General features: G+C 39.7%; 10 protein-coding genes and 1 long non-coding RNA gene across 20 annotated transcripts; 6 read left to right on the forward strand and 5 right to left on the reverse strand.

Moving 5' to 3' along the window:
* Positions 1–7,676: 7,676 nt before the first annotated feature.
* On the reverse strand, positions 7,677–9,151 carry LOC115682193 (NAC domain-containing protein 90-like). The gene is made up of 3 exons (XM_030606347.2): positions 8,965–9,151; positions 8,533–8,843; positions 7,677–8,064 (listed from the first exon to the last, which is right to left on the reverse strand). Exons 1-3 carry the CDS (start codon positions 9,122–9,124, stop codon positions 7,810–7,812), a joined length of 726 nt encoding a protein of 241 aa, XP_030462207.2. The 5' UTR covers positions 9,125–9,151; the 3' UTR covers positions 7,677–7,809.
* Positions 9,152–19,586: 10,435 nt separating this feature from the next.
* Positions 19,587–29,517, forward strand: LOC115682239 (ribosomal lysine N-methyltransferase 4). Of its 6 annotated transcripts, XM_056313432.1 has the most exons (17): positions 19,587–19,757; positions 19,829–19,944; positions 20,529–20,592; positions 20,679–20,780; positions 20,899–20,958; positions 21,780–21,887; positions 22,900–22,972; positions 23,513–23,553; positions 23,632–23,712; positions 23,867–23,902; positions 25,044–25,127; positions 25,985–26,050; positions 26,146–26,279; positions 26,924–27,012; positions 27,125–27,273; positions 27,438–27,507; positions 27,879–29,517. In XM_056313432.1, exons 1-17 carry the CDS (start codon positions 19,629–19,631, stop codon positions 27,941–27,943), a joined length of 1,467 nt encoding a protein of 488 aa, XP_056169407.1. In that variant the 5' UTR covers positions 19,587–19,628; the 3' UTR covers positions 27,944–29,517. The 6 variants fall into 6 exon arrangements, with proteins under 6 accessions (XP_056169407.1, XP_056169405.1, XP_030462262.2 ...); XM_056313430.1 differs by lacking the exon at positions 27,438–27,507; XM_030606402.2 differs by lacking the exons at positions 25,985–26,050; positions 27,438–27,507.
* Positions 29,518–41,237: 11,720 nt separating this feature from the next.
* On the reverse strand, positions 41,238–47,160 carry LOC115682192 (protein MAEA homolog). Its single transcript, XM_030606346.2, has 7 exons — positions 46,774–47,160; positions 45,746–45,940; positions 45,555–45,677; positions 43,474–43,659; positions 42,690–42,823; positions 41,648–41,834; positions 41,238–41,562 (listed from the first exon to the last, which is right to left on the reverse strand). Exons 1-7 carry the CDS (start codon positions 47,080–47,082, stop codon positions 41,461–41,463), a joined length of 1,236 nt encoding a protein of 411 aa, XP_030462206.2. The 5' UTR covers positions 47,083–47,160; the 3' UTR covers positions 41,238–41,460.
* Positions 47,161–49,362: 2,202 nt separating this feature from the next.
* Positions 49,363–50,367, forward strand: LOC115682157 (uncharacterized). The gene is made up of 2 exons (XM_030606300.2): positions 49,363–49,544; positions 49,665–50,367. The coding sequence occupies exons 1-2, from the start codon at positions 49,527–49,529 to the stop codon at positions 50,142–50,144; spliced, it is 498 nt and encodes a 165-aa protein (XP_030462160.2). The 5' UTR covers positions 49,363–49,526; the 3' UTR covers positions 50,145–50,367.
* Positions 50,368–59,151: 8,784 nt separating this feature from the next.
* On the forward strand, positions 59,152–62,447 carry LOC115682161 (protein IN2-1 homolog B). The gene is made up of 10 exons (XM_030606312.2): positions 59,152–59,439; positions 59,939–60,010; positions 60,119–60,179; positions 60,408–60,494; positions 60,822–60,920; positions 61,001–61,103; positions 61,184–61,260; positions 61,428–61,535; positions 61,993–62,073; positions 62,169–62,447. Exons 1-10 carry the CDS (start codon positions 59,192–59,194, stop codon positions 62,178–62,180), a joined length of 948 nt encoding a protein of 315 aa, XP_030462172.1. The 5' UTR covers positions 59,152–59,191; the 3' UTR covers positions 62,181–62,447.
* Positions 62,448–62,671: 224 nt separating this feature from the next.
* On the reverse strand, positions 62,672–67,166 carry LOC115682162 (CDP-diacylglycerol--glycerol-3-phosphate 3-phosphatidyltransferase 2). Its single transcript, XM_030606313.2, has 7 exons — positions 66,716–67,166; positions 65,771–65,868; positions 65,632–65,682; positions 65,405–65,518; positions 63,547–63,603; positions 63,350–63,435; positions 62,672–63,213 (listed from the first exon to the last, which is right to left on the reverse strand). The coding sequence occupies exons 1-7, from the start codon at positions 66,924–66,926 to the stop codon at positions 63,093–63,095; spliced, it is 738 nt and encodes a 245-aa protein (XP_030462173.2). The 5' UTR covers positions 66,927–67,166; the 3' UTR covers positions 62,672–63,092.
* A 12,165-nt stretch (positions 67,167–79,331) lies between these two features.
* Positions 79,332–91,074, forward strand: LOC115682160 (uncharacterized). 4 transcript variants are annotated; one of them, XM_056313186.1, is made up of 19 exons: positions 79,336–79,571; positions 80,355–80,424; positions 80,734–81,348; positions 81,433–81,615; positions 81,714–81,827; positions 83,692–83,750; positions 83,961–84,027; positions 84,177–84,228; positions 84,326–84,418; positions 84,542–84,625; positions 84,753–84,977; positions 85,113–85,177; positions 86,189–86,250; positions 86,684–86,753; positions 87,383–87,463; positions 87,556–87,657; positions 89,184–89,308; positions 90,061–90,184; positions 90,598–91,074. In XM_056313186.1, the coding sequence occupies exons 1-19, from the start codon at positions 79,525–79,527 to the stop codon at positions 90,730–90,732; spliced, it is 2,373 nt and encodes a 790-aa protein (XP_056169161.1). In that variant the 5' UTR covers positions 79,336–79,524; the 3' UTR covers positions 90,733–91,074. The 4 variants fall into 4 exon arrangements, with proteins under 4 accessions (XP_056169160.1, XP_056169159.1, XP_056169161.1 ...); XM_056313185.1 differs by having other exon boundaries at positions 79,332–79,571; positions 84,753–85,177; positions 90,601–91,074; XM_056313184.1 differs by having other exon boundaries at positions 79,335–79,571; positions 84,753–85,177.
* Positions 91,075–93,970: 2,896 nt separating this feature from the next.
* Positions 93,971–98,461, reverse strand: LOC115682181 (probable serine/threonine-protein kinase PBL7). The gene is made up of 5 exons (XM_056313548.1): positions 98,301–98,461; positions 97,144–97,337; positions 96,589–96,778; positions 95,716–96,107; positions 93,971–94,236 (listed from the first exon to the last, which is right to left on the reverse strand). The coding sequence occupies exons 1-5, from the start codon at positions 98,392–98,394 to the stop codon at positions 93,973–93,975; spliced, it is 1,134 nt and encodes a 377-aa protein (XP_056169523.1). The 5' UTR covers positions 98,395–98,461; the 3' UTR covers positions 93,971–93,972.
* A 1,971-nt stretch (positions 98,462–100,432) lies between these two features.
* Positions 100,433–105,513, reverse strand: LOC115682182 (protein TONNEAU 1a-like). Its single transcript, XM_030606335.2, has 8 exons — positions 105,278–105,513; positions 104,078–104,207; positions 103,794–103,882; positions 103,561–103,683; positions 103,253–103,380; positions 103,134–103,159; positions 102,894–103,050; positions 100,433–100,658 (listed from the first exon to the last, which is right to left on the reverse strand). Exons 1-8 carry the CDS (start codon positions 105,362–105,364, stop codon positions 100,607–100,609), a joined length of 792 nt encoding a protein of 263 aa, XP_030462195.1. The 5' UTR covers positions 105,365–105,513; the 3' UTR covers positions 100,433–100,606.
* Positions 105,514–113,044: 7,531 nt separating this feature from the next.
* On the forward strand, positions 113,045–113,999 carry LOC130138570 (uncharacterized). The gene is made up of 2 exons (XR_008816936.1): positions 113,045–113,574; positions 113,697–113,999. It is a non-coding gene; the product is annotated as an uncharacterized LOC130138570 (long non-coding RNA).
* Positions 114,000–115,226: 1,227 nt separating this feature from the next.
* Positions 115,227–118,463, forward strand: LOC115682179 (disease resistance-like protein DSC2). Of its 2 annotated transcripts, none has more exons than XM_030606330.2 (3): positions 115,227–115,787; positions 117,291–117,848; positions 117,952–118,463. In XM_030606330.2, the coding sequence occupies exons 1-3, from the start codon at positions 115,246–115,248 to the stop codon at positions 118,118–118,120; spliced, it is 1,269 nt and encodes a 422-aa protein (XP_030462190.2). In that variant the 5' UTR covers positions 115,227–115,245; the 3' UTR covers positions 118,121–118,463. The 2 variants fall into 2 exon arrangements, with proteins under 2 accessions (XP_030462190.2, XP_030462191.2); XM_030606331.2 differs by having other exon boundaries at positions 117,291–117,830.
* Positions 118,464–134,348: the final 15,885 nt, after the last annotated feature.

The raw sequence follows: 134,348 nt of genomic DNA on the forward strand, positions 1-134,348 counted from the left end.
GTGATTCGGTAAAAAAGTTTTGGGACTAAATTGAGTATCATACAAAAGTTATGATACTTTTAGTGTTTTTTTTATCCTGAGTTGGAGGATGTAAGAACACAACGGCTCTTTGTATAATTTTTCAGGGGTGATGTTTCTTTGGAAGACTACTCTATCAATGTTTATGGCAATGAGCTGCTTGATGATGAAGTGATTGCTTCGAGATCTCAATCTAATCCATCTTTCACATCCATGTAGATCAAAGAAAGAACTCACTGAAATTTTCTCTTTATTGCAATAGCAAATACCGGAGAGAACTACATAAAAGACCCACGGTTACTATCTCATGTAATTTCATCCTTCGATTCTTCATGGAAGTGACACACTTCTGGTACAAAAGAAGCTGTGAATGCTCTAAAATCAAACAAGAATCGACGATTTGCCTGTTGAAATGCTCCAAGTAAGTTGGTTGCTCCATCATTTATTGGCAGCATGAACAAGCAAAATCCCCCATGAAAGAACTGAAATACATTCTTGTCATCGAGTAAAAGGTCAGCGCCTGCGAAATGGTATGTCATACTTGGATACGTATAACTCCCATGAGGCAAGTCATAGCACAAGTCAAAATTTCCTGGTTGAGGAGGCCTAGGATGCCAATCATATTTGTCTCGGAAATATCGGGTTATTTCTCCTTTCACAACATCGTAGGCCCTTCGAACAAGGACACTGTGGGGTGATCCAGTGTCGATGAGAAACCCACCAGTACCATTCGGTGTTAACCTAAAAACTGCAGGATCTATGCTCAGGCGTTTTCCAGATATACTTATACCTAGGACATTAACCGCATACGTGTTCACATTTCGAATTAGTGTCATTGTCCGAACTGTTAACCCGGGACGTCCGCCTATTCGAGCGTCGTCCCCAAATTGGAGTAATGTGTACATTCCACGGAGCGAGTACCACGAAGGCAAGCAATACGACACACGTCTTTATTCTCATCGACATATTATGAAAAGATAGACCGCCTCCCCAAGCCCAAGCCTAATATTCTAGAAATGGTGTTGTTTTGGCCCAACCTAGCCCAAGCTATGCGGTTTTCTAGGCCGCAACCGAACACAGTGTTGGGGAACCCTTTGACAGATCTTGTGCCATCTTTAAAGATATATGTGTCTGCTCCAACCTGGCCCTTACTATAACAATCAGTACATTCATATCCGTACCTAGTATCATAGGCACAGCTGCCATTTACGAGTAAGTTTGGAACACAAAGAGGGTTGTCAGAAGCTAAGGGCTGGTATGATAGCGATCGACTTCTATTGAAGTTACCTCTTGCTGTGGGGAAGCACTCGGTGCATCCTTCGCATTGCATCCATGTATTGTCACTAGCTGTATCCATAGCTGAGAAGGGAGCATATGAGTATGTGCCGACTAATACGGTGGTTGTGTAATAACCAGTGATATGCCTAGAGATTGGAGGTTGTGGTGTATTCGGACCATGCTCTATGGGCTTTGTTTGATCAATTGACCCCGAACAAGCCTTAGATTCGAGTTGTTGCACACGAGCCTAAGATATTATAGAGATTCTTCTATATTTTTCTTCTAGGGTTAGGTTCTGAGGAAAGAGTTTTGTGTCAAATCAGTCTATTGGGATGAGCTTAATGTTGAAGCCGGCGGCTCCAAGGGGCTTGGTAGAAACGAGAAAGCAGATGAGCAAAGCCGATAGAGTTAAACATGATATTGTCATTGTTTTGAGGTCTTTGGTACTTTGCATGTACCTTAACAAGTGGATTATATAGGATTTCTATTCACTAAACATTTTTTTCTTTCTCGCTCATATTAATGGATCTAAAGGATAAATTAAATGCAGCACATCATGCAGATACCGTAGAGTCCCGGATTTCCCTCTAATTAATACACTCAGTAAAGAAAAATAAGTCATGATCCACATTCAATGTGTCATGTCCTTTTTCGTGGTCAACTCGTCTTATAAAGGAAAAATAAATGAACATACTATCACAACAGAGATTTTGTTATTTAAGTGCAATTTAATCCGGTTATGGGCGATCTCAAATTGTGTACCTGCGGCTCCAAAACTGTCAAGACGGGTGCCATCGGGAGGTGGAAAACTACACTTCTACCAACCGTAGGTAAACAGTACCATGTTGCTGCAATAAAAAAACTGCAGTCAAATGGGCTTGACAACAGCAGCTATAGAACTATCAATTAGCTAGGGCCGTAAAAAATGCCCGGACTGAAATTTTCGGGTATTTTCGGATAGGGTATTCTTCATGTTTGGCTAATAGTTTAACAAATGAGTATCACAATGATTTTGGTTCGGTTTGGGTCATCAACCCGATCCGAAACATTGATACCCCTATCAATTAGCCCTTATTGGTCAACATACATTCCTGCAAATTTTAGACTGCACCAACATTAATGCTTCATGTAAGGTGCAATCATACCGGCACTAATGCCATCTTTTAATTCTCTCTTACTTACATAGGCATGCATGTGAGGAGGGAGAGCATGCACGAAAGAGAGGGAGAGATCTATAGAGTAAAAAGACATCATAAATGTCATAATTTATATGGATTAATTCCAAAAAAAAAAGCACCAACTTTATCTTGTGGGATAATTCTGGTCCGAAATTTTTTTGTCTCAATGAAAAGTACTAACTTTTACTCAAATCCCAAATCTGGCCCCATGATGTAAAATTTTCAAATTGTTTGAGCTAGATTTGGGATTTAAGTGAAAGTTGATGATTTTTTATGAGACAAAAAAAAGTTCGGCAAGAATTGTCATTCAAGATAAAGTTTGTGCTTTTTTTTTGGAAATAAGCCTAATTTTCGTATGGCGCTTACTTGAATGTCATAACTTATTTTTCGATCACTTGAGTGTGATCGGTGATTTGTAGGGGTGAGCAGTTCTTGGTCCGATCCGGTCCAACCCAAGAGCCGAGAACCGGACCGGGAGGACCGATTCCCAGTTTCTAGGATCGGGGATCGGTTTGGTCCAGTTTGGTCCGGTTCCAATGGGACTAATCACTTATTAATAAATGCAAGAGGGAATTGGGGAAATTAGATTAGGCCTTCTATTTTTTTTCAAAAATTTTAAAAGTAAATAAATAAATATATATAAAAAATTAGAAAAATATATATTTATCGGTCCGGTCCGGTTCGGTTGGTCCAGTTCAGTCCGATCGGTCCGGTTCCCACTCAAGACCGGGAACCGGAGCGCCCTGAAACCGATTCCACTTTTAGGAACCGGAAACCGGATCGATATTCCGGAGAACCGGACCAAACGGATCGGTCCAGTCCAGTCCGGTCCTGGTTTGGGCGGTCCATTTTGGTCACCCCTAGTGATTTGTGTAGCTGAAAAATTTGATGTGGCATTAATTTAATATAAATCGTTCCGACATGGCTCGCCAATGAAATGAAATCGGCAAAATAATGCATAAACGAAATCACGTGGCCCATTTGTTTGCTTCAAGTTAACGAATTGGGGCAAAATCACAAATGTTCTTCAAATTCCAACCCTAAATTTAGTAGTTGGGGCAAAATTAAAATCGTCTTCAGTGTTTTGAAATTTGAATGGCTTGAATCAGTCTTCTTCACCGTTTATACTTGAGCGTGCGCTCCCTCTTTTACATGAAGCCGTTCCCTCGGCGATGGCGAACTCTGTCTGTTGGAGCTCATGGGGTTAGTAGTTTTAATAGTGGCTATGGTGGAGAAAACAAGAGGCAATATAAAATTATTGAAACAAAACGTGAAAAATTTTTGGGAAGAGAGAGAGAATTCTTCTTCAAGCGTCGTCGTTTTGGAGTCCTAATCGCCATGTCATTTCGTTCATTGTCCACTTTGGACTTGAATTTTTTTTTTTTATAAAAGCCGTGTTGGACTTAAAATTTTATTCAAAAAGCCACAAAGATGAATAGCTGGAATTTCCCTTTGGAGGCATTCAAGTGAATGGTGTTTAACCGATGTGACATTCAAGTGATCGAAAAAAAGTTATGACTTTCAAGTGAGCGTCAAACGAAGATATGGTACTTGTGGTGTCATTTTCTCGATCTTTGGCTTATTTTTATTATTCAAACTCAACAAACGTAAATATCTATTTTGATATAATAAGACACTATTGCTCCGTTTGTTACGCAGGAAATGTGAAATTTCTAGTAAAGGTTTTCCAAGAAGTCACTTTATTAGAAATTTGTAATATTTTTCGATGTTCAGTTAAAATTTAAAAAATAAATTGGAAATTATCTTTTATAGTTTGGAAAAGAAAACTTGTTTTTGTTTTTTTTAAGACATGTCTATTCGTGCTCACATCAAGCGGTTAGGTATATGAAGCGTACATTCATTGACGCAAGCTGTGGAAATGAAATTGGCCAAAATGGTACTAAAAGGGGAAAGTTATACAAAAAGTCTTAAACCTATTGCATTTTTGTCATGTTAGTCTTAAACATTTTAATTGTACCAATTCAATCTTAAACCTTTCCGAATTTTGCCAATTGAGTCCATTTGACTAATTTTGGCCGAAAATCGCTCATATGGACAGCGTTCGTTCTACGTGACACGCAATGTATTGACGTGGATAATTTTTAATATTTTTCAATTTATTTTATTTTTTTCCCTTCCTTCTCTTTTCCTTCTTTACTTTTTTCTTATTTTTCCTTTTCTCTTATTTTCTTTTTTTTTCTTTTTTTTGTTTTTACCTCCGTCGGCCATTGCTGGGCCTTGTTGATGGCCAGCAGCCGGCCTCAGGGGAGGGTCACCCTCGGGCAAGAGACGCCTGGGACTGGGCTAGCGAGGGTTGCCTTTGCCAGATCGGGTGAGGGGCGCTCTCTTTGGCCTAGCGAGGGCAGCCCTTCGCTAGATAGGGCGAGCTTTTGCTCTTGCTAGCCCAAGCAAGGGCAGCCCTCACTAGGGGCTTGGTGATGGCCGGTGGAGGGAAAAAGAAAAAAGAGAAATAGAAAACAAGAAAAAAGTAAAGAAGGAAAAGAGAAGGAAAAAAAGGAAATAAATAATTCAAAAAAATATTATTAAAAATTGTCTATGTCAGCGTCAGTCATGCCGAATATGACAGCCGACATCTATGTTAGCAATTTTCGGCCAAAATTGGATAAATATATTCAATTAACAAAATGCGAAATAATTTATGATTTAATTGACATAATTAAAGGTTTAGGACTGAATTGGCAAAAGTACAATAGATGTATGATTTTTTGGACAATTTTCTCCGTTAAAAGTGGTTGGGCCACTTTCAATTTTCTTTATAATTAAATTTATAGCAAAATATGGGCTACATATATTGTTTTTCTAAAAAAGTACAAGGAAGTGTTAAATATTTAAGATTATGGATATGTTATAGGACTTTGAATATAAGCTATTCAATCGACCCCTTATAATATCATATACTTATGACTTTCGATCAACGGCTGCAGCAAAATTAAATTAAGGGTGATATTGAATTATCTTAGGACAGCCTAGCTTAGAGGAACAACATAATGGAATTTTACTTTACACATCCCGTCTCTTTCATTTTTACTTCCTCTATAACAATCTAGCCTATTTTACGTGGGCAAAGTCTCCAAAAGAAGTACTTTAAGTGTGCGAATGATAACCATTATGTTTCCCTTATTTTAGATTTTTTTGTTCCTGAAAACAGGTTTAGAACCGAAATTTGTTTGACAATGCAACTTCATTTTTCTTATTTTCTAGACAAATTTTTAGCTTAGAAATAGGTTTGGAACAAAAATGAGAAATAGATTTTCATTACGTTTCTCTTTATGAAATAGAAATAGAAATAACAACTCTTCTTATCGCTCGCTCTTGCCGCTGCCCCACGCCGCTAGCGACTGCTACTCGCCGCCACCGCCGGGAATATAAATTTAAGAATAACCTATCTAACGTGTCTTTTGGGACAAAGACGCGTTAGATTTTGAGAATCGCCTTCTCTACTAATAATAAATTGCTGAAACCACCGTTCGATGATATATATATAGAAAATCATACTCGACCTTTCGCCGAAGGAGGGGCCGCTTTCATATTTTTACTTTTGAAAATACCAAATATACATGAGCTTTATTTTTGGAGACCTCTTTACTCATTCACATCTATCATCCTTGTCTCCCGATTAACGAAAATAAAAAAAATGTCTATCTCCAGGATTCTAAATTTTCACGCCCACCTAAAAACACTTAAAACCAACTTAAAATATATTGGGAGTGTGGTTCATACTCCCCTCCATGAATAGCTATGGAGTATATATTGTCTCTTTCTCTTATAATTGAGGGATGCAATAGAGAGGTGCAATGTGCTAATTTTTGTGAAATCCTCTGCTGAACGTAGCTTAGTTTAAGGGTGAATCAAGATTAAAACCTTATGTCTTGATTTGCTTTTCTCTCTTTTATTCTCTATTTTCTTGTGATTATACGCTGAATCCTAACAAAACAAAACTACTAGAAAATAAGCAAGATGGGCAATTTGATCTTTTCAATGTACGGTATTATTTAAAGATACGTGAATGGTATTTACTGAAATGGAGATATATAAATGGTCATTGAGTAAAAAATGAGGTATATACTTGATATTTTCTCAATACATAGTACCATTTAGAGAAAGTTGGTTTTTACCACCGGTAAAAGGCCATAAAAATGTTTGGGGAAAGTGGAAGTTTCATTTGGTGATTAAAATATTAGTAAGTGGACACTTTGGAAGAATTACTCGGGATGAGCGGGGCGGAAGTAAAGATAATTAAGGTCATCACGAGAAGCCAAATTGGAATGAAGCGACTGGAAGAAAGTGCCCCAAAACAGCTTTTTCTTTCACCTTAAAGGGAGGAAATTTAGATTAGAAGATCTTGCACTTTAAAAACGCCTTAAAATTTAGGGTTAATATCATAAAAAACTCTAAATTGGTACATTTGTAACAAATTTACTCAAAATTAATTTTTTTATCACAAAAAACCCCAAACTAATATTTATAAGCATCTGTTATTTACAGATCACCGTCACACAAACATTACGCTATGTGGTATGCTATAGTATTATGAATTACAGTAGTACACCTTACAGTCTTGCTACAGTACCTTATAAATTTCTTTATGAAGGAAGGAATTCAACAAAGGAAGATGCACGCAAGTCTTTGAAATTGAAAAAACAGGAGAAAAAAATGGGAAGAGAATACTTGCTTGGCGAGTGTTTAGGGTTTTCTTGACTTGTAGTATCCTTAGGACGTATCACGTCTCTTCATATCCGTTCGTGACTACCATCATTAGGGTTTTGGATAGTGAGAGTTTGTTCTTGAATCTCACCGTAATTCTTATTGATCGGAGAGTGAAGTAACTCCTCCTTTGTCCACGAATGTAGTTAAATCGCCAAACTACGCAAACGCTTGTTTCTGGTTTTTCTTTATGACTTGTTCCAAATTTTCGATTATCTTAATTTGTTCGCAATTGCACACTCTGTATCCACTTTCTCCCGACATGCAAAGAACAAAGTGAACAATCATATGCATTTCAACTAGCACTACTTTTCGATGTTTATCCTTATTCATGGAGCATAGACACCTATAAAAGCACATAAAATCTGAAGGAAAGGCTCATCATACTTGATCTTGATCAAGATGATTTGTTATCAGTTGTAGCTGCACATAATTAGAGTACACAACATTGTCATTAACCCTTCTTCCATCGGGAGTTTTATTCTTTCCAATGGTTGAGATCCATACATAATATGGATACTTCTCAGCACCCAATGGAAACTATAAAGGAAAAAGCATCATCTGACAAACAAAAATTCATCCAGAGAAAATATATTTTCCAAGGACCGTACTAAGACCAATTGAGTTGATCCCAATCCCATATAGGTTCTTCCATTTCCATGCTAGTCGTCTCCATGGAACGGGAAATTCCAGCATTATTTTCTTTCACTGATCCTGATGGTGGCGCGGATTTGCTGCCGCTGCCACCATCACCATCTACACCTTGTATTGTCTCTCCAGCCACCAACTCCAGAGGCCGACGATCAAATGCTCGGGAGCACCCGGACACAACATACACTCGGCACAACGTGAAATCATGCCTCAACTACAGCGTATCGAGGGGAAAAAAATGAAAACAAATTAGTTGCTCCCGGAGAGAAAATGAGAAAATGAATGTCTTCTTATACACTAGTATATAACAATGGCAAACTAAGCTAAGCGCATAATCATTTTAATTTACCAGCGCTAATCTTAATTTCATCCAACTGAGCCTCTAATAGGTGGGTTATAAATATGAACATAAACTCACGTGCAAACTTAAAACAAATCTGGTAACATTCATTAGTGTAACCTACTGGTCAAAATTACGGTTTCTCCAATTAAGGAAGAAGAAAAATATGACTCATCTATTCAATTGCATTGACTAAAAACAGAGGTGAGGGGTACGCACGCACGTTTAACATATTACCCTAAACTCAATAATCGATTAAGTAATGCATACAAAGGTCCAAGACTGATCATGCAATTAACTAAAATGAAGATCAAGATTCGATTAGCTCATGCTTGCGCTTACCCTAAGTATGGGCATGCTAGAACCTGAAGAATTTGAATTGGGAGGTGAGATTATTTCTACGGCTCTATACTCGTTCAATTTCCATTTGGTTTTTCTTCCTGCTGGAGCTTTTCCCACGTAAAAGACCATGGACTTCTTCATCCCGATCACTTTGTTGTCCGTTGAGTAGACGTATGCGGGAGACCCGGTTGCCTTCCAGTAACCCACAGCTGTGCTTTTGCTTGGTCTCCCTCCTCTGGCTTCTCTCTCCTGCATCGGAGCGAAGAAGAACCATTGCTCTTTGTCTTCTCGGCACAGCTCTCCTGAAAGCTCTGCAGCAACAAAACACACAACACCACAAGAAAAGTCTAAACCCATGATTTCTTTCGGTGGTAATGAACGAGAAACATGGAGAAACGAAGAAATGCCATGCATGATTTCATGTTCTTTAACCTGGGAGGTTCCATGGCTTGGTGGCGTAAATGTCAAGGACCGGAATGATCCGGTGGAGCTGGTCATGTAGCAAGCCCTCGAGCTGGTGGTGCAAATAGAAAGAGACGAGCTCTTCTTCCGTTGGATAGAACCTGAAGCCTGTCGGACGATCCTCCATCATATTTCTCTTTCACTATATCCTAGGGTTCTAAGATAAGGAAGCGATCGGGTGTGTTGTACTTGACAACAGAACTGTTAGCTTGTGTTTTAGACAACATAATGGATCTGGACTAGACCTATATATAGAAGTGGACCACTTGGTCCATAAAAGAGGAAAAAATTTTAGCGTATGCAATGAGTCAATAAACAGGATTGAAAAGGAAAAATTTTTAGGTACATTATATTTTGGTTCATTAAAGTCCATTTGGTGTGGCTCTCTTTTTTAATTTTCCACTTTTTAACATTTGAGAGTTGCTTTATTTGGTAACAAACGCTTGAATTTTATCGTTAAAAACTCGTTCATATGAGCTTTTCTGATTGTTGGCTAGATTTTGTGTCTCTTTTAGTTCATAGAAAATGAACTTTACTGAAAAATATTTTCAAAAGAAAACTATTTTAGAAAAATGGTTTAATATTCCTGTGTTTGGTTGCCTTTTGCAAATAAGATAGAAGTCGTTTTCTGATATTTGGTATCAGAAACTTTTGAAAAACTTTTTTTGAGAAAAAACAAACCTCGAGTAGAGCCCTTGGGATCTGGGTGCAGAAATCGAGGTCTCGAGTTTGGGCGGTCGAGACCTTGGATGTGAGGCATTAGGGTCCCCGAGATCCAGGTGTCAAGGTTCATGGTCTGTTAGCTGGGTGCTTGTGTTAGAACACTCAAGATGACCTCATCTTGGGAGAGATCATGTTGTAAATGATTTCTCACTTTCAAAATAGCAAGTCAGTTTTCCGAATCTATATTTGATTTTTTATTTGACTATCAATAGATTTTCCATTACTGATTTCCTAAGTGATTCAAACTTCGAAAAAAAAGAAGAAAATATATTCTTAACGTTAATTTTCGCAAAAACAAAATTAGCATTCATCTCGGAACGTCAAACTAATTAACGAGGGGCCCTTTTAAATTGTGAATCATGATTGACAGGATCACCATCCACACTCCACAGAAAGAGACACAAAATTCAACATGGACAATAGCTGATGGCATTAACATGTTAGTTCGCATCTCAATTTCCACTTATGTACACTGAAAAGGTTGAAAAAGCACAACAATTTCGGTGGAGGTTGAAATGTGTAAACAACCATCATTTAGAAATTGCTAAGTAAGGATACTTTCCCCATTCAGTCTAGGGGTAAGCGGGAACTTAGATCCTACTAAAGAACACGTTCCTCATTTTTTGAAACTTGGAACCTATCATATATATCTTGGAATTTGAAACCTACCCTATCACAAATTTCAGGTTCCACCTGTATTATTAATTGACCATTTGTAGTAAATCATCACCTTTAATAATCATCACTTGCTGTTACGATCCACTGACCACAACTTATATTTAGATATATGAAGAATATGAAACATTAACAAGTTATAAAATGAAAGTTGAGACTTGTGGTTCCAAATTATACACTCATCATTTAACGCCATGGAACAACGCAGAATCACGCGAAGACATAGATTAAGAAAAAACACAAAAAACTTGTTTAAGGTTTCAGATTCCAAATTCCACCTACTTAGAACCTGAAACCTACCCGTCAAAATAAGTTCCCTAATTTTTGAAACCTAGAAACTACTCTGCATATCTTGAAAACTAGAACCTATAAGTTTCTACCGGTCAGGTTCTCAGGTTTCAAGTTCTACCCTGTAATCATGCTCACCTCTAATTCAATCTGCATAGCATGTCCCCTTTCGCACATCATGTTTCTCATCGGAAACATTCCGGCGGAGGGAAATGAACAGAAGAACCAAGAGAGAGCAAGACAAAGAGAAATAGGTTTCTGTCTTCGACTTCCAAAACATTAGGTGTCTGACAACGATAACAACAAGAAGAAGAAGACAACAACAGTAATATTCTTCGTCTCCCACCACATAGTCAACCTCGTCTTCACTGTCTCGCCAGCTTGCTCCCGACCCTAATTTTTTTAATGCGGTGATATGATTACTTTAGTCAGTCTCTATAGTCGGCTCATCTAATCACATGTTCACACTCACGAAAATTATATCATTGGATCTTCCACGAAGCTGAGAGCTTTCTTAGATTGGGATGTGATGATTGTTTCTCAACACTCCTCGCATTTCAAGTGGCTTCGGCCTAGGGGTGGAGGATAGAGATAGGAGTAGTGTTGAAAGAGGAGTTCAACTGATTTATGCTAACAGTTTTTATGCCTAAAATTGTACAAAAAATCTTAAATCTGTTACGCTTTTGTCAATTCAGTCAATAATATTTTCACGTTTTGTCAATTGAATCTATTCGGCCACTTCTGACCGTAAATTGCTGCCGTGGACATCGGCCGACCCTCCATCCTATGTGACACGACCGGCATTGACGTTGATAAAATTTAAAAATATTTTAATATTTTATTGAATTTTTTATTTTATTTTTATTTTCTTCTATTTGCCTTCATTACTTTTTCCTCTTTTTTTTTACCTTTTCTCTTCTTTTCTTTTCTTTTTCCCTTTGCCAATCATCGCCGGACCTCATCAATGGCCAGCAGAGGTCGCTTGACTCAAGCAAGGGCCACCCTCACCCAGTGCCAGCGACCTTGGCGAGCCATCAATCCAAAAAAAAAAACCAAAAATAAATTATTAAAATATTATTTTAAAAATGTCTACGTCAGCGCTGGCCATGTCATATAGGACTGCCAGCTTCCATGTTAGTAAGTTCTGGCCAAAATTGACTAGATGGACTCAATTAGCAAAATATGAAAATATTTAAGACTCAATTGGCACAATTAAAAAGATTATGACTTAATTGGCACAAGTGTAATAGGTTTATAACTTTTTCGATAATCATCCCTATAGAGAGAGTGCAAGAGGTTCAGCGATGTTAGTGATTTTTTAATGTCTGATCGAGGTGCTTCGATGAGGGCTCATCATGGTGTGGGGATGGGCTAGTAGCGTGCACACAGCTAATTTCTTTTCCATTGCATGTGGGTGTGAAGTAACAAATCAATGTCATTAAGCCTTTGCATGGCAGTGGAAGAAGCATTACCAAATGTCCTCAATAGGTAAGGTTGATGGTGCGAAGATTCAAGTGTTTCACTCCTTTGGTGCGTTACCCACTAATGCTTTATTTATCACAATGTATAGATGAATACGTGAAGGAGATCGTAATAGGGTAGATTTGTAGCCCCACTCAAGTTAGAACATAAAACACAGAATTCCTCCATTTAACGAGGATAAGACAGAACAGAAGAAAATAATTTTCGCTCGGTCAAAATCAAAATATTCAAATCAAACCTAAGTGGGCGTTAGGCGATGATATTCTAATTAAAGCACAAATTAATCAATCAAATGCTGACCATTATAGTACTCCAAGTAGAAATTTCCATTATGACGATGTTGTTCAAAGTTCGATATCAAATTACCCAGAAGTTGCTCTTTTTCTTGTGTTTTGGTCGAACCCAAAAGTTGCTTCAAAGAGTGCTTCGCCGCAAGAAAATCAAGAGGTTCACACGCGGCAGCCGAGGACGTCATCTGGGATCGTGAATACACGCCAACAATCAGAAAGTGGTAAGGCCAAGACGTCAAATTTAAGGTAGTGGCGAATTTTCATTGAAGAAAAATGATTCTAAAGTGCCCTTTCATGTCGCGTTGTGAGTGGACGCTGGCAATTACAGAGTCAAAGAGACGACTCTTGGACCCTCTTGAAGACACGCTCTATCTCTTCTTACATTACAAAAAAAAAAACCGCGCGTGCAGATTATTAAAAACATGTCATTGGTTGATATACTTAAGTGCGAAGACAAGGAAGCTTCCGTAATTGTCGCCACCTTCCCTTCGCATGAATCACGTTAGGGTTTGACTAATGAATTATTAAATTTACATCCAACTTGGACTCTCTCAAGCTCGTACTAATTCTCAACTTAGATTCAATCTTTAACATACAAATCAATTTAAATTTTGGAGTCGCCACTAATCAGTTTTTGATCAATCGATTAGAAACCCAAGTAAAGTGTGGAGAGTATTTTACTTTTACGAACCAAAATAGATACGGAGAGTAGAGGTGAGTGCGGTTCCAGGGTAAAATCGGGAACCGGACCCGGTGGATCCGGTTCGGTTCCAGGTTCCATGTACAGAGGGTCCGGTTCCCGGTTCCACATTTTTAGGAACCGGCTGTTCCGGTTCCGATTCTCGGTTCCTATAGGAACCGAAACCTGGAACCGGAACTGGAACCGGAACTTGGAACCGGAACCTGGAACCGGAACCGGAACCGGAACCGAAACCAAAAACATAAACTTAGTATTTAGAAACCCTAATTCCCAAATGCTCCCTTCTCCTCCTAAATCACACCTGGTCCTCCATCATCGTCCCTCCAAAGCTCCCTCCCGCTTCCGCTTCCGCCTCACTCCTCGCTCCCGCTTCCGCTTCTGCTTCCGCCTTGCCCTCGCTTGCTCCCGCTTCCATACTCTCCAGCTTTGACCCCGCTTTCAAGAACCATGCTTTCTCGCCTATAGATTCGAAAGGAAGCACTTCGCTCTCAGTGGCCTCTCCATCTTGGTTTCGAGCCATTGGAACAAGCTTCCGCAAGACCGTAGAAGAAAGATCCGAAGCTCCGGGAGCCGGAGACTTGCCTTTTCTCTTGCTCCAAGGGCTGTTCTGTTTCGGATTTTACCCATCTTCTTGCTGATTCTTGAGGTGACCCAAGTGTTTTTAAGTGTTGGGTGTCACTGATTTAAGTCGAGGTACGGAATGTAGATCTTTTCGGTTGCTAAACTGCAGATTTTGGTGCTTGTCTATGGTTTTGTGGGTCTGTTTGTTTTGATTTGAGATTTGCTTCTGGGAGTTTTGGGCTTGCTGTTCTTGGTGATTCTAGCTAGTTTAAGAGGTCAGTTAAAGCTCAAAACTTCTTAATCCTTAATTGAGAGCTGCAACTCCGAAGTGAAGTGGGTTTGCAAGAATTTTTGCTTGAGATGTGAGTGAATGGAAACTCAAGAATGCGGAGGCAATTATATGTTGGTTTCAATTGGCAGTTCACGAATTGTATGAGCACAATTGGCTCGGGATGATGTCCTTTTCGAAACGTGATTTTTCCTTTTCGATGTTGTTCAGTTGTAGTTCGGATTAGGTAAGCAATCAAATCTTGGTGTGGGTACTGGATTGAGCTACTCCTGGTGGTACTGGAGGTGTCAAGACTATTGAGATCAATGGAAATTAGTCATTGATTTCTTCCGGTGGAACAACTGTATAATTAAGAGCCTATGCGGCATTGGCTTCTTTTGTTTGAGTCTTTAGAACTTTTGCCTTGTCTTGTTCCTTATTTGGCTTTTGAAGTCTGTTGGTGTTGTTGATGCCTGTGCATACACTGTATTTGAAGTGCTTTTAAACCTTGAGCGCCAGCGGATATATGAGTAAGCTTCATAATTTTTCTGTATAGTGCCATTGCCTTCCATATGGCTCAGCTCATCTATTATATCCGCAGGTGGGACCCATTCACTAGTGATATGGAGTTGGTAGAATCTTATGATGGACACTATGATGTTGTTTATGGGACATATGATCCAAAATACCTCACCAGGTAAGGTAGATACAAGATAGACCTATCTTCGTTTTCTTTATCACTGAGCGGTGTTATGGCGTTGTGATTCCAAAGATCTTATATCCCTATCATTTATTCATATTTGTGTTTAAGAACATGCAACTGGAGTGATACAATTGTCTTCATAATTAATTTTTGTGTTTTGTTGAGGAAACGGTGTAGAAACTTATTTTAGATAAAATTCTCGGGTGAGTGATTTATGACAATGTTCGCTTAATTCCTACCCTGTAATTCTTTAAATCTTATTTGATCAAAGGCTCATGTCCATACTTCTATTGTCTTTCCAATTTGATCTTTCTGAAGTTTTAAATCTCAAACATAATCTTTTTGCCATTTTAAAATTAGAGTGTCCTGCTCTTACAGTTTATACCATGTCCGTGTTTCACATTTTACTAATTGATCAGCCAAGACTGAAAAGATCTTATATGTTTTAGTACTCCTGCAGCGATAAAAGAAACTTATGCCACATCGAGAAACTCCTTTCATACATCTAGTTCTTGGCTGTACATAGTACTGTGAAGTATATGTGTGCGAACATGTGCCTATTGTCAAATCGTTTTTCTGTTTTAACACTTGAAGAAGAATATATGTGCAGTGCTGAGCTAAAACAGTGAGCTGCTGGATTGAAAGATATAATCCTTTTGTTCATTTTTGAGTAGTTTCGGCCTGGATTTATGAAAATAAGTAATAGGACCTACACAGGAAGTGCTGTAAGATTGTGCAATGACGTCCTTACATGTGCTTGTGCTTGTGCTTGTGCATGTGCGGGCACTTCTGTGTTCTTGCATGTAAGAGAGACAGAGACTGTCCAATGTGGATGTTGTAGTCTTGGCATTATATCCCTTGAATATCACATCAGGGCATTGTGTATGTATCATTCAGATGATCTAATATTGCGTTTATTTTCGTTTTGTTTAATTCAAAACAAAATTAAAAAAAAGAACCTGTTGAAACCTGGAACCGACCCTGGAACCTGTGACATGGAAGGTTCCAGGTTCCAGGTTCTAACGGGTAGGTTCCAAGTTCAGGCGGAACCTACCCGGAACCTGGAACCGCTCACCCCTAACGGAGAGTTGATTATGCTAGATTACTCCAACGCCTTTTCAGTACCTTTTCTCTTTTATTCTCAAAACGTTTTGGCAACTTGGATTAATTTTAAACCCAACCTCAAACATGTGAATGATGATCATGCGGATGCGCAATCAATAAATTGCAAGAAATCAAGAATTAAACTAAGGCTCTAAATATACTAAACTTAGCCTAACCGTGATTTTCCAAATAGCTATGCCATTTTAATTTACTCTTTTTGGACTCAATTGCACTTTCGTGATTAATTTTAAGACTCAATTGCACTTTTTGAAAGATTTAAGACTCACTCGATATATTTTCTCATTTAAAGCAAATGTTTCAAGCAATCCTTCACAAATTTTTTGTTTGTGAGACATATAAATCTAGATGATCATGCATGGTACTTATGTAACAAAATTTAATCTAGATAACATCCAAGCAATATATAGTCTTAACAAAGCAAATAATGGCGGTAAACAAAAGATAACTCAAAGCCGTATGGAGCAGAATTTGAACAGCGCCATGTTTAAGCCCCGAGACAATACCTCGTGAGTTATGCTAAAATTAAATGTTCAATTAACCTAGACTAAGGAATGCAAATTTTCCAAACTAGATGATGACAATAAGGTATTGATATCAAAGAAAATCAGAATTAGTTCAAACTAAACTAATCCCTATAATGTAATTCCTATCTAAATGCAAGACCATTTTTTTTACTTACCTATTTTATTTCCTTTTCGTTTTTTCTCATGATAAACATTATATAGGACCTAAACTAGATTAAATACATACTAACAAAAAATAAACTAAATGCAAGGCTAGAACTTGAATGAAAATGCTATTAACATGTAAATGGGATGGAAATGATGCTAACTTGCGAAAGGACGGCTCAGGACCACAAGGAGTCCTTAAGGCTGAGACAAGTGTCATGGGCCGGTAATTCCTTGACCGCGGAATAGCTCGTGCAGCGCCTAACAAGTTAATAACACCAGGCCAGCTTTCTTTATATAGGAGTTCCTAAGAATAGTATGGCGAATAGTATCCCCATATCGAATCGTACCATACTTAGCTTAGCTGGGGAATCCAGTCCCTCGACAAGACACAGAATATTTTAGACACAACAATTGGTTTCGGCCTTCCATGGCCTCATCAGCAGAGCGACATCAGTTCCCAACCGGTTTGTGCACAAGAGGCAACCTCGCCTTGAGAGCTCCTAATAGTTATAACCGTTTTATCCTATAACTCCTAGCACAAACACCCTAACGTCACGTTCACTAACCAGTTGTATTTATCCATTATGTATCACTCACTCTTTACCCAGACGCCACAAGCTCCGCTCGCAAGAATACACGAGTAAGGGAGAATCATGGTCCATGAAATTCTCCCCCACTCAATTCCGCAACGCTCTCGTTGCCAGTTGTTTTGTCACTTCCATGCGCACTTCAACCATTAATCTGCCACTCCGATGACACAGATGAGGGCGAGTGTCAACAAGGCTCTCCTTGCCAGATTTGGCGAGGCTCAACGAGCCCCACCTAGGCAACGGTGAGGCTCGTCTAGGCCAACCCTCGCCTAGGAGAGGCCCGCCTAGGCCACCCTAGCCTGGGTGAACGTCGGCCTCGTCCTTGCCCAAGCGCAGCCTAGTAAGGTTGACCCTTGCTGACTATGGCATGTAGGGAAAGAAAAAAAAAATTGAAAAAACTATTAAAATTTATTAAAAAAATTTCACGTTATCACCGGTTGTGCCACGTAAAAAGGTTAGCATCTAAGTCAGTGATTTCCGGCCTAAATTAGGTGGATGGATTGAATTGGTACCAATGCGAGAAGGTTTAGGACTGAATTGACATAATTCAAAAGTTTAAGAATAAATTGGTATAAATGAAATAGGTTTAAGATTTTTTTGTTTCTTTCCCCCGCAGGTAAACAGCATAATGTTGCTACAATTAGGCATACCGCAGTCGAATGGACTTGACAACGGCAGCTATATAGACCTGTTGAAAATATATCTCAAGTTTGAGTTCAAAAAGGAAAGTTTTCTTATTCAAGTAAATTTCCTATTTTGAAAAAATTTCCTAACTAAATGATTTCCTAATTGGAGAAAATTTCCTCTTTTAGATCCAATTCTTGCCTATATATAAGAAGTGGATGTTCTTTGTGAAGAGCATCAAAGAGGAGCTTCTACTTGTGAATTACATTCTAAAGATATCCACGAGTGTTGAAGTTAATAAATCTTGTGGTAAGATTTGTGAATTCCTTTATGAGATTGAGATATTATTTCGTGAGAAATTATGGGGCTAAATACTGTGTGAGTTATTTGGTGTAACTGAAGGCTTGGGAAACACTAAGTGCTTAAGCAACTCGAGTGTAGTTGTAATCTCCGTTGTATCGCTTGATCTATAGTGGAATTGTTTGCTGCTTTCCTCGTGAACATACCGAACCATGTAAATCCGGTGTTCAATCTATTTTCTTGTTGTATCTATTTTATTATTCGACCGCTTGTTTGCGTAACACTATCGATTATCCCTAATTGGTCAAACATATACTTGCAAATTTCAGACCGCACTAAGATCAATGCTTCAGGTTAAAAAAAAAACTCACATATTGATCCATCGAAGAGAAATTTAATAGGTATTTTGACATTCTTAGAGGCTACATTCTTAGATGCTATAGCCAATACTAATCATTTAATTACTAAAAAAAAACTACAAGATCACCTATTGCTAAGACAGCAAAGTCTATGGAATCAGCAAATGTCAATTAGGAGGTTTTTGGAGGCTGAGTAGAAAGGCTATTCTGTCATCCTTAGGTTGTCTTTTTTTTAGTTTTAGCACCTGCTAAAAGTAGACATTTATAAATGTCTACGATCTTGAATTAATGACAGCGTTATTTACAAAGTCTGGGGCACTCTACCTAATGAAAATGTACATATTGACAAGATGACACTTTCGTGTCTGCTTTGATAGAATAGGGGCTTCCATGGTCCACCGCATATGGGAGAGGAGAGTCGTCACGAGAGCGTTGTGGATTGAAGCAAACTAGCTAGATGCTTTCATTGGTCTGAGAAGTACGAGATAAGGTCAATTGAGGGTCTTAGGGTTGAGGTGAGTTTGGACCAAAATTGCCCTAAGAAAGGCGCGAACCGTGCACGCGACGAAAGTCCACCCGTCGGAGGCCATTATCATCAACGACAATGAGCTCAAGGGATTATAGGGTCAAAATGATCAAGATCGGGAGTTACTACAGAACAAAACTGAGTGTGAAGGAATTTCGAGAAATGGGCACCACTTCACGGGGGTTGTCGAGTTAAAGCGCTTGAGTTCAGGAGCTATTTTGAAATGAAGTCAATGAACTTCGAGAAAACATGCAATTTCAAGGGGGTTTTTGAAATTTTCTCTCATTAAGTGTCGATATTATCTTAGGAAAAATTGTAAAAACAGTCATAAATTTATTATACTTTTATCGATTCGATCCCAAAACTTTCAATTTTATCAATTAAGTCTTAAACATTTTCACTTCTTGTCAATTAAGTCTATTCGGCCAATTTTGGCTGAAAATTGCTTACATGAATTGATTTTTAATAATATTTTAATATATTTTGAATTTATTTTTATTTTTCTTTACTGTTCTTTTTTTTTTTCCTCTCCTTCTTCCTCCGGCCGGTCACTGGGTCTCAAGCTCTCAGCAATCGGCCAAAGGCGAGGGCCGACCTGGTCGACCTTACCGGCCTCGGGCGAGTCTCGCCCCTGCCGGGCAATGATTCGGACTAATTACAACCTTCTTGTTTTCATGTTTTTTTTTTTTGGGTTTACACTGACAATACGCACTTCCGGTCCGTTCCGCCTTCTCTTTCGCAACGTGCAAATGTTATGTCCCTGTCGGCTCGCGAAGCTCCGGCCGTCGCCGCGCCCGCTCCTCTCCGCCGCGGCTCGTCGTCGTCTCCGCCGCATCGATCTCCGACCCTCCATCTCGTCCTCCTCTCCACCTCGGCAGGTTCGTATCCTTCACGCTACTTCCTCGCCGTCCACCGACTTGGGGATCCCGAGCTCACGTCGACGTGATAGGTCTCGCCGTGGCCGCCCGTGGACAAGGGGTGCGGCGGTTTCTTGCCGTGGTTGGAGCGGAAAGCGGGCGTCGAGATCTCGTCGTTCCTTTCGGTCGGGAAATCCGTCTACGGAAGGTCATTTCCCGCGTGCTGCATTTCCCTTTTGACCTTTTGATGTTTTGGAACTGTCAGTGATGTCCGGTTGAGAGTTGATTCAGGAGGCGGCGATTCCGCTAGCTCGTGTGCCGTAGTCTTGTTGTCTGAAGTGTGCATTGAGTTGTTTGAGCTCGAATTAGCAGCTGCTGAGCTTTATGAACTTTGTCTAGGATTGAATGCGACGGTCGAATTTGAAATCTGCTACCTAGAATTTCACGTTATGGGGCAGGACAATTCAAGTTTTTGATGATGTACTTGAGTTTGTCTTAAGTTTCAAGTTGGCATTATGCGGATTATCATCCTGCTCCTAGTCCTAAATCTGCAATCATCTCAGCCGTTTCGAACATCTGCTTTGTTCAATACAAGCGTGAAAAGAATTGACAACATGTCAGTTTCTCTGACATTGTGCTTATTTGAAAGAAGGGCGTATAAAAAATATATTTGAAGAAAATAAGCTTTCTTGACTGTCTCTGTGTGTGTGAAAGAGAGATTATCCTACTATGCTCCTTTCTTTTGCTCTTCATTGCGCTGGACCTTTATCTGTGCATGATTTGTCGATGCAGGTCCCTGTTTGCTTCAAAGGCGATAAGAGCAGGGGACAGCATTTTGAAGGTCCCTTTTGACGCGGTAAGTTATTTGTCGTAGGTTCAAATAAAGGATAGATTGATTGAAAGAACCATACTTAAGTTGAATTCTCTGCCTTAAATTTACAGGAAATATCACCAGATGATCTCCTTCCTGAAATTAGGTCCTTTAAAGTAGGAACTGTAGCAAAACTTGCTGCCGTCGTCCTGAAAGAACAGAAAATGGGTCCGGTAATGCTGTTGTAGCTCCTTCTGTTTTCCTAAACTTCCACTGAACAGCAGTGCTGTGTATTTATTTGTGCATTACGGTAGCTTCTGCAGTTGATCAGTTTTTCCTTTATTTTAACAGGATTCTGATTGGGCTCCTTATATAAGATGTCTTCCACGGCCCGAGGAGATGCATAGCACGGTCTGAATGTCTTGCTAAATGTTCTTACACTCTGATTTGCAAATTTTGTTCTTCCTATCTTATCGATGCTTGTAGTCTTAGGAAAATGAAATACATCGCATATTTTCAAAACTTCCTTCATCGAGAAAGTTGGAGGTCCTCATAATGATTAAGTGGGATTTGCATTTCATTGCTGCTTTTTTATATAGTCAATGAAGAGTAATAAAATTCTATCTTCTATATTCCTTCTTGTAGCTGTACAATATTATCGAAGGATAATAATAAAATAAATCTATTATGAGAATTTTCTTTTTTAATATAGTTAGGATTTTAAATATTCAAACAATAGAAATGCAGTTGAATGTTAAGCATAAGTCATCTTGCCATAAATTGCATCCCTTGCAGCAAGATATGCTAGCTATATTTATATTTCGAACAGTTTGATAGCAATATAATTTTGTTTGCTGTGGAGGCTTCATTAGTTCAAGAGGGATCTGTATGGATATAATTATCATGGGAAATACTAAAATGTTTGGGAGTCTGAAAATTTGTTAGTGCTTGATTAACATATATATCTATATTTACGTATCATTGAAAAATCAAGATTAAGAAAACAAACAAATATTTTCGAACTGTGCTACTAAAGTAAGATATAGTGCAATCTATTCTACTCTCAGGATTGGTAATTTTGTGGTATCTATGTCTCTTTGAAACCTCATACTACCCTACCAGCACTTAAGGTCGTTATCGAAATGGCAGTTTAGGTGCTTCAGTTTTTAATAAGCATACAGCCGACAGGAAGGTTGGTATGGATTTTGAACATGGCTACAAACTGGCTCCAGGTATTCTGGAGCGATGAGCAGTTGGAGATGATTAAAGAAAGCTTGGTCTATCAAAAAACCATTGACAAGAAAGTTGGAATGGAGAGGGAATTTTCAGTTCTCAGGCATGTAAGTATTTGGTGTCGTCCCCCAGCAATATTACTTTTATTGTTGAGGCGATTTTATTTGGCTATTCATATATGATTAGGAACAAATACATCATTATGGCATGTGTAGCATGTGATTATAGCTGCACTCACTAGATAACTGTTATACGGATCATATCCAGAATGTGTCCTGAATGTACAAGCCTAATTTTTCTTTCCTGCAATATTAAGTTGCTGATAGGATAAAAAGTACTTTATCCTATAGGGTGGTTTCATCAGTCGAAAATGGCTTCATCTTCAAGATGCTGTGCCGGCAACAGGATTATCTTTAAGTGGGGTGCCATTGATACGTATGTAAGATTAATAAATGTCTATCAAGTAGCAGTGCTTTTGAGTATGGCACTGTGCTAGTGAAACTAATCGGTTAGTTTCAGGTAGCCTTTGGTGAATAGAACACAATGGTACGTTTGAGTAATACAGGGTGACGAATAGAAGGAAAAAATATGGTTGAATCAATTATTAACTCTGGGTGTGGATACATGACAAAGATTAGACCGGCTAAACCATGTACAGTGTGGAAGTTTGTCTAATCTGAGCAAAAACATTATCAACATCACCTTCTCAGCCATGACAACTCCATCTCTATCCAAAGCAAGACATGGGGTCAAGTAAACTAGATCTTCCATTATGCAACAGCTCCACTCACGGTGGTTCTATTGATTGGTATTTGGGACGAATTGCATCAGAAGTGGTCACACTTTCAGGATACTTCCATTTAAATGCTGGAAATTGAATTTTTCTTTCCAAGTATATCAACTCGTAAATTCTAACCAAATAATTAGCAGTTGGTGTATCCAAGTGAAACAGCTAAAGTAAGTACTCATACGAAATGGAAACTCCCTAAGTTAGAACGCCTTCAATGTACATATCCCTGTTTTCCTTTGCCAAGTCCGGTCGTCAGCTTGATGTTACATGCAATGACCTTATGTTGCTTCAAGAAAGTAATTTTAATATGCCACTGCGAATAATTTCAGGCTCTTGATCAACACTTCCCAGAAGTTTCCAAGGATATGAAATTTGAAGATTTCATGCATGCATGTGCTTTAGGTAAGCAACTTTGTTTGACATTATAGTGCTCTCTCACTGCATGTGGAACCAACTCCTGCTCATTTTGCATGACAGACTCTTTCTAAATACTTATATCCCCCCCTGCTCTTTTTATCTCAATTTCAGCTTGCAAAGCTTGGGTTTTTTACTCCGAGTTGGCATTCCTATGAGTTTATACATATTCTTAGGTGTTGAAGTAATGTACTGTTTTGGCACCTTTTTGTGATTTTCTTCATGTGGCTTTCCTTAAGCGCATGAAACTGGAAGAACTTGCTACCGGTTTACTTTTTTTTGTTGCCATTTTCCGTATTATAATACTTGTGGTACTTATAGACCACCTGCTGTTGCAATGGCCCTTTCCTTGAATTTAGGACAGTCATTTTTAAATCATACATTTTTCGCAGTTTGATGTCTTGGATGTGATGTTCCATAGTAGTCACTGTAGGTTTTTGGCTGCCATTTGGTTTACCACCTGTATTTATGTTGTTTAACTGGTACAACTTCTAATGTTTCCTCATGAATACATGATTGTTATGACAGTGGAATCTCGCGCATGGGAAAGCAGCAAGGGCTGTTCTCTGGTAAAGATTACCAGTATAAGATTGACAAAGCACTTCTCTTGCTAATGTCTATACAGAAATTGAATAATCTTCTGGTAGATTCCTTTTGCAGATTTTCTAAACCATGATGGGCTTGCAAAAGCAGTTTTGTTGAGGGATGAACAAAAGCAATTCTCAGAGGTGATCTCCTCCTAGCACCACGTCTACCACTTCTCCTTTTGCCAAAATTTGATTTGTTTGTTCTTTTCTTGCCCATAGCAAAAACTTTTCCTGTTGAAGTTGAGTGTACTATACGTTGGTGATTTTGTTCCTTATAAGCTTAAAAAAATTTCAGGTGATTGCTGATCGCAATTATGCTCCTGGTGAACAGGTTGGGCATCAATTTTCAAGATACTCTTATCCTCTTTTTTTGGATCTTCAGTCTCTTTTAAGAAATGCTTCTGTTCGTGAGATGGATTTTTGCTAATGATCATCTCTATTTAAAAAGACCATATAGCCTGATACTACTTTCGATGCTGCAATGATGAGGTTTTTAGCTACTTGGGAATATATTCCTAAACTTCTACTGGAGCATCTTTCATGACATTCTTCATTAGGTACTAAGTTTCTTGCTTGAGTTCTGTTCTTTGGACAGATTGCATTGACCATCTTCCTTTTTAGTGGAAGTACAAGTTCTCCAGGCATTTGTCAGTTAATGCTCTTATCGTCAATCTAAGAGGACTCTCAACCGTTTTCTTTATTAGCAAGAAACTGCAGCAAATTTGTAAAACACAAAGATGACAATATCCTTGAGAGAGTTTTGAGTAAAGAAAATTTTACATTCCGATGTACATTCTAAACATCTCACGCCAAAAGTTGCAAAAGTTGTTTGGTCAAATTGTAGGCAACGTCTATAATCAAACCAGTTCCAAATGGCATGTATACTTGCCCCTGTTTTGCAACTCCATTGGCTGTTGATACTTCTGGTCTTCGTTTTCGCAGTTAAACTTTATCTCGTTGTTTCTAATCAATGTGCATTAATGAAATGTTTTGGAATATTTAAACCAGTTACACAGTAGCTGCAAATTGCTTTCTTGTCAATAATTCTCAAAGTGTTGATCTTAAACCATGACAGGGAATAATACATGGACTTTGTACCACAATGTCAACTGATTTTGCACGCACTATGTTTGGATTCCTCTTATTAAAAGATTGTTCTAGTGATTGTATAACTCTCTTCTCCATAGGATGCTTCTTTTTCTCCAAGTAGGGAAAGAAACTTAATTTGCTCATCAAAACAAAAATTTGATATTTATGAAAATCCTGAAGTTTGATATCTCACATTAATATGTTAATTTTATTTGGTGATCGTGGTTCAGGGTTTTCATGGTTATGTATGAGATTTTGCTCTTGTTTGGTTGAGGACATGTAGAACAAAATTAATAACAAAACATGGATGCAAACTCATCACATCTCCGGTAGTCCACTTTTGACACGTTGTATCATGAGGAACCTTTGACATTTGTGTACAGGTACTAATATCGTATGGGAAGTTTTCAAATGCTATCTTAGTGTTGGATTTCGGGTTTACCCTTCCACACAACATTCATGATGAGGTCAGTTTTAGATTCTAATTGAACAAATGTACAGTGATCCATGTTTCGTACTAGTTAGATGTGATTTGCAACGCAGAATTGATTATTGCAGCAGTGGTTTAGTTTAATTTAATGAAATTATGCTTTGCGTCTGGGACATTCTTTTGTTAATCATGTTCTCAAAGCCTTGTATTTTGGTGGATGAACATATGATGATTTCAGTGCTCATCCATTTTGGATGAAATATACGTCCTTGACTTTAGGGTGGCATTGCACAGTTTGTGTTAGATAGTCTTCGTGAGAATACTAATTTCCTCCTCGAATGATATGTTTGTTCTGCTGATTTCTTATGATCAGATAAGTTGATTTTGTGTATACTGATCGTTCTAATCTTTCAAGATTTCTTTGGGACCAGAATCTTGGATCGTGGTTTGCTAGATTAAATATTGAGGCCTACAGTTATTTTTGTTTTTCCTGCTAAATTTAGCCATATGACGTTTGTAAATAGGTTTTTGTTGGAGTGTGTCCTTAGGCACTTGTTAACTAACATGGAAAGTTTTCAATTTCAATACACTAATTTTTCTCATTTTATATGTGATTATCGCTTTGGAAAATGGAAAGTTTCTTCAAGTATGCTTAACGACTGGGCTGATATGATCATTCTTGATAAATTGTTCACTCTTGTTGTTTTTCCTTGAATTTAAATTATACTACATTTCCCAATGCGAAAGTAAAAATCAGCCATGCCATTCTTTCTCATATGTACCTCTAGAAATTTCACAGACTGCATCTTCCAGGAATCTGCTGTCTTATAGATACAGTGTGCAGGTTGGAGCTGAAAATTTGACACCAGTACTTGTTAACTTTATTGTATATAGATGTTCATGACAGGAGATTCTGACAAACAAACGACTAGAAAGAAAGCAATGGGAGCATATATGAATGTAGAAAGTATTTTCATCGCATGCTCATTAAGTACTGCACCGCACATTTGTTTTGGCATGGTGAATGCTTCTGACAAATTATTGGCTACTTTCAGTTTCAAATCCAATTCAATGTTCCTCTTCAAGATCCTCTATACAAAATGAAGCTGTATCTTCTGCAAAGACATTGCTCACAGATAACTCACAGATTTGGCATTTCCAAGTGTTCCGCAGATTCTTTCACAATCAAGTTGGTATTGATGCTTTATTTTCCATATGCTAGATGCCATTAATTTGAGACTGTATCAATTGGTATGTTTCCTATGGTATGTCCAACTGAAGCTATGGATCCGGGTCCTTAAAGTTATCCGAGAACCAACTTTCCCTTTTGAGATTGTCGCGTGACACTCATTAGTTACAAACACTTAACTCTTAGTTGGGATAGTTCACCATATAAGAAAGTTGGGAGTAGTTTTGGCTTCTATGAAATATCTTCCGCTTTCTCTAAGTTCTTGCAATTGCTATGTAAGGCTGAAGATGATCACTTTTCTCAATGTTGTCCTGGTCTTCTTGATTGTTCATACCCATAGTAAAAGCTCTGCAGCTTCTTATGTAGCTTCTAAGAGAAACGCTGGTGACTGATAAAACATCATAAACCATTAGCACCTGTGACCCTGACTAGTTCTCGAAGGTAGAGTTGCTAAGGTGGTGTATGACTTAAAAACCTTCTCCCTTTAAGAAACAAGGAACTGCTTTGATGTAATTAAGTCATATCAGTATTTCTGTAACTTCCTTTGATCTGCATAAGCAGGTGATCTTACATAAATACTGAGCGGCGACAATGTCATTGTTGTGTTATAGGTTTGAATCTATTGATAATTTGTTGTCTTTCAGGGAAGTGAGATCTGCTAAAGGAATAGGCACTGGGATTCCACAAGCACTCCGTGCTGCTGCCCGTGTGCTATCTTGCACCTCTCTTGAAGGTGTGTGAATCATATTTTTCTCCTTGCACATAGTTCTGTATTCTTCAGAACGAACTTTACTCTGAACCAGACACTTGCTTTAGTGAATGTACTCTGATAGGTTGATTTTCAGAGCTGAATGATATGGAGGAGGAAGCCACCCAAAATGATGGCCGGCTAGGCCGACGTCCTTTGAAGAACATCAACAGGGAGATACAAGCGCATCAGTTGTTGCTATCACATATCACTAAATTGATTGACCAATACAATGCATCTGCGAAGGTATTGTCCTTGTTATTATGTGTGATAAGCTCCAGAAGCCTGCAAAAGAAGTGAGCTTGCACATCAAGTATCAATATGCTTAGGCTCTTATCCCGTTCTTTGCTAGACCATGCAATTTTAGCTGGGCCAATCAAATTACTAAAGGTTCGATACTCGATTTGAAGGATTCCAAAAGTGTTGCTAGGTTGGAATATGATATGAGCAAGCGATACAGCTTCTTTATCCAGGTTATAGGTAACTGCTTTAATATGCCTCGAAGGTTTCTGTCTTGGCAAGGGAATAATTTGTACCACAGTGAATTACTTGTAGAGACGCTCAAACGCAATTGTAAGCCCTCTAAAGTCAACCCATTTAAAGAGCTTCTCTGAACTTCAAGCTTGAGTCAGCCATAGTCTCTCCCCAGACCCTGTAATGTGGGATTATGATTGTTAGGATGTCCGCTATACATGAGGGTTAATTATCATTATCCCTTCCGTGATAAAAAGTCTCAGACTTTGAGTGCTTGAGAGCTACCATGGGAGGTCAATGGTCGGTCAGAATTTGATAAGTACTGTCATTTAACGTCATTGTGCATATGGTGACGATCTTTGTGGTTATATGTACAGTTAGTGAAGCCTATCGGTTGTCCTGCAAGCAAAAGAGATGGCATCCGCAGGTCAATGGCATGTGATCTACTGGCTGGTGAACTTCGTATTCTGAAATCTGCTGCTTCATGGCTAGGGAACTACACAACCAATCTGTGACAGCATAAAACTGGCCGGAGGCATTGTTAGTCGGTGAAACAATTGAGAAAGCTGACAATTTCCATGTCAGAAATCAAAGGGAGCACCAGTGAAGGGAGAAACCCATCACTCTGTATTTTTTATGGGGGCCAAATATCTGAACGCAGTCGGCAGCCAGTCAGAGCCTTCTTGTTTGGGTGCGTGCAAATCAGGTGTGTGGATTATCTGTTTCTCATGTTCTCTTCTTCAGAGTTAGAAGAGGTCATCCGTTATCCACGCACATTAAGCTCCCTTAATGCAGATAAGCATCTGATTTCTGAATCAATGCCTTGAAGTTTGGTACCCTTGTTAATGTATTTGAAGCCTTACCTTCTTCCTCCGGCTTGGGATCTCTCTATGCATATTGTCGTTTGCTTGGTCGTTCTGATTAATGTTATCCGATTGGGTTGTTTTGCTGAAGCTTTGATTTGTCCACGCCCAGTCACCTTTGGCTTGGATTTATCTTGGCTCGTATTGCAATTCACTGAAAGCAACTCAATTTGAGTTTTTAGTTGAAGGGAGGCATATTATCTGCCAAGGCCAAAATTCAATGGACACGCAAGATGATTTGATCTTTTCACCTGATTGCATAGTGGCCAAAATTCGATTTTTCAAATATTTTCAAATGAATTAAAAATGCTCGATAATCATGAATTAAGGGTTAATCAAAGAATTGTGGTAGCAAAGGGTGTTGTGGGATGCTAATATGCTCCTTATGTTGCCGAACACGCGAACTCAACCTTTTGATTACGCAATAGACCAGTCACCTTACACGTCACCTAGGTAGTTTATTTCCCTATAATTACTTAGGCATACTTGGTCAAATGACCCAAGTAAAAACGAATGGAACAAAATCAATCCGTGGCGACTCTTTTCTACATTTTTCATAATTCGAAGTATCATCTACTTTTGTAGTCAACTTGAACCTAGGGACTTAAAAAAAAAGAGACCTTGCTCCCGAGAGCTTCCGTCTCCCCTCTTCGGGGGTATTCCTCTCCCTCAACGGGAGTCTTCCTCTCCACTTGGTTGGAGTTTTCTCTTTCTTCGTCATATCAACTTCACTTATTTCCTTCTTCATCCACTTCTCACCCAAGGTCGCCGACTTCCCCCCGATCGAGACGAGGATGATCTGCTCCGTTCGTGCTATAATATTCTCTGCTGGTTGTGTGCCAGTGAAGAAGTAGCTCCTTCAGCAGCGATTTGGTGGTGCTTGGTGATGCTGGTGCTCGAGTGGCTCCTCGTTTGTAATTCAATTGCTGAGGTATCAGTGAGCGCACACCAAGTGTTCGTTTTAATGCCTGCTAGAAAGTTGTTAGAGAAGTGAAGTGTTTTCTTTGGCGGTGGTTGGTGATTGAGGAGTAAATCTTTTTCTGTGGTTAGTGGTTAAGGGAGGCGGGCCACTGCCCCTTCGTAACCATGAATATTATAGCCTGGAATTGCCGAGGCATTGTAGGAATACCCAGAGAGAGAGAGTTGAAGGCTACGTGCCAATTTTGCAACCCAGATATCGTGTTTCTATCAGAGACAAACTGTGATACTAGTCGGATAGAAACTCTTACACGACGGATTGGATTTACCCACTCCTTTTCAATTTCTGAGGATAAATCATTTGGAAAGATCCTGTGGTCTTATCCATTTCCTTTGCAGGCAAAAACCAAATTCACACGAAGGTTTCTAACAGAGAAAATCCTGAGCATTTATGGTGGCTTTCGTTGGTGTATGCACCCCCTTATTTTGGTCTTAAGCAAGCATTTTAGGAAGAATTCACTGGTCGGGTTCGAAACTTGGGAGAGGACTGGGTTGGAATTGGAGACTTCAATGAGACCATCTCTGATTCAGAGGCGTCCAACAGAAGGGGCCTGGGCCTATCTCGTTGCTTCCTAGCGGACTTTATGGATTTAGTGGGCTGTGTTGATCTTGAGTTTAAAGGCAAACCTTATACCTGGGCAAATAGCAGAGGGGGCTTTACAAGCGTTTGAAAAAGACTGGATCGAGCAATCTGTTCAACTTTGTGGCGTGAGAAATCCCCTCGGGTAGGGGTTGTCCACTTATCGACCGTAAATTCGGATCATTCCCCTATTTGGATGAATTCGACTTCTCTTGAGGACAATTCGCAACGCCCTTTTAAATTTGAAGCCGCTTGGCTGCGGGACTCAACCTGTGTTAATGTAGTGGAAGAGGCTTGGAACACCGAGGTGGAAGACAATTCAATGGCCTCATGGCATAGGAAACTAAAATCAACAGCGATGGCCCTCAAAAAGTGGAATAAGGAACACTTTGGCATTTGCCAACAACGCCTTAAGGATGTGAATTCATCACTTGATTCCATTCAAAGGGATGATCCTTCAGAAGAAAATAGCATGAGAGAAAAAGAAATCAAGGCGGTTATTAATGAGCAATGGGAGAGACTGGAGATGATGTGGAAGCAAAAATCAAGACAATCGTGGCTGCAAGAGAGTGATCGAAATACCAAAATTTTCCATCTCTCTACCATTATCAGAAGGCGCAAAAATTGTATCTTAGCAGTGCAAGATGATGGGGGTCGATGGATCACGAATATGGATGAGATCAAAAGCTTTTTTCTATCTAAGTATACAGAGCTTTTTTCGGGACCAACACTCGATCCACACCCTCGCTTAGGGGAGTTACTCCCTAAGGCTATTTCTGAAGAGGAAAACTTTGAACTTACGGAGATTCCAACGGAAGATGAAATCTATAGAGTCCCTAAAGCGATGGCCCCTATTAAATCACCAGCCCAGACGGATTTCATGCCATCTTCTATGTGAAATGTTGGGACGTGGTGAAGGCCCAAGACATCCAATTTGTACAGCACTTTTTTCGCACTGGTCAATTGCCTCACCTCATTAATCATACTTTCATAGTACTTCTCCCAAAATCGCAAAATGCACATACTTTTACCCAGTTTTGTCCCATAAGTCTGTGTAACGTGAGCTACAAACTTATTTATAAGTTGTTAGCTAATAGACTGAAAGGGTTTCTCAGCCGTTTGATTTCACCTCAACAATTGGCTTTTGTTCCGGGTAGAAGTATACAAGAGAACTCAGTTATGGCATAGGAAATCATGGACTCCATGAGAAATAAACAAAATGGCAGGGCTTTTGTGGGAGTAAAGGTGGATATGTCCAAACCTTATTATAGAGTTGATTGGAATATTCTCGATACAATACTCCGCAGTGTGGGGTTTTTTGATCACTTTTGTAGACTCATAAACCGGTGTATTTCGACAGTTCATTATACTCTGCTCATCAACGGTAGGCCGGCCGGAGGTCTTACACCTCAAAAGGGTCTCCGACAAGGTCATCCTATCTCACCATACATGTTCGTAATTTATTCTGACTACTATCTCGAGTACTCAATCGGGTAGAGGACTTGAAGATAATCATAGGGATAAGAGCAGGGCGGGACATTCCTTCTCTGACACACCTTATGTACGCTAATGACCTGTTGTTATTTGTTCAAGCCATAAAGAGACATGTGAGAGCGCTGAAAGAATGCATTGAAATTTACTCCTCCTGGTCAGGTCAGAGCTTAAATCGTCAAAAATCGTATGTTTTCTTCTAAAAAAATACTTCCATAGGAATGAAAAAATTTTGCATGGACGAACTCAACATGAAGAAGATAGACCCTGACGCATTGTACCTTGGCAACCCTCTCTTCAAACGTGAAAATGACAGGGCTAGATACCAATTCCCGAAACAAAAGGTTGATAACAAACTTAGTCATTGGAAAAGGAAGTCCTTGTCTTGGGCGGGTAGAGCAACGTACATTCGATCGGTTGTTCAGAATAGTTCGATCTATGCTATGCAATCCAATAGGTTGCCAAGAGTCACTTGTGACAAACTTGATGCAGCTACTAGGAAATTCCGATGGGTTGTCCCGGCTGGGAAAAACAGGTTCTTCACACCTAAATGTTTGGACTCTTTGTGTAGAAATAAGAAAAGTTGTGGACTGGGTTTCAGACAAACCAAGGATTTCAACCATGCTTTGATCCTCAAACTCGGTTGGGGATTGATAAAAGATAGAGGCAAATTATGGGTTCGAGTCCTTGAGGGAAAATATCTACGGAGATCTAACTTTTGGAACCATGAGGTTAAGGCAACAGCATATCCGTTATGGAAGGCAATCATGGACACTAGAAAAGTACTCAAACTCGGCACTCTTTATCAGGTAGGGGATGGTAAGTCAATTGAGGTCGGTAATCACCCTTGGATTCCACACATACCAAATCATCTTCCTTCTTTTATTGATCCTGATCCTATTTTAAAGCAAAGGAAAATAGCGAGCTTCTTTATCCCGGGGATAAAATCTTAGGACGTAAACAGTCTAACTCGGGTGTTTTGCCCAACCTCAATCCAAGTCATTCTTCAGATTCAGGTTCAATCCTCCATTTGGGTAGATAAACCGATTTGGCAGCCAGCTTTTGATGGATTGTTTACTGTTAAATCCACTTATAAGCTCATCACTGGAACAAAATTTGGAAAGCTAGAGTTCATGAGAGGCACAAGATGATGTTTTGGAGGACAACAGCCAATGTCTTGCCCTATAGAGCTAACCTGGGCAAGTTATTTCACATTCCAAACCCTTCCTGTCCGTTGTGTGGAAATTCAAAAGAAACTTAAGTCCATTTATTCATAGCATGCCCTTTTGGCCCAGATTTTATGGAAACAGAGTCCATGGGATATCATCTCGTTTGCTTGGAACTTCACATCACCGGAGGAAATGATAAACCACTTCCTTGACCCTGGACAAATTGCACAGATAATGGGATTCGATTACAAACTCTTCACTCTCTATGCAGTGATTCTATATACTAGAATGTGGTTTTATAGGAATTTCATATTACAGGATCAAGCTATTCCAAATCCTTCCTAGGCAATTAAGTTGGTTTCACAGGAGTTCATGAAATTCTCAAACAAGTTCGGGAAGAGAACACAGTTGCAACAAGTTCAAAAGCCGATTCGATTGGGGTAGGAATAGACTTATGGCTCCCACCATCAGATCAAGAGCTTAAATTTAATGTAGATGGTGCGTGGAAAGATAACAAATGAGCCATAGGTATCATTGCACGATCGGCTAGCGGCTTAGTAGTCCACACTTGGACAAGGAAAGGATGTTGGAACTCGCCGATGAAAGTGGAAGCAACAGCTCTCCTTCTCGCCTGCAATTATGCTCAGTCCCTGGGCATCCGAAAAGTGATTTTTGAAAGCGATTGTAAGGTCTTAATTAATGCCATCCAACAAAAGGGTCTTTTCCCTTGGAGTATTCAGCCTTTCGTTGCATATTCTCGCTTTCAATTTCAGCATAATCCAGGTTGAAACTCGGCTTGGACCCGTAGAACCAAGAATGGAGCTGCTCATGCACTTGCAAATTAGGCTTCTAATCAAATATGCGCTACATCCTCTTTTCTTTTCCACGATCTCCCGTCTAAAGTTAAAAATATTGTACTAGTAGAATCTTCTTTTATATATCGTTCTAATGTAGGTAATGCATCCTTTTTGTAATGCTTTGTTTCCAATGAAAAGTTTAATTTCTAGCAAAAAAAAAAACTTGAACCTAGGTATTAGGAAGACCCTAGGAACAATGATTGGATGCACTACCAACCCTTTAACTTTTTTAATTTTTTTTAAGACAAACTTTTGCCTTGCGCATCTTTTTCATCCAATATCCTATTAACCCATTTTTGCACCACAAATAATTCGCCACTCAAACTTTCTCAAAATGCGGTCGGCTCATTAAAAAAATGCCAAGATCTTGGGTTTTGCGGAATTTGAGTCGAAGGGACGGTCATGGTGGAAAGTTGGGATACTTTCTTCCTTCTAAATCCAATTGATGTGATTTTTTAGGCATCGGAAAACAGTGATATCAATTCATAGGGAAAGATCACCAATTTTCCGATACCTGCAAGATCAACCCGGCCATACGCGATATCTTGAGATCACCAATTTTCATACGCGATATCTTGAGATCCGGCCATCCAATTGTAAAGGTAATATTCTAACACTGGCGTGCACTCTTGGCCAGTCTCTCTGCTCTCTCTCACTCGTTCACCCCATCCAGTGGCTTCGTTGCCACCGGCACCTCTCCACAACCACCGCCTCCACTATCAAATAACGAAATGATCAGGTCAATTTCAGTCCAGCCAATATTCTTAGGTTTAAGATTGTCAATCTAGAATCCTAAACTAACAACTTTACTGTGCATGGTTGTTCCTCCTGTGAAGAGATAAAACTCGAGTTGACAGACACAAGCTCCTTTGTATCTTTCTTCAAGGGTGAGAGTTTAGGGCGAAGACCGCTGTATCGATGCAATCTACAAAAATGAGCTTGATTCTGAAGCCATCGGTTTTTAATCTCCATTATAATCTATTTTCACACCCATGTATATCAAAGAAAGATATTATGCAAATTTTGTTTCATTAGATAAGTCATTAGCGTACTCAAAACAAAACTACATGAAGGGCCTTAACTTGCTATTTCCTTCTCTTTAGTGTTCAATTCTCCATGGAATTGAGACACTTCATATACAAAAGATAATTTGTTTGATCTAAAATAAAACAAGAACTGATAATTTGCCTGTTGGAATGCTCCAAATATGTTGATTCCGTTGTCACTTATAGGCAACATTTGCAAGCAAAATCCACCTACAAAGGAATGAATAAGTTGTCTTTCATTGAGAAAAAGATTGGCCCCTTCGAGATGGATCGTCATAAATGGAAATGTGTAATTACCATGTGGCAAGTCATAGCATAAGTCAAATTTGCCGGGCTGAGGAGTCCTAGGGTGCCAACCATACTTATCGGAGAAATATCGCATCAGTTTTGCTTTTACAGCAGTATAGGCAGTATGAACAAGAGTAGTGTAAGGCAATCCAATGTAAAAAACAAACCCACCTGTATGGTCTGATCTCATCCGAAAAATTGCAGGATTTATATTAGGGCGCTTTCCACAGACACTAATACCCATGGCTGTTACTGCATATTGGGTCACATTAGGAACTAGTGATGTCGTCCGGATCACTGACCCTAGAGGTCCACCGATTGATGCATCGTCCCCAAACTGGAGTAACGTGTAGGTCCCAATCTTGGAGTAGATTGAAGGCAAGCAATAGGACAAACGTCCTTTAGTCTCATTGCCATATTGTGAAAAGATAGACCGCGGCCCCAGTCCCAATCCGAATACTCCGGATACGGAAAAATGTTGTCTCATCTTGGCCCATCCAAAATTATAGTTGTCTAGGCCACAACCGAACAGAGTGTTCGGGAATCGTTTGACAGATCTAGTACCGTCCAGAAAGAGAAATGTGTCTAATCCGACCTGTCCCTTGCTATAGCAATTAAAACATCCATGTGAGAAGCCCCTAGCATCGTACATGCAACTGCCATTTACTATTATCCTAGGAGAACAAAGGGGATCATTATGAGCTAAGGGTCAAAATGTTCGCAATTTACTTCTGCCGAAGTTACCTTGCGTTGTGGGGAAGCAGTTGGTGCATCCTTCACATTGCGTCCAAGTATCATCACTAGCCTGACTTACTACTAGGGAGATAGTGAATGGAGGAGTACCAACACGCATGGTGATTATGTAATAACTAGGAGCATGGGTTGTAGCGTATAGGGGCCATGCTCTGTTGATACCTTTTGACCCCTGGAACTCAAAGAAGCTGCAAATTCAAGTTGGTGCACACGATTTCGAGATATCTCGAAGATTCTATAGTATCTCTTTTCTAGGCTGAGGTTCTTGGGAAAGAGTGTGGTGTCAAATCGATCTATTGGGATGAGCTTGATGTTGAAGCCGGTGGATCCAAGGGGCTCAATGGAAATGAGAAAACAAATGAGGAAAGCCGCTGATGTGAGATTGGCAATTGTCATTGTTTGGTAGTTTGTGTGTTCTTCAAATGGGTTCAAATAAAACATCCAACGCTGTTAGTTCTCACTCTCAATTATATGATGAGAAGAATTTAAAGGCAACAGATCATTTAATGGTAGGATCTTGTATTTACATCTAGTTAATACACTAAGAGTTAAAAGACATTCAGATTTGTGGTCTACATTTAATTCATGATATCCTCTTTCAAAGTCAACTCATCTTCAAGAGAAAGGAGGTTCTACTTTCTTCTCCCTTTTAGTGCGTGATATCTACATTTAATGCTTGATATCCCTTTCAATGAATTCTCATCGATTTGGCACTTTGTGCGTAGCGTCCCTTATGCAAAGAGATAAAAGATGTAGAAGTATTAGTGATTCTTTTAGTAAGCTAATGCAAGGGGGCTTCTATTCTTTTGGGGTTAATATTAAAAAAAAAAAAACTCCAATCAGTACAACTATGCACATTTATCCCAAACAATTTTTCATGTCTCAAAAAATCTCAAATATGCCACATTTATCCTCAACTAATCTTCATGTCACAAAAATCTAGGTCAGCTTTGACACATCTACCAAAACCTTAGAGCAAAATTAGGGATTTTAGCATATTTTCTAATCTCAGTTCATTTTCTTCATATATGGCTTCCCAAGACTACATTCTTCATATTTCACCTGCACACCAGCACGGCCCAGAAGCTAATTCAGCACGGACCACCAATTTCTCACGGCATACACTTGAGATCTCGACCGTACAAAACTTAACCAGACAAAAGCAAATGCGACTAAAATAATGTTAACAAAAAGTGAAGAAAAATAATTTACTTGAAGTATCAATAGATGTAAAACAGATTGACGACCGATACAATGCGTGCATGGTGACTTATATTATAGTGGATGGTTATTTCATGAGTGTTAATTATGTATTAGAAGGGTAACTTAGGAATGTTAAAACCTAGGCGAAAGGCACATTTGAGTTGATAATATAGATAGATTAGAGGTGTGCAAAAAAACCGGGAACCGCCGGGATCACCACTGCTCAAAACCTGCGGTTCCCATGGGAACTAGTCCGGTTCCCGAGTCCAATTTATTAGAACCGGTGAATAGTGGTCCGGTTCTCAATTTCAGGTATAGAACTACCCACCCGGATCGGACCGATACACATACATATATATTAGCTTTCTGAAGCATCCTCCGGTGTCTCTGCATCATTAATGCGATGCGGTAACCGATCTTCTAATCGATACTGCTAACACTTACACAGCTTTGCCAGCTTTCACCTTTCACTTTTTGGAGCAAACCCTTGTTGCTTGAAGATATAGCGTCATCACCTCAGATGATATCCTCTATATATTATCCCAAGTTTATATAGCTCGATACAAACGCTTTCATTGTTTAAGTACTACGATCGAGCTCTCCAGTACTGCTACTCGAAGTGATTAATGACTAGGGGTGAGCATCGGTCTAGGGTCAATCCTGGACTGACCCTGGACCGGCCCAACCCGACCGATCCTAGTCCGGTTCCTAGGGGGACAGGGTCGGTCCTTGGTCCTGGACCCTGCACTATGCGGGTTGGTTCTCGGTTCTAGGACTTTAGGGTTGGTCCAACCCTGTATATATTATATATAATATATTATATGATATTATTAAAAAAAATTGGTCGAAAGAATTGTAAATTAAAAAGTAGAAACCCACTTAACCGGTTAACCCAGCCTTGATTTGACCAAAAAAAATAAAAACCCTCCTCTTCCTCGCTTGTCGCCTCGCTTTGTTTGCTCGCCGCTCGCTTGTGAAACCCTATTCCTCACCTCGCGTCGCTCGCTTTTGTTCGCTCACCTCACTCTCAGCTCTATTCACTCGCCTTGCTTGCTGCTTGCCTCTTCGCTTGCCTCGACCTCGCTTTCAAGTGTTCGTTTTTTTTCATGCATGGTTTGTTTCTTTTAGTAAATGGAGATTTATGTTGTTATCTTATCTTAGATTTATGTTTGATACGTATCGGTGTTCATAGTTTGGTTGCTCGATATCGCATTGTTGATAACTATGAAATTTGAAAGAGTATGTACTTTCAAGGAATACAAAAAATAAAACAAAAAAAGAAATAGCTGGTCCCAGGTTGACCCCGGAATCAGATCGGACCCATAGGGTCGGTCCGGTCCTCGGTCCCAAGCTCAACAGGGTTGGTCCTCAGTCCCAAAAATTGAGGATCAACACTATGTGGGTTGGTCCCAGGGTTAGGTGCAGGACCGGCCCAACCCAGACCATGCTCACCCCTATTAATGACATTCGATGTGGTGACTTGGTAACGCTTGCCGCTTTTTCTAGTGAGACTAGGTCCCGACAAACCGACTTATGAACCCCAAGCCCGTGCACGAATGGACTCCTCCTACGTTGATCCCAGTCCGGTTGGCTCGAGCGATCCTCGCAAGCTCGAGCCTATTTGGTCTCGGGCGAGGCTCGACCTTGCTGGATCTGGCAAGGTGGAGCCTCACCCGAACCTAGCGAGGCTCGAGCTTGCCAGGATTGGGCGAGGCTCGACGTCGCCGGCCTCGGGCAAGCCTGCTGGTGATTGGCAGAGGAAGAAAGAAAAGAATAAAATATTTAAAAAAATCATTAAAAAAATGAAAATTTAAAAAAAAAAATCACATCAGCGTCGGCTATGCCGCGTAAGATGACCAGCGTCCGCATCAGCAATTTCCGACCAAAATTGGCTGGAAGGACTAAATTAACAAATTGTCAAAAATTTTATGACTCAATTGGCACAATTGAAAGGTTTATGACTCAATTAGCACAAATACAATAGGTTTATAACTTTTTTGGTAATTTTTCCAACTCGAAACCCATCTATTCCAAGATCTGGTATAACACTCAAATAAGATGTTTGTCTCACTAAACAATTACCCACACTAGTGGCGAAAAACAGAAAACCTCCCCAATTTATTCTCTGGTGGTGCCGCTCGCGAACACCATGTCGTGGTCGCAAATCTAAAATGATGTCGTTTATTTTAGTTAAATTAAATTTAAAAAAATTAGGCTAAATTAAAAAAAAAAAAAAAACACGAAAAAGGAAAACAAAACCAAGCGAGAGGCCTCGCTGCCGCCGCCGCCGCCCCACCATTGCCTGAAGGATTTGGAAAGAATGATACGGCTGAAAGATACTATGGAAATTTTCTTTTATTAAATAAGTCATTAGGAAACACAAAAGAGAAGTACATGAAGGACCTTAACATGCTATTTCCTTCTCCTTAGTGTTCAATTCTCAATAGAATTGGCACACTTCTTGTACAAAAGACAATGTGTTTGATCTAAAATTAAACACGAACCGATAATTTACTTGTTGAAATGCTCCAAATAAGCTGGTTCCACCATCGTTTAGAGGCATCATCTGCAAGCAAAATCCCCCTTTGAAGAATTGAAAAAGATGTTTTTCATCGAGAAAAAGATCTGCTCCTTCGAAATGGAATGTCATATTTGGATATGTATAATTACCATGAGGCAAGTCATAGCACAACCCATATTTACTCGGTTGAGGAGGCCAAGGATGCCAATCATACTTCTTGAGGAAATTTTGGGTCAGTTCATCTTTTACAACAGTATATGCACGGCGATCAAGAACAATGAGAGGACATCCTGTGTCGAAAACAAACCCACCGGTGACCGGTGTGGTTCGGTCTCATCCGAAAAACTCCAGGATCTACGCTAAGGCGCTTCCCATTGATACTAATACCCGTGACCGTTACTGCATGACTGGTCACATCAGGAACTAGTGTTGTCATTTGGACCTTTGCCCCTAGACGTCCACCAATTGATGCGTTGTCTCCAAATTGGAGTAGTGTGTAGGTCCCTTTCCGAGAGTAGATTGAAGGTAAGCAATATGACAAACGTCCTTTAGTCTCATTGCCATATTGTGAAAAGATGGACATCCCTAATCCCAAGCTGAATATTCCGGATATGGAATTATTACGTCCCTTAGTGCCCCATACCATATTATAGTTGTCTAGGCCACAACCAAAAACAGTGTTGGGGAATCCTTTTTTAGATCTAGTACCGTCCTGGAAGACAAACGTGTCTAATCCAACTTGTCTCTTGCTATAGGAATCAGAACTTCCAGATCCGAGGTACCTAATTTCATACATTCAACAGTCATTTTCATATATCCTAGGCAAACAAAGGGGATCGTCATGAGCTATGGGCCGATATGATCGCGATTGAGTTCTATTGAAGTTACCCTCCCTAATGGCGAAGCAATTATTGCATCCTTCACATTGCGTCCATGTAAGATCACTAGCCGTATCCATGACTAAGTAGACAATATGTGGAGGTGTGCCGACTGACATGGTGGTTGTGTAATAACCAATAACATGGAAAGTAGTTAGAGGTTGTAGCGTATTGGGGCCATGCTCCATCAACACTTTCTGGCCCATGGAACTCAAAGAAGCTATGAATTCAAGTTAGTGAACACGAATTCGAGATATCTCGGAGATTCTATAGTATTTTTCTTCTAGGCTTAGGTTGGACGAAAAGAGTGTTGTGTCAAATCAATTAATTGGTATGAGCTTGATGTCGAAGCAAGAGATTCCTAAGGGCTGAACAAAAATGAGAAAACAAATGAGGACAGCCGCTAAAGTTAGATTGGATATTGTCATTGTTTGGTACTTTGTATGTAGTTCCAATGGAATATATAAAATTTCCAACGCTGCTAATAGTTTTCGTTTCTCACTCTCAATTAAATGATGAGTAGAAATTAAGTTTATCAGATATGCAAAGATAGAAAGATCTTGTATTTCCCTATAGTTAATACACCATGGATTAAAGACATTTAAATTCGTGATCTACATTTAATGCGTGACATCCTCTTTCAAAGTCAACTCATCTTCAAGGGACAGAGGGAGCTTCTACTTTTTTCCCCCTTCCGTACCAACACACGAAGGCAAGACTCGAGTTTGCACCCTCTCCAAAACGTCGACTATTTGTTAAATATAACGTCCATCTTCACAATGTTGTACAGTGATTGCAACTTGCAATATTAGTATAAGTGTAAGCATCCTGCGAAGAGTAATGATTACTTTCAAATTCGAATTTGTCTCCCTACTTGGTGCATAGCGTCCCTTATGTATAGACAAAATCTTGAATCCATGCATACGATGAAGATTTCTTTTACCTTACAACCTACTAGCAAACCTTGTGAGTCGAAACACCAGAAGTTAAATAAGAAGGAAATAAGAAAATATTAAAATCGAACTGCGGCAGCGACTGTTACTTTGCGACTAGTCTGATCTGAGTATGTGAACGCATGCAATTGCAATTGCTATCAATTAAACATCAAATGACAAAAGAGAAAGAACAACTCTGGTTATTGTACTTATGGATCAATAGAAGTGTTGATACTGATAAGGGTGCTTTCTGCGTTATGTACATAGGAGATTACCCAGAAATATAGATACGACTTTTCAGGAGTTTCTCCAAGGAAGGGCAAATTACAGAGCTTCAGAGTCCAGTCCTTCAGTATAGTTATTTCAATGGATTCGTAAGCTCTGTTGCAAATGTACATTAAGATATGTATGCCTTCACCAGATCAGAATAATCGCAGCAATACTTTGTCCTAGGGCAGGTGATTTTACCACTGTTCTTCTTTGCCATTTCTTCAAGAGCCTGTCTCAGGAGAAAATAAAATGTAGGATCAATTAAACAAAAACTCAAGAAACTTATTAGTAAACAAATGCACATTCAGACATACCTTGGTGCTATAGACATGACCATTTGGTAGGACTAGAGGTGGGTTCTCTGTGTCCATAAGTTCTTTAGTTATATAACAAACAAGCTTCGAGTGATGCTGCTTGGAGAAAGGTAACGGCATTGCAAGTTTTCGGAAACTTTCCTGGGATAACGGATCTTCCTTTGTGCAACCATCTTCGGTGCAGAATCTAAATTAGGTCAAGGCATAAAACATTTGAAAGCAAAAAGAAACGAAAAAGCTAACTAAGGTAACAATCCAGGCTGAATTAACATGGGTAATCCTCAAAACAAATAGTTAACTTTTAGGATTAATCTGTTGCTCAAGGTACCACTTCTTAAACAATTTTCCATTCCAGATATTGTTATTGGGGTCCTCTGCAAACTTAAGGCCAATGTCAGTTCAAAAGCCATGGCCCCATGATACTTATCTCCCACCGTTCATTGCAAACCAAGGCCTCACTGGACATGGTTGCACCAGAGACGAACAAATTATGTGGCCTGTGTGCTACGAGGTTCCATGGATCTTATGTGTACCAAGCCAAGTCTGAATCAACGTGGACCCAAATCCGGGCCTAAGTTTGGGTGGGTCTCTAAGTATTACATCTCTAATTCTTACCCACTCCATAATAACAAATTTTACAACTCAAGTGCAAAAGTGTCAAACCTATCCACACTCTTGTTCTTTAAAAGTTAATACATAGAGTCCCATAAAAATAGTTGCCCCAGAAAATAAGTACTATTATGCCTACTCGTGGTACTCTTTGGTTTCACAACTACTTGATAGATTGATGACAATAGTAGGAAAATCCTATAGGTAAATTGCAAAACGAAATAGTATGTGGACAAGCATGCAAATCTTCGCAATCCCTCCTAGTAAAATTGACTCAATCACTATCCACTTGATAGATTGATGACAATTGTAGGAAAATCCTATAGGTAAATTGCAAAACGAAATAGTAGATGCATAAAGTGGCACTCACATGTTAGAAACAAGAATGAATTGAAATGAATGCAGAGAAGTAATCACACCAAAAAAAGGATACGTAGTTTTCAGAGCAGACAATCCAGCCTGCAAATATATGTTTAGCAAAGGCTCAAAAGTCATTCCATATAATCTGCAGAATTCCTGTCTGAATTGATCCACAAGGAAATCCCATTGCTTTGGTTCAAATAAAACCTGTTAAAAAAAAAAAAATAGCCGCATCCTTCCAAGTCAAAACATAATATGAAAATGCGCAGACAGATGTTAAGACATTAAAAGTACATAAGTTATTGGCAATAACACATTGTCGGTGAAAGCCCTTTAGATTTGGTCAAAGTTCAGTGAGAATCTTGAAGGGTCCTAACTGGACATATGACTGATAAGTACCTGCTAACACAGTAGCCAAGGTACGAATGAACTAAATAACTTTTAATGAACAAATTTCACCTAAAAGAGCCAAAGTCGTCAGATTAAATGGAAGAGTATTTAACAGAAAACTTCCAATGAGCACCTCACCCACCCACAGTGAATTGTGAGATACCAAATACACAAGCACTTTAAATCTGGCTTTATGGAATGAACTCAATTCTCAGCAGCACTCCCAACTAAACTTCAATTGCAACATAAAAAATCCATGATCCACATAAAACAGTCTATAAATTTATTTTCCTCTCACATGATATTCTAAGAGACTGTAAGCAATTGTTTTCAATTATTACAGACAACCATCATGAAGTTAAGCTCATTGCTTCATGGTAGTAGTCTAGCTTGAGCAAGCACTAATGAACGGCCTTCATTTTAATGAATAGGATCCATCATATCAGAGCAAGAGAAATGCCGATCACCTTGTAGGTTGCACATTCAGTGTTGCTCCTGAATGCTAATGTGGCCATGACTCGCTGCAGCTCTTTCATATGTGTAGATCCCCATGGTGCAAGGTACTTTCTGGCGTAGGCAATAGCTCGCATGCTGTTCTCAGCTCTCACCAATTCAACAAACTCCTGAAGTCTTAATTGGAACTCGAAAATGCTCTGTCAAAAGAAACATTCTTTAGACAGATTGCATGTCTTAAAATTCCACAATATAATTCAAGCATTATTGCAACGTAATTCCAAACACTGTTCAGATCAGACTAATTACTAGAAAATAGATAAAGAGACCAATTAATTTATTCTATACTTGAAAGATGCAGATATCATTTCTTCACTAAGAGAATAGTACATGATTTTCGTGGACGAAAGAAAATGACATGAATAAAGGTGACTAGTTGAAGAAAGGTGAATTTTTTTCTTCTTTTGCGATAGACACTGGGATGAATTTCATTTCTACCACAATTATTGGTATAGTAACCCGTCAACTTTGAGATTATTTCACTTACCAAAAAAAAAAAAAAACTTTGAGATTATTTCAAGGTCACCACTCTCTCGACCTGACATCAAAATCACAGACAAAAATCTGATCCCAACATTGTATGTGCAATGCTTTCAATGATATGGTAACTAGCTAATTATATGGATGTGAGGTAAATTTTCTCTGCGTGAATGTCCACAGAGATGCCCGCATATATCTTTTTTATGTGAATTTGCACATTAGATTTCTGTTTGTGGGTTTAGTGCACTTTGACAGAGTCAAAACACTGAAACAATACCAAAAAATTGAGTGATACGAGACAATTTAAGGGTGGCAAAGTATGAAAGTCGCCCTAACATAATGTTCACCAAAGATATCTAACCGAAAGATTCCTGGAATGTATGCTCATTGACTGCGAGTCAATCTCCTTCCTTTCAACACTAATGCCAAAGCACACCATTTTCTTTTTATACTATGTATCGACAAACTTGCACAGTGGCTTCTTAATAAAGGCAACCTCACTATAACTGAAACAATTGCATTCATGCAGGTAATGGCACAAATTTAATAACTCAATCCACCTCAATGGATATCTCAATTGAATGAAGTATGAAGCCACAGAATGGATATTTTCATCAGGTAACAGAGTAGATCTACAGTTGTACCGGAGCAAAAATCCCCAGTTTCAAATTGTCTTCAAAATCTTAAATTTAGAATAAGAGCCTAAAGATCTTATCATATAACCTAAAGCGGCATAAAAAGTTGGGAAAGCCATATACTACCTAGTTAAATGATCATTCACCCAAAACTTAGCAAGAGCCACTTTAGTATGTCAAAGAAAAGACCTAAACATATCTGTTAGATTTCATTAATTCCATTTCATAAACTTTGACAAGGAACAAAAGAATAAAATGAGAAATTAAAAGAAAATGGTTTCTGTTGGGTTTTACCATTCTCTTGGCATAACACTATTCGACAACCCTTGAAGAGGACTTGTGGACCAAAGTCAGCATATACAACAAACAAAGTTCCAGCAAACTGTAGCCAAGATTAGATGTTCGGATCAATCATATCCATGAAGCCAAGCCATACTAAACTATCTTCAAGTGGTCATCACAAACTTACAAAGCCCCAGAAAGAATAGTGCAGCAAAAGTTATGTTCAATTCAATAACTAAGCCGTCAACATAGTGATGTTGCAACTGTCAATAGAAAAAAGGCCTCCAGTTTATGATCCGTTAATTCATATAAATAGTCTAACTAGTCGAGTCATTTCAATATGTACAACATTCTTCATTCGATATCAAAGCAGCAGTAAGATGTAAGTGCTTATCCCCTAGGATTACTAAGTCAGTGCAATCCAATCTACAGAGTGGATTAAAAAAAATTGTCGAATTTAAATATAGAAAAGACAGATGAGCTGTGTCAAGCCGTTATTCAACATAGTGCTAATTCATATTTATCTGGATTCAAATTAAATCGCCATCACAAGAGAGCAAGTACATTAAGAGAAAAGGTACATCGAAAGAGTTCTAACTAAACATTTAGAAAGGACCAATTAAGTGGAGACTACATACCTTGGATTTCTTTAATCTTGACTTGTTTTCACTGCACCAAGCAAGGGCAGGACCAACCTCCTTATTTTGGAGAGCGTCAATAACTTTTTTGGCTTCTAGGAAGACATCAATATCGACAAGATCCTATCCCATAAAGATCACACAGATCATAATCATTTTTCCAGATTATAAAGGAGAATAAAGCCAAGTACCTGTATATTAGTACTCTCTGCAAGCTTTGCAGCAGTATCGTAGTAAGACATCCGCAACATGTAATCTACAAGAATTCTCTTTAACCGGGTGTTGCTCCACTCAGATAAATTCTCCGGGTCAGCTGATTCTAAGTGATCTAATCGAGCTCGGCATCTCTGAGCTTGCAAGTGCTCTGTCCGACTTCCCTCTTCCAACTACTCAAGTTAAAAAAGTACAAAGTCACATGTCATCACAGCTACATAAAAACACAAAACTGAGCAGACATACAGCTAAGGGAGAATATACACATTATGTGCGGCCTTGACCAAGAAAAGTTCCTCATCACAATACAAGTAGTTCTGATAGCACCTCGACCAATGATATCACAGTCCAAATTTCACATTATATCCTTTTAGTCATTGACCGCTCGGAAATCCTGAGTTTTTTTTAGGCTCCAATAAGCAACTTGGTTGGACATGCAAGCACTCTCAGTCAACTAATTGCGGAACATTACCGAGTGAAATTCCATATAACTTAATTCAACTCCCGGAACACAACCAGCTTAGATAAACCTCCCCTCAACTACTTAACTTCCTCAAGCATTGAATGGCTATATGATCAGACTGAACTTTTTTTCCTCATCATCCATGAAAAAAAAACATCCTCAAGAATTGAATTGGCTATATGATCAACTGAATTCCTTACTCATCCATGAAAAAAAAAACCAGAGAGAAAAGCTGATCAACTATATCCTTTTTCAAAAATGAAAAAATACTAAGAAGAAAATTATCAAATCCCCTCCCCATACTTATGACCACAATTCTCATCAGGTAAACAGCCCAAACCTCACTTCAAGGTCCTTCCTTTCAATCTTCACCTAATTCCCTGCAATTCCGCAGGATTCGATAATCACTACCAGGTCAAAAGCTCCAACTAGCCAGCCCACAAACCAACCCCCTTGACCAACCTAAGCACCACAAGAACCAACTAGCAACAATTCAACCTCGAGAAATTACATTTCACCGATGCGTCAAGCAAATCACAGCACCTTCCTCTTGAGCCCTTGCAGCCTGGAGACCAGCGAGCTGAGCCGATCGACGGCGTCGCCCTCCCCGGAGGCCTCGGCGGCGTCGGAGACGGCGGAGATGACGGCGGAGACCTCCTTCTCGACGGCGCGGTGGTTGGCGCGGATCGACTTCTTGTAGTGCTCGAAGGGGACCCGCATGAACTGGTGCTCCAGCTTCAGCGACTCCGTCAGCTGCGACAGCCTCGACGACGGCGCGTTGGCCGCGGCGGCGGCGGCGACGGCGGCGGCGGCGGCGGCCGGCGTACCGTTGGGGAGGGGATCGATCTCCATTTCCGGGACGGATCGCGGCGGTTCTCCGGGGGGGTAGCGTGATCTGGAGGTTGCTCAGGTGGTGTGCTGGGGGAAGAATTAAGTTCTTCGACTTCTTGTCAGCGACCAACACCAGTTTGGAGGGAACGACGCCGTTCCCGCATCTCCCAACATTTTCTGTTTCTTTTTGACCGAGACAAACGCCAATTTTGGAGGGAACGACGACGTTCCGGTATCTCCCACCATTTTCTTTCTTTTATCCAAAAAGTCAAAAACCTATCGCGTTCTTGTCAATTCAATTATGAGCCTTTCGATTTTATTTATTCAGTCCTAAACCTGCTGACGTGACAATTTATTTAATTTTTAATATTTTTTCGAAGTTTTTTTTTTCCTTTTTTCTTCTCTTTCTTTTTCCTTTTTTTTTTCTACCCTTCTTCTCAAGAGGCAAGGGCCGGCGCCGGGCCGCCGACCTCTGTCGAGGGGCTCATCCTCGCCGGCCAGAGGGAAGAAGGGTAGAAAAAAAAAAGAGAAAGAAAAGGAAAAAAAGAAAAATTCAAAAAAAATATTAAAATGTTATTAGTAATTGTACACTGTCAGCTCCAGGGATGTCACATAGGACGGTCAGTGTCCACGTCGGCCAAAATTGGTCAGATGGACTTAATTGGCAAAAAGTAAAAAGGTTTAGAACTCAATTGACAAAATTGAAAACTTTAGGACTTAATTAGCAAATGTGCAATAAGTTTAAAACTTTCTGAACAATTTTTCCCTGATTTTATAGCAAAATTACAACAAAAAAAAACCAATGTTACAAGTAATGTTAACAATTAACATTGTTCGTACATTTGATTTTTTATCAATATATATCAAAAAAAGAAACAAATGATGTCAATTTCTCAAAACCGTCGAAATTTAGCATCGCTACGCAATAATTTCGAAATTTAGAGTTCTCTCCTTTACTTTGAAATTTTTTCCGTGACCAACCACTTCCATTCTATAGAACCTGCACTCCTTTCTTAGTGCAGGGACGTCAATGACTAAAGCCATAAAAGAAATGTCCCTTTTGGATTGAGAGAGCTTCCAGCCTCATGCAAAAGAGAACTTCACCTCAAGGAGCAAGAACAGAAGCAGGGTTTCTAGTGATGCCTTTCCCAGAACTTATTTCACCTGTGATATCTCGCTATAACGTTCAGGGCTTATTGTTCGGAAAAATCAACCCAAGGTTCACAAGCAAATTCATGTTTGCGATCGGATATGTAATACTATTCTGTGCTAGATGTCTGTCGAATCGGGCGAACTCCCCCATCCTTTGAATAGCATGAAAAATATAATACGTAAGAAACATCTTCGACAGGCCTCCTTCCCCCCGCATGAGGTTATGTCGTTCGTGCCCCTCGCCTGTGAGGCAGCCACTTGATGTCAAACGTCGATGGATTTCCCTTCGATTAGGGTATATCGATCTGTACTCAGTCTAGTTGAACAAACTAGATGCTTTGAGAGGTAGCTCACCTCTCTCTCAGTCGCTTCCAACTTCCTTCTTCCATGGAAGCTCTTTTATTCCTAATATGATTAGATCGGTTATACTCTTGTTTATATCCTGGAGACGTCACTCCAAAGTCAATCTCTCGTCTGTGGGCCGCTGCATGTTTAGAATTCTCTTCGTGTATGGTTGAGGCAACTTTCTGAAAATTACTATAAGCTGCTATAACTTCGAGGATGTTGTAGTTGCAAAGAGTTTGCCAAATATTTTGTAAAAGCTGCAGCACCCATTTACGTTAGATTTATCGATTAATGTTCGGGAAACGTATTAGGCAATCTGATAGTGTAAACGTATTCATCCGGTGCGCGATCAATTTCAAGACAAATAAGTTCATCCATGGACCTACGATCCAGTAATACCAGAGAGAAGATGCAGTAATATCATTCTTTATTATCATTTGGCTTCTCATAAATCTCATTATTCATGTTAACTATTCAAAAATAGCGGGTCTAACATAAAAATTTCACATAAATCTCATTGGATCAAACGGTCCTAACATGTTTTAGTACAGGTAGTAGGTTGTTTGACTAATTTCTCTATGCGATTGTGATTGGGTTTATTGAGCAAATTGTGATTGTGATCATGTACGAGGAAGAAGATGTGGAGCAAACGTCACAACACTTGGAGCCCCACCACCGGGAATGGCACCTTCTGGCTCAGTGCAGTCATCTCCAGATCATCCTAGAAAGCAGTCATTTTCACTGCGGGATTTTCCACTAAAAATGTCGGGAGCTCACGGGGACATACTTTATGTTTCAACAAAGAAAGATAAGTTAAAGAAAATTCATGATTTGATTAGCATCACTTCATTCGAGCGTCTTCTGGATTCTGTAGCTTTACTGGCTCCAGATTCGTCTCTTCGCTTAGATAAAACGATGATCTTGGTTCTCGATCTCCCTGCGACTGCGAAACTGGTCTCGGTGTCATCATGGCTTTTCGATCCAAGGTAGGCTTTGTGTTCAGGAAACGCTCTCATCGTGGCTAATTTCGATCCAGGCTAGGCTTTGTACTGGATTGATTCTGCTCACTGTTCTTTTGTTTGTTTGTTTTTTGGCTTTTTGCCCAGAATTTGTTGCGATCGCTCTCCAGCCGCTTGAATCAGACTGCCAGCTTTACCACTTCGACAACACCGAAAATGCGAGCACACGCGCTGCCAATCGACATGAGCGAGCTTGACCAAGTGAAGAAGCGGATGAGGAAGGGCGACTTCGTGCCGGTTTGCATGGCGGTGGGGATGATCACCCTCTCCACCTCACTGGGGCTCTACACGGCGATGCGGGAACTGAAGGACTCGCCGACGGTGTGGGTGAGGAAGTCGAGGAGGGAGACACTGCCGGAGGTGGTGGAGCCAGAGGTGGTGGCGGAGAAGGCTGAGAGGTTTGTGAACAAGTCCCTGTTCCGGAAGATCGTACACCTTCGGGAATTCGATACAGGCGATTCCGCCATCAGGCCCGACTCACCGCCAGTTCCTAATAAGGATGTTTCCAATGGAGTTCGAAGGGCTCCTCGTGTCGAGAGTCTTAAATCTGTAGGCGTAGGGGTTTGATGGATTGAGCTGATCGAAGGCGATGGCCGTGTTACATACTTACGACGACGACACAAAAGTTACATGACATGTTATGACATATACTGCGACGTGTTTCTTTCTACGCATGTGATACGGATTAAGACATGTTGATAGTACGTCGATCATCACGCTGATCGATGAGCTCTGTATATATCTTCTCTTTCTAGTGGTATATGTTGAACAGAAGTTCTGTTTTGCTGGAGTTGCTAAGATGCCTTTGGCTTGTAATTTCTGTCATTGGATCTTGCGGGAACGTCTATGCAATTGAAGTGCCATCAATATGAAGATCCAAAGTGCTTACTTGATGAGTTCATCAGTATTAGGAGATTCCAAAGCCTCCACAGCTTGTCCCGATCCTACCGGACGGGCTCCACTAATGCGTTCCTTATTAACTTGCTGGTGCACACCCCTACCCCTAATTCCCCCATAATCTTTGTCTTCCCAGAAAAGAAGGAATTCCTTTTATGAGTTTTACATCCTGAGAATCCCAAGGTCTAGACGAGACCTTAATAAAACAGTTTAAGAACTTACTTAGGTTAGGAAACAAGCTAGTGAACAAGTTAGAAAAGAAAGTGACCACATGCTTCTCAATATTTTTTTTCAATTTACAATAGAATCCTATTGTCAAGGCTGTCCTTACTAGTCAAAATATCATCAGTCTTGCTCCTTCTGAAATTGGTAAGCGTATGATAAAATCCGGTAGTTCTCTCATCATGTGCAATCCTATACTTCATGGTAAAGAACTTCTTCTTTCTTCAGGGTCTTTTGATACTCATGATCAAGATCCTTGAGAAATTGGCTAGGTCTCGGAGCAAGGGCTTTTCGAACGCCAGTTAATCTACAAGAACTTTCTTCATTTCTGTTCCGACCCCGAGTTGCAGTGATTCGTAAACTCCCAAATGTCGCAGAAAAGAGGAGGAAACTCCTCAGCAGGTTCGAATCTAAACTGCTTATTATCAAATGTCTCGTTTGGGAGAGTTAACATTCAAGAGAATGGGGCGGTGATAAGTTACTGATGCGTAAAGTTGGCCGAACATCTTCTGGGTAAACCAGCCTACTGTCGCGACTGGCCCTGGTTTTGTGCCACCTCATTTGAATAATAGTGTCATCATTCTGAGAACTGATCCAAATGAATCTAGGATTAGTAAAACTGATGTCAATGAGGTTGCAGTAGTTCATACAGTCTTGATAGAGACTAGCACTGTAAGAATACACAGACCTACCACCAAGATTTTCTCTACCGGTCAGCATTTCACTAGAATCCGCAAGAAGCATCCAAGGGTAACTATTATGCTCTACTTGTAACCATTACTAGAGCTTAGTGCAGCTTTGAGACTCCATCAACGCTGATGAAGGAAGTACATCAAGGCAGCTGTCTTTCCTGCGGCCAATGACTCCGTAGTTGCAGCGCAAATTTTTCAAAACCTTCATAAAGAAAACTACTAGTCTTCTTCCATCCCCTCAGAATCGTCTTCTAAAGGGGCTTGTCAAGGTAATTTGGACACAAAACCAAGCAAATCTACTCCTCTCGCCCCCAACAGTCTCGACATCGATGTGAAGGGGGAGGACCAATAAGATTGGCAACCTTCTTCAACACTTTTGTTCTATAATGCTCAAGACTCAACTTCAAAAGTACGAATCCCAACCGCAACCACAGACATCAGCTTAAGACGGTTGAAATTTCGGTACCAGATAGACAAGAATCATCCATTACTGAATCAGGGCAGTCCTTTAAGACCTTGTTGAGGTCCTCCACTGTGGTAAAGCTAACATAAAATGAATCTTACCCAAGATCTATGCGTTCTATGCCCCCTTCCTGTTTTCAAATGTCACATAGTTTGAATCTCATGTAGCTCAGAAAGTTCCTTTTCTAGAGAGTTCCACGATAGTGGCATTACGCCATGGGCGCCCGATCTCTTCTTTCTCCTCTTGTGAGTCTCAAGTACTGATCATCAGTGTCGTACTCTGCCTCTACTCGATCACAGTCGCCGTCCTCCACGGAGCCTTCTTGCGTGAAAAATGCATCACTAAAAGGCACCGGAACCTGCAGTGTGAATCTATCCTTGTAGATATCAGGGTTCTTTGTGTAAAATTTTGTAGGAACCCTTGTAATATGTCCCGGAAACGCTAACAGATCTTGCAATTAAATCAACACAAAAACGAGGAACAATAAAGGACAAGAGATTTAAATGGTTCAATCTGAGTGTTGGTACCCACTCTACGGGGAATAATAAAGGACACAAGAGATCTAAATGGTTCAATCCGAATGTCCATACCTACTCCACAGGGAGAACCACTATGAATCTAAGAAATCAGTGTTACAATTGCTCACAAATTCGAATGTTTCCCATCCAAAGCAAACCACATGTATTATCTCATAATCTCTCTCATAAAACTCAGCGAGAAAATCTTATACTCTTTTTGTTTCCTTTGTTGTATCTTATATCAGAGTAGAAGATATATACATAATTACTATCTAAAAAAACCAGCTTTTTTTTAGAAAACCTACTCATACTAGGATACCTGCTCAAACTAGAGATATATTATATTGTTGACCGTATAAAAGTTTAAATCATCTAATGAACGCGTTAATATTCAAATATTATAGCACTTTGAGACCCACCAAGAAAAGTTTGATCTGCAGAGAGCAAACAAGGAAGACTCCTTAATGCACTTTGCGCTCAATAATGAAGACCATTTAAATATATGTGTTACAGAAACAAGTAATCGAACAATAATATAGATAGGAAATGAAAATAAATCGGATACCAGATATACGTAATTCGATTGACATGATCTATGTCCACGGAAGAGTAGCATAGAATTCTACTATATATCAAGTGATACAACGGAGATTATAACCATACCTAAGTCACTGAAATACTCTCAATATTTTACAACTCTGATTACACCCAATAACGTAATGAAATATTGAAGTGTTTAAGTGACTCGAGTGTGGTTGTAATCTTCGTTGTATTACTTAATCTATAGTAGAATTCTTCGTTGTTCTCCTCATAGACGTAAGTCACATCGACTGAATCACGAATGTCCAATTTATTTCTTTGTTCTATGTATATTATTGCTTGACCGCTTATTTTCGCAACAATATGCATAAAGCATGCCCGCGCAAAAGAGAGTGATTAGAGTAGGTTCCACATGCGCACCATTTAGGCGCATGAAAGAACTGATCCAGATATAAAATCTCCGCACAATTATCTCCAAACAAAGAGTAAAAAACATCCAATTTGGAATAGTGAATGGATTCCAATTCGTGATTAGACTCATCTCAACCAAGTGCTGAGTTATTGAAGTGAGGTAGATAGAGTGATATCGATTTGTTCCGTGGGATTTGCCCGCTTTCAAGTCTACATTCATGCAAGCTGTACAGCCTTCGTTGGTGAAGGTTAGAGAACAACAGCTTTTCCGAAGTCCGTGTGGCAATGCACCCTCCCACTCGCGAGAGAACAGAATCATTGATGCAGAATCTATTAGTGAAGCGTTTCTGGACCGATTGGACAGGCAGAAGTCCAAACGGAGGGCAAAACGGTGATGCGACTAGAACCGGCGGACCCGGTTGACGACATCGGATCGGGCTCAAATTCGGTCGTTTGAAGCGAAACGGCGTTCTGAACAAAACTCACAGCCTTTGGCTGTGATTAACAATGGATTTTAGCGGGATTGTTTACATGGGTTTTTCTATTTTTTAATAATTTTTATGGGTTTTAATTTTAAGGGCAGTTTTGTAATTTTGATATTTTATGTTTTATAATCCTAGTAGGGTTTGGTTTAGGGATATATAAGCTTGTTTTAGGGTTCTTTTTGAAGAACAGAACATTGTCATCAATATTGAATTTCGAGATTTTTCTCTCTAAGCAAGGTTTTGCTTGAATTATTCGCTCAACGCTGCGTTAGGTGGTATCAGAGCCTATGGTGACTAGCGGTGGTCTTCGTGACGATGCTCAGGAGACTGGAGCCCCAACCCTTGGGAACAACGCGCTGCAACGTTTGGAGCAACATTTAATGGATCGCTTGGATCAACAATTCGATCAAAGTCTTCGTCGTTTCGAAGAACGATTTGACAAGTTAACAGAACGATTCAAAGGTCTCGGCGTTGATGTGAACCGGAATCGGCGGAACGACAGAAGGCCGGGTGCAGATCTTGCTCGCAATGATCCTGTTGATATGCATGTTCCTATCCGCAGGTTGAATAACCCTCTGTTTTCAAAGAGTTCGGAAGAAGAAAAAACGATTATTGTGATGTGGAAATTATGGCGACAGACATCGTCATGGAGGATTTCAAAGAGGATATGATCGGAGAGATGGAAGATGACGTTACGACGATCATGAAGGTAACGACTTTAAATTGAAAGTCGATATTTCTTATTTTAATGGAAGTCTGGGCATAGAAGAATTTCTGGATTTGATTGTTGATATAGATAGATTTTTCGATTATATGGAGACCCCTGGTGAGAAAAGGGTGAGATTAGTAGCATGTAGATTAAAGGGGGTGCATCTGCCTGGTGGGAGAGATTGCAGAATAAGAGGGAGCGAGAAGGGAAAGAGAGAGTTCGAACTTGGACTAGGATGAGGAGGCTGTTGAAGCAGGAATTCTTTCCACCCGACTATGAACAGATTATGTTCCAGCAGTACCAACATTGCCAGCAGGGCAATCGAACTGTGCATGAGTATACAGCCGAATTTATGAGATTGGCGGAGCAGAATAATATATTAGAGACAGAGGGACAACAGGTGGCCAGATATCTTGATGGTTTGAAACACTTCATTCGAGATAAAATTGGAGTGTAGTTTCTGCGAAATTTAACTGAAGCCAAGAATATGGCGATGAAGGCAGAATTGATGCAGCAAGACAGGAGAAGAAGAGGCTACGAAAATTATCGAGGTAGCAGTTCGAGTAGTTCGGTAGAGAATGGCAGTTTCAATCATCGCTTTAACGCAGGGCGAAATTAGGAAGATAGGGCAGTAGAAAAGCGCCATATGAACAAGCCGAGGGATAAGGGAACGCAAGCACAAAAAACTGTGAACCCTAACCCTTATGATAAACCAGCCGCGATAAAGTGTTACAGGTGTAATCAGCCTGGGCACCGATCTAATGAATGCCTTCAGAGAAAGACCGTAAACGTAGCAGCGAGAGAAGAGGAGGAAGATGGATATTGCTGTGCGCCGGATGGTGAGGACGATGATTTTGAAGATGAAGAAGAGGAGCAAGTAAACTGTGTGGTGCGCAGGATGATATTGGCCCCAAAACAGGAAGATGATTCGCAGCGCCATCAGTTATTCCGAACCAGGTGCATCATTCTGGAAAAGATCTTTGCTGTGGTTATTGATAGTGGAAGCATGGAGAATATCATTAGGAAGGAGGCAGTGAAGAAGCTAGGAATACCCGTGGAGAAGCATCCTAATCCCTATACGTTAGGATGGATTAAATCTGGAGTGGAAAGCATTCAGGTGACTGAACGATGCAAAATTCCATTCTCCATCGGTAAGTATTATGATGAGCTGTATTGTGATGTAGTAGACATGGATGAATGTCATGTGTTACTTGGGAGGCCGTGGCAATTTGATGTCGATGCTCAGCATTCGGAAAGAAGCAATCAGTATAACCTTGTGAAGGATGGAGTGAAGTATACGTTACTGCCACTGAAGAACAAAGGAAAACAAGCTGCTGAAAATAATTTCCTTACCCTTACGAGAAAATTTGAAGCTGAGGTTAAGGAGACCCGACAGATTCACGTGCTGGTCGTGAAACAAGCAAGTGAGACTGAGATTGAATTACAAGTGGAGGAACAGCGTGAAGCAGTCAGGCCTTTAATGAAGGAATTTAGCGAACTGATTCCTGAAGAGATTCCAGATGGGTTGCCGCCTATGCGCAATATTCAGCACCATATAGACTTAATTCCTGATGCTAGTCTGCCTAATTTACCGCTCTACAGGATGAGTCCTAAAGAGAGCGAGATTCTAAAAGAGAAGGTGGAGGAGTTATTGCGAAAGGAGCACATTCAAAGTAGCATGAGCCCATGTGCTGTTCCGGCCTTGTTGACTCCTAAGAAAGATGGGAGTTGACGGATGTATGTAGATAGCAGGGCTATTAATAAAATAACCGTGGGTTACAAGTTTCCAATTCCGAGATTGGATGACATGCTGAATAGGTTGCACGATGCTAAGTGGTTTTCGAAGCTGGATTTGAAGAATGGATACCATCATATTCGGATTCGGCCCGGAGATGAGTGGAAGACAGCTTTCAAAACCAAGAAGGGGTTGTACGAATGGTTGGTAATGCCTTTCGGACTTTCCAATGCTCCAAGTACTTTCATAAGGCTTATGAATCAGGTTTTGAAATCTTTTATTGACAAATTCGTTGTAGTTTATTTTGATGATATCCTGATTTATAGTAAGACCGAGGAGGAGGATCATCTAATGCACTTAAGGGAGGTGTTGACAGCTTTGCAGATTAATAAGCTGTATATTAATCTTAAGAAGTGCAGCTTTTTAACTAATAAGCTGTTATTCTTGTGGTTTATTATTACTGCTGAAGGAATAGAGGTAGATGAGGCGAAGGTAAGAGCAATCAAAGAGTGGCCAACTCCTAAAACAGTTTCTGACGTTAGGAGTTTTCATGGGTTGGCTACTTTTTATCGACGATTTATTAAGAATTTTAGTACTATCGCAGCATCAATTACTGAATGTACGAAGAAAGGCAAATTTCTATGGGGAGAGGAAGCTGAGAATAGTTTTGCTATTTTGAAGGAGAAGTTATGTACTGCACCTATTCTTGCTTTACCTGATTTTGATAAACTATTTGAAGTGGACTGTGATGCTAGTGGAGTGGCTATAGGAGCTGTTTTATCTCAAGAGCGCAGACCAGTTTGCTATTTTAGTGAGAAGCTCAGTGACGCAAGGCAGAATGGAGCACTTATGATAAAGAATTATATTCTGTCGTAAGGGCTTTGAAGACCTGGGAGCATTATCTGATTGGGAAAGAATTCGTCCTTTATTCTGATCATGAAGCTTTGAAGTATCTAAATAGTTAGAAGAGGATTAGCAAAGATATGCATGCGCGATGGTGTCAATTTTCGCAAAAATTTCCTTTCAGATTACAGCACAAATCAGGTATGCATAATGTCGTAGCAGATGCATTGAGTGGAAGAGTTGGATTGTTGATTACATTAAGCCAAGACATCTTGGGGTTCAAGCAGCTGAAAGACTGTTATGCAGATGATGATGACTTTGGGCAAATTTGGAAGTTATGTGCTACTGGTCAACCTGTGCAAGAATTTTATGTGCATGATGGCTATTTGATGTGTAGTAATCAGCTTTGCCTTCCTCGAATATCATTACGAGAAAAGGTAATTCATGATTTACATGATGGTGGATTAGCTGCACACCTGGGTCGTGATAAAACTATTGCTGCAGTCCGAGAGCGATTTTACTGGCCCCAGTTACATAAAGATGTCAGCAAGTACGTACAAAAGTATTATGTTTGCCGGACTGCTAAGGGAAAATCTAAGAATATAGGTCTGTATATGCCATTACCTGTTCCTAACAATATATGGGAAAATTTGTCCATGGATTTTGTGCTTGGTTTGCCACGAACACAAAGAGGCGTGGATTCTATTTTCGTTGTGGTTGACAGATTTTCCAAGATGGCGCACTTCATTCCTTATAGGAAGACTTCTAATGCAGTAAGTGTGGCCAGATTATTCTTTAAGGAAGTAGTTCGTTTGCATGGTGTGCCCAAATCTATTACCTCATATAGGGATAGTAAATTTCTAGGGCATTTTTGGCGGACTTTGTGGAAACTGTTTGATTCATCTTTTAATTTCAATAGCACTGCTCACCCGCAGACTGATGGGCAAACAAAGGTTGTTAATAGAACTCTGGGAAACTTGATTCGAAGCATTTGTGGAGATAAGCCAAAGCAATGGGATGTTGCTTTATCACAGGTAGAGTTTGCTTATAATAATGCAGTTCATAGTTCTATTGGCAGGTCGCCTTTTTCTGTTGTTTATACAAAGGCACCTCAGCATACTTTGGATTTGGTACAGTTGCCTAAACAAGCGGATAAAAGTGTAGAAGCGGATCATATGGCTAAACAGATTGTGGAAGTGCATCATGAAGTCAAACAGAAGCTGGAGGAAGCTAATCAGAAGTATAAAGCTGCAGCAGATAAGCACAGGCGGAAGCAGGTGTTTGCGGTAGGTGATTAGGTCATGGTTTTTCTTCGTAAAGAGCGCTTACCAGTTGGATCTTATAGCAAATTGCAGCAAAAGAAGTATGGACCTTACACTGTCAACAAGAAGATCAACGATAATGCTTATGTTGTAGACCTTCCACATAGTATGGGCATATCTAACACTTTCAATGTTGCTGATTTATCACCGTTTCATGAGTCCACAGAGCCGTTATATCCAGATCCAGATTTTAACTCGAGGACGAGTTCTTTTCAAGTGGAGGAGAATGATGCAGAATCTATTAGTGAAGCGTTTCTGGACCGATTTGACATGCAGAAGTCCAAACGGAGGGCGAAACGGTGATGCGACTAGAATCGGTGGACCCGGTTGACGACATCGGATCGGGCTCAAATTCGGTCGTTTAAAGCGAAACGGCATTCTGAACAAAACTCACAGCCTTTTGCTGTGACTAACGATGGAGTTTAGCGATTCGGGATTGTTTACATGAATTTTTCTATTTTTTTAATAATTTTTTATAGATTTTAATTTTAAGGGCAGTTTTGTAATTTTGATCTTTTATGTTTTATAATCCTAGTAGGGTTTGGTTTAGGGATATATAAGCCTATTTTAGGATTCTTTTTTAAGAACAGAACATTGTCATCAATATTGAATTTCGAAATTTTTCTCTCTAAATAAGATTTTGCTTGAATTATTCGCTTAACGCTGCGTCAATCATGCCCCCTTCGAGAGCTTTTGTTGTCAAGAATGTTTGGTGGCTGCAAGATGTGCAGAGCACAGGAACGAATTTGACAAGACTTTCAACCGAAAGGAACGACGATGGCCACTTTGAAAACTTTGGTCTGTCACACTTGTTGTTCTTCTTCGTCACTGCTGACGTCGTCGCCAGATATTTCTCCCTCGTCGGCCCCTCTCTCCTTTTGCCGTCGTACCAGCAGACTGATAAGACCCCCCGACTCGGCCATCGTTTGCTTGCTTCGTCCCCAACCTCACGTGCCCGTCCTAGCCCGCGTTGCTCTTGCTCAAACCAGACCCAGAGCCAGTCTATCTGCAACAATGGCAACTGGGTAAGTGTTTGTTTGTTTGCTTGTTGTTCTCCGTTTGGTTGCTTGTTGTTCTTTGTTTGGTTGCTGAGAAATTGAGAGAAATTTCACTCTGCTTAGTTTGGCACTATGGATCGTTTATTCTTTTACATTCCGTCTATGGGTTGTTCCTCTTCTACTTTTTGCTTTAAGAAGAGTGCTGTCAACTCTCAAGATTGTGTAAATTTGCAAGTTTGGGATGCTTGGGTATTTTCTACAAGACTTATTTCAGCTGAATGAAGAGTATTTTCTCTGTCAAGAACTGGAAAAGTTTGAAACTTTGGACTCTTTGGTATGTTTAAGAGTTAGCTGAGCCAACTAACTTTTTCCCTTATCTTGCCAAGCAAATGAAACACACCCCACCTCCCCCCTGTTTTAATAACAAAGTATTTTGTCATTCTTGCGTATGCAGTGGTTTGTGCCTTAGTTTAATTTTGCTTTAGCTCTGGTTACTGACTATTTTTCTCATTTCTCTGTGGGCAAGAGTGAAAGAGGTTCTTCCACCGGCTCTTACCTCTACTTCAGACCCACCTCCAATCTTTGATGGAACGACAAGGTTTGCTCTTTTCGTTTCAGTGATTGTAATGTAATGACAGCATTATAGAAAACAGTGATTTTTCCCTTTTATAATTCTAAAAGCACTTCTCTGCCTATCTTACTACAGATTATACATCTCTTACACATGCCCGTTCGCGCAGCGTGTGTGGATTACCCGGAACTGCAAGGTTGTTCATAATCTCTCTCTCTCTCTCTCTGTCTCTCTCTCTTTCTCTCTCTCTCTCTCTTCACGCATTTTTATAATGGTTTGAAAAAATAAGAAAGATTTTTCCAAAAAATGTAAATTTGTATTGAATTCGAACTAACAAATAGAAAGATGTGTATAGTCATCATGTTTCTATTCTAAATTGATGAAGAATTGACTGTTAATTGACTTGCCTTGTTGGTTCAAGCAGGGATTGCAGGATGAGATCAAGTTGGTCCCTATTGATCTGCAAAACAGGCCTGCTTGGTACAAAGAGAAAGTCTACCCAGCTAACAAGGTGAAATTCCAAGGAAACTTGTGAAATGTTTTGTGAATGTAAAGTGCATATAAGACATTCTGAAGAGTACTTATGAAGCATTTAGGATCAGAAATTTTTTCTTGAACAAGCTAGTAACGTTTTTCAAATGGCCAAGATTGCATAAAGAAGAAATATGTGCAACTTATGGTGTTGTTGATGATCATGTTGCGGATTATGTTGTGGACATTCGTTGTACTTCATACAATACCTTGGTCTGATAGAAGCGCTAAGCTGGAATTACTTTCCACTCGAAATTACAAGGCTAAAGGATCATGAAACTTTTTTTGTTGTGGTGTGTTGACTCAGGTGCCAGCCTTGGAACACAACAATGAAGTAAGAGGAGAGAGTCTGGATCTAATTAAGTATTTAGATGCTAACTTTGGAGGACCTTCACTTTTGCCTGAGGTAAGTTTCAGAGGAGCATTAACACTTTTCTGCTATGTCCAAGTATTCACTGTGATGAATTCTTAACCTCTGGTATACAGGATCCTGCAAAGAAAGAGTTTGCAGAAGAGCTCTTCTCGTACACCGACACGTTCAGCAAATCCGTTGTCTCCTCGTTCAAAGGAGAAGGGGACGACCAAGCTGGTATGTCTGAATTCCATTTGTCATTTCTCTTTCAATCTGAAATAGTGAATGATAGTAATGGTGATTCGCGATCGCCACAGCCGCTGCATTGGATTTCATCGAGCAGGCCTTTTCCAAATTTGAGGACGGACCTTTCTTCCTTGGGCAGTTCAGCCTGGTAAGCAGACATTTGTTTTCTTTAACTTGACTCATATCTGCTAGACATTAGCCTTTTCCTTTTTCTAAAATGCATGTCATATTGGAGAAAGGAACTTAGAAATTATTGCTCGGAATTGGAGAATCATTTGAGTTTGCCTCTCTATGGTGTTGTGTGAACCTCCACAGGTTGATATTGCTTATGCTCCATTCATCGAAAGATTCAAGCCATATCTACAAGAAGTGAAAGGCACTGACATTACAGTAGGCAGGCCAAAACTGGCAACCTGGATAGAGGTACTAAACAGAACGTCTCTCTGTGACTTACAATGATCCTGCACATCATTCAGCGAAAATATGTTTGATCTGGCCTTTGATTCTCTCATTTCTTTCACGTGCACTTCACATGCATTCAATTTCGCTTGTGGATCATGATGCGGAATTGTATTGGCACAATCCATTTTCTTTCTTTTTACGACTTTCACCGCACAGATTGATTATTTTAGAGTAGGAAAATTTGCGACTTTAGCTTTAGAAATCTTTGATTCCATCAGGAAACTGAGTTGTCCTGTACAAAGTAAAACAATGAGTTAGGATGGTCATTCATCAGATGTAGGAATTCCTTATATGGAAAGAATGATCGTATTTACTTTTTAGCAAAGGAGAAAGTATTCTTATATGAACGTCATCAGATGTAAGAACAATTTGAGTTCCTAAAGAGAACTGAGTTCGTGTGTTTTACTTATCCTCGTAGGAGATGAACAAAAACGAGGCTTACACTCAGACCCGCCGTGACCCCAAGGAGCTTGTGGAAAGCTACAAGAAACGATTCTCGGTATGCCCTACAAACTTCCTGTGTGTACGATATTCGGCTTGTCGCTGTGCATATAGGCATGCAAGCTAATCCTTTTCTTCATCCTTGTTGTACAGGCCCAGCTCTGATCTGTCTCGCTGATCTTGAGGCCCAAGTGGTCTATTATCACCTCCCTAGAGTTAAGAGGGAACATGGATGTCTGGTTTTGCAGAGAAACTATGTCTATCAAGAGTAAGAGCAGCATTCTCGCAGTTTCTCTTGTTTCTGCGTTGATTTAAAGTAAACTAGCGCAAAAATGCAGTAAAAGCTAATGCAATAATGTAAGGGCTCATCAGGGTCTTCAAAATTTTACTCCTTTGCGACTTCTAAAGTCAAACTGAACCTAATTATCGATCGTCATTCGACCCATCTTCTTGTTTGTTGTCCAAAGTTCTAAGATGGATCAAATATCGTTAGGACTTTGTTTCTGCCGTGACCAGATTGAGGAGGATTCTATGCATATGATTACTCACATGGCTGGAATTTTTTTCTGGTGAGAATCTAAATTTACTTCTAGATCTTCACTCTGGATTCTATTGAAATATACACATATGAAAAAACCCAAAAACAAGAAAAAGAATTCCAACAAAAATAATTTCTGGATAAATGAATAATCTTGTTGGGAGCTACATTGGATCCACACATAACAAATCAAATAAAAGTACTCTCAAATTGCAAGTTCATCTATTACAGACGGGATGCCTGATGCTTGACACCTGCATGTCATTCTTCATCCCAATTGTGTCTCAGAAGTTGTATATCACTAAGTAAATATCATCTCCGTACAAAAAATAATAATAAACCGCTAGATGCTGAAAACTTCAGCTTCAATAACTCCAGAAGCAAGGGACTATCCACAAGTATCTGTTGCCTTGAGCAAGGTGCTCAAGATTGGCTCTATATCCAAGATAAGCATGTCATGCTGGTTCAATGTCGCCCTGAACGAGTTGCACGTAGAAATTATCATGCCCGAAAACCACGACTATAATGGGCAAATAGGCTTATCTGCCCAATACTTTCCATATCTTCCCCATATACACAATCAAGGACCATATCGCGAGCCCTGCCGAGATATAAAGCAAAACAACTCCGGAAGCTACTAAAGTATCAGATCCTCCAAGACTGCATAGGAAAACATGAATTACTCTCAGCATTAGATCTCCAAGCGATGATTAAGATATCATCTTTTGCATTCCTCCTGATTCAGAGAAAAAAAAACTGTACGACCTTCTTGCAGGAAAGCAAATTTGTTACGAACCTGCTGTCTCTAGTAGCCAATAAAATGGTTAGTGCAGTCATCTGCATAGCGGTTTTCCACTTCCCTAAATTATTTACAGCGACAGCCTGAAAAAATTACATCCTAATGAGTGGGGCCAAGGAAAAAAGACTAGCAGTTCAGACAACTTGTTAACCAATTCAAAGGCGGGTAAAGGACTACCGAAGATAGTGTCTCACCTCTAAAAGCTTACTATTCTGAGAGGCAGCCCATTCTCTAACTGCAGACATAGTTATCTGTAACCAGTTGAGCAAGTAATGAGTCACAACGAATCAAAGGAATTTTGAGCTGGAATGTAGTATGAACAATCACACTAGATAGCGAAACAAAGGAAAAGAATCGGTCGCGTGAGCTCCTACTAAATCACATGAACATGGGGACAAAAAATACCCTCAGAAAAATGCATAGACTCATATCTAAAGAACTTGGTTTCTCATCTCAACAGTGACTGTGCCAGATGGCCAAGATAAATCAAATTATTCATATCCCAAAACTTGTCAAGATGAAGAAAATAAGGACTATCTATCATTAATCAGTGAATTACTTCATAAAATGACATCCTAATCAATCATCTACTGAATGCTCAGGCATGTTTCATGATCCTTCTAAGAATAAATACAAAACCAAACTCCACAGAATGATATGCAAGCTGCCCTACAGCACAAAAACCGCTATGTAAACATGTGAAGCATCATCATGTCTTGGAAGCGGTACAAGTGATGCTTCTGGAAAACAAAGCAAAGGATTATATGGAAAATTCCAAATCAACCAGGTGCTGAAAATTCCATGAAATGATGTCACTTTCCCTTCTACAGTTCAAGGTAACTGAGCGGTAAGGAGCTAGTCCTGTAAGGTCTGGATTTGAGATGTAGTCCTACAAAACACTCACTCTAGAAGTTTGCAGTTTCCTTTCTTCCTATTTATCATTTTGAAGCTTTGGCAGGTAACTGAAGAGGCGTCTCAAAGTAAGAACGATAACAATAATATGCAATCTCTTTTTCTGTAAAGCCTAGTTGACTGATAATCTTGTACTTCAGGGTTTTATCAATTGTACTCAGCATTTTAAAAGCCTCAATTCAAGGTTAAACTTCATATACAATTAGCAGAGTCATTGTCTAATGTGATGGTTGACATGGTACTTTCCTAGCGATGATGTGGAATTGACTTCTCCGGAAAGATGAAAATGCAGCACTATTAAGCATACATGGAAAGAGGAAGTACCTAAATAGCAAGAAAACGAGAGGCACAAAGGCTACGAGCGCAATTAGTGATTTGGCCACCGACCAACCAAAATCTATTCGCATCTGTTCACCCACACTAGGCTGACAGAAATTGCCTTCATCTGAGCCATTTAGTAAAGTGAGCCGTATATTTTAGTGTATTGTTTGTCTTTACTGGAATCTTATGAAGCTGTCTGCATTTAGCAGTTAGTCGTGACCATTCATATAGCAGCTACCACATCAACAATTAGCAGTCACGCTAACCCAATAATAGGACAAGCATAGAATTTGATGTAACAGCGAAACTTGGGTATGATTGGAAGTCTTTATAGAACAGGATAGATTGGAGAAAAAGGAAATCTTTCAACTGCATGGTCTTTCGGGTAATTGGGCCTGTGTTCTATAGTTTGAGAAGTTTTCCTAATAAAACACTTGGTCAACAAATCAACAGAGGAAAAGAGAACAGATCACTCGAGCATAGAAGTTCTGACATCATTGAAAGGGAAGGGGTGGCGTTCCTATAATACACAACAATTAGACAAAGTAAAACTTTACTTACTGTTCTTCATTTCTAATTGCCCCTTTTATATTGGCCAAATTGAAACCAAAACTCCCATGTGCAACTTTGGGACATTCAAATAATTGAGAAAAACCTATATGGTTTATCAATTTGGCAAATGTCAACAGGATGTCCCATATCCAGGACAATCTACAATATCAAGAGAGATAAATTTGCACCACATCGTCTCAAACTTATCATACTTAGAGAAAGACATTGATGAATAAGGATGCTTCAGAAATGGGTGATGAAATTTACCTCTCTACCAATTATAGCTATTGAAGGGACAGTCATTAGCCATGGTACTTGCTCGAACACGTCAACCTCCAAAGGCCTGGTACATAGCAAGACTAATGTGGCAGCTACCATAAGCTGCATTAAGTATTGCAATTAGTTAGCCTTTTCTAAGTCCAAGTTAAAGACATCAGTGTATAAGCTAGTTGTTGTATATTCGTAGCACTTTTGAGAAGGCGGATAGCACATACCTTGTCAGCTACAGGATCTAAAAATGCACCAAATACAGAGCCTAATCTCATCTGGAAGCCATTGAACAGTTTCAGTGCTTTTGTTATAAAATAAACAAGAAGTCTCCTTCAAATTTAAAGCAGACGGAAAACTGTATACCTTCCTAGCAAGATACCCATCAAGCCAGTCTGTGATTGCAGCAGTAATAAAGATGCTCGTCGTAGCAGTTGTCCCCCACCAACTATCGACATAGAATGCTGGCATATCGCATGTTAAGTCAGTCTCAGGCAGAATCATGGTAAATTTTGCACAAAATACTTTAGACAAATTTGTCTCCCGTCAAGCTTACAATGTGGATATGACTTTTTGCACTACCAATAGCGTTAGAAAGCAAACAAGCACCATAAAAACCACAGTGAAAAAGACATAAAGGGACTCGATTGTGATCGCCTGGCATAGCTCTATAAGCATAGATGCCATAACATCTCAACAGTGATGGAGAGAAAGAAAGAAAAACACAAATGGCAATATAGGCACGTGCAAGCACATATGTAAAAGTGAACCTAGTATTTCAAATGCCATCATCTCCAATAGCATGCCACTGAAATGCACTACTCGATGCAAAGAACCTTAAGATAGATCTCAAAACGCCATTGAAATGCCAAAAACTGCTCTGTGCATACCAAAATAAAGCACATTTTGGCCTCTATAATAAATTTTAAGGTCAGACTCGTAAGATACACAGAACACGCGGTTGGGATCAATTTCATTCCTGAAGCAAGACTGATGTTTTTGCAATTGGTGAACAGAAAGCGACATCAACCCAGATTGATCGCCAACATTCTACAAAAGCCCGGAGAGAGAAAGAGAGAGAGAGAGAGGGAGGGAGCGGTAAAACAAGAACGGATCAAACCTTAAACCAAGAAGCCTTCCAACGCATACAAGATCCGACAAAACTTTACAGAGAGTCTCATCAAACACATCCCCAGACGCCGAAAAGGACAGACACCCACAAAAGCAAATGAACAAAAGCTCCAAAATGACAGATCAAAAGGGCGACTTTGCGCTCTTAAACACAGAAATCTCAGGGAATCGCGGACGTACTGCTGATGAACAGGGGCACGGCGGCGACACGGCCGAGCGTCAGGACCGTCGGCAACGTGAGCAGCTTGTCGGCGGGCTTGTCGCCGCAATGTTGCATCGAAGGCGAGGGGGGAATCTTGTCGGGGCCGAGGAGGCGCGTCCGCTGGTCATCATCGTCGGGAAAGCAGCCCCTCTTGGCGCCATCTTCCGACCCCATGCGGGAAACAGACATGGACCCAGGAAAATCTCCTCTCTTCTCGGGCTCGGGAGGGGTGCTAAAGGTAAAGACCGCGCGCCCAACCACGCTTGGTTGCGCTGTTGCCCCGCGTTGAAAGATAAAGCTCCCTCCCACCCCACCCTACCGCGAGGGGACGTGGAGGGGTGGTGCTGGGTGCCTTCCAAAGGGCAGGGGAGCGGTAACGTGCGCGAGGGGTGCGCAGGGCGGTAACGTGCGCGCCTCGGAGGGGTGGTGGGGGTCGTCGTCGGCGGCGGCGATCTGGGTGGCCGAGGTGGCGGCGAGGGGCGGGTCGGGCGCGGGACCCGGTTGGAGGAAGTGGCGCCACGAGATGAGGAGGAGGGCGCGAAGGTTGGCACTCGCGCTCGCGTTGCTTTCCCATTGTCGCCCTTTTTGTCGGTTTGATGAACAGGGGAAGAGCGTGCGGGGAAAGTTCCTTTTTTTATTTTTTTACTGTCTCCACTTCCTGTTGACCTGTGTGAGACTACTTGTGAAATGAGCGGCGCGAGCATGATTCCGAGGTAGAATTGAAAATTAGCGACCAATGGGAACTGCTTCGGTTCTAAGGTAGAATCGGGAACCTATGACCCGTGAGAACCGGTTCGGTTCCAGCTTTCAAGGCATGCTAAGTGAGTTTCAAGTTTCGAAAATTGAAAAACCGATCCCGAAGAATAGGGTTTAGGTTTCAGGTGAACTTGAAACCTGGAGTCTATAACAAATTTTTGTGTTTGTCTTGTTCTTTGTCTTCGCGCAATATTCCGGTATCTCATAGCGTCCAATGACTAGCGTGTAATTTGGAATCACTAATTTGCTCTTCCTCTTTTTTGCGATATCCATGACTAAAACTTTTACTTTGTTAATATTTTATATTTTTCATACGTCTAAATATGAGTTGTGATCAATAAATTGTAGCAGCAAATTTTGGTCAATAGAGGTGATAATTCACTACAGTCGCTCAAATAAGAATACAAGTGGAACCTAGCTAGATCTAAAACCTGTGATAGGGTAGATTCCAGGTTTTAGAGTATGCATAATAGGTTCCAGGTTGAAACCGGTTCCAACAAATAGGAACCTGGATCGACTTTGGAACCGCTCACCCCTAAGCGAAATAATCAAATAAAAAATTTACAATTTTTTTCTCATATTATGTTTGATCAATACGTTAAATTTAAAACGGTCAACTTAATAGACAGGCTTAAGTTAACACGAGCCACATAAGTACTCGTCCGCAAGAAATCCTTCACGTTCCCACAAAAATTCCGCCGTCGTGAGCGACTTTTGAAACGTGAAAGAATATCTTTGCATCAGCCTTTGAATAATGTTGAATAATGTTGACTAGGCCTCATTTTTGTGCTTTAAGAGTGTAAAATTTTCCTATCAACATCAAGTATATTACCAGCGGTGTGTGCTTTTCGACTTTTCTATCCTCAGCAATTATGTTTTTTTTAGGAGAATCTTAATAAAGGGTCGACTAAAAGCATCTTTGTAGGTATAAACATCTCTATTTAAAAAGCATCTTGCTTTCTTAAAATATGTTCCTTTTCATATAATAGCGTTAGTCTTTTTTACTATTTTTAGCGGTCTTAATTAATACTCTCGATACACTTGTTTATAAGACCATTTTTTTTTATCATAGATTATCTTAACTAGCATTATAGAGTTACTTGCTACCAAGGCCCTTGGGAAACTATCAGATATATGGACAGTCGTTGCAAGATTGGTACACTTTGATAGGATTCACCGCACAATCACAAAGAATATAGAGAGTAAAAGCGAGAAAGAGAATCTAAAAAGTAATGTTTTATCTTGGTTCACCCTCAAACTAGGGTTACATCCAGTTAAGGATTCCACTCTAACTGGCACATCACACCTCTTTATTACATCTCTCAATTACAAGAGAATATATATAGTAGCTATTTATGAGCTTAAACCAAAACTACTAATAAAATGACGAATTCAAAATATATAAAACCATCTAGCTTTCAGAGGGCCCGCTGGGGTAGCCCTCGGACCCCTGCCTGCTCACTAGGGAGCGGGACTCCATGTCATTCTATCTTTGGAGAGTATGAACCACATCCTAACACTCTTAAGTGACGAAACACAATCTTAACGGGTTCGAAGGGATTTCAATGTGAATTCTTATATGCTTTAAGGATGAGTAATTGAATCGAAGTGTACTAAACCTAGCTAAAATTTGGTTAACAAATCAATCTATGTTATGCTTTTTGTTTCTTTTTTATTCAAGGATTTGGAATAGGTAAGGAATTTAAAACGGCCCGATAGAAGTGCTTACAGAAGGAAAATGACAATTTCGTAAATGACGCATAATAGTAATGTATATGAATTTAGGGTCGTGTTCGTTTATGGAAAAATATTTTTCCGGAAAACATTTTTCGCGTTTTCCGGTGTTCGGGGCGGAAAATGTTTTCCGTGGGAAAACATTTTCCTTCCCCACCCTCAAATCCTTCATTATTTTGAGGAAAATGATTTCCTCTTTTCACAAAGAGGAAATCATTTTCCCCCAAAGTGAAGGCAAAATTGCCCATGGGAGGGAAAATGTTTTCCGTGGGAGAGGAAGTTGATCGCTGGTCAGTCGGCCACCTGACCGGTTGGCCGTCGAAGGGTGGCATGGGCCGCCGCCGCGCGCGTGGCGCCGGCCCGTCTTGGCCCAGCCCGCCGCAGCTTCAGCTGACAACTTGTCGCCTGAACCGCTTGGCGCGTGTGCTGGGCGGCTGGGGCCCCGGCCGGCCGGCTGGACAGCCGCCGCGCGGTGGCCGCCTGCTTGACGTGGCCCCCCCGTGGGGCCAGGGGCAGACCTGGCCTGCTGCTCCCCGGGCACTTCCCGCGCGGGCCACCGGCCCCCGCGGGGCGGCCGCCTGCGGTGGGGTGGTGGGGGGGCGGTGTGGCCTCGGGCGCCCCCCCCGGGTGCTGCTCTTCCCGCCCCTTGCGCCTGGCGGGCGTGCGGGCTGGGCTGGCCGGCGGCGGTCGCCGCGCCTGCTCGCGCCGCTGCCGCCGCCTCTGCCCTGCCCAGCCGCCCCACCACCGGTCGCCGTAGCCGGCTGCGCCCGGCCAGCGCGCCGCTGCCGCCGCGCCTTTCGCATGCCCGCCTACCATTCCGGTCGCCGGCCTGCCGCCATCGCCGCCGGTCGCCGTCAGACAAAAAATATTTTCCAAACTTTTTTTTTTCATATTGGTGCCGAACACCGGAAAATTATGTTCCGGGAAAACATTTTTCAGGAAAATGACTTCCGGGAAAATATTTTCCAAAAGGAGAATATTTTCCGCCAAACGAACGGAGCCTTAAATTGGTGTGTAATACCAAAATCGGGAATTTAATCTTGTGAACTGATTTTATCACTCAGTCTTGATAAACCTAGAATGTTTAGATATTTGAGATAATTTATGATAAAGTTATTCACAATAAGTCAGTCAATTACGAGTGAAAATTTCAATCTCGAACACTTAGATTAAGATAAAGGTCACAAATAAGATCCTATTCATATGTTAGACCCTCCTAAGTACATAATCAAAGAATTTTCTTCAATACACAATCAACTTGAAGAAAACAATCACTTGGAACAAATCAAAAGAGAGCTTATATCCCACATATGGGAGTAGGCCTCGATGCGCAAAATCCGAATTTTTTTCTTCTAATTTTCAAAGGAAAATTGAGAGCTTCGTTTCTTTTGCGTTAAAAAGGAAACATTCCCTTTTCGTTTTCAAAATTTAAGATGGAAAAAGAACATAGTAATTTTTAAAATTGTACATTTGAAAAAGGTTCTAGATGAACCACCCTAAACAAAGGTTAAACTACAAGAGCAACAAGAAAAAATAAAATTACAAAAGAAAAGTATAGTCAATCTAACCACTCCATTTCTTTTCTCTAATAATTTATTTGGATCTTTTTTACTTTCCCTATTCTAATCACCTCTATCAAGCATAATGTCAAGCTTTGACTCAGATACGAGCTTGAAACGTAGATCTTCCATCCTCGACATGTATTGAATCATCCACCCCCTTTACTGACTTTGGAAGTAACTTTAGTGGCCAAATCATTGGAATCCCATGCGCTACGTTCACTCGCTCAATCCACAGCTAATTTGCGCTGTAATTCCCAGGTAAGCACGACGCCAAATTGGCGCCTTGAAGCAAGTTAGTGCCCGGAAGAAAAGCGAAGCTAACGCACGGTCCGCGAGCGCAGATCAGGCCACGATAACAATGCACGTTGGGAAGAGGAGGCAATCTAGTAAGGTGGTTCGAGTGATGAGCTTTCCATCTTTTTATGTAAGGCCTTAGATCACTAACTCATGGAAGGGATGCCACACAACACTCGATAAGAATTAGCCGAGAACTCGAAAAGGCTCGGGTGTCGTGACGTTGGCCAAAAGAATGCAAAACAGGGAGGGAAGGATACGGCATAGGTCGACCCACAAGTTCCATGGATCATGTAAGTCACGAAATGATTTAAGTTGTGGATATAATTTTTTAGGAGCGCGGGAGGGAGCTGAGGAAAACTTGCGAATCCCACGAGTCTATGGAACAAGTCAAATCACTTGAGATGGCTGAATTGCCTCGCCCGGACCCTAGTCGATGAGATTTGAACGACGTGTGATAATGGGATTTAGAATCTAACCCATCTTCAAAAGCAATTACGTATGGTGAAATTCGTATGCAAGCTAATCTACGTAAATTTGTACTTTGGAGTCATATCACTAATGATCTCTATACTTTTGTATGAAATTCTTAATCATTCCATCGAAGTTCTTCGCCGGGAGTTAAATACCGGAATGCTTGCTTGGACAAGTTGAGCATATGAGGCATTGATGTGGCTAATGTGGTGCCACATCAAAATTCTGAAAAATTTAATAATTGAGAAGAGAGAGAGAGGACATGAACATGAGACTGCGACCGCTACTCGAAGTGGTTGCTTAGCAAGTGGGTCGTTTTAGCACCCGACCTACTTCCAGTGGTCGCCTGACATGAGGACAGCAACCACCACGAGCAGGGTCACAGTGCTCAAATCTAAACTCCGAGTGAGAGAGAGAAAGAGAGAGAGTCAGCAAAGTGGCCGACCGCCAGACTAGTAGGGCCGTGGCAGCCATGACACTACTTGCGGTGGTCGCTCTCAACACTTGAGACTAGAGAGCGATAAAGCCCGCGACATGGTGGTTGTTATTGTGTGAGACCATAGTCGCACGAGTTTGGTCTTCAAGAAAGAGAAATGCTGAGCTCGAGTTTCCCGGTGGGTCGGTAGCTACGACGAGTATTGCACCGCAAGCAATTGTAAAGAAGGTCCCTGCCCTTCGCCGAGCGAGATGAGCTGCCCGCTTTGGTTGATTGGTCGGACTTTGCAAGCCATTGTAAAGAAGGTGGGTTTTGGAGTTAATGCTGCCGGTAGACTTCTGTGACACGAAACATAAAAAGGATGGAAAGCTAGAAGATTGGAAAATTGTATCTGTATATTACTTTCTCGTAGAAATCTTGTAGGTACATAGGTTCTAATTATAAAACAATTGTATGGACAATAAAAGGAAAGATATACATAATGAATAAAGAAATTAATTTCCCATTTATAAAATAATCCAATTCCCAACGTAGCTTGATCCTGACTATTAATAGCCACTCTCATGGTAAGAATTCCGCTCCTAACTGTTGAAACAAAAATGAGATGAATGAGGAAATAATCAAACAATCCAAGCGACATAATTGTATCTCCAACACTCCTCCTCAAACTGGCGGCTTATATATGTCTAATACGCCAAGCTTGCTCAGTAGATACGTGTGTTGCCTTTGACATAAAGGCTTGGTAAAGATATCGACGGGCTATTCTGTAGTTCCTTTTTCTTTCCTGAATTTTGTCTCTAGTGAAATGGCAATCAATTTTTATATGTTTTGTTTTTTCATGGACTATCAGATTTGTTGCAAGTTTAAGAGCAACATCATGGTCACAAAACAAGATAGTCGGTCCTCTTACCCATACACCAAGATCGCGAAGTAGACCTCGCATCCAAAGTACTTTACAAACAGTCTTAGCCATGGCTCCATTTTCAAATTAAGCTAATGACAATGAAAAAATTGATTGTTTCTTCATTTTCCATGAAAGCAATGATTCGCCAAGCTTAACACAAAAATCCAGTAATAGATCTCCCGCTCATAGGACAAGTGGTGTAGTTTGTGTCATAACAAGCTGTCATCTCTATATTACAAGCCTAAGATAGAAGTATTCACAATCTTGGGCATCCTTTCAAGTACTTCACCACTTTCAATGATGCATTCATATGGGATTGTTTTAGATCATGCATGAATTGACCGAGGATCTTTACTGCGTAATATATATCATGTCTAGTCATTGTGAGATGGATGAGTTTTCCAACCAGTCTCTGATAGCTTGATGGATCCTTGAGCAATGGATCCTCGTCTAGAGGTGATAATTCCACATCATACTCAATCATCGTTAACTTAACATTATGCTCGATTGGAATGATAGCTGGTTTGCATCATAACAACCCTACCTCTGATATAATCTCCAAGAATAATTTTAGTTGACTGAGACAGATTCTTTTATCTGATCGTGCAATCTCAATGCTGAGAAAATATTTCAAAGGCCCCAAATCTTTAATGTGAAAGGTAAAATGCATATACTTCTTGAACTCTTTAATAGCATATTCATTATTTCCCATAAAAAGTACATCATCAACACATATCAGCAAGTAGATTGACGATGTACCTTGTGTCCATGTGAACAGGGTATGTCTGGATTGCCTGAATCATGCACCTGTGAGTGAGTGCAATGGTGAATTTAGCATACCACTATCAAGAGGCCTATTTAAGTCCATAAACGGATTTGCAAAGACGACATACCCGAGACTCCCCATGTCTGCATAAATATGGTGGAAGGTTCAAGTAAATTTCCCCATCTAAATCACCACGGAGAAAGGCATTGTGGACATCCATCTAGTGTAGGGGCCAATCACGGAAAGCAAGATGGAAGAAAAGAACGAACAGTGACTTCATTGGCTATTGGGGAAAAAGTTTCTCAAATTTGATTTTCGGGGAAGGTAGAGCTACAATCTCCCAATTTTGATTTTCCATCAAAGCATGTAATTCAGCCTTCATAGCCTGTTGCCAATGTGGATCCTTGGCTACCTCATGGTCAGAAGAAGGTTCCTGCTCCTCGAAAATGCAATTAATGCAGTATATGTGTTTTGGAGAAAGACGAACAAAACTGAAATAAGATGAGACAGGATAATGGGTACTTGAGTAGTCCAAGATAGGACAAATATAATCCTCAGTCCATGTGGGGGGACGAGTAGCTCGGCCCAAGCATCAAGGAGGGATGGATGTGGGCTTCATAGGAACAAGAGCAAGTGACTTGCCAGAGGCAGTGGATGGCGGAGGTACCGATGCAGAAGCGACAAAAGTCTCAATAGCTGGCAATAGCAGAGAGTCAATGAGAGGCTTAATTAGAGGACTCGTATCTAATCAAGAATCTGGAGTATTTTCAATCAATGGGAAGAAGCTGGAGGCTTTGGAGGCACAATCATAATCAAAGGTGGAGGCGATGATGATTCCTCCTCAATTAGTAAGGCCGTGAATCATGTGTCAAGCTAGCCTATTGAGGTGAAGATAGCTAAGTCTGAAAAGGAAACACGTCTTCATGGAAAACATCTCTGCTCACAAAGAATTGTTTGGAGGATGGATCTAAGACACGGTATCTTTTCTGAAGAGTGGGATACCTATAAGTAGCCAAAAACTTGCAAATGATCAATGTTTGGACACTTTCCAAAAAGTAATTTGAAGGGGATTCGTCCTCAAGAACCTGAGTTGGCATCTAATTGATCAGGTAGGCTGCTATAATCACACAATCACCCCAAAACATTTCTGGAATAGAGGTTTGATATTTAATAGCACGAGCAACCTCTAGAAGATGATGATATTTACACTCGACAATCCCGTTTTATTGGGGAGTGTAGGTGCAAGAGCTCTCATGAAGAATGTCACGGGAGGAGAAAAAAGAAGAGCATTCATGATTAAAATTTTCACGTGAATTATCAGTTCAAATACGCTGAATAGATTTATGAAACTGATTTTTTAATGAGAGTAAAGAAATTTATAAGGTGGGAAAGTACTTAAGGTTTGGATTGCATGAGGACGAGCCAAGTGGCATGTATGTATTCATCAACAATAATGAGAAAGAAACAAGATCCATCACAGTGCTGGGGTGTGATATGAAACTTAGATGTCAATATGGATGAGAGAGAAAGGGGCAGTAGTGCATGTTGTACTAGTTGGGAAGGGGACCCGTAATTGCTTCGCCAAAAGACAAATAGGACAATTAGGATGTGAAAAAGTGGCACTGTGACCCAATTGCTAATGAGAAAGAAAATTATTATTATAAATTTTGGCATTACATAGAGTACTCTTTTTGAAGGGAGTACATTAAAAATCAATTTTTTTAAAAAAATCTAGCCCAAAAGTAAAGTCCTTGATGAATAGTACCCAAGCCCATTAGTTTGCCAATTAAAAGGACCTGAAAAAAAACAAATATCAAAATCTAAAATGACATGACAGGAATTGTCTTCACAAACTTTGGAGACAGAGATAATGTTAAATTAAAATTTCAGGATAAAAAGGACATTCTTGAGTATAATTTACAAACTAAGTCGGATAGTGCTAATTTTAGTGACAGAAGTTACGTTTCCATTTGGAAGACGTACTGATATGAAGGAATGCGAGTGAATGTGAATGTGGGAAAAGAAACGTTTTGTCACGGATTATGTGGTCACTAACACTCAAATCAATTATCCATGCATTAGTGGAAATTGAACTCATCAAGCAAAAAGAGGTACCTGAGAAGCTAGTAGATTTATCAAGAATGCCAAGTTGACTCAAGGCCTGCATAATGCTGCTGGAATTAATCATTCCCGATAGGCCAATCGTTTATATCAACTTGTGTCATGACCTGGTAAGCAGAAAAGCATTTTCTTTCTTTTCTTTATTTGTAGACTTCCCATACAACTTCCAACAAGTATCTTTAGTGTAATACGGACGCTTGTAATAATCACAAAATTCATTTTTGCCTTTGTTAGCTTCCAACAACTCTTTTGACATTCATGTTGCTACTCCAAATCCTACAATCAAATCTTTATCTTGCAAGATAGGGCACCTGTTCTTTGCAATGTGAGGAATGACACATCTAGAAATTAGGAATTGCAAGCATCCCAACATCGGTCAAATGAATATTGGATGAAGAAGATATCGATGGTCAAACTTTTTGATACTCTAAAGAAAGGTTCCAAAGCAAAAAACCGTACCTAGAAGCAGAACCAATCAAGATATTTTAGGCCCCTATGTTATGGTTAATGATGATATTTGAAAATGATAAGTCACTGAAACGACACCATGTTCATAAACCCGAGCCTTTGGCCTCGATATGGGTTAAAATCTCTTATCCATGATTTTGCGATTTTATCTGGCAATTTTGGGCTCTTTGGAAAGCTCTCATCAAGAGTATATTGAAGGTGAAAAAATCACACGGTATGGACATCAAATGGAGAAGATACAGGCTCATGAAGAGCGAGTCTCGACTCGAGACGCAAGTGAGGCAGGTGTACCTCAAGACGAGATGGCATGTTTTGTTGATAAATACCATTCATTTTAGTCGTTTTTGGGATTGGAGGTCTCGATCCCTACAGCGATCTCTAGAAATTCTCTCTATTTGGTTGCGGTTTTGACACTTTTGAGGTTCTCGTGCTTTTAAGGTAATTCCCAATACCTTCGTTTCCAATTTTGAATAAAACTGCATGCTAGAACATTGTAATGTTCATTTAGAATCATAAAATTGAAGCAACCTTTTTATGCTGCTTGTTTGAATAGTCGTAAATCATATGTTCTTAGGTCGCCGTAATGCTGAAATGAAATCTCTATTCTCAAAATATGTTGTTATGTTTTTTTGTAGAAATTATGCATGTTTCTACCCTGTAGTAGCGGTTGTTTTAAATTTTAGGTCGGAATTATGCTGTTGAGATGCTGGCTATGCCGAAATTACCTAATATTGCACAAAAAAAATCACTCAAAATTCAATTTCAAAGCACGAATCCACGCAGCTTTCGAAATAAATCGCATTGGCAAACTTGACGTCGACTTCAACATTTCTTTCCATGCCACACACCATGTATAGTACATATTTAAAATACACATTCACACACAATGATGTCACTTTATATCCAAAATGATGCAATCTTTCTGCTTGATTGTACATCGACCCAAATTCGATTTTCAATCTTTTTATCAGAGCTTGATCGAGAAGTTGTGATACCAAAAGAGCGTCGTAAAAACACGTGTTGTTGGGGGTAGTTGGCACCAGCCTAGCAATTTGCTCTTAGGTAAGCAAGCAAGCATGCGGGCAGGATTCCATCCGTCTCTTGCCCACCGAAAAGAATAGGGAAATGGTATCATCCGACAAATCAAGCATTTTCTATGCACGGAGCGTGTGGTTTGTCTTGGCTATGCTGCATTCGATTGTCTGTGCATTGGCTTTCGTCATTATTCAGGGTTTTCAAGGTCGCTCTCCCATGTCTTCTCAATAGAATAAGGATATCGTCCAGGAATTTGTCGAGATACTAGCCAACCTAAATAAGCTCATAGTATATTTATTTGGGATATCGCGAAAAACCATAAACTGATGCACTTATAACAAATTTATCCCAAACTAATTTTTGATTCGACAAAAACCCAAACTAAAACATTTGTGACAAATTTACCCCAAACTAATTTTTGGGTCAAAAATCCCAAACCGATATACCTGTAACAAATTTAACGCCAAATTGATGTGGATTTCCACTTGGAATTGCCAAAGTTATTACCATATGTCATTCGGTTCAGCAATTTCAAGGTCAAATTTGATGGAAGCTAACGGAAGGTATATATGTCGCACGTGTACCAGTTTGGAGTTTTGTGTGATCCAAAATTTATTTTTGGGGTAAATTTGTCACAGATATATCTATTTATGATTTTTGATGACTCAAAAATTAGTATGTGGTAAATTCGTCGCAAGCGTACCAAATTGTGATATTAACCCTATTTATTTAGCGTAATATATTTTGAAAATTTGAAATTATGAAAAGTATTTTTAAACAAGTCTACGTGTTAAAAAAATTTATATTTTGCACAACAGAAAAAAAGAGCAAGAACAAAACAGCTTATATTATCGGTTTGAAGGAAAATCATGATTGTGACCCAAAGAGCAAACGGGGTAACCCCCACCCATGCAAGAGCAAAGCGCATTAATTGCGCGTGGGTCCGGGAACAAGCAACCTTTTCCCGGCCGAGATGGAATGTCTTTAGAAAGTGAAAATCAAACTCTATACGAAAAAGTAAAAATAAGAAATTATTCTGAAAACACCCCCGTCATTTTTCGAACACAACATGAAAAAAAAAATAGGCCTAATTTCCTTAAAAAGTACAAACTTTAAATTTTGGGTCATAATTTTGGCCTAAATTCTTTTGCTCTTATAAAAAAATCTCCAATTTTTCTCTTAATTTTATTTGTCTCGTAAAAAAGCGCCAGTTTTAGCTTGAGTCGCAATTTTAACCCAAACTTCTTATTGTCTCCTAAAGAAATACTAACTTTCGGTTGGCATGCAAATCAGGCTCCCAAGTCACTCCACATGTACTTGAGCGAAGTTTATTACGAAAAGATTCATACGGGCTGAGTTCGAGCCTCGATCGAAAGCAAATGCTTTGCTACTAGCCAGGAGAGATCTTGTGCCGGAAACGGAACCCGAGCTCAAATCGACACTTCTCCGCGGAACAAAGCACGGCTTGAGCTGGGATCAGGACCCAAGCTCAAGTCGATGTCTTTTTTTTATTATAGAAATCGGGACTCGAGTTAAAAGTTAGCGCTTTTTTAAGGGGATCGGGCCCCGGAAAAAAAAAAATCCGCAACCGGTTAACAGGTAAATGAAAACCTGACCCAACAAAAAACGAGAAAAAGAAAAATTCAAGAACGGGACCGGGGGGGGCAACGTTGAAATTCCGTGTCGGCAAAATACGATGGGGGAACCTTTTCTCATTTTTTCACCCCCCCGGGAACCGGGCGGGCCCCGCCACGCCATCCCATCTTCGGTTAAAAACTGGCGATCCATGATTGAATTTCCCGTAAAAACAAAAAAACAATAATAAATAAATAAATAAAATAAAATTATTAAAATAAGAAAATCACGGTCTCCTCTCTCTCTCTCTCCTCTCTCTCTCTCTCTTTCTTTGCGGGGGAGGAACTCCGCCCGCATCACGAGAAGGTCACATGGTGAAATGCCGACGATAATCTCGCCACCTGCATGTGCCTCCCCCTCCCCCTCCCCCTCCTTCGCTTAGCCCACACTCCTCACTCCCTCCCCACCACCGCCACCGCCACCGTCACTCTCTCTCTCTCTCTCTCTCTAGAATTCAGTTGCAGAGAATCCAGGAGGCCATCCACTCTCCTCCCCCCACGAGATCTCCTGCCCCTGCTTCCCGAAGAAGACGACCGACGTGGAACCAACCGAAAACTGAATCTAATCCGAATCGATCCGTCCCCCCTCACCCGCACCACCCGATGAACGCCCAGGTCATCAGCCCCGTCATCGCCTTCGAGCACAAGAGGTATCTCCTCCCCCCTCCCTCCCTCCCTCCCCCCCACGCGTCCCCCCCGCGGCGCTCCCGCTGACCTTTTCCGCATTCTCCCCGATCCGTCCGCGGCTCCGCCTCGCTTCGTTTCCGGTTCGGCGATTCGCGAGGATCGCCGTCGTCGTCTTCGGGCGGCGTGTCGCCGGCATCGCCGCGGCTGCTCCTCCTCCTCTTGCTCGGATCGCATTGATCTCCGATGCGCTCTGCTGACGCTCGTGCGTTCCGGTGGGCGCAATCGAGTCAAATTCGGTCGCGCGACTGGTCTTAGTCAAAGTTCTGAAAGTGTCGCCCGTAGCTTGGTCGTCTTCTATGCGTATTCGTTCCTTTTTTTTTATTTTTACTTTTTTCTGGGATGGTGCTCGGAGCTGAACGTTTCCTTTTCTTCTCTTTTTTGTTTGGTTCGTTTGCTTGCGACCGAAAAAAATAAGCCGAATGCGTGATTGTTTGTGGCAAATCTCGGTCGCGCCGATGTAATGTCGAGCGCTATGGGAAGTAGGAACCATGTTTTGAGCGGATTATGTTGTTGTCTAGCCCGAGCGGGAGGTCCTTGGAAGCTGATTGCAGGTAAACCCAGCTAGGAAGTTGTGGTTAAGCTGGACTTCTTTTGGGATCTGTTGTTTGGGGGACTTGTTGAGCTCAAATTGTTGTTCGTTCTACTTGTTTATGGCTTATGATGACTGCACGATGCTAAATTGGAGTCGGGCTGTGGTGTTGTGAGCCGAGAGGACTATAGAAGCTGATGAGAGCTTGTTCTGGCAGGGATGCATATGGCTTTGCAGTGAGACCTCAACATGTACAAAGATATCGAGAATATGCAAACATCTACAAGGTTTTGGCTGCTCATTTTCTTCTGCATTTTTTTGTAGCTCACTGTAAGATGCCGCGAATCTCTAACAACCAAAATGCTGAAAAGTTGTGGACTGCTTAACTTTTGCCCAAGTTGTTGACTCAATTGAAAATCTCGTGGCAGTTTAGTTCTTTGTTTGTGCTCCGGTATATTAAGAGGCTATTCCTGTGGTTCTTAGCCATTAATCAATGCAGCCCTCAATTTTACTTATCCTAAGAATTGAGAGAGACTTTTGTCAGTAATGTTTTTGGTGAAGAAACAGCAGTTTATTATTCGATATGCTTGTTTTAGGAGGAAGAGGAAGAAAGATCAGAGAGATGGAGTAATTTCCTGGAACGCCAAGCAGAAACTGCTCAAGTGCCTGTTAATGCTCTAGCTTCAGAAGTAGATGGCAATATTTCACAGCATGAAAGGAACAACCGAGACGCAAATGACAATTTGAAGGACGATGTTGAAGGAGATGAACCTACTGGTGACAAGCCTGGTTCTGATAATGTTTTAGAAAAAGTGATTCCAGCTTTGAAGGAGTCAAGAGTTCATAGGGCCCAAATATGGACCGAGATAAGACCTTCTCTTTGTGCTATCGAAGATATGATGAGCCTTCGTGTAAAGAAAAAGGGCAGTACAAAGAAGAACGAGCAATTAACTGAAAGTGCAAAGCTTGTTCTTCCGTTTGAAGAGGCTCGATCCCCGAAAGGAGCATCTGAAGAGGACTCAGAGGATGAATTTTATGATGTTGAGAGATCAGAATCATCGGATCACATTCAGGACACAGTATCCAGTGATAGTTCCAATGTCACTGCTCCAGAAGCTATGGTGGATGCTCCTTCAGAATCTTCATTTCCTTGGAAAGAAGAGTTGGAGGTTCTTGTTCGAGGGGGAGTGCCAATGGCACTACGGGGAGAGGTATATCATATTCCAGAGCTGTGTTTTGGACCAAGGTACAGTTTCACCTAATCTACTTTTTCTACTTCCATGCCTGTATTTCAGCTTTGGCAAGCCTTTGTCGGTGTGAAAACACGCCGGGTGCAGAACTATTATCAGGATCTGTTAAAGCCGCATTATGCTGGAAATACCGTGGAAGAGCAAATGGTGCAATCAGATAATGACAGTAAGGCCTCAGACGCAGATTCTGTAAGCATACCTGAAAAATGGAAAGGGCAGATAGAAAAGGTAACCATAGTACAAACCTTGAGAATTCATCCCTGCTTCATTTGATGTGAGCTTGTATGTGCTAATATGATGGCTGCTCTATTGCATTGGCAATGCAGGATTTGCCTCGAACCTTTCCTGGTCATCCTGCCCTTGACGAGGATGGTAGAAATGCTTTAAGACGGTTGTTGACTGCATATGCACGTCACAATCCATCTGTAGGATATTGTCAGGTATTTTCTTTCTTACACTTCATTCTCCTGTCCACGATTTCTAACAACAGAATATTGTGGTGAGACCCTTAATGGACATCCACCCTCTCACTTAATTAATCACTTAAACCTATGGTTCGCCCTCCAATACACATCCCATTCAAAGACTTTACGTATGTGGCACATTACAGAAACTGGTAGTTTCTTTCAACTGTACTTCTAAGTTCCAAAGAGTGTGCCATGTGGCACCTAGTCAGCAAAACGGGCCTAAGTAACACAAAGGGATTGAGTTGCGGGTTAAACAGGCTGGAAATATTCGGCAATTATTTCCATTATTTTTTGTTCAATCCTTGTTGCATAGGTTTGGCTTTTGGTTTTGACTTTTACCATTTACGATTTACTTGTAAAGTGATATTTGTGACTTTTCTTACTGTCATACCTATATTTGTACATATAAATTTTGCATCTAAAGTCACGTACATATTTTTCGCAATTTGTCATAAATTGAAACAAGATGTTTGTATTCTTGGGGGAAATTCAAATGTGGCTTGTTGGAGGGGCTTTTAGTCCATCCAACAGCTTCTCAGTATGCCCAACTGATGAAGTTCTCTTGCAAATCCAAGCTCGGAGAGCGGCTCCAAAACCTTCCCATTTGGGTGCTATCGTGTGGCAAAAACGACTACCGTGGACAGTGCATTAAACTTTTGGCAAAGTAATAGATCACCTAACTCTGCATTGACCAGCACTTGCTGCTACCTATGAGCTGTTTCTTGCACCAAAGCCTGTTTTAAAGTGAACATGGTGATTGATTGCCTACTAATAACAAGTAGGCTCAGAGTAGACTCAGAGAGAGAGAGAGAGAGAGAGAGAGAGAGAGAGAGGGAGAGAGATGTTTAATAATGTAGATTACCTGTAATGATTAAACCTTGGATCATGTAGGGCTTGCTTTTAATGCATCTTTGATGCAATTGTGTTGTGTCAAATCAATTGCGTGAGCAGATGTGCATGATCCAACCATGGCACCTTTTTGTGATGTCACATCTTTGGACTTGAACAAGACACATTTCCTAAATATATTGCAAAATATCACACACTTGACTTTTATAAATATAGGAGTTGGCTTTTCATATATGAGTTTATATAAAGTTGTCTAAACAAATACTGTCCTAACGTGCCAATTTGTCTACGATAATGTATGTTTGCACAAATAATAGGTCGACTTAGTGGAACATGTTTAAATGTGTTCAAATGGGTCATCAGCGTCGACCTGTTCATAGCACCTTTGTTTGGTGCTTATAAGTGGGTTGACTTGTATATGATACGTTTGAATTAAGCTTAAATTTAACATGAATGATTACACTGAGTGTTTGTGTCAAGTAAATAGGTCATGTCGGCATATACCATCCAGACCATCCCTAGATCCTGAGCATTATCGGTGGATATTGGGGAATGATAATCTAAAAAAGGTTTTTGGTATTACAAAAATTACAAATATTTTGCATTTTCATATGCTTTGGGGATCAATGGTTTTACAACAATCTTGGCTATTTTCATTGGATTATAAGCTTATATGTGATTTGTCAACGCAAGAATAAAGCAGCTATATGGGTAATTAAGTAGCTGTGGTACAAAAGATATGCTTGGAAAGGATTGTACGATGCCTGAGAGCACGCTACGATTGAAATCTAGATTAATCACAAGAAATTTTTTTTTACAATTTGACAGAGAAGTATAAGTCCATCATGGGATATGTTTTGACTATTTGAATTATTTGTTGTTCATATTTTTGGTGCTCTGTTCTTTAATAAATATATATGGTCAAATTCTTTTGACTTTCATCAGATAATTGACTCTCTACATCTTTCTTAATCGAATTTACCTGCAGGCTATGAACTTCTTTGCTGGCTTACTACTTTTGCTGATGCCGGAAGAAAATGCCTTCTGGTGAGCGTGTGATGAACATTGGTATAAAATGCTTACCAAATTGGTTGTTTGAGCTCTGTGGGTTTAGGACCACAATTAAGTGTGCAATATTTTTATCAGGATGGCCAACATGAATTTTTCTTTTCCAAGTTGCAAAGTTTTATTGGCAAAAAACTGATACATCTGTAGCATTAGCAAATCAGTTACTAAATCTTGTGGTGCTATATGCAGGACTTTGATGGGCATCATTGATGATTACTTTGATGGCTACTACTCTGAAGAGATGATAGAATCTCAGGTGTCATTTTGGCTACAGGCCTTTCCATTTCCCTTGATGTTTGCTCACTGTATAAGTGATGTTGATAAAACCACTGTCAAAACATCACATGCTTGTGTGTCGCACATGGCTGTTGTTGTGATCTTTTTTTTTTTTTTTAATCATATTAGGTTGATCAACTTGTTTTCGAGGAGTTGGTGCGAGAGAGATTTCCCAAATTGGGTACGTTGTTTTCTTACACCTGCAATTTCAGGTCTTCTCTTTAGTTTACTTATAAATTGCTTGCTTAATACTTTTCTTTCACTCTTATACAATGCAGTCAATCATCTGGATTTCCTGGGGGTGCAGATTGCATGGGTTACAGGGCCTTGGTTCTTGTCCATTTTTATGAATATGCTTCCCTGGGAAAGTGGTCAGGTTCTATGCTGCTGCTTTTATTTATGTGACATGATGCTGCCCATACAGAAGTATCTTATACTTGTGCTGGAGAATTCGCAAGATGATTTTAGTAATTGATCTGTTTTATGAATTTCAGTTCTTCGAGTTTGGGATGTGCTGCTTTTTGAAGGGAACCGTGTCATGTTATTCAGAACCGCACTCGCTTTGATGGAGTTATACGGTACTGTGATAAACAGCTAAAAAAACAAATTTTGCACCTTCTGGATGTGGAGCTTCTGCATGAAATTTCCTTTCTATTGAGGATTTTCTTATTTTACAGAACTTAATTTCTTCAGTTTTTTTTGCAGGACCTGCATTAGTTACTACCAAGGATGCTGGAGATGCTGTCACTTTGCTGCAATCACTGACTGGATCAACATTTGATAGCAGCCAACTTGTCTTGACAGCCTGTATGGGCTTCCAAAATGTAAATGAAAAGAGATTACAAGAGTTGAGAGATAAGCATCGGGCAGCAGTAATAGCTGCAGTTGAGGAAAGATCTAAGGGCCTTCGAGCTTGGAGGGATTCTCAAGGTCTGGCCTCAAAACTATACGGTTTTAAGCACGACCCTAAGTCGATGCTAGCGGGAACGGATAAAGTAGAAGGATCGGTTGATAAAACAGCAAATGGTGATTTATCTCGGTCAAATTCTGACTCTGTTAATGCAGATGGAATTGTTATCAGTTTAACAGGGGACTTAGAGATAGATTCAGGTCCAGATCTTCAGGAGCAGGTACTTTGTGCTTTCTTCCTCCTCTTTTGCTGCAATGATTACTTTATGTTGGAAAGGAAGAAGTTAATTGGTACTTATTTGTTACTTGATGGCCATGCAAGATGTCCTGCTGTTACAAGAAAGAAACTTTGAACTATTTCTTTGTCTCTACGGGGGAGTTGAACTTGGCAAATTTAAGCTTTTTCTTCTGATGAACAAGGCAGACACTATTCCTTGTGAAATTCCTTCTGGATAGCCGGTGTGTTTAAGGGATTGGATTGACCATCACTTGCCATTAGAAGTTAATATAGCTGTATAACTGTCAAGTCAATCCAATACCAGATATCACAATTATAATGGTTGATTTTGTGTGATTATCGCATTGGTAATAGATGCCTGTTATCCACTTTAATTTCAAGTTCCAAATTAGAATTAATTGGTTTCATTAAATTGAAAAATTCTACATACAAAAATGTGCCAGCTAAAGATGTAATTGTTCGTAGGTCAACTGAGATTGAGATCTTAGGAGCCAGATGTTGTCGTAAAAATTATGTCTGATACTTTTTACCTTTTCCTTCTTTATAAGCTTGACATGTTTGTTTCGTTAAGAAAACTATATGTCTGCATTATGCACAGCCTGGTCAAATTTATTATTAGTGTGCTTATGATTGAGAGTTCTTATGACCATTTAAGTGAAAGGCTTAGCCACCTAAATTGCTCATTTCTTGGTTTATTTTGTCGCTGTAATTGTTGAACCATCAACTTTGCTTCAAGATGAACTATCAATAGATTTTCCTGAGCTTCTGCCAATGCATCTCTCTTTGTCTCAATTATTGTCTCGCTCGAATTTCACTAATAGTAGAGTCAAAGTGTGGGGCATTTGTTGTCACATCTCTTGATAAATCAGATTTCAGAAAGAAATCTTTCTTGCTAATGGCAGCATACATCCCAGAAAAGTTGCTTTTATTCTAGATTTTCAGCTAGCATCTTCTTTAGAATTTCCCGTTTACTGTGAGGTATGTTAAACTGCAGGTCGTCTGGTTGAAGGTCGAGCTCTGCAAGTTGCTGGAAGAGAAAAGATCTGCTGTTCTGAGGTTTGTTCTATTTTGTCTGAAGCTCTTTATGAATTGAATTCGAATGTTATAGCATGGCATGTGCCTTAATTCATGAACTCACCTCTTAGTTTACCCTGAGTCTCATTCTCATTAAGGATTATCACTAGGACATCCCCTTCTATTCATATTACCCTTGAAATTTTCTTCCCTAGGAAATTGAGGTTGAATATTTGTGGTTCCTTTGTTTTTGGAGTGCATCTATTATCTTAAACACCTCATTTGGACTCCCTCAAGCAACATTTTCTTCAGACATATGATGGACGATATAACTCGCTGATGTATCATTCTGAAATTTTAACAGCTATTCTAAGATAGTTCGGGACAGCATTGCTGTGATGTACTCTATTTTTTAGCCAACTATTTGCTGTGATGCAAAGACACTAATATTTTTTAAGCTTTACCTTTTCTCTAGAGCTGAGGAGCTTGAGACAGCATTAATGGAGATGGTCAAGCAGGATAATCGGCGAGAATTGAGTGCGAAGGTATACTTACCAGTACCCTGGGCTCTGAGTTACCAGCTTTTTAATTGGCTGGAGCCTGGAGGCCTGATGCATTTCTTTCTCATCTTTTATAAGAGTCAAGTTGTGAGAAAAGAAGTCAATTTTTACTGCAAAATCACAGTCACGTGTATACCACCCAAATCACAGAGCATGACAATTTTCTAATTGGGGAAGAGTGGGGGGGCACGGGAGGGGGGGGGGGGGGGGGGTTGGGTTTGGGGTTGGACCTCATTGACTAGCCTCTAGGAGAATTTTTTGGCTATTCTCTCTCTACTAGAAAGGAACCAATTGTATTTTGAAGTCATCCTTAGGCAGGGGAAAGTGCCTAAGCTTTAAAATTTTCTGTGTCTCTACAAAATGGAATGAAATACCCTGGTGGATGCTCCAAAAAAGGAGGATTCCTCTCACCTTTGTATCTTCCTTGGTTATTTTCTCTGGCAGAGTGCCTCTAAAGGCAAAGATCTCTCTTCCCCTTCAGTCTTTTCTTACTAGGCAGTATTAGCAGTCCTATCTTGGAAAATCTTAAGCAAGAGAAGTTACTTTCTGTAGTGGGTTTTTTTCTACTCTCTCGAGGGAGAAGAAACAAAACTGTATTATGCTTATTGTTTCAGGTTGAGAAGCTAGAGCTAGATGTTGCTGATCTTCAACGAGCTCTTTCTGATAAGCAGGAACAAGAAAGTGTCATGCTTCAAGTTTGTTTCCTTATCCACTATTGACGGTTCTTCAGCATTTTCTTTCTTGCGTTGTGGGGTAGTGGTCACTAAGATATTCATCCATGTTTTAGGTCCTAATGCGGGTAGAGCAAGAGCAGCGAGTAACAGAAGACGCTCGGAGATTTGCTGAGCAAGATGCAGCTGCACAGAGATATGCTTCTCAAGTGCTTCAGGTTTGTCACTGCTCATGTTTGCTCCTTAATGTTGGGAAGTTCTTTGGCTGATCGGGAAGTAATGATTTTATGAGAGTATAAGAAATTCATTGCGGGCAGGAAGTAATGATATTACGCAATATCTGCTTACCCGTGTATGGGTGAATTTAGGCGATACATTAACATTATAACTTCCTGCACTTGATGATGTGTAGTTCATCAATGGCAGGAAGTAATAATGTTATGCAATATATGCTTGCCTGTATATGCATGAGGTTATGAGAATGGAAATATATCTCTTACAAAACATAATTATAAGATTCCAATGGCAGTTGAAATTAGGCAAATTTATTGCACAAGCACATTTAAATCTCGTCAGGTCGATCATATTGTATAGTGGTGCATTTCTTAAGTTCCAACAAGACTGGCAGTCTCCATAGCTCGTAAATGTGACAGGGAAATGGGAAACTCATACATTCTGCTCGGAAAACATTAGCCATAAAGAACATAACAGTAATTCCAACAATCATTGCGCCTCTGTTTAGCTTTCAGAGAACTTGTGCTATTACATTCCTTTCTGCCAGAACTCCTACTCAACCTTGCTATTCTCTATAATGTGCTATATTAGGGCCCACAACGTTGAAAATGAGTATCCTAAGAGCAGCTTCTCGGTTTCTACTTTTCGCAACTGATGGCCAGCACACTTTCTCCACTGTTAGTGTTACTTCTAAGAGGGGGGGGCAAAAAGGAGTCTCTTTTAGCCTTTCTCTTTCAAATTTTTTTGGATAATGTGGAGTCTCTCTGTTAGCCTTTTGCTCAAGGTTTTTTTTTTTTTTTTAAGTTTCACATCATGTTCTTAAAAGTTTTAGAATCGCCTCCATTTATGGTTGAAACTGGCTGTCAGAAAGCATCAGGAAATACATCTAGGGGAAACTATTTCACCTTATTGCGCTTCAACATGATTGCAAAATTATGTTATCTTCTCCACAGTATTATTGCGTAGTGTTTGTGTTATTATCTCACATCAAAGTTCAGAAGTTCTATTGGTCATTTTGGATGCTGTCTTCTACCATAATAATGAATTCCTCTTTGAATAAATTAGCATCTAGAATAACTATTTGATCGTACACGGTGAGATTTTCCTGAGTTATGGATGTGTCTTCTGCAGAGTTTATGATAAATCGTAAAATGCATATGATGTCCTTCAATGACTTGCCACATGAAATATATTTAGGATATAATTTCGTCACGATCATTTGTTTGTTACAGGCTGTGTTATTCCACATTTTTGCTGAAATGGTGACTGAAAAGGATACTTCGAAGATTTAGAAGTGTGCTTCTGGCTGACACATTACGTCAAAACCAATACTATTTAGATTGCCTGATATCAGTGAACCTAGAAAACAGTGTTCTCTGAGAAATGTTTCCAATTGTTGCTGGTGTCACTGTCAATGGGTTACATAACTACATAGTCAATGGATATATGTCTAGCTGCATGTTACTCTGATTGTGTTTACAAACTTTGTTGAATGGCTGTGTTTGTGCAGGAAAAGTATGAGGAAGCAATGGCTTCTCTTGGTGAGATGGAGAAGAGAGCTGTAATGGCAGAATCTATGTTGGAGGCTACCTTACAATATCAGTCTGGCCAAGTCAAAGCACAACCTTCCCCGAGGTATGGCTTAAAGTGGAACAGCTCAAGTGTCATACATTATCCTTGCTGATGAAACTGCGGCATCGAAATTTGGCACTAATTTATTTCATATTTCAATTCCATTTTGTTATTCAACCAAAATAAAAATTCAATTTGTTAGCATAATTATAATCTTTCACAAGTTTAATTCCGTTAAGCCTGTCCTGACCTTTCTTGGGGTATATTTATGCTGGTACATGAGGAAGACCCTGAAGAATTTGAAACCAAGAAAATAAGAACCCCAAAGAGAGAATTCTTGAGTCCTCTCAGAATTCACTGCGACAGTACTCAAGTACCAACTAGGCACAACCAGGGTAGTGGAACCAACTAGAGTCGGTTTCATGTCATTGGTTATGAATGGAGAAAGAAGACATATCAGTGGAGAAACTATCTGGTCATTTATCCGTGCCATTTCTTTATTGGTAGACAGACATTTATCTGGTCATGCATCAGTGTTGTATCTAGGTAGCCAGACTTCATTGTCTAAACTTGCTCACTTTCAATTGCAACCTTGCGACACTATCGAGTTCTCTGGTCTAATTGCTGTTCTTGTTTCTGTATTCCTAAGTTATCCACTGGTCAGTCACTGTGAGTGACTAAGTTTTGGCATGTGTATCACACTTGAGATACAAAATTTTTGTTCCTTGTGTGCATGTGATACTTCACTCTTCTAAATCTGGCACTCACTCCTGTTGGTTGGGGGAAAATAATTCTAAATTAATGTTTCTTTTTAGATCCTTGCATTCCGAATCATTGCCAAAATTTAGCAGTAATCAAGAGTCAACACAAGAGCTGCCCACCAGGAAGATAAGCCTTCTCAGTCGACCATTTGGACTTGGCTGGCGGGACCGCAATAAGGTCAGCACTGTAAATGCATTTATTTATCTTGAGGATGATCTGCTTGGCCATTAAGGCAATCAGGCTGTCTTTAAAAGGTTCAAGGTCAATGTGGCATTTTTTTAGCACTCACTTCCTTATGTATAGCTACACTCTGTTTGCATACACGCATGAATGGAAGTGTGCTCGGATGAAAGACTTTCCCACGTGAAACAACACTTTATTATACCGTTTCACTTGGAGCTTATAACATAGCTGTACCAGGAAGCAAGAATCACTGTTTCTGCTATCGTTAAGATTCCTGTCCTAAATTGTTGAAAATGTCGATGAATCTCAGATACTAAAATTGCTTTGCTACACACCACCTTTAACTTCAAATTAAGAGAACGTGCTTGATTTGTGGGGGGGTTCTTGACGTCATTTTCTGAATACAGCAGCAGGGAAAACCAGCCAACACTGACGAGCCAAATGATATAAAGCCTACGGATGAGACCCAGAGTCCTAGCTCCCACCTAAAGGAAACCAACGGGATCGAATCACAGGGCACGGAGCAAACAATATCAGGTTGATTGGGACCAATGCCATCTAAATATACGTCACTGGTCACTCAAGTTCCTAGCTATTATCCCAGCATAATATATTTTTTAATCTCGGGCCAATGAAGGCAGCAATTCAGGTGAAGTTTGAATTTTGTGGTGCATGCACATATGTAATTCTTTTCCGCCATCCCTGTACGAACTCTGCATTTATTGTTTCCTTTGTTCGTTCAAAATAACAATAAGAATTAGCATTAGCAATAGCAAAGCAGAAAAAGGATGTAAAAAGAATGCGAGGTATATTTTAGAGTTATATGTTGTATGCAAGTACATGTGTTTAACAGTGCAGCGGTATAGATTTGGGTTGTTCCTGCAGTCATTGAGACTGAAAATTTTATTTAGCGGAAGGTGTGGAGTCGGAGGAGGTGGATGCAGTGGCGGGGTGCGGGATCGGGAGAGGTGGGGCGATCCTTGGTGCTTTAAAATCTAAGCCGAAAGATGAAACTGCGGATTTGATATCTCTTCTCCTAATCTTTTTCCACTCGGGTTTTGGTTACGCGTGATAACTGCAACATTTTACCTTTCTTCTTAGTGTCATTTTGAAGATGAGAATTTGTGCTTACGCGTGGTTTGTTCCTTTAGCTTTATAGGACAAACATTCAAAGAAGCCAAACTAACGACAGCTTTTGATAACGTGACATAGACCACATATCTTGCTTTATGATTGGGTATAATGGAAAAACAGTGAGACGAGCTCATGGACCCGAAGAGCATAACAAAGCAGACATGCCAAAATGGAAAAAAAGTCGCAAGAACTTTCATACATCATAAACATGCGCAGATATAATACAATCAAACAAAAGGAAAAAACTTTTGTGGTGTACACATTCGTTTGTACTTTCAGGTACGGATCAATGGCTTGTTGGCTAGCTTGGAGTGCGTGGCCTTGCACGCTCAGGCGGGTGCGTGTTTTATAAAGTCGGGGTACGGCCATTTCATCGCCCAGCTTACATCTTTGTTCGACACTGCACTCAGTTAGCCCACCTCTGAAACATTGTCCGCCAACTTGTAATTGTTTTGCCAAAAGTCATGTGATCCTGTAAGTAAAGGGATTGGGGGGTGAGAATGCTAGTATTACATGTGCAGAGTTCGACTCCTTGCTTTATGTTGGAGGCAGAACAAAAGTCAGAAAAATAGAGAGGAGAGTTAGAGATAAGATAAAAAAAAAAAAGTATAATTACTTTCAGCGTAAGGATCATATTGAAATTGATCCAATGAAGATAGTCCATGGACCGAATTGAATGCTGACTCTAATATTACACCGATCTGGGATTAGAGATGTCATTTTCTTTAAAAGAAGGTAGAGAGCACATTTTTTTTAGCTGCATGGGCAATTGAAAACTTTGAAGTTCCTATCGGTGAGATGCTTAACTTTTGTGGAGATATATGGTGCGTTTGGTTCGACTTGAGTATTGGCCGGTAAGTAAAAATTCACATGCTTTGCATTTTAAAGTGTGCAATGTAAAAATGCTATAAATTCTGGTCCGTACTATTGTTATCTAACGTAAACCTAACCCACTCAACAACTTGAAGACATCTCTTCGCTTCTCATGTTTATGTCAAAGCCTTCATTTTCAAATCTTGTGTAGTCTTTCATTGTTTCTTTCAAAGCCTTCTCTGTCTACCTTCATTGATGTTCTTGATAGGCCATCATCTGCTCTCTTAAATAATTTACTCATTCAACAACTGGAGACATATTGGAGTCCTGCACCCCCCCTTAAAAAAAAAAACCCAAATAATTTTCTCCAAGTTCGGTACTTCATACGACTAATCCGGCTCGGTTCTGTTCAAATCCACTGTTCTTACTTCAATTCTTGGAGCATTGAGTGAATTTCCTACGCAACAATCTTGAAAGTTAGCAATTTCCTAAGCTATAACCAATGAAAAGTCACGAAAGTTGCAAGTCAAAGGTTTAAAGCTTCCCTTCCGAGGTGGGGTCTTCAGTCCTATGTCGGATCAGCATATGTGTTGAGTATCTAAAGTGGCGCAATGGAGGCTCTTTAAGCAACACCTGGGTTTAGATGTTTTGCTTCTCCATCTCCAAAATATTTGGAGAGAGAGAGAGAGAGAGAGAGAGAGAGAGATCTATTCTCTCGACATTATGTTCATACAAAATCTTTCTGACTCGGGATGGAATACGAAACATTGCTAGTGAAATTCTTCCTCAACAAATGAAAACTAAAGGACATGGGATTATAAGGTTGAAATTGAAGATGACCTTAGGCTAATCAACAAACCTGATGAGCAATAGCCTTTTCGATTGAACAATTTCGGCTAAGAGTACCCCTAAATGGTTAGACAGCGATTTTTAATGAGATCTTAACGCATGCCAGACTTCGGTCAAAGCTTCGTTAGTTTCCATGATTCGAATCTCTCGACTCGGGCTTCGGCGAAATCCAGCTGATGATAGAATACAATTAAGATTAATATGTCCGATTCGAGATGATTGATTCGTATCACTGCAAAATGTAAAGTTTTTTGTTAAACATGCTAATGCGTTTACTTTTGATAATTAGTGCAAAAACACATCTTTTGGGTTTCTCAATATCTACGGTTCAACTCGTGTCAAAATTTCTTACACCCCTGAACGACACCATAGATGTGGTACAGCTTACTTGCAAATAATCTTCAGCTAGCAGCAGGAAGGAGGGTGAAAGGGAAACTGTGAAAAGATGATACAATCTTCTACCATTCTGCTCTCTTTGGCATCGAGCAACCCAGTTATTTCTCGGATGTCCATAGTTTACGCACCCTCGGCGCAAGTTGGCCAATGATCAAGTTTCCCGCAAACTAAGAATTCTTCCAAGAGAATTTCACCTTTCATTGAGCTGGCCCCTCATGTATTCAAGAAATATACAATGTATTAATGTTCATCAGCTAATATGTATAAATGACATTTAGATACATAAAACCCAATGTCAACTACACCCAAAAAATGAGAGAGAGAGAGAACCACAGGATGAAAAAGGCTCATTCTAACAGTCAAAGCAGCTACTGGCATTCCATCTGACCAACCATCTAGACTGGACTCAAAATCCCATCGCAGGACGAATTTTGTGCAGCCCTGTAATTTCTTTAAAAAGAACTCCATCAGAATGACCTCTGAATCACAGACAAGGCCAGGAAGTTCAACTTTCTCACATGAAGAAGCCACGGAGCAATTGTGGCGTCAATTCCATTTCCCTCTGAATGCAACTCAATTTCCTTTCCCTTTCACTGATCTCTTCTTGCTCTGGGAGTAGAGGAACTTGAACGGAAACTCTGAGCTGATTGCGAATCTGGGTCGTACTCCTGGGAAGCTAGATAACTAAGAGCCGTCACCACATCCGCAATGACTGGCCTCGTGTTAGGCTGCTCCTGAACACACATAGCGGCCACAGCAAGAGCTTGGTATAAGCCTCTCGCTGGGTATTGCCCTTGCAACGTCGGGTCAGCCATCTGTGAAAACTTTTTCCGATCTCGAAATAAGGGACGGGCCTGCAAAAATGTTTAATTAGGAAGTTGACTAGATACTGCCTTCTGGTTTGCTCATAAAGAAGGGAGAAAAAGATCTCCCAAATGCAACAAATTTTTTTTTCTCCTGCTTAAATCTTGGAATTGGTATATGTGCAAATAACACTCATACTCTAGCTTGTAGAAGTGCACAGCAATGTTGAAATATGAAATATGAGTAGCACTACAATACATAAGTTGCCTTGAGATATAATCTATATTATTCATGTAGCAAGGATTCACCAGAGTAGCAGAAGCCATCACATGTCTAAAGCAAGGCTAGTACATGACAGTAATGTGAACAGATATCCTGTCCAAGACAGTTTAGAATTCTTATTTTAATATCTTATAAGACTACTTAAAATTCGCATCACATTCCTGCGGATGTAGTCCTCCAATCATAACAAGGAGCCTCCACTTGCTATCATTTAAAACATAGAAAGAACATAGACAAAAGCAGCGAAGTTCCACTTAGTAGCAAACATAATCCTTAACTACAATGATGATGTAGAGCCTGAGATATTCACCGACTAACATCAATGAACACAGTTTCAGATCATAATTAATTTTGAAGGCACCTTAATACAATCACAGATGAATACTCCTTCAATTTAAGTTTTAAGTGCCATGTTTATGGTGTTCCCTTTTTTTAGCACAAAACCAGAGTTGCATTATCCCAGAGAGCACAACAACCTTCTATGTTCAACAAGGCAACTCATCCTGAAATTGTAAGAAGTGAGAACTCCCAGACGCAGAGAGTTTATATTTTCGTTCACCAAAACCAAATAAAAGAGAAAAAAGACCCTAACAATAAGCTACTGAAAATTGGAGCGTCCAGAGAGTATGCCGCCACTAAAGGGGAAAAAGATGGCTAATTTTATTTGTTCATGGAGATTGTTCATCCCAAAATCATTTGTTTACTGCATCAGCTGCACCCTCCTTGTGCCTAGGACTTCACCTGCCGACCAGCCTCTTTCAAGTCTTTGCATGCTCATCTTGATGTCATTAAGATGTTCTTAAGTTTTGGTTTAAAATTTACCCTAAAGCCCACCAGCTTCCCCTAGAACTCCTATGTCTGAGATATAATCATTTTATTTTCACATATCATACAAAAAATCAATCTGAAACACTAATCTCATGATGACCTCTTTTCCAGGTAGCGGGGATCCGCCAATTTGTATCCCATCCTTCCATCTTGACTTATATTCAATTTAATTCAGCGGTGCCAGACCATGTGGACAGATTAAGTAAATGTAGAAAACAACAAAATATGTAGCTGCCAACAGCTCTTGCACTGATGCGTTTTCCTGCAACTGCAGATAAGTTTAGCAAGTGATGCAACAATGAATAGTTTAAAACAAAAAACCATTTAGGGTACTTTGCACCATCCTACATGAATATGCAAGAGATCTCAACTAAGATGCCAAAAGAATAGGTAAGCAGAGGAATGCCAAGGGATCTTACCCATGCAACCAAATTATGGTCCCCGGCAGCTTTTGAGTTATCAATTGCTTTTCTACCGGTGATAATTTCCAGAAGGACCACTCCAAAGCTATAAACATCTGATTTTAAAGTAAGCTGCCCTGTCATTGCATATTCAGGTGCACAGTACCCATAGGTTCCCATTACTCTGGTAGATACATGTGTCTTGTCCCCAACAGGACCCAATTTGGCCAAACCAAAATCAGATAATTTGGGGTGATAGCCTTCACCAAGTAGGATATTCGAGCATTTTAAATCACGATATATGACTGGGGGATTGGCTTTATCATGCAAATACTCCAAACCCTTCGCAGCGCCTGCAGCTATTCTCATTCTTGTATTCCAGTCAAGTCGCTTTCTATCTGGCGGTAGGTCTGAAAAGAAGGATTGGGACAAAGTCGGTCAATTGCATCGCAATCATCGCAGGTGTAACCACTGAATGGTAGCTTGCACAAAAGAATTTAAGCATTTGATATAAGTTAACACAACCAGGATATTGTATGAGCATCAGAAATAATGAAATATACAGAAAGATGACATCATTGTCTACAGCTAGTTTTTTGTTTTTTGGTTTGAGGTGATTGCAAACACAAAAGGATGAAAGTTCATAATTTTCACAAGTTGAAAATGGGGGAAAAGGAACTTAAGGGCATCTAAAGAAATAGCTAGAAATTCATAGGAAAATTCACTAAACAATTAAAAAGGTGACTCAATCATTTGATCTTCTCTTTGGCATCGCAGGCTTCTCGAATGATGTAATATAAACCTAGTAGCACAAGTAGCTGAGCAACTTTTGAGTCCTTAATACTAGTTTTAACACAGGACACAGTGAAGTTCAAGTTCCAATGAATTTACCATGCAAATGATCTTCCAAAGAACCCAATGGCATATATTCATAAACTAATAGCCTTTGGTCGCCATCAGCACAATAACCAATTAAATTTACAAGATTAGGATGGTGAAGTAGGCTTAGCATCAAGACTTCGACCAGAAATTCCCTGTTCCCTTGCAGCCCATTGCGATCAAGTTGCTTAATAGCAACAACCTACAAACAGAAGAAAAGGCTCAATCTTAACCATAGGTGCATCAAATTAAAATATATAAATTCCACCATGGAACTCAAGAAAAGCACGGTGAAGAATCTTCTTTATTACAACATGATTTAGCATCCAAGATCTAAATTAACAACATTCTGTTCATTACTGTAACATACCATCTCCACCCTATATCTCACTATAAGTAGGTCCACTTTTAAGCTATACCAGCTGACCAACATATTGTTACTATTGACAAAATTTTCATTTTATCTTCGGAGCTAGATTCATGAAGTGGAGATGAGGATTGAAAAGAAAAAAGAAAAAGAAACACTTTGGCATGCATTTTAACCGGGTATTGGAATATTTAGCATACCTGATTTGTACTCTCCAAACGCCCTTTATACACTCTGCCAAAACCACCTTCTCCCAAAAGGCAGTCTGACCTGAAGTTCTTCGTTGCAGAAGCCAGTTCACGAAATGTGAAAGTGTGCGCAGCAATGTGATCAGACCCTCCATCCTTATCCCCCTCATTACTTACATTGAAGGCCGGCTTTACCTTCAGTTTGTCTGATACAGGATAAGAAGATCAATGTATAATGCTTGACACTACTTACATACTGATACAGACTGATAATATTCCGTATGACATAAGATGCACTTTGCAACATAAAAGACACAAATGGCCTTTCCCAGAGCTCAAAAGAGATGGGAAGAGAGAGACAAAGTAAACCCCATATGATTTACAAAAATTAGGACAATTATAGTCGAGTAAGTAGTCTATCCATGATGAGTATGATATGTTCAATTGGATTCTTCTCAATGACACTGCATTTAAATGCCAGTCAACATGGAGAGCCTAACAGGACAAATTACCTCTCGGTCTACTTATCATAAGAACTCGCACACAAGACCAATCGAAATAGTTCCCACATTACTTCAAATTGAAACAGCCAAAATAAGTCCATTACCAAATCAACTACCATATGTTTCCCCTCGAAACAATAAAAATGCTGGTCAAACTATGTGCAAATATCAACAAATAAAACCACTGAGCACTCAAAGTAATCCAACAGAACCAAGATCTTCCCTTCAACCCAACGAAACGCAGAGTGTACAATTTTCCGGCATCAAACTTCTGCAAGAGACTAATACTCCACCACAGTACCCTCAGCTCAGAATTTGAACGTCAAGCAATTAAATTTTGAAGAAAAACATCCACCAAGAGCCCAAGCACAACAGAAACACACATTACGATCACACAATCCCATCCAATTATCACTACCAAATCAGAACAGATCAAGAAGCCTGACGATCTCCCCCAGAAAGTAACGATGACCAACATAATGGGCACTTTTCGTAACTCGCAGGAGCGAAACTCAAGTCACAGTGATGTCGATCATCACGCACTGTTCAACAAGCACGTCAAAATGGGGACTTGAATTTCGGGCGAGAAGCGAAGACGACAAACGGGGACACTCGAGGAGTGTTCAGTAACGTAAATTGAGCTCCCCATTGTGGGGAAGAGAGCACCTGAAGTTGATTGGATCTGATAGTCCGAAGCAGTGCTGCTCTGCTTCTTCTTTGTGGGTTTCTTGGATTTCCCAGAGCAGGAACACCAACCCATGTTCTCCCGTGAAAAAACGCTTACCTCGCACTCAGAGAGAGAGAGAGAACACTTGGATTCGGACAGGCAGGGGTGGTGGAGAGAGAGAGAGAGACAGACAGAGACAGACCGTCGAGAAATCTTTTGTTTCTTGTTTTGTTTTTGTTCTTCCTTGCATTTAGGCCCCCCTGTTCGTATGAAATTATAATTCCACCCCCAAAGTTTCATTGTATTGCATGCTTGACGTTCAATTGACTCATCAGAGAGAGAGAGAGAACTTGGGTTCGGACATGCAGGGGAGGTGGGGAGAGAGACAGAGACGGAGATAGACTGTCGAGCAATCTTTTGGTTCTTGTTTTGTTTTTGTTCTTCCTTGCATTTAGGCCCCCGTGTTCGAATGAAATTATAATTTCACCCCCAAAGTTTCATTGTATTTCATGCTTGACCTTCAATTGGGTCATCGCGCAGTCCATCTTATTACAATCCAATCCAAGCGACAAGTCTCTTGAGGTTGGTCCAAAAGAATAACCGTGGTTGGGACTAAACATGCTTCTTGAGGAGTATGTACCTTGTTTAACAAAAAAAAAATCCCATTTTTAAATAAATAAACTCCAACTCGAAGAATGGGTCTCGAATAATTCAAACAATCATCAAATTATTTTATGATTTTCATTGGTTTAGATTGCCGGTTGAACTTGAGCGATCGGCTACATGAAAGCATGAGGCAACCGTGGATGTTCAGGGATGTGGTTCAAAAGAAACAAATCTTGTTTCAAAAGGTGTTTGATAAAATTACACCATCTTGAGCAACTAGTAGTGTGTTTAGTAAGTTGTTGACATCGAGGTTGAAAATATTTCGAAACAATCGAGCGGTTTGAAATTTAGATTTCGGTACTAGGTTGTGGGGAACTAAAGGAAGCCTAGCAATATGAAGGATGTTTAGGTCATTTTCTTAGAAGTATTCAATTACTCATTTTCCCCCATTCACTGTTCAGGCACAAATAATAGAGATTTCTTTTACAGCTTCACAAATGCTAGAAACTGTACCTTGTGCACCACATTGATCGAAGCAACACCTTAGGACTCAAAAACTCAATTCCTTTTCATGCCATGAAAGTAAAAGATCAGCCTGTGGAATGGCACTTGAGTAAAAGGAAAAACTTTGGAGCATGCAGTGGCATGTCAAAATTCAAATAAAGCTCAGATGGAAAGGTCAAATCGCGGCAAAAAGTGCCTTTGCTTTATTTATTATTTTCTTTATTATTGGCATGAAGACTTGCATAGTTACAAGCCATCAACTTTTGAATTGTTTGACCGCCCTTTTTCCCAATTTCTCGTTGGAGTGCCGATTTCTTAGGAGACAACAATGGCCGCACGAACAAAACCATATAATAAGCATAAATTGATGGCACGCAAGTCTTTTCAAACTTTTTGACCCACTTGTGGAAGATATCTCTGTAGCTTGTAATTCAGCTATAACTTACTTAAGTGAATAAGAACAATTTCTTCTAGGGTCCAAAAAGGGGGGGTGAGGTGGGTGGGGGGTAGACGCTCTAAAAGGCACTTAGACAACTAACCCGTTGCTTGGTTGAGCAAGGATAACTTTCTTGGCTTCTTTCAAAATGTACCCGCACGTAAGAGCAAGTTCATCTCAAATTTTTGGATGAATTTACCAATCAAGAGTGAAGGCTATACGTGACTGTTTATCAATCGAGAAAAACTAATAGATACATGGGCAGAAACTCATTTGGCCGCCCTAACGTGACTCCACTATTTCACCAAGAACAATCCAATACCTTATCTAGCGAGTACATGGGCAAATTCTCTGACATGAAGCAAAGCATTGGACCAATTTTGAAGGCCTTCACTAGGCCTAAGGCACATCCATCCCAAAACTATGCAGCAGATGGGTCTTGGCCGAACTCACATTTCTGCCTCGAAACTATCATGATACTGACTTTTGCAAGGTCTTAGTAGCAATTCGTATGTTGGATAGGTCGTTCCCACGATTTTAAAAAGTAAAAACAAGCAAGATGTCAATGACAAATAGTATCAGATCTGAGAGTGAAAGATTCAAGATATAATCAAATTTGAAAGGATATAGTGAGAAACCTGAAACTAAATTGCTGAACTTACATGACCACAATATAAAATCGGCCTAATTTTAGACAACACTCATTGTTAAATGCAATCCAAAATACACAACAGAGCGAGTGAATACTAAGTCAACCATCTACATATGGTCCACCCTCCCATCATCGTCAGAGATTCCATCCCCAGCATGCCTGCAATGAAATTCAAGAAGAACTGCTAGAATGAGCACAAAGAGATTTTGTAATAGTCTCAGGCTCGACTGTTTGATGAGAAACACAAAAACTAGTAAACAACCAAGAACTATTGATACCGAAACACCTCATTATAGTTATGCAAACATCCAACATTATTCTTTTCATAAGCAAAGGAAAAATAAATCTTGACGCCTTTTCAGGTATAACACAACATATTAGTGGAAATTACAATTTTGCTTGCCTGAGGAGGTTCCAATAGGGTATATTACTGTATTAGAGAAAAACAACCTACACAATTAGAAATTGAAGTATTTAAAGTCGCAATAGAAACAAGGTGACAAAATTATGGTTGGTCTAAGAGTCCTGATGGTCACATGTGAACTCACATGCCTTTTGCATTAAATAGAAAGACGCCCAAACTTAAACAAACGGAAGGCATTTCACAAACCGCACTATAGGCCTAATTATAGTTCAAATACTTTCCGTTTAGAATTTACAGTTTACACCTACAAGTTATAGTCTCCATTAACTACTAAATTTGCTGCTAGTGAAAATAACTAGGTTCACAGACATTTTTATGTAAAACCACGCCAGTAAATCATGTGAAATAGCTAAGGATGCCCAGCAGGCTAGCCTCTCCTATCGGACAAGTCCCAGCCCATTGTTAGAGCTAGAGTTCCAATGAACAAGCAAACATTTCAGTTAAAATCTTTTCAGACTGAGCAAACCAATAAAACAAGACATTGCCACAGCTCTGCTTTGTAGCAAGCCCAGAACAACCATCAAAACAAACCCCATTGAAATGTCCCTCTCAAAGTAAAACTCATCTATTCTTGTGCTTATGAGTATCAGTTTAACTTAAAAGACTGTCCAATTTAAAATGGTTCTAACCATGAAAGGAGACCCAATCTCCCGATAGAACTTGGCACATTCGCATATTGCTGAGTGAATACAAACGATGCCAGACAAGTGCGCCACAGATAACACCACTGAGGATGTAAGAGTAAATCAAGATCATGAGCGTCCAATGTTGTGTAGTTTTTCCCATGAGATGTAAGTGATAGTACGCTGAAATTAATTGCTCGGCAAAAAAACTCACATTCTTTCCTCTAACAACAATCTAAACCAATCCAGGAGTTCAGAGCTGAACCCTGCCTCCATCACACAATGGAACTCTCAATATCGAATTTCAACTTTCAAGATCATGAGCATCCGATGTTGTGTAGTTTTTCGCATGAGATGTATGTGATAGTGCACCGATAGTAATTGCTTGGCAAAAAAACTCACATTCCTCCTTTAACAACTGTTAAAATAATTAAATATTAAAGCACGCATTCATCTAATAGCTTAAGCTTTTAGAATAATTGGTTGTGGTCCCACCAAATCTCACATGGTATCAGAGCTGGAGGTCCTGAGTTCAAATCTTTCCAGGCCCCAATTGCCTCCCCAATTAAATATGTCCACGATTAAGTATAGGCAAAAAAAAGACCAAACTAAGCGTAAGAGGGAAGTGTTAAAGTAATTAAATATTAAAACACGCCTTCATCTAACAACTTAAGCTTTTAGAACAGTTGGTTGTAGTCCCACCAAATCTCACAACAACAATCTAAACCATTCCAGGAGTTCAGAGCTGAACCCTGCCTCCAACACACAATGGAACTCTCAATATCAAATTTCACCTCTACATGGCATTTGTATCCATTCAACCCTGGCTCTCCTTCTGTCTCTCGGCATATTTTCTCATATGGTCAGCAAAAACATCAAATTTTCAAAAATACACCTATTGGACATCTAACTAAGCATGCCCTCACCCCCTTGTGAGCATGAACAATCTAGAAACTTCTCCATCAAGACCGTCGTTCCAAAGAGCGCGCGCCCATGTATAGTATGAAAGTAGGGCTGCTAAATGTCACGTCGTGCAAACCATAGAAGGACTCAGTGTCAAATAACTATTCCTAGATTGAAAGCAAGGAAAAGAGACAGAAATCTTTGCTCAGATCACATCACACTACGATACAACGAGTTGAGTGGTTTTCTTCCCTTCTCTTTTTGCCCATGTTCAAGACACATTATGGGGCATGTCAAACAATTGTATGAGAATCTACCTAAGTCAAAAAATGGTCCCACAATCTATTTCAATAAAACTGAAGTGAATATCCACTATGAATCTAAAAGGAAACAATTACATCGGAAATTTTTACAAAAGGAAAGTCTCAAGTTTTGAGAACATACCGCCAAGAAGAAGTGAGATTCCTAGCTTTCCTGTCCAACTGAAGATTTTCTAGAGCAGCTGATGCTCGGACAATGTCATCAGGGAGCTCGTCATTGTCATATCTCCAATTATACTCATCTTTTCTATAATTAGATGTTGAGGAGCCAGCTCTCCTACCTATAAGTCAAACATATATCAGCAAGCAAATCCAAATCAAACCACAAAGTAGATCTAAATGGATGGGAAGTTTCATTACTCACCAGATGCCTGGGCAGTTGGAGCAGACCTAAAATGAAAATCCAGAAAGTCGTATTAGCACTAAGAAATAGAGAAACATAGATACCAACAAATGGGACAAAGCATGTGGCTTTATCAGCACCTTCCCAACGGGGGTAAGCCCCCTGCAACAGATGACGAAGGTCTACGAACATCGCGAGACTCTAATGGCATGGAATCACCATCTGTAGCAGTGATTCTCCTTCCCACACCCCTTGGTTTGGTTAAACTCTGTCAAAAGATGAGTCAAGTTTCATAAGAAACAACAAAAAGAATCCGACAAGAGTTCTATTCTTAAAACAACCTAAAGCACATTGTACCGTAAATGGTAAAATGTTCTATATGCAACTTGCTCACAAGTTCAAAGCTGTGAGTGAAAAGAATAAATCAGGAAAAGATCAGACACCAAACCTCGTATTTTAAAAATCCTTCAAGCACATCCAACAGCAAAGGACCACTATCTCCATTTCGGTTAATATCATATCCATTCTTGCTGCTAAACTCCTTCAATTCAGCTTTCCAAAAATCCTTTTGCTGCAAGGTTAATTCGCAAAATCTCAATTTAACTCAGCAGTCTTCTAGAAGCACAGAGCATTCAAAGGTACTTGCAATTAGGTAAAACTGCTCTGGAATTACTTGATTACCAAATTACACTCAGGCAGATAAACTTTTAACGTGTGGTTTAGTTGCGCCCAGTCCAAATATTCAGAAATTAATGCTGTTAACAGCCTCCCTGTATAATAAAACCAGGAACAGTTGAATAAGATCACCACATTAACAAGCACATGCCACTTACATTGTACAAACCTTAAAAGCCAAAAGAAGATATCTGAGGTGTCTGTATCACCATCCATCAGCCAAAAGCCGAGTGATTTGCAGAAAATGAAAGTATATCTCTATCGTCCATACCAAAAGCCCCGAAAATAACCTGAAGGAGAAGCATGAAGTTGTTTTGCCCGTTCATTGCAGCTACCTAACAAAGCAGGAGGTAAACCTTCTTTCTCCACAACTTGATCCTCCTCTTCAATTGCCTCAAAAACACTTGCCCTCAGTTCAGCCTAGCAATCAAAGAAAATTGTCAAGGTTACACCTAAAGCACATTCGATAGCCTAAATCGTGCCAACCCTGAGTTCAACTTAGCAAGCAAAATAGAGTAGCGAAAGGAATAACAGTAACACTGAGGAGCACATATAGAATGTAAATGGCATGAAAGAAGATGAAGATCCACAGGCTTGAAAGAAGATCAATGCTCATGGACAGTCAATGTATCCATGTTCCGCTGAGTTAATTGAATTCCTGAATTACTATAAATAAGCCCACAATTCATTCAAAATAATTTCACCTAAAAGTTGTGTTAAAAAGCAACTTGTGCAACAGCCCAAGAAATGCATCCGACGTGTTATTGCACTCATCAATACTTTCAAACATAACAACCACCTCCACAGCAAATTTACTGTAGCTAAGAAGATGTGATTATCTCCTTTTTGCCCGTTCCAAAGCAGGAGCAGCTGATATTTGTCGATGGAGCAACTAACAATTTGCAATAAACAAGACAAGAAGACAAAAAACCCAAAATTTGTGATGAAGTAAATGGGCAGTTAACCAAATGCTCCAAGGCCAATAAAGGAAAAACCGGCCTCGAGTACAGCAAACTGCCACCCAGTTCCCGATGTTCCTTATGCGACTTTCGCCAGAATTTGCATACACGGGACCAATTTCCCGGTGCCAAACCACAAGCATCAGTCTCTCTCTCTCTCTCTCTTCCCGAGGAAGCGCGACAGAGATTAGCGACAAAATGAGCCACACCCAATAATATGAAATCGCAGCGAAGCGATTGAATCTGGACTTCCCCGACGAAAATGCGCGAACCGATCAAAACCCAAAAGAGAAAAGCCGTTCAATTTCTTGTGTGGGGGGGAGGGAAGGGGCTAGGTAAAGCCGTTTCGAAATACGGATAAACACCCAGATCCAAAGCAACGTCGCCCTTCGCCTCCACCGAGCTATCAAGAACAAAGCAGCTCGAATTCCCACCCCCCCACCCCCCCGCATTTCCCCAATCGTACCGCCCGAATTCTCGAGGGAGATTAGAGAAGCGAGGACACCGGAAGGAGAGGCCGGGAAACTTTACCCGGATCTTCGCGAGGACGCCCTTCTTCTCGAGGGTGCGAGTGACTAGGGTTTTGAGGTCCATCATCTCCCTCGTGTAGTCGTCCATCTCTCTCCCTCCTCTCGAGCTCTGCTCCGTGATCACTGGGGCACCACTACTGATGCTTCGCTTCGCTCGTCCGCTCGTGAAAGCTCCCTCTCTCCTGCGCCCGATTTCACAGAGCGAGAGAGAGAGAGAGAAGCGCTCTCCTGCTGGTGAGAGGAGGGTGAATTGGTGGAGGTAATAATGATGGTGATGCCGCTAAGTTTCATTTTTATTGTTGGGGGTGGGCTCCACCTGAAGATGTGCTCGCATCCGTGTCGTCCGACTTCGTCTGGTTGAAGATAGTACTTGCACGGACCGGGGCTGAGCCACTCCGTCACTCCGGTCGCGGCCTCGGTTTGGTTCGGTTCGGATTTGATGACACGAATCTTAGACTGTGGCTAAGGTGGCTCGATCTGAGATTCAGATTGGTGGCCTTGCCTGCGGCACCGGTTACGAGCGACCAGGGTGTGATTCTCCACCATATTCGGTTTTAAGTGCCGGGAAAATGCATACATGAACCGTGCTTAACAATAAAAGATCGCGGTATATGGATCTTAGCCGTGATCAACTGTGGTTGAGGTGGCTCGGTCTGAGATTGAGGTTGGTGACCTCACTTGTAGCACCCATGACGAGTGAATAGGGCCCTAGTGAGCCAATTCTCCGCTTCATCGGCTGATGTGCGGGGAAAATACCTGCATGGACCGTGTTTACCGATAAGATCACGACGTCGGCTAACATTTAAGGTCGTGGATCTTAGCCGTGACCAGTTGCGATTGAGGTGGCTCAGTCTGAGATTGAGATCGGTGACCTCACTTGTAGTGCCAATTACGAGTGAACGGGGTGTTCACTCGGCAAATCAACTTTCCACTTCATAAGCTAATGTGCAAGGAAAATACTTGCATGGATGGTTAACAATATGATCGCAACGTCAGCTCGCATATGAGGTCGTGGATATTATCCGTGACCAATTGTGGCTGAGGTCGGTCAATCTGAGATTAAGGTTGTCACCTCACTAGTAGCACCAATTACAAGCGAATATGGTCCGGGTAAATCAACTCTTAGGAATTAGAAACCGATAATGTAAGGACTTTGTTTTTCTTGGGTTTCGCCATTTCAATTGATTCTCACCTTGAAGGAACAAAACTAATGTTCATTGTTATTGTCAATAATTTTTTTAATTGCTCAAATTTCCAAAATTCAAATATAAGCAGTACAAAATCTACCCAGATGATAAATGCCACCTAAAATGCCAAGACCCAAAAAAAAAAAACATATGCCAAAGAAAAAAAGGTTACATCTATTCGCGATTTCAATATCAAACTTTTATTAAAATTCATGACATGCCCATGCTAAGGTATATTGTAATAACATGGTCTAATAAAATAAAAAAATTATAATCTTTATTTTATAATTCAGGAGTTCAGTAACGTAACATAAGCTCGAAATTTCCTTCGTAATTCTCAAAACTTCTTCATAGTGATTTGGCTTCATGCCTTGCCTTATTTCATAACAAAAATTTGGTAAATTTTCGTGTACCTCAATTAATCTACCTTCCCTAGCGATTTTAAGGACGCAATCCGCTTCATAGATTTGGTACGCCACTTTGATCTCTCCCTCACGATCTCCTTCTCATTTCGTTGCGAGCGCCACCACCAGCCCAATAGCACGATGTTTCTTGACGTTTCGTGGGTTAGTCTTCTTTCTTCACTTCTCCGGCCATTAAAGCATGTGTCGTGTTCGGTACCTTTTTTTATTTCATTTTTATTTTATTATTAAGTGATAAATTATAGGATTAATATCACGAAAAACCCCAAACTGGTACATATATGACAAATTTACCACAAATTAATTTTTTTATCACCAAAAACCCCAAACCGGTATACCTGTGACCTCAAACTAATTTTTTGATTACAAAAAAACCTCAAATTGGTACACGTGACAAGTTTACTTTCCGTTAATTTCGATTAAATTGGATTAATACCAAGAAAAACTACAAACTCATACATTTATGACAAACAAAGGGTAAAATCCCAAACCGATATACCCGTCGACTGCCACGTATCATCCAACTTATCAATTTGACGGTAAAATTTAACAGAAACGAACAAAGGGTAAATTTGTCGCAAGTATACCCATTCGGGGTTTTTGGTGATCAAAAAATTAGTTTAGAGTAAATTTGTCGCGGGTATACCAGTTTAAAATTTTTCGTGGTATTAATCCTAAATTATATGCAGAGGACCAAAAGTATCGCCAAGACCGAAATTACCGATTTGAGGGACATGTTTAACATACGCGCATCACTTTTGGTTTCATGTTGTGTTTTACGTGGCCATGTTTGCATCCATTGTACTTGCGTTGTGTTGTTTAAATTTGTAATTTGAATAGTTTAAGATAGGGAAAATGCCATAAATGGTCATTGAATTTTGGCCCTATATGCAATGTGATTTTTGAATTTTTAATTTATTCAATACAGTCCTTGAATTATAGCTGAATGTGTAATACGGTCACTAAACTTTTAATTTATTCAATGTGGTTATTGAAATTTTGGTACATGTTCAATTTAATCTATGAATTATATGAAAATGTTTATAATTGTACTTGAATCTGAATTAATGGAAGGGCAATATTGAAAATTCTCATATAGTTCAGGAATTATATTGAACATGTACCGAAAATCTACGGACCACATTAAACATATTAAAAGTTCGGAAATCACATTGTACATTGAGCTAAAGTTCAGGGACCACATTGAATAAATAAAAAATTCAGGGACCATATTGCACATTGGATGAAAGCTTATGGACCATCTGTGTCTTTATTTCTTTGAGATAATTGCCAATTAATTTTGTAAATACCTTACTTTCAAAAAATAGTTATAAATTTTTCATCTTACAACTCTTTGAATTTTTATCTTAAACTAACTCGCATCTTCAAATATTTTCTCTCTTTCTCCCTATATTTAGAACTTTTGTTTCTTTTTTTAGACAAATACGTGATATGCTCGTGTCTTTTATAATTTCTAGAAAGAGGGATAAGATATACATTTGAACATGCTAGAAAAAATAGTGTTTTTCTATGACGAGAGACCACACCTTAGACAGGCCAATCCCGAGTCCATAAAATAGTTTGATAACCTCATGACCAGATAAGATGCGATCCTAAGCCTTATTTTGTGTAGTGGGCTTAACCATGCAAACAAATCAGATCTCTAATTGTTTTAAACCTATAACATTATTCTTAAACAAGTTTTTGAAGTCCTTTTGATACTTTTTACCTTATCTTGATTTTATACGTCCTTATCAGCATACCCTATTAATTTTATAGCGATTAAGAAAAAAATTGAAACAAACTGAATAACTATCACTAATATTTATGTAGCTATTAGCTTTGCTCACTAAATCTAATAATTGTTCTTCAACTGTGCACTTTGTCTTAACTTAGTTGTGAAATTTAAGTTTCCTAGTTACTTTGGCCTCATGATGCTTAATTAGTATTAACACCATTAAAAATGGGGAAAATGACACAAATAGTCCATAAACTTTGTATCAATATGCAATGTTGTCCTTGGACTTTTAATTTGTTCAATATGATCATTGAACTTTTGTTACATATTCAATTTAATCCATAAACTAGTTAATTCGGGGATAAGAATTGAATTCAAGGATATAATATTTCAGGGACTAGATTGAACATTTACTAAAATTTTAAGGACCGCATCGAACAAATTAAAAGTTCAGGAATCACGTTGCACATTGGGGTAAAGTTCAATGACCATTTGCGTAATCATCCCTTAAAAATGTTATTGGATTGTAGGGAAAAAAAAACAACTTTGTGTACAAGTGGAGGTTCGAATATTACCATATCTGTTCTTTTGATTATCAAAAAAGCATTTTTAAATTGCATTAACCATAAGTTGTCACTGAAAAATAAATAGAGAAAGAGATGTGCACAGGTACAAGCCAAAAGTCTGAACTTAACCGGTTCATGAGACATTAAGGATATTCCATGGGTTCCCAGATAGCCGGATCTCCACGTCATGCCCCCGTGTTGTCAAAAAGAAAAAAAGAAAAAGAGGACGCATTGCCAAGAGGTGTCCCATGTCATCTCACCATTACTCTCCCTTTAAACTTCATTCTTTTCTCGTAAAAAAACTTCAAATACTGACACTTGTTATTCATTTTATCTATTCTAGATTTGCGTAGCAATATGTTGAAAGAGAATGCTATTTTGCCCTATCAACTATAGTTCGGTGTAATAGTAATATCACAAGTAAATTAATTAAATCGGATGAAATGACTCATTCACATAATACATCAAATCGAATGATAAATAGGTTTTCTATATAAGTTGTATCAAAATAATTGCTACATCTAAAGAAACTGCATAGCTATTTTTTAACTATTTAGAAAACTGATGTGCTACTTTTTCGTGTCCTTGTGCTTTAATAATTCATAGTAATTACCTTCACTTTTAATTCACCACATTAGTTTTCATTGAGATGCACGTGTGATGGGGATAAGCAAAAGAAGAAAAAAGGTCATTGGAAATGTATTATAAGATGAAGCAATTAATATATCCAAATTTGACCATATCTCATTGGCTTAAAGTTCTCAACGAAAGTTACTTCAACTGAATATATTGATCGGCTTTGGGCTATCTCTTGTGATCATTTTCGAACGATGATATAGAGTTTATGCCGTGCGTTCCAACAAATGATATTATAGTCGATGGGTGATTAGATCGGGCCGAGTCTAACATCCATATGAATATCTTAAAGAAGGAATTACGAATGTGACTGCCTAATCGAAATGGCAAATGGTCAGTTCCTACCGGGCCAAGGCAACCAAGGAGGAGTAGAAAGGCGGATGTTTTGTTCCTGTAGAACTTTGCTGCCATTCCGTGACCTGACTGTGGACACTCAGATGATCGTTTCTGGCCACTTCTGCGGCATTGTGGGCCATTTCAGCGTCGTACGCCAGCTTCCCAACTTCCTTATGATGATCCTAGGCATAGCTCTTGGAGGACATCACGCATCCAAATTGACCCTTGATTGGAACAACTATGTACTTGAAGACATCCCATGCAATAACAAGGAGCAACGGCAGCACCAAGAAAGGAACAGCCAGAAACGATCGGACAAAACAATGATCGGTGGAAGGATGGTGGTACCGAGAGAAGAAAAAGCAAAACAGAGCAAGAATGATGAGAGACGAATAAGGTAAAGAGATATGAGAAACAAAAAAGGTGAGGTAAAGATGGAAAAAGAAACACCAATTTGTTTGCCGAAATAGTTGAGAATCAACGGTTGAAATTTAGTACTAGCGATCCAACGATTTAAAACCTTAAGAATGACGCAAACGCGAGGAAAAAAAAGGAGATAGGGATGGATGGAACTAGATAGTGTAGTTAAGGCCTTAACTAATTACCATTCAATTTCTCAGGAAGTTGAAGAGACCTGGTTATTGGCCAAAATTAGAAATACAAAAAACAAGAAGGCTGTTGTCACCTTAATCAAGAAAAGGGTGTGAGATAAAAAGAAAAAGATAAGAAGGGTGGACTTATAATAATCCAATAATAGAAATGGATGACCCATAGAAAAAAAAATATATATATATATATATAGAAATGGATGATTTTTGTGTTTTATTGTTCTTTTACTTGACTAGTCACCGGCATCAATATTTAATGTTCCGTTTGTTTCGCGGAAAATAAATAATTTTTGTATTGTCCAAAATAACTAGTCAATTGAAAATATTTTCATTATCAACAACAATTTATATTTAAATATTTTGATGAACAATGAAAATATTATTTATTTATATATTTTTGTAAGCGATACGAATAATCATTTTTAAAAATATATTTTTAAAATTATTTATTTTTCGCAAAATAAACGGAACCTAAGTATTCACATTTTTCCCTCCACCGCTGATGGACAAAAATCGATTAACCTAATCGAACAGGGAAAAAATTTGTAAGTTTGACTATCGAAGTGATACAGACCGATTGAAATGGTAGATGGAAATCACCACGTAATTTCCAATTTTCCCCTACGTGTGAACTTTGTTCTTTCCTTTTTTATTTTTTTGAGAGAGTTGCGGCATCACTTTCAACCAGATGTACCCGAGAACCCGATTAGGAATTAGGATCATGAGATGTTTGAAGATTTGACGTCTACGCGTGAATTCTCATTAGATGTTGACGATTTTTGTCCGCTAGCGGGTTAGCTAGTGGCATAATCTTCGAGTGACATCGCCCGATGGAGTCAAGTTTGGAGGATCTGTAAATGTGGGGTGTGGTTTTGAGTTGTTTTGTCGAGCCAAAAGTTGGAGAGCTGGTCTCTAGGACAGTGTGCTCGTACTGATTCGAATGTATGGAGACTGGTAATAGCCAGTAGTTTATAACTTCTTGCTAATCAATTATGTGTACGCTAAGTTCATGTCGTGATTTTGATATTCTTGTGTTTTTTTTATTATGACTGTAGATCTTCTTTCAGAGATTAACTCTACAATAATCAGTTCGCGTTCTTTGGAAACATCACAGAACTAAAGTAGTTTTCTTCACACCAATCTGGCAATGCCTCCTTATTATGCTTTCCTTAAGCTTCCAAGATTTTCCCCTCTGAAATCTTGATAAAGGCGAGGAATATGCAACATGTATTTGATAATTCCATTGACATGATTAATGAATGAATTTAATTACTAGCAGCACTGGATCAATACTATAAATTAAGCAAATCCAATGACCACCTTAACCTTAAGCTTTCATGATAAAAAATGTTCATGAAAAACGCGTGCATATATTTAAAGTATTCTATGACAATACAGGATCATAGACGAACAAAGTTGTAATTCATATAACAATCGAGATGATTGACAAGTAACCAACGAATCTCTTCCTTTCTAGATTTAAATTCAAAATATCTTTCATGTAGAGAGCTGCTAGCAGGACCGTTTGACCGTATGAAGGTCAAACTCCAGCCACAAAAGTTTCCTTTTTCCAATACAAGCGCTTGGAAATTTCCAAGCAAAACACAAGTTTCTCTGTCATGGAAAATGTGAGGCTGAGGGTTGACTGTCATTTTCCAAGCTATCGGTACGATTATGCAAGCATTTTCCCTTTCGTGTTTTTCATAAATTACTTATCTTTACTTTTACCATGATTTTGGTGTGGTGATTTTTGTAGGGGGAGGCTAGTGTTGTTGATCTTAGTTTGTTCGGAAGAAAAGGAATTTGAGTTTCTCATATTTGGATCGTTGGGCTTTTGCCTTTTTTTGCTCTAATACCAAGATAGAAATAAGGATGCAAAAAATTCAATTTCTGATTTGTGTGTTTTACAATCGGTGGTGACTTGTATACACACACATACACTCAGATGGAAATTATGATTGTGCTCTGATTCTGGTGCGAACTGGAGAGAACGTTTAAATCAATCTTGAATTGCTTATCACGTATATTTTGATTGTGCTCCGATTCTTGTGCAAATTAGAGATAATGTTTCATTCTAACGCGAGCTGGAATAGCTAGCAGTGGACTGGGTAAACACCAACCTCATCTCCACCCAAATCTAATCTACTTTCTATCCTCAACAATGTTTGAGACGCATTGCTAGGTCTTTTCTCCGGTGATTGGTTCATCGATTTCTCTTCCTTTCAAGTCATTCCATCCATACCCTAATTTTCCGTCCTTTTCAAGGATTGTGGTGTCTGACAGGCGCGAAGAAGAACTAGTGAAGACAGTTGTCCGAACTATTTGAGATGCTTACAGTCAAATTTACAGGAACTTTCTCAGATATATCGTATTCTTGAACTTTAGAGGCGCCGATACTCGCCAGGGCATCGCCTATTACCTCTACGACGGCCTCGTGGCTGCCGGAGTTTCTGTTTTCAAAGACAACACTGACCTTCCATTGGAGATGAGTGATCACACGGTCTACAATCTACATTACGATCCTCTTTCCAACTTATGCTTCTAGCAAGTGGTGTCTTCGCAAGCTCGCAAAAGTGGAGTGCAAGGGCAGCATGGGGGGCAAAAAAAAAAGGGACAGCATTGGGGACACGTAGTCTTGCCCATTTTCTACGCAGTGGACACCGATTTGCGAGACCCAAAAGGGAATTTCGGGGATGTTTTCCATTCATGTGAGAAGCGTCTTTGTCTCATGGGTGCCACTAGGGAAGGCCTGCGAGCGCTCAAAGATGTCTCCAAATTGGGAGGATGAGAAGTTGTTAAACTCAGGTACCGACTCACTTCAACATATGCCCTGTTTAACTTCTTTCGCAAGATCTTCGCACGACAACCAAAATAGAGTCGTCGTCGTACATCCTTAAATATCCTTTATTTCTTCTGCTGTTTGACAGTTCTAGCTCTCATGGAGAACTGATCAGAGCAGTTGTTCGAGCTGTTTTGAGAGAGTTGCGGCATCACTTTCAACTAGATGTATCCGCGCACTTGGTTGGAATTGCTGATTTGTGGGGGGTAGATTTGGTTATGAGATGCTGAAGATTCAACGCCTAACTTGTCATGCGATGAGTCCTTTAGCGGTTCAGCTAGGGGATTTTCCTCGAAGCATAAACTGGAAAAACACACGCAATTGTACAGCGATCCCTGGCTTAGTATTGTAACTATTAACTACTATCTTCATGTAAAGGGTTAACTTTCAATGCTGCATGCTGCATGGCCATTTTATTCTGAAGTGAATTGCATTTTGGGTCGTCCACACAGAAACAGAATGCACTGAACTTTTATCCATTTACAAGTGATGCGCGTTGCCTTTGGTTGTTCTTTGTTAAATGATCTGGTCAAAATCTGACGCGGTTTCTTTGGATACGTCGTCCACGGCAGTCTACAGAGACAATAAGTTCAATTCACTCCTTTTCTAGTCTATGTCATACTCTTCCGGCTATATCAGGTCGGCAAGTTTCTAGTCAAAATGGTAGACTGATTGGGGCAATCGGGCAACCTAACCTTAGATAGTGATTGCGACACTAACTTGTGAGACAAGGTATTAGATAAATTGCAGAAAAATTATTCAAAAAGTTTTAAACCTATTATATTTTTGCCAATTCAACTTTAAACCTTTTGAATTTTTGCCAATTTAGTCCATTCGATCAATTTTAGCTGGCCAGAGCTAACTTGGACGCCAACCGGCATCGGCTATCCGACCAACGATGACGTGGCAATTTTTATTAATATTTTAATAATTTTTTTCGAATTTTTTTGGCCTTCTTCCCGACCTTGCCGGCCTTTGGCGAAGCTCACCCCTGCCAACCACTAGCAAGGGCAAGCCTTGCCTGCCCCTGACCTCGCCATGGCTGGGTGAGGCCAACCTCGCCGCCATTGGGTTCTCCCTCACCCAGCCAAGGCAGGGCCGACCTCGCCATCGTTGGGCAAGGGAGACCTAGCGACGACGAGGTCGGCCTCGCCATGTCTGGGTGAGGGAGAACCTAGCGGCGGCGAGATCGACCTGTCTCCCTTGCATCATCCCCTCGCCCACCTAGGGACCTGTGAGGCTCACCCTCGCCAGTGGCTGGTGGGGGCAAGGACGACCTTGTCGACCAAAGGAAAGAAGGCCATAAAAAGAAAAAAATAATAAAAAATTCAAACAATATTAAGATATTAATAAAAATTACCACGCCAGCATTGGTCGGATGGCCAGCACTGATCAGCATTCACGTCAGCTCTGACCAGCCAAAATTGGCCGAATGAGCTGAATTGGTAATAATTGAAAGGTTTAAGATTGAATTGGTAAAATTAAAAGGTTTATGACTGAATTGGCAAAAATATAATAAGTTTATGACTTTTTGGATAATTTCCCCGATAAATGGACGAAATGAATAGTTTTAAGATTGAAACGTATTATCAAGGCAGAGGTCTCGAGGTCAAAAGTGGCCGGTCCCGTTGTAAGCAATGGATAGAGAAGAGGGGGCAAAATCGATCAGAGTAAAGAAGAAACCAATGGACGATGCTCTGGCTTTACGTGTTTCTCGTGCCGGTCCTGTTGGAAGCGGCTCGACGCGGTACGACGTGTTTTTGAGCTTTACAAGTGGCTCCGATGCCGCTCATGATTCCTTCAGCGGTCACCTCCATGCCAGCCTCACTGCTGCCGGAGTCTCCGTATGCGGACCTGACGAAAGGCAGGCGATCGGCTCATCATCGCGACTTCCCGACGAGGACGCCCGGCGGTCCAAGATCTGCATCCCGATCCTCTCCGAGGACTACCCGTCCAGCGAACGGTGCCTCCGTGGGCTCGTCCAGATGATGGAGGGTAAGAAAAGTGCAAGACAGAAGGTCTTTCCTATTTTCAACGGAGTGAAGCCTTCGGACGTGCGAAACCTGAGAGGGAGTTTTGGAAAGTCCTTCCATTCGCGAGGCGCAGAGGACATCAAGGAAGAGCTGAGAGCACTTAAAGACGTGAGCTTATTACATGGATGGAGGAAGGTCACTGACGGGTACCAACCTCATGTCCACACAAATCTTATCTACTTCTTTCCTCAATAATGGTTGAGTTGCATTGCTTGGCTGGCGATATAAAGAATGAAGTTGGAAGCATATATTGATATTTCTCTCTCCAACTTAAAATTAAGAGTCCGTTTCTCTCGCAGAAAATATTTTCCCAAAAAATATTTTTCTCATTTTTCGGTGTTTGATTCGTTTGGGAAAATGAGTTAAATGGAAAAAAATTTCCTACCAAAACTTAAATTTAGGAAAATGATTTCCTTTTTGAAATAATCGAAAAACGTTTTTCAAAATATGACTAGGCATCGGTACTTGGATATGAAACTCTACGCTTAGGCATGGAAATCCCAACGTTGGTTCTCGAGTCCCGACGCTCAGGACCAGGTCTCCGGCAGTCAGGCCTGGGTCCATTGAGGCCAAGCCCGAACCCGATGCATTGATACCCAAACTCGGGTCCCTGACACTTGAGCTCTAATCCCAACCGTCACGCTGGGGTCCACAAAGGTCGTACGCGGGTTCTCAGCGCTTAGGCTTGGGTTATTGGTTAATGAAACGTTTGTTTTTATAAAATATATTTTTTTTAAAATCGAATTTTTAATTGTTTTTATTTTTAAAAAATTGAATTTTCTTTTCTTTTCTTTTCTTTCTTTCTCTTCTTTTTTTTTTTTTTCTTCCTTTTCTTTTTGCTTCTTCCACAGCCGGCGAGCTAGCAGCCTTTGGCGGCAAGGCTCAGATCGAGTGAGCTCGGTGCCTCTGGCAATAAGGCTCGAGCCTTGCTAGATCGAGTGAGCTTGCGGCGAGGCTCGAGCTTGCCCGTCTTCGGCGACCGACCAAAGAAGAAGTAAAAAGAAAACGAAAAAGAAAACGAAAAAGAAAAGAAAAAATGTATAAAAATAAAAATAATTAAAAAATACTTTTTTTATAATATTCCCTATCATATTTTCCTCACCAAACGACGAAAATTACTTTCTAGGTCTTTTTCAGGTTTCAGCCATACATAGGAAAATAAAGTCATTTTCTTGAAAAATATTTTCCAGATTTGGTACATTTTTCGTGAAACAAACGAACCATAAATTGGGAATGGTTTGGGGAATTGAGACTAGGGCTCCTAATGTTTTTTAGCCTCCATTCAACTAATTTTTTTATTCTACGATTTTGTTTCTCTTTCCTCTTTGATCATACTTGTTAGAGGAGATTGAGAGGGAAGAGAAAGGGTTTCAAAGGTGCTCTCTTGTTTGGATTGAAGGAAAGAGACAGAAAAAAGTAAAGAAAATATCGAGACGGATTGGGTGTATTCATTTGAATCTCTTCTTTTCCTTTTTAATGGCCTCTACTAACTACAGCGTTTATTCATTCTTCTTATTCAAATAAACGAAAGCGTCCATCCAATCTTTTCTTCGGTGGTTGTTTCACTAATTTCTCCTCCTTTCATATTATTCCATCCTGATCTCATGCCCTAATTGCCATCCTTTTCCGTGGATTGAGGTGTTTGATAGGTCCGAAGAAGAACTAGTGACGATAGTGGTCCAAACTGTTATTAGATGCTTACAGCCAAATATACCGAAGGGTCCTCGGATTGCCCGGTACAACGTATTCTTGAACTTTAGAGGCGCCGATACGCGCGAGGGTTTCACCTATCACCTCTATACCAACCTCGTGGATGCCGGAGTTTCTGTTTTCAAAGACGACATCGACCTTCCCATCGGTGAGGAGTTCCGCTCACAGCTTCTCAGCGCGATCACACGGTCTACAATCTATATTGCGGTCCTCTCCCAAAATTATGCTTCCAGCAAATGGTGCCTTCACGAGCTCACGAAAATGATGGAATGCCAGGAGAGCATGGGACACATAGTCTTGCCCATTTACTACAAAGTGGATCCCTCCGACGTGCGACGCCAAAAGGGGAATTTGGGGAGTTTCAGGAATGTCTACTATTCACGTGAGAAGGGTCTTCGTGGCGGGGATGCCATTATGGAAGGTCTGAGAGTGCTCGAAGATGTCTGCAACCTTAAAGGATTACACCATCATTATAAAGGGTACAAACTCACTTCAACGTATGCCTCGTCTACTTTCTTTCACAAGATCTCCGTGCGTCAGCCGAAATAGAGTTGTCGTTGTACATCCTTGAATATCCTTATTTCTTATGTTGTTTGACAGGTCTGATGGAGAACTGATCAAAGTAGTTGTTCAAGGTGTTTTGAGACAGTTGCGGCATCACTTTCAACTCGATGTACCCGAGCACTTGGTCAGAATTGATGATCATGGGAAGCAGATTAGACTAGGAGATGTTGAAGATTCAACGCCGACACATGAATGCTTATCTTAGCAGTAATTAATGGTGGAAGGACAGTGAAAATACGATTCCTAAGAGAAGATACAAATCCGGATGTTCTCATTCGATGAGTCCTGCAGCGGCACAGCTAGTGGGAAAATCCTTCAAGTGACGTCGCCTGATGGGGTCAAGTTTAGAGGATCTGTTAACTGCGGGGGGTGTTTCGAGTTGTTTTGTCGAGCCACAAGTTGGAGAGTTGGTCTCTTAGAGAGGGTGCTCGTATTGATTCGAATGTATGAAGACCGAAAACAGCCAGTAGGATATAAGTTCTTGCTAATCAATTTAGTGTATGATAAGTTGATCTCCTAATATTGATATTCTTGTATTTTGTTTCCTATTGACCGCAGTCTTCTTGCAGATATATTTAAAATACACAATGACCATACATTGCTATAGATGGACAGAATTGTGATTTACGATAATTACTCATCTTTACTTTTACAGTAATTGAAATTATATTAAAAAGGTAAATATGTAAAGATGGTTCAATAATTTGTTTGTCCACTATTTATCTTCACATGCGACGCGCGTACTCTTTTTCTAATTTTTCTTAACCAACTAATTAATTGGCTTGCAACGAAAACCTACTTAACTCATCTGAATAGACAAATTAAGTGCACCATATCTTGTTATAGCTAGATTTTATAATTAGTTTGGTGCCATGTTTAACGGTGATTGCCTACAATCCTATGGACAGTGGATATGTTTCGAAAGTGCAGCACTTGGTTCAATTAAGCCCTATTCGCAGATTTGGTCAAATCCTTTGCATCTAAAGGCCCTCTTAATCCCACGGTTTGTGCAAATCAGCCTCACACTTATCGGGTGTAACCGATAATTTTTATTTATTTATTTTGCAATCCGTTTGTATAGGATTCTAAAGGGTGAAAACATCAAAAAAAAAATCGAAGGAAAATAATCTATATAACTCCATCATATTTTTCTTTCTCAATTATGCTTAATTACTTACTTTATAAATATTTTTAACTCGGATATTTTTAAGGGTGACGCTATTTCCCCACCCAAAATAGCTTATTCCACCCCTTTTTATATTAGATTGACAAAAGCACCTAAGTTAAAACCAATCCCTTTTTCAAAACTGTAATTTTTTTTTTCCGTAAAGGGCAAACACAAACACAATCTCATCAGTCTCCTTTAGTTAAGGGGAATTGACTTGTGCTGAAGCTCATTGTAGACAAAAACACTAAAATTACCAAAAGATTTATGGTGACAAATTCTAAATCGACTAAAATCCCCTTTTTCCAATGTTGCCAGAAATTGAGGTGGTAAAAATCGGTAAAAGTAGACTTCTATACAAATATGTTAAGGGAAAAGAGACTTAAATAATAGAGGAATGGAGCATACAAAATTGAAAATACTAATGAATCAAGCATTCATAAAAGTATGGCACATAGATTATAAACACCCGAAGTGCAACACCAAGACTTCATTGCCCGGATAAATTTAATCAATTTCTAATAATTTCGTTCTTGACAATTAATACCATATTTGATTATGGTTATCTTTTTCCAAATCTAAAAGAAGATACTCCATCAGATCATCCTTTCTAAATCATTTCGAAATTTCGCATTTCTCTCTGAACCAAATGCAATTTGCCATTTGTCTATTGCTCATAAATTTTAGCACTAGTGAGATGACTAAGGAAAAATTCCAATAAAGCCTAAAGTGCTTTCGTTTTCACGAATAAGGGCCTGAAGACTTTATCTCAAATGAGGGTATGAAGTTCTATCATTTTCTCAAATAAGGACTTGAAGTAAATATTGTCTCAAATAAGGGTCTTAAGTGGCTTATTAATCTCAAATAAGGGCTTGACCTTACTGGTTGAAGCGCAATTTCGTCATTTACCTTTTTTTGAATTATTTTCCGTTTTTCCATTTTCCGTTTTTTTCCTTTTTTTTCTTTTCTTTTTTTTTCCCTCTTTCCTCCGGCGGTTGCCAGTGGAGGTCGCCGGCAAGGGCAACCTTCGCAGCCTAGGCGAGGGCAACCCTCGCTTGCCCCGGCGAGGGCGGCCGTCGCCCAACGCCGGCGAGGGTGGCCCTCACCCAAGGCCGGTGGAGGTCGTCGGCGATGGCCACAAGAGAGACGAGAGAAAAAAGGAAAAAAAGGAAAAAGGAAAGAAAAGAAAGTAAAAAAATATATTTAAAATTTTTTGGACTAAAATACCCCTTCTCCGACGCCGGAATAGTCACCGGCCAGCCAAAAGTCCTTATTTGAGATGATTTGGCCACTTCAGACCTTTATTTGAGACTAATAAGCCATTTCAAGCTCTTATTTGAGATAATGTCCACTTCAGACCCTTATTTGAAATCTTCCGAAAATTATCCCATAATGGAGAAAAAGGAGGAGAGAATAGAGTTTGAAGAATATATTTATCTTTTATGCGCATTTTAGTCAAATCAATTTAAAATGATTTTGTTTAATATCTTGAATGTCAATTTTTTTATTTGCTAGTGGAGATACGAAAGGATTTGGACATCCCTTCTACCGTTTTTAAAGGGATAATTTTAGACCTTAATGCCTAGTAACGACGTACATTTCGTCGTCATCAACACCCAAAATATCATATACTAAACACTTAAAAAGGGCGTTAAGTATAATTAACTGCCATCGAGTTCCCGGTGTTTCTTATGCAACTTTCGCCAGGATTTGCATGTAAGGGACAATTTCCAGTGCTGAATCACAAGCATCAGTCCCTCTCTTCATAAGGAAGCGCACGAATTTGCAAGAAAAGGAGTCACATCCAATAAAACGAAATGATAGCGAAGCAATTGCATCCGTGCTTCTCCGATGAAAATGCAAGAACTGATCAAACCAAAAGCTGTTCAATTACCATCGCGGCCTCTGTTTGAAATTGAGGTCGTGGATCTTAGCGAGGACCAAATGGCGGCTGAGGTGGCTCATTCTGAGATCGAGGTTGTGACCTCACTTGTAGTACCAAGTAGGAGTAAACGTGGTCCGAGCGAATCAACTCTCCACTTCATCAGCTATGTGCAGGGAATATTCTTACATGGACCATGGTTAGCAATACGATCGCAACCCCCAGCTCGTATTTGAGGTCGTGGATCTTAGCCATGATCAATTGCCGCTGAGGCGGCTCAGTTTGAGATTGAGTTTGTAACCTTACTCGCGGTACTAGCTACAAGTGAACATGGTCCGAGTGAATCAATTCTTAGAAATCGAGAACCAGTCCTTTGGGGACCAATTCCTAAGATCATGAAACCGTAATTGCCAAGTCGATTCTGGAGTTTGTTTTCAGGATTTTTGTTTTTCCACTATTTCAATTGATTCTCACACAGAAGGAACGCAATTAATGTGCAACAAAGATTTCTGTTTTCATTTTCATTTTTATGGTCCAATTCATACTTAATTTAGTGAGATGTCGACCTTGAGGCCAGCGAAATTGGGATATTAATTGCACGAGTTTCAAAAGTTCAAATATAAGCAGTACAAAATCAACCCAAATGATAGAAGCTTTTAAGGGACAAAAGCTCGTTGTCTCTTTCCATGGTATAAATGCCGCCTAAAATGTTTTTAAAAAAAAAATGTACGGCTGACACCCATCTAATTATCTTCAACCCTATGAAAAGCAGACTCCGCACGAGATTTCAATATGAAACTTTTGTCAAAAAATTTCAGAACATGCTCAGGCTAAGATATGTCATGGTAACACGGTACAATAAAAATAACAGAAGCGACATCTGTAATTTGGATTTAGTAAATTCAGGTAATATTCAGACAATCTGTCGTGCAGTGAACCAGTCCAGCAGCCATTATGCCAAGTACAAACTCAGCTTCAGCTAGTTATGGCCATGGTTCGGAACCAGCGGTTCCGGTTCATGGCCATATGTGTGAACCGGAACCGACCGCTTTCGGTTCGTAATTTAAAAATTTTAAAAATAAATTATGAAATAAAAAATAATGAATTATGAAATTATGAAATAATGAATTATTCAATATAAATGTAATCAAAATGTAAATTATAGAGGTGATTGGTTGGTTCGGTCCGGTTCCGTTCTCGAACCGGAAATGAACTGTAAGACCGATCCCTTAATTTTAGAACTAGGAATCGAACCGGCAAATCATAAAACCGAACAGGACGGTGGGTCTGGCCCGGTTCTAAGCGGTCCAATGGAACCCTTTTCTCTTAACTAGCAAAGGATCGTAGCCACAAAAGGCATACAACTTCTCATGCTCATGGCTTGACTTGGGTTTTATACATAACCCCTTTGATGGTCTCTTCATTCTATTCGATGTGGGACTCTTGGCATTGCATGAAGATAAGCCAAGAGTCTCACATTGAAGGTATTCAAGGCAAGCCGAGAGTCCCACATCGAATGGGAACGAAGAGGCATTAGAATCATTGTGTATAAAACCTAAGCCAAGCCTTGTAATTAGAGTTCAATACACCCAAGCCAAGCATTGTAGTTAGGCACTTACAATGCATGGCAATTAGAGTTCAAATTGTCTTATAAAAAAAATAATGAATTTTTTTTAAAATTTCATTGTTATTATTTTTTTTAAAATAATTTGGAACCGGAACCGGAACTGGCGGTTCCGGGCTGGTTCCAAAATTATTGGAACCGGGCCCGTAGGCCACAGGCCGATTCCAGTTCCGAACCGCGGGCCTGGTCAACGGGCCAGGCCCGGGTTTGACCGGGCCAAAACTGGCCCGTGGCCATGACTTTCAGTGTACGCCTGGTTCACGAAAGTAATAAGTCAACCCCGCGGAGACGCGGAGAGGAAATCATGGCCACGGTTCAGGAACCGCCGGTTCCGGTTCTTGGCCATGTATGAACCGGAACCGCCATGGGCGGTTCCGGTTCCGGGTCAGTTCCGGGCCGGTTCCGGTTCAGGGCCGGTTCATTCCGATTCCGGTTCCTGCCGGTTCCGGTTCATAATTTAAAATTTTAAAAAAAAAATAATGAAATTATGAAATAATGAATTATTCAATATAAATTGTAATCAAATTTGGGGACAAAAAGAGAGAATGAGGGGGCTTGAACTCAATAAATTATCATTAAGCGCCTTACAATTCGTTACAATGATCTATAAAAAAAAAGGAGCACAATATATATGCCCTAAAATGACCCAAAAACCTAAGCCTATCCGAACCTCCGGATTCCGTGCGCAGGGGTCACATGTCGTTGGATTATACTTCGGTTTCCCTAAACTCACGTGGGCGTGCCCCATATGAGAAACAAGGGTCCCCGAAATATTGGCCAACTCCAACAGTTCTTTTATCCTCAGTCGTCGCTACCCGTTCCGGTAGCGGTACCGGTACCGGTGGTATCTCCGTCGTTAAAGAATTCGGATTCATTATTCCGATTTATCTCTTGTTGTCGGTATTGAGCCTTCATCCAATCATCGACACAAGCTTGCATCTCCACTGATTCTGGAGCTAATCTTGAACGATGTTCGTCCAAAATATTACATCCGGCACTGAATGCTTGTTCGACTGCAACTGTGGAACAAGGGGTTGCAAAAATTTGTTTTGCAATAAGAGAAAGGATTGGGTATTGGCTTGTGTGCCTCTTCCACCAATCCAAAATTAAAAAACCTGTACTACCTTCGGATTCAGTAAACTCAAAGGAAACGGTTAGATAAATCTCTAATTCAGAAATATTTCTTATTGCTCCCTTTTATTTTTTTTGTCTATTTAATAAAAGTTGATACCCTCTACTAATTTTACCTGTACTCTCATTTTGTGTCTCGGTAGATTGAGAAGATCAAACATCACCTAAATTATATTTACTATAAAATTAATTATATAATTCTATTACTACGTTTTTAACCTCACATAGTATGGTTGTAACATTTACCGCATCATAATGTAAACATTGATAATATGTATGCAAATAATCACTTAAACCATCTAATTTGTAACGCGGATAAAAAACACAAGCAACTAAATAAATAATGGGAATTCCGCCATAATAATGTAGCCACTTCATTTTCATTGTTACTATAGTATGTTGTAATTCAATATCATTTTCATATTCGTAAAAAATTCCGACAATATTAATACACTCTACTAAAAATAAATCCGTAGTAGGATAATAAACACCGGACAAAGTATAAGTTGCATCATTAAAAACCTTTAAAATATCTAAAAAAATTTTGCAAATATCCCACTCTTGTGGATATAAATTAATCTGAGGTATATTATTAGAAATAAATGCACATAATAAATCTTTATATTCATAAGATTCACCAAGCAAGTGGAAAGTAGAATTCCAACAAGTTGGAACATCTCTTGGAAATCTTTTTGGCTTTTTCGCATTTTCTCTACAAAATTTACCCCATTCTTTCATTTTTTGTGGATGTTTTCATAAAAATTGAATCGCCGTTTTTATTGGTTTAAGAAAAATATCAAGAGTTTTCAAACCATCTTGTACACATAAATTTAAAACATGACAAGCACATCTAACGTGAAAAAATTTCTCGCCAAAAGCGGGTTTACAAATATTTTCTAAATCGGCAATTGAAGCGGTATTTGCCGCGGCATTATCAAAACCAATTGAAAAAATTTTGTTAAGCAAATAATATTCTTCTAAAATTTGCCTAATCATTCTATAAATATTATTTGCCGTATGCTTACTATCGAAAACTCTAAATGCAATAACTCTTTTTTGAATACTCCAATCGTCATCTATCTAATGACATGTTATGCCCATGTAAGAATACGTTTACCAATGATCACTCCAAATATCACTACCTATATGCACGCATCCATTAAATTGCATAAAAAAGTTTTGTAAATCCTTTTTTCCATTTCTGTAAAGATCTTTAATTATTCGTTTAAGTGAATTTCTAGGAACACGTTTTGCTTGTGGAGCACATGCTTTTTGTACAGATTGATTAAAACCAAATCTTTCTCCAAAACTAAATGATAAATGCTCAACGGAAACAAATTTACCTAATTCTTCCTTATAAGTTTTTTCATTAAAATGAAATAAAGGGGAAGTGTTAGGATTGACGTACCCGGAAATTTATTGTTGCCTGATATCGATTCCCGCTTGGGTTGGATGTTTGCTCCTAAGATGTCGTTTGAATGTTCCATATCCTTGTCCACCTGTATATTTATATATTTTCCCACAATGTTTACAAATTATATCATACATTTTTTCACCAATATCAAACCTTTCCATTTTCGTGAAGTGATCCCAAATGTCAGATGTAAGTTCCCACTCCGCCTCCTTTGTTGTAGATACTTCGGCAGGAGGACGAAGACTTTCTTGCGTCGGGACGCGCTCCACATCGGGAAAAATGTTGATTTCATCATCTTGAAAATCTGCATAATCACGAGGATCAAAAGAATGATGGGATTCCGTCATAATATTCTTACCTTTGCCAGTTGGCACTCGACTTCCACTTGCCATTTTTCGAGTGGATTGAGAGAATTGAGCGGATTGATTGGGAGAATTAAGAGAGAATTGCGCGGATTGAGAAAATTGAGAGAATTTAAGAGAATTTGAGAGAATTTAGAGTATTGAGAAAATTTGAGAGAAGAGAATTTGAGAGAATTGAGAGTATTGAGAGAATATGAGAGAATTTTAGAGAATTTATAAGAAAAAAAATGAGAAGAAAATTTAGAATAAAAAAAAAGCTAGATAACCGTTGCAATTTGCAACGATTATCTTTTTAATTTTTTTATTTTATTTTTTACTTTTGCGGCTTTTGCCCGTTGTCAAGAGTAGCCAAGTGCCAGGCAACAGGTGCGGCGGGCTGCGGACGTGCACGAGCCCGGGCAATTTGGTTGGCCGGTCCGTTCCATTTATAGGGAGAGAAAGAGGAGGCAGGGAGGGGGCACAATCGATCAGAGCAAAAAGAAGAAATCGATGGAGGACGGCGCTCTGGCTTTATGTGTTTACCAGGTCCGGTTGCATGCCGCTCGACGCATTACGATGTGTTTCTGAGCTTTCCAGGAGGCTCCGACACTGCTCGTGACTCCTTCCCCGGTCACCTCCATGTCGGCCTCGTCGCCGCCGGAGTCTCCTCGTGGGAACCCGACAAAAGCCAGGCGTCGCTCAATCTCATATGATTGAAGAATTCCAATTAACTCATTCACTGATAGAGGCTTGATCTTTTGTGTCTCTCGAAGAGATGTTTTGATATTATCCCACTGCTTTGTCAGTCCTCTCAGAAGTTTGTTGACTTTCATCGCATCTGGGACTGATTGTCCTTGATATGTAAGATCGTTTACTATGTTAGTAAACCTGTCATACATATCAGCAATTGATTCTTCAGGCTTCATTTTGAAGGATTCAAATTGACCAAGCAACAGATTGATTTGAGTTTCCTTGGTTCGATCTGTTCCTTAATAAGTAGTGTGGAGAGTATCCCAGATTTCCTTAGCTGATTCACAAGCAACAATTTTTTTATACTCAACAAGTGATAAGGCACAATAGAAAGAGTAAATTGCTTTGGAATCTAAGGCTTCTCTTTTAGATATCTCAGTTTGAGATAATGGAGGATCTGCTGCTTTGCTTGCATCTGCCTTTTCTTTTGAATCAGAAGATTTTGGATTGACTCCTTTGATGATGACATCCCATTGCATGTGATCAATTGACTTTATGAATGCCTTCATCTTATTCTTCCAGACACTATATTCCTTGCCATCAAAGTATGGTGGTCTGTTGTTGCTTTGTCCTTCAATGAGCCCTGGAGCACTCAAGCCAGTCATATAGATCGTTAGCTCAGAAGTAAAACACTTCAAAAAAAAAATGAGCAACCTGCTCTGATACCAATTGATGTAGCTAGCAAGGATCACCTAGAGGGGGGTGAATAGGTGATCTTAAACAATTTTTAACAATTTATGCGGAAATGAAAGATCACAGTTGAGTCTGAATAAAATTCAGATTCAAGACAGATTATATAGACAGTATTCTTGATGTGCAGTATGTAAATTAAGAGATAAGGGATAGAAAAACTGCACACAAATTTATAATGGTTCGGCTTATAGCAAGCCTACGTTCACTCTCCCACGCTGACAGCCTTCCGGCTGGATTTCATTATGTAATCAAGAGGAATTACAGATTCTCAGTGATAGCACTCTTGTGTATGATAGGACTCTCTATCTCACACAATCACTCTTACAAAATATCCCTCAAGATCTTTATTTTTGGCTCAGAAAGACAAGAGAAATGATCGGAGTATGCTCAGACTTTGGACTTGATGATTCTTGATTCTGTTCTACCTTCTGCTGCTCGTTGATCTCCTTAAATACTCCTCTACTTCCAAACTAGCCGTTGGATAGCTTTCAGAGGATCATCTTCCAATCTTCACCTTGGACAGATTTGTATAGAAAGGATTGAGTAGCCATTGGATGACAGATTCTGAATCCCGCTGATTCTGGTCGCCCATACAATCAGAATCTTGGTTTCCATAAGTAGAGCTTTATCCGTTGTAATGCTTACTTGTCGTAGTGTTTGATTGTCAATCAATTATAGCCTTAGATTGAAACAATCAAAACTTTCCTTCTGTGAAATCCATACCAGATCACTAGCTGTTATTGTTCATTCTAAGTTCTGTGTCTGAATAAATTTTGCGTCTGCGTCTGAATAATTTTTACGTCTGCGTCTGCGTCTCAGAACTAAGATTATGTGGGTCTTTAATAAGATATGAACTTCTTATTTTGTCAGCTTGTAAAGTCTGAAAAACTTCCTTCTGAGCTTCCAGAATATATACATACCTGGAATAAAATAGTTCAGAATAAGTATCAAATTTACAATAACATGGAAGGTTTTGTCAACTTCAAAATCAATAGGAGTTTTCCTCAACACTTCCAACTTGATGTACCCGAGCACTTGCTTAGATAATGAGATGTTGAAGATTCAATGCCTACACATTAATTCTTATCTTATCAGTAATTAATGGGGGAAGGATAGTGAAAATAGGATTCTTAAGAGAAGATACAAATTTAGATGTTCTCATTCGATAAGTCCCTCAGTGACATAGCTAGTGGGAAAATCTTCGATTGACATTGCCTGATGAGGTAAAATTCAGAGGATCTATAAATGATTAGAGAGGGTGCTTGTATTGATTCGAATGTATGAAGACCGAAAACAGCCAGTAGGATATAAGTTCTTGCTAATCAATTTAGTGTATGATAAGTCGATCTCCTGATATTGATGTTCTTGAATTTTGTTTCCTATAAATTCCCATCTTCTTGCAGAGATTGACTCTACATAACTCATTGCACGCTCTTCGGAAACATCAGAAAACTAAAAGTAGTTATCTTCGTACCAATCTGGCAATGCCTCTCAATATTATGCTTTCCTTATTTGTAGTTGTTCGGATTTTTGGAAGCAGCTGTCTGCATTGAGGCAGTTTATGGAAATTGTGATTATGGCTTATCTCAGTTTCACAGTTGGGGAAGATTGGCGACTCTAGAATTATCCATCTCGTTTTTAATTTAACAAATTTCTTGTGAACTCGATATAAAGTTGGACCACCTATCGCTATAAATGCAGGACTTATTCGCGGAATTTCAGCTTCCAAGAATTTCCCCTCTGAAAATTTAGAAGACAGATGTTAGGAGTAGGTTTGCTTTCTAATTCTGATGAAGGTAAGGACTATGCAACATGTATTTTCTAATTACTTTGACTTGATATATGAATACTTGAATAGTATAAGCAGCATTCAATCCATACGATAAATTAAGCAAATCCAATGATCGCTTTAGCCTTAAGCTTTTATGGGAAAAAAAATTCATGAAAACCCCATGCATATATTTTAAATACAGTATGACCATACATTGCTATAGATGGACAAAATTGTGATTTACGATAATTACTCATCTTTACTTTTACGGTAATTAAAATTATATTAAAAAAAGTAAATCAAAATCTTTACATATTATTTGGTTCAATAATTTGTTTGTCCACTAATGATCTACACATGCGACGCGTGTACTCGTTTTCTAATTTTTCTTAACTAACTAATTAATTGAACATTTTTTATATAATTTTAATTACTGTAAAATTAATTAAAACTAATCCCTTCTTCAAAAGGGTGAAAAAGTAAAACAAAATCGAAGGAAAATAATCTATATATCTCCATCATTTTTTTTCTTTCCTCAATTATGCTTGATTACTTACTTTGTAAAGATATTTTTAAGGGGAACGCTATGGCCACACTCCAAATAGCTTATTCCACACCTTTTCCATTAAATTGACAAAGGCATCTAAGTTAAAACCAATCCCTTTTTCAAAACTGTAATTTTTTCCATAAAAGGGCAAACACAAACACAATCTCATCATCAGTCCCCTTTAGTTAAAGAGGATCCAACTTGTGCTGAAGCTCATTGTAGACAAAAACACTAAATCTGCCAAAAGTTTTACGGTGACAAATCTTAAATAGACTAAAAGCCCCTTTTTCGATGCTTACCAGAAATTGAGGTGGTAAAATAGGGTAAAAGTAAAATTCTATACAAGTATGTTGAGGCAGAAGAAACTCAAATAAAGGAGGAATGGAGCATACAAAATACTAATGAATCAAACATTCATAATATGACCCAAAAAAAACATTCATAAAAGTATGGCGCATAGATAAATTTAATCAATTTCTAATAATTTCTTTATTGACAATTAGTACCATATTTTGATGATGGTTATCTTTTTCCAATTCCAAAATAAGAGACTCCATCAAATCATTCTTTCTAAAGTCATTTCGAAAATTTCGCATTTCTCTCTAAACCGAATGCAATTTGCCATATTTGTGTATTGCTCATAAATTTTAGCAATAGAGAGATGACTAATGAAGATTATCCCATAAGAGAAAAAAAAAAAAAAGGAGGAGAGATGAGAGTTTGAAAAATATATTTATTTTTTATGGGCATTTTAGTCAATTCAATATAAAACGGTGCAAGGATGGAATTAGCTCCACCCATTTTTAATCCCATATAACTGATTTTGTTTAATATTTTTGAATGTATTTTTTGATTTGCTAGTGGAGATACGAAAGGATTTGGACAGCAATTCTACCGTTTTTAGAGGGATGATTTTAGGCCTTAATGCCTAGTAATGACGTACATTTCGTCATCATCCCTGCCCAAAATGTCATATACTAAACACTGAAAAGGGCGTCAGAGTATCATCAGCTGCCATCCGGTTCCCGGGTGTTTCTTATGCGACTTTCGCCAGGATTTGCATGCAAGGGACAATTTCTAGTGCTGAATCACAGGCATCAGTCCCTCTCTTCAAGAGGGAGCGCACGAATTTGCAAGAAAATGAAATCATAGCGAAGCAATTGAATCTGTAAGTCTCCAACGAAAATGCACGAACTGATCAAACTAAAAAGAAAAGCTGTTCAATTTTTTTGGAGGGGCTACGTAAATCTGTTCGAATACATAACACCAGATCCAAAGCAGCATCGTCCGCGCATATACCGAGCTAAAAACAAGAAGCTCGAATTTCCCTCATTTCCAATACCACGCCCAAATCCTCAATTTTTTTCCATAGAGCGAAAGGGAGATGAGAGAATCTCTCTTTCGGAAACCCTCTCTCTCCCAAAAAAAAAAAAACCCTCCCTCAAAGACACTTCAGCCGCAAGCTTGCAGCTTCAATTTCTGAAGTGGAGAGCCTGCTTTGCTCCACTTTTCTTTTCTAGGCCTTGATTTCATGTTTTCTCTCTCTCGCTCTAAGCTGAGAGTAGTTTTCCGCCTTGTTTGGTGTCTTCTTTCGCTCATTGTTGTTGCTTTTCTTCGCTCATTGTGGTGAATAAATCGGCTTGCAGTTGAAAATTGTGTGAGAATGTTGTCACCAGTTCAGCCAGCAGGATACCCGGGATGTGATTTTATGACTTCTCTGAGATTCGGCGAAAGCCCTCCTCCTTCAAATCTAGCTGTAGATCTAAATCTATGAGCTTTTATATTTTGATCTAAATCTAGATATGAGAGTTTCTTAATGGTGTTTGATTTGTGGTGGTTCAACATGTTGTTGTTGTTGTCTTCGTATGGTGATGGTATCGAGGACGCCGAATTTAAGCACGCACTACAAGCCATAGTTTGGAGGAAAAGATCTTGGTGCATATTATTTTTTCATGCTTTGACAGATGTGGTCTATACTTATATCTGTAAGCAATACTATTTTGTTTTCTAATTTTAGTTTTGTTTTGTAGCTCTTTTGGGATTTTCCCTCGCCAAATCTAGTGAGGCCGGCCCTCACTCGGGCTAGGGAGGCCTCATTGTGCCTCGCCCGGGCAAAGACGATGCCTGGCAAGGTTGCCCTAGCCTGGGCAAGGGTCGGCCTCGCCAAATCCAACCTACAAGGCCTACCCTCGCCTGTGGCGATGACGGCAACCCTCACCCAAGTGAGGCCAGCCTGCCCGGATATTGCCTGTGGTTGATGGCCTGTCACTGGCATTTATAAACTTGCTTCAAACGTATGCGTGGTTCACTTTCTTAAAACAGGACAGAATCGTTGTTGCCCATCGTCAAATAATCCTTATTAGTTATTTCTTGTGGTGTTCGACAGGTCAGATGGAGAAAGCTGATCAAAGTAGCTGCTCTAGGCGTTTTGGCTTTTGAGAAAAAAATCCAAAAATGTTTAAAAAACCCAAAAAAAAATTAAAAAATCTGAAAAACTTTAAAAAAGCATTAAAAATTCAAAATTTTCAAAAAAAATTAAAAAATTCAGAAAAAATCGGAAAATTTTCAAAAAAAAATCCAGAAAATTAGGAAATATCCAGAAATCACTTTTTGGCTTAATTTCACTAAATCTTAGTGTTTATTTCATTCTAAACTTAGTTTAAAATTTGTAAAAGATGAGAAACACCTTTAAAAAATTTCCAAAAATCGGATAAGCCATTAGGGCTTTACCTTAGGGCTTTTGATTGCCTTTTCCTTTTTAGAGACGATGTTAGGTCGCTGGTTGTTTATTTTCTTTATAATTATCTGGTTGTGTACTTTTAATATATTGATTGTTATTTTCTATTTTTATAATGGGTAGGTGGAATCTTAGCTTTTTCAATAGACTGTCCGGTACGTTAGTTTGCGAAAATTCAAGTTTAGGTACCGAAATGACACTAGTTAGATCGCTAGTGTAATCAAATCCCCAAATTTTAGAATCTCTTATTTTCGTGCATATCGAGACGACACTCCCACGTCTCGATCAGGGTTTTCAGCTGACCCTTGATCATGGTTAGTGGCGACTCCAATCAAATGCATAAATTAGACAATTCTCGTCGCACGAGGTATGAGGCTTGGGAGTGCCTCGGTTAGTGGATTAATGAGCCATTTGGTTCACTCTTCAAATGAACCAATCGTTGTTCATATCAATCGACAAATACCTTTTGGCCTATCCCAATCGGGTTCGGAGTAGGTCGCGACAGTACCAAAAGTCCAGGGACTATATTGAATAAATTAAAAGTTCAAATACCACATTGAACATTAGGCTAAAGTTCAAGGACCACATTGAACAAATTAAAAGTTTAGAGATCATATTGCATATTGGACCAAAGTTCAGGAACTGTTTGTGTCATTATCCCCTCTCTAGATTACATAATCGCTCTTCAATTGTGCACTTTGTCTTTGACTTTGATGTGAAACTTAAGTTTCTTAGTTACCTTCGCCTCGTGATGCTTACTTATTAATTATTAACACCTTTTGAAATGTTACCCCGATTTTAGGGGAAAAAAATTCCTATGCGTACAAATGGAGGTTCAATTTATGACAATATCTGTTCTCTTTTGTGACAAAAAAAAATTAAAATTATATCAGTATCTTTAAAAAATAAAAGAAAATAAGAGACGTGCATAGGCACCAGACAAAACTATGGATTTAACAGGTTTATGGAACTTGTAAGGTCTCTAGATAGGGGCATCTTCATCCCTATACTGATACTTGTTACTTATTTTATCAATTCTAGATTTGTGTAGCAATACTTCGAAAAAGAGTGCTATGTTGTCCTATCAATTATACATCAGTTTAATAATAATTCAATTGCTACATCTAAAGGAAATGCATTGTTGTTTTTTTTAACTATTAGGCAACCAATTTGCTACTTCTTTGTATCCCAGTGCTTTAAATATTTATACTAATTGCCTTCATTTTACCTCATTAATTTTTGTTATGATGCACGTGTAAGAGTCCCACACCGGACACAAGAGATATGATGTCAGGTAGAGCAGTTAACATTTCCAAGCTGGATCATAGTTGGCTTAAGTTTTTAGGTGAACGTGAGGCTAACTAGATATATTGATTAGCTCGGATTTAGACTCCCTTTTGATGATCCTTCTTGGACGACGGTATTGAACTTTCACTGCACCTCCCAACAAGTGATATTATAGCCAATGGCTGATTTGATGGGCTAAGTCCAACTTGCATAGATTTGCCTTGGTAAAAATCTTGTAGAAGGAATCCGGGATGTGACTTCCCCAATCGAGATGGCAAATAATGTGTTCCTGCCGGGCCAAGGCGATTTAGGGGCGCGCCAAAAGAGTGGTTTGCTTGATCCTGTCAAACTTGGGTGGGCCAAGATGGAGATTCAATTCAAACTGAGATAACGTTCGGGTGAAATGATGCCGGGATTAAGCAAGGGAGGGCCTAACATAAGAGGCTCACACATAAAGATAAATTTGTTGAAATGCACGTGCGAAGATGTTAGGCGAAGCAAGTCCAACATTAGATGTGTGATATAAAATGAAGCAGGTAATATTATCCCGTCGGCCTGAAACAGTAGAACTCATTGATTTTGAGTGATGGTTGGTTCAGCTATACATTGAGAGGCTCTTTCTGTTGTGCGTCTAATAGTTTTTATGAGACTTACAAAGAGGACAAAGTGCGGGAATGTAACACCTTTGATCAAAAAAGAAAAAAAAATACGACATCTTTGATTATTGTTTTGGAAGTAATGAAGGACTATTATGAGAAATAGAAGCGGGTCGGCAACAACGTGGGACCTTAAGCAACATTTTTAATCTTTTTAATCCGCATAATGTCTTGGAAAAATGACTCGCTTAAATTCAATCTCGGTGACCCTCTCGAACATCTAGTTTTACCTTCGTAGGAACCAGTCAGGTTTTGCAAGTTTAAGTCGACACACGATTGATGGCTACCATCACAAAGGGTTTTTCCATTTGGCTCGATACATGATCTCACGACACGAATATCGCAATGCATCGATTGAGAAGTTTTCACGAGAATCGTTGCGCAAGCGCAGGACTCGGGTGAAAGGCCTCGAGTCCAAGCAATTAGATTGTTACA

This window comes from Syzygium oleosum, unplaced genomic scaffold (genome assembly GCF_021117445.2).
Source record: "Syzygium oleosum isolate NSW1041296 unplaced genomic scaffold, Sole_v2.1 Sole_v2.07, whole genome shotgun sequence".
NCBI lineage: Eukaryota > Viridiplantae > Streptophyta > Magnoliopsida > Myrtales > Myrtaceae > Syzygium > Syzygium oleosum.

What these genes read in the sequence shown, in the direction of transcription:
- LOC115682193 (XM_030606347.2), bottom strand. Translation starts at nt 9,124, where the DNA reads ATGATGGAGGATCGTCCGACAGGCTTCAGGTTCTATCCAACGGAAGAA. An exon ending in CAAGCCATGGAACCTCCCAG is followed by an intron (nt 8,844 to 8,964) that starts GTTAAAGAACAT and finishes TTGTTGCTGCAG; the next exon opens with AGCTTTCAGGAGAGCTGTGC. An exon ending in CTAGCATGCCCATACTTAGG is followed by an intron (nt 8,065 to 8,532) that starts GTAAGCGCAAGC and finishes GATACGCTGTAG; the next exon opens with TTGAGGCATGATTTCACGTT.
- LOC115682239 (XM_056313430.1), top strand. Translation starts at nt 19,629, where the DNA reads ATGTTATGTCCCTGTCGGCTCGCGAAGCTCCGGCCGTCGCCGCGCCCG. An exon ending in AATTTTCAGTTCTCAGGCAT is followed by an intron (nt 21,888 to 22,899) that starts GTAAGTATTTGG and finishes GAATAATTTCAG; the next exon opens with GCTCTTGATCAACACTTCCC. An exon ending in ATCTTGCACCTCTCTTGAAG is followed by an intron (nt 27,013 to 27,124) that starts GTGTGTGAATCA and finishes GTTGATTTTCAG; the next exon opens with AGCTGAATGATATGGAGGAG.
- LOC115682192 (XM_030606346.2), bottom strand. Translation starts at nt 47,082, where the DNA reads ATGGAGATCGATCCCCTCCCCAACGGTACGCCGGCCGCCGCCGCCGCC. An exon ending in TTGTCTGCTCTGAAAACTAC is followed by an intron (nt 41,835 to 42,689) that starts GTATCCTTTTTT and finishes GACCTAATTTAG; the next exon opens with ATTCTGCACCGAAGATGGTT. An exon ending in GTCATGTCTATAGCACCAAG is followed by an intron (nt 41,563 to 41,647) that starts GTATGTCTGAAT and finishes CTCCTGAGACAG; the next exon opens with GCTCTTGAAGAAATGGCAAA.
- LOC115682161 (XM_030606312.2), top strand. Translation starts at nt 59,192, where the DNA reads ATGGCCACTTTGAAAACTTTGGTCTGTCACACTTGTTGTTCTTCTTCG. An exon ending in AAGTCTACCCAGCTAACAAG is followed by an intron (nt 60,495 to 60,821) that starts GTGAAATTCCAA and finishes GTGTTGACTCAG; the next exon opens with GTGCCAGCCTTGGAACACAA. An exon ending in AACTGGCAACCTGGATAGAG is followed by an intron (nt 61,536 to 61,992) that starts GTACTAAACAGA and finishes TTATCCTCGTAG; the next exon opens with GAGATGAACAAAAACGAGGC.
- LOC115682162 (XM_030606313.2), bottom strand. Translation starts at nt 66,926, where the DNA reads ATGTCTGTTTCCCGCATGGGGTCGGAAGATGGCGCCAAGAGGGGCTGC. An exon ending in TAGATCCTGTAGCTGACAAG is followed by an intron (nt 65,519 to 65,631) that starts GTATGTGCTATC and finishes TACTTAATGCAG; the next exon opens with CTTATGGTAGCTGCCACATT. An exon ending in TAGCTATAATTGGTAGAGAG is followed by an intron (nt 63,604 to 65,404) that starts GTAAATTTCATC and finishes AACTGGTTACAG; the next exon opens with ATAACTATGTCTGCAGTTAG.
- LOC115682160 (XM_056313184.1), top strand. Translation starts at nt 79,525, where the DNA reads ATGAACGCCCAGGTCATCAGCCCCGTCATCGCCTTCGAGCACAAGAG. An exon ending in ATCGCCTTCGAGCACAAGAG is followed by an intron (nt 79,572 to 80,354) that starts GTATCTCCTCCC and finishes TTGTTCTGGCAG; the next exon opens with GGATGCATATGGCTTTGCAG. An exon ending in AAGAAAGTGTCATGCTTCAA is followed by an intron (nt 87,464 to 87,555) that starts GTTTGTTTCCTT and finishes TCCATGTTTTAG; the next exon opens with GTCCTAATGCGGGTAGAGCA.
- LOC115682181 (XM_056313548.1), bottom strand. Translation starts at nt 98,394, where the DNA reads ATGGGTTGGTGTTCCTGCTCTGGGAAATCCAAGAAACCCACAAAGAAG. An exon ending in TCAGATCCAATCAACTTCAG is followed by an intron (nt 97,338 to 98,300) that starts GTGCTCTCTTCC and finishes ATCCTGTATCAG; the next exon opens with ACAAACTGAAGGTAAAGCCG. An exon ending in GTTTGGAGAGTACAAATCAG is followed by an intron (nt 96,779 to 97,143) that starts GTATGCTAAATA and finishes TTCTGTTTGTAG; the next exon opens with GTTGTTGCTATTAAGCAACT.
- LOC115682182 (XM_030606335.2), bottom strand. Translation starts at nt 105,364, where the DNA reads ATGGACGACTACACGAGGGAGATGATGGACCTCAAAACCCTAGTCACT. An exon ending in ACTTCATGCTTCTCCTTCAG is followed by an intron (nt 103,883 to 104,077) that starts GTTATTTTCGGG and finishes TTTATTATACAG; the next exon opens with GGAGGCTGTTAACAGCATTA. An exon ending in AATCTCACTTCTTCTTGGCG is followed by an intron (nt 100,659 to 102,893) that starts GTATGTTCTCAA and finishes ATTTCATTGCAG; the next exon opens with GCATGCTGGGGATGGAATCT.
- LOC115682179 (XM_030606330.2), top strand. Translation starts at nt 115,246, where the DNA reads ATGGATAGAGAAGAGGGGGCAAAATCGATCAGAGTAAAGAAGAAACCA. An exon ending in TGGAGGAAGGTCACTGACGG is followed by an intron (nt 115,788 to 117,290) that starts GTACCAACCTCA and finishes GGTGTTTGATAG; the next exon opens with GTCCGAAGAAGAACTAGTGA. An exon ending in GGGTACAAACTCACTTCAAC is followed by an intron (nt 117,849 to 117,951) that starts GTATGCCTCGTC and finishes GTTGTTTGACAG; the next exon opens with GTCTGATGGAGAACTGATCA.